This window comes from Strix uralensis, chromosome 3 (genome assembly GCF_047716275.1).
Source record: "Strix uralensis isolate ZFMK-TIS-50842 chromosome 3, bStrUra1, whole genome shotgun sequence".
In the NCBI taxonomy this organism is placed as follows: Eukaryota; Metazoa; Chordata; class Aves; order Strigiformes; family Strigidae; genus Strix; species Strix uralensis.
The window spans coordinates 56,837,967-56,949,964 of NC_133974.1; the positions used below are offsets into that span (position 1 = coordinate 56,837,967).

The 111,998-nt window shown below is 37.9% G+C and overlaps 1 protein-coding gene across 13 annotated transcripts; it reads right to left on the reverse strand.

Moving 5' to 3' along the window:
• Positions 1-1,789: 1,789 nt before the first annotated feature.
• On the reverse strand, positions 1,790-79,364 carry FAM184A (family with sequence similarity 184 member A). Of its 13 annotated transcripts, none has more exons than XM_074862375.1 (20): positions 78,851-79,364; positions 51,506-52,360; positions 48,548-48,683; positions 44,666-44,847; positions 43,802-43,999; positions 40,388-40,510; positions 39,067-39,228; positions 37,092-37,213; positions 36,747-36,897; positions 24,838-24,879; positions 17,889-18,101; positions 16,591-16,744; positions 16,047-16,174; positions 13,567-13,751; positions 12,928-13,074; positions 9,903-10,020; positions 9,080-9,184; positions 8,062-8,199; positions 5,260-5,462; positions 1,790-3,561 (listed from the first exon to the last, which is right to left on the reverse strand). In XM_074862375.1, exons 1-20 carry the CDS (start codon positions 79,016-79,018, stop codon positions 3,480-3,482), a joined length of 3,612 nt encoding a protein of 1,203 aa, XP_074718476.1. In that variant the 5' UTR covers positions 79,019-79,364; the 3' UTR covers positions 1,790-3,479. The 13 variants fall into 13 exon arrangements, with proteins under 13 accessions (XP_074718476.1, XP_074718477.1, XP_074718478.1 ...); XM_074862376.1 differs by having other exon boundaries at positions 36,747-36,893; positions 37,088-37,213; XM_074862377.1 differs by lacking the exon at positions 24,838-24,879.
• Between the last annotated feature and the right edge of the window lie 32,634 nt (positions 79,365-111,998).

Consider the following 111,998-nt stretch of genomic DNA (forward strand, 5'->3'; position numbering starts at 1 on the left):
CAGCAGAAGGGCAAATGCTGCAGCATGGGCTGGAGTTCAGAATCCCTCCCTGTTCAGTTACAGGAACAAGCATTTTCTCCAGAGACTGCTGCTTTCAGTTCTGAAGAGCAACTCAATCAAAGGAGGTTCTTTGTGGAAAGAGTCTTCTGGTCTCAAAAAGCAGGAAAGTTTAGTTCTAGAGACTGCCTACATCAAGAGTGGAAAAAATGATATCCTGTTTTAAAAATGAAAACAAAGAATCTTGCAGCATTATATAAAACATTTAGGAAGAAAAGATGATAGGTATATCCTGAAAAAAACCCCACTAAATAGTCTATATTCTCCAGTTTTATAACACAGATATTCTTTCTCTTTAAAGTTATCGAAGATCACAACTCTTAAGACATTTAAATTTAAATGTGTACACATTAAATGCAGAACTACTCAAGCCAGTTAGAAAATAATCCAAGTTTTTTCTTACAAAATAACAGATCATGAGAAAAACAGACGTGAAAATTTATTTAGACTAAATTAGAATGTTAAAAATTCTGTAATATTGACCCATGTAATTTACTGCCAGTACTTCTCATAAAACTAATATTTTCCTTGAAGTCTCAGGTAAATATAGTACACATATGCTGAAGTAACTGAAAAAAAATGCAAAAGGAAGGAGTAAATCTGATAAAGCGATTTCTATGTTGGTGCTAATTGCAGCTTGGTTTTCAATCACCTTTGGGCTTTTCTTTTGCAAGTATATGGTCTGGGTACAATTAGTTCTGCAGAAAAAAAGCCATGCAGCTCTCAGGACATAATTCTTCCCTGTGCTAGGAGATGTCAGATGGGTCAGCTAGAGCTGTTTTCTGCTAACCTGGAAAATTCACTGGCATTCAGACTCTTATCACAGAAGTAAATGGAACAATCCAGACTGAAGGGCCGAACCTGGCCTTAAGGCTGATTATTATGATGACATTCTGGCAAAACGTAGGATTCTTCTGCATTTTGCCCCTGTATCAAGTATAGCCTGTTACTTCCTTCTTCCATAGGAAAACACAGTAAGGATTAAAATATTACATTCTTTATTGTTTTCAACTTGTTATTGATCTTTCTGAATAAAACTAAAGGGTCGGGGGAATTAGCTACATTAAGTGCTGATAATGAGATTTAAAGTGTCGGAGTGCAGAGAGATAGCCAGATTTTCCCACCATTGTAAATAATACTATGCAACTTCACACTAATTCTGTACTTCCCTACTCAGAGCTGTCTGTTAAGCTAGGAGAGACTGCATGCATGTGTGAGCAGAGACTTTGCACAGCTGGACTCGTGACTATGTGCACTTTTAGCTTTTCCAGAATACCAGGTACTGCAAAGATCAGGAACACAATGGCATTATGATAATGCAAGTTCCTATATTAATCCCAAATGCCAGATATTAACTTTTTTTAGGAATACATTTTACAGAGTTCTCAATGCCATTTGGCAGAAAATCACTTTTTCCTAGTTTCTTCAGGTTGGTTTTGGGCTGTTGCTGTTTGTTTTTTGTTTTTAAGAGACTGATTTGGTAGTGGAACTGCAGCTGACTGGCAGACATGGTAACTGAGTGCTGCTTAACTTTCTTCTCCCTTCTGAAAGACAAATGCCTACTAGCAAAAACCCAATGGGCACACCTTTTACTGAATAGGTAAAGTAAATGCAGGTATTATCATCTTCCTGTTACTGTTCAGTTATTAATTCCATATGTAAAAATGTGCAAATGGGAGAAAAAGGCTGAGCCCTTGCAAAGCATGCAAGAAAAAATACGCAACACTCACTTCGGAACATTATAACAAAATGAGCTAGTGTATTTTATTTTGGGTAACAGCCAAGAAATCTGACATTTTGCCCAATATGGCTTTCTTCTAAATCAGAAAGTTGCATATACCTACAGTTGAGTCCACCAGCTACAGAAAATCTGCTCTATGCATCTTTAATCCACAGCAGCATCACCAAGAATACAGCTTTCAGTGGAGTTTTCAAGCTGAATTATAAGATAGAAGTTTTAAAATGTTCATTTAGAAGATTTTTATATTGTTTATATGAAAACATACAAATTTTTCATTTATACATATACTACATATAAAACTCATTGTAATCAGCAAGTATCTTCATCTGGGTATTTACCTTTGTGCATATAGCGAAAAAAGGATGTAGTTAGGGCTTCAGATGAAATATTAAAGTTCAAGACCTTTGTATATGCTAACTAAAACCTTATTTGAATAACTCAAACATTTTTTCCTGCTTTTAAAGAGAAGAGATTCAGTTTAAAAATACATTCATAAAACAAAGAGACAATTTTCTCCCTGAGACTACCAGTGTGAGTTATTTTGTGGTAATCTTTGAATGAAAAAAGACTTAAAAAGACAATAAGCTGTAGTTTTCTATATGCTGCAGCAAATTTCTCGAGCAACACTGGCATCATAAAAAGATTGGAGAATCATGCTCACTAGCTGAAAAAACATTTTCATATATCAGTTTAAGAAGAAGAAAAAACTTTAATATAGACAAGGAAAGGTAATTAAGTTTTAATAAAAGATCTGTATCTGTAGTATGTATAAATGGGAAAAAGTTGGGTGGTGGGTTTTTGTGGATTTTTTTTTTTTTTTTTCATTTCAGACATGAATTTTATCCAAAGCAGGGTTATATGCTCAAAATGCAGATTCTTGATTTATGCAGAGATACTCAGTACAGTATTGTAACTGTTTCAAGCATTTGTTTTTCTTAATATTCACAAAAGAAATACGTAACTTGTGGGAACAGTTTCTGCTTAAATTTGATGAGAAAATGTTTGATTACAACTAGATGGCAAAGTCTCATGAGCAACAGGTGAGGAGTCAACCCCCTCCGCAATGAACAGCTCCTGGTTTGTGGCTTTTTTCATCCTCTTGTCAAAATCACTCTGCTCTGAAGGCGAACAGCTACACTAGTTTGGATTTATTTCACACTCTTCCTTTTAAATGTTAGAAAGAGACAGTTTTTAAATTGCTACAAAGTAACAGAGTAGAATTGGGATGCATTAAACATATCCTGCCCAAACTGAAGAGAGAGTGAGAGATACATACTTTTTCCTTTTACAGTTTAAATTGTATTTATAGTAACCATGCAATTACGTTTTTTTCTGGGGAAAAGCCTTACCTGAAATCAAAGAAAACACATTTATAGGAAAAAGGGGGGAAGCATTATGTTTGTTCTACCAAAATTTATTATGTAGTCATTACAAAGTTTAAAGATTCTCTCATTTTAAATAAAAATAATAGTTATAATTACACACGTTATATAGTACCATGTCAAGTGATTCCAACAAATATAACATGAAATACAGTGCAGTTTCAAATCAGAAAGACAAATACTTTCTCATTCACAGTGTTTGACAAATTACAGGAAATCTTGTTCACATGAGGGTTTACGTAAGGTCATGCTCTTACAAACAGTCCACGTCACGCTGTGCCACAAAAACAACTCATCTCTCAGAACGTGAAGTATCGGGCAAGCCACTCCTGGCGTTGTGGATCTGGTGAAGCCACTGGTGAAGCATCAGTCTGAGGAGGGCTAAATTCACAGAAAGAAAAAAAAAACAACAATTATCCCACAACTACACAAAAAGTACAAATGTTAGGAGCAAAAAAAACCTCACAGAGAACATTCAGTAAAGAACGCGTGTTTTTTCCATGGATTAATTCTCAGTGTGTCTCAGGACATGATTTAATGTTTCCCTATAGAATCTGTGATCATCCACTCCATTGGAGAGCATCAGCAGCACGGACAAGTCAGTTCAGAAGCCACGTTACAGGGTGGGCAAATAATATTTTGGAAAACATAATTTAAAGTCTCATAAACGGCTGTAAGTTTTCAGGAAGAATAAAAAGGGTTTTCTTGGAAAAGCGTGACTGGTCCTCTTTTAGCATCCTTTTCCTGTGGTAAAGTTAATTTTCAAAAATATGATGCGAGCATCATATTTGTAGACATGTGCTCACGAAGACTGGTTGGCAACTGAACAAATATACACACTTTTAATACTTAACACCAATCACCAAAATCACTCACGTTGTTATTCATGCACATATTTAAAATATGCTAATATACTAGGAAAAAAACTGCTGCACTGCAAACAAGATTTGGTTCCCCCTTGAACAATTAAAATCCTCACAAAAAGAGCAAGAGAGAATAACTTCAAGTTAATTACACAATTAAGTTCCTTTATCAATAAAAATCAGTAATAAAATGATCCCTACTGTATTACTGGATAATACAGAGCACAAACCAATTTGGAATGGAAACTCCAGCATCACAGTCCATGCATTCATGCACGTGCATGTTACAGGTATCTGAGCACACTCATGCACGTCACATGCACAGGAAAAAATAAGCAACAGTACTTTTTTTTAAAACAGGTTGTTTTCTTGAAATAGATTGTTTTCCCTTTCTACTTTAGAGTCCATTATTTGTTTCCTTTTAGAATTAGTATGTGGTCTCTTGCATTAAACCAGAGGAGAGAGTAAACAACCAACTGTGGAACTGGTAATTACACATTGCTTTAATTTGCCAACTTAGAGGTAAGAGATCAGCAGCTACTAAATACAAAGTACAGCACTTCGGTGCATTTAATATGTAGGCACATAAAGCCAGAAGATTAAAATCCTGCCTCTAAAATGCCATTTTTAAGTTATTTAATTAACTATAATATTTTGTGAGATAATTGCTTGAGACTTTAATGCTGGTTTTGGTTACTGGAAGCTCAGTATTAAGCATCCAAGCATGCACATTTCCTGTTGCTGTAGTAAGGTTACTCCTATAAAACAATCTGATATAGGCGAGGAAAGGGGAAACAAAAAAATAGTTTTCTTACAGAAAAACCATTATCACATAATACTGAATAAAAGAAATTCTATGCTAATATCAATTCCTAAATGACAATCAGTAAATAACACAAACATTAAAACAATTGTTCATATATGTAAACAATTGGAAGCACATGAATTCTGTTAAGGTATCTAAAGAGGTTTTCAAAGTTCAAGACTTATGAAAAAGTGAGAGAATACTTCACATTTCAACAAGGTCTACAATAAAAAGGAATACTATAAAGAGGTTACAAATATAACGCAAAAATTAAAAATGCCATAAGAGTACTTGTACCTCTTAAAGGTTCGTAAAGCAAGTGGGATTCAGCTCAAGAGGAATGCAAAATTTTCCTGAGTTAAGCAAAAAAAAAAAAATAATAAAAAAAAAGATTGGTGAGGCAGTGCTCACCTCAAAAACGTCTTGGGCTCTTTGGGTGGCATTGGCTGTGGTAGTGGTTTGCTGCTGTTGAACTCAATATCGTGGATGGGTGAGTTAGGAATGGGGTCCAGGCGGTTAGGATGTCCATTGCCCACCACTCCGCTAGATTCCAGAGCACTTAGATTGGGGACACTCACAAACCTGTTTGTTGATTTATCGTTCTTCTTCTTTTGCTGCATTAAAAATAACAAATGTAAGGAAGGCTTCTTGCACCAGGACAGATGAGGATATCTGCAAATTTGAAAGCTGTATTGATGGCTGATTTGGGATTTTTTTTGAAGGAGAGCAATTGGGACAGATTGGGTTTTTCTTCCTACTTTAGTTTTACTATTTGCTTTGACCAGAACCAAACACCACAAATTTTCACAGAAAAATCAAATTTCTGATCAAGCTGATTAAGTTGTTAAGACTTAGTATAATAATCAATGAATATATTATATGAGATCTTCCAATATAACCTTTTGCTCTGTTTAAGACATCGGAGATAGGAAGTTTTCCACAAAATTGTCATTTAGTCTGTTAAACCTTTCATGGTTACTTAAATCTTTCCTTGATATCAGTGAAACAGCTCTGCTGTCAAATGTAATTAACAGCAAATTTCAGTGACAAAAAAGTGAATCTCTCCAACAGGTTTCACCCCATCACTGAGGCACATTTTGGTAACTAGGAAACTTTGGAACCTAGAAAAGCAGCTACATTTCTTTTAAAGCAATTACGCCCTCATAGTTAGCAAGCATTATAGCAATACTGCTAAAGAGAAAAAGATTATTGTTTAGGAGTTCAGTTTCTTGCACAAGGAAAAGGCCAGGCTTCTAACACTACTACAGCTGCCACTTCTAGACACCAGATGGCACAATTGAACACTTGTTTTCTTAATATTCTCTATACTCCTACTGGTAGTATTTCAAAGGACTCAAAATACTGAAGAATTTTATTTTTATATCACTATTTTACTCTCCACAACACATCATGCAAAGGAATCAGTATTTATCCTCTCTAATTTTACAGATATTTTAATGTAGAAGGATGCTTCAAATAATTCTATAGCTTTTTTTAAATTGCTGTGACAGAATGCCATGTGTATTTTCTGACTTCTATCAAATATTCCATGTCGGCAATAAAATATTAATATTTTAAAAACTTTATTTCCAAGAATAGGATTTTCAAATGAATTGATTTTTTTCTCATGAATTATGTATTATTTGAATATATAATAAATACTTTCATTCAGTTACACATATGCAACCCTAACAAAGCAGCTGGGAGATAAACCTGTTATGGGCTTATGAACTACATGCATTTGAACTAAATAAAGTGAAAGACAAGTGGAATCTTGTGTTGTTTCTAGATAATATTTTTCAGCAGAATTCCACTTGAAACAAAAGAGCTGCTCTATTTGAGGGTGGGCACAAGTTCAAATGGAGACAGACAGAGTCTTATTGTTTGTTTGTACTTTCTTCCACTTAGCTCTCTGCTAGCTTTGATTTCAGTGCCTGACCTCTCCAAAGTTGGCAGATGCAAATACTAGTAATTGTAGCCACACTGGTGCATGTGTTTATCAAAATACAATTAAAAGACCCCAACAATTTAACAGAAAGCTATAATAGAAAAAAGCCTTTTTTAAGCATCACAGTGAAAGATCATTAGCTGCAAAGGATTAAACTGAGATTGTCCAATACACTTTACTACTTCTGTAGTAGCTGAAGAAGCCAGAAATAACAATATGGTGGGAAAAAATAGTTTGGAAAAAGTAACCAACTGTATGTAAAATACATCTGCAAGGTAATATACGCTGTAATTGCAACGGTGTGTTAAACACTGTAGGTAAATCTGTGTGCTTCATAGGTGGCTCATTTCTGGAAAATGTATATTATCCATATAAGTGCTTAGAAAAAAACCTACAGTTTATATTTTATTCTCTATAAGACAATCTATGCTTCTGAAGCAGTCAAATCTGGAAAGACAAAATTGTGTGTATTGTTTCCATGAAATTCATGCAAAGTATTAAGAAACTTCAGATGTAACAATGTAATACTAAATAGATCCATTGCATAAATTAGAGAAGCTGTAATTCATACTGCAATGGCTTTAATTTTGCATTAATATGCAAAGCCTGTAGTAACTCCCAAATTCTGTCTTTTTATTAAAAAAAAGAGAATGAGATTTTCAGTTTCTTTGTAATTCATTCTCCAATAACACAGTACATGCTTTGACAAAATAAAGAAACATAGTCCACAGCTCATGAAATGAGAGATCAAAATGTTCTGGCATACAAGACAGTTTTAAAGTCTAAACAGTTTTAAGTGATAGAATCATGTTATAAAAATATATGAATTATTACTACGGAAATCTGACGCTGAAGTACTTTTCCCAAACACTTCAGATTTCCCACAAAGCACAAGCTTATATACTTGATGGTCACATTTCACATCTTCATAAATGAGTGGTTCAGACAAACTTCTGAAATTTTCAAACAACCTTTATCACATAAAGCATTCAAATTGTATCTGGCAGTCCTGGTATTGTCACTATTGGGCCCAAACTAAGTTCTTTCATGCAGTTATGCATAAAAGTTAGGCATCCACAGATAAGTTTGTGAGAGCTGCCGGGCTCCTGAAAAACGCAGGAGAACACTGACAATTTGCTGCAGAGTTTGTGCAGAAGTGAGAAATACGCTGATCTGATGTAAAACTACATTAAGGCTTAGCTAGATAACACAGCCTGATCTCAAATAATGGAGCCAGATCTCCTTTTAAATAACGGAGCCTGAACCTTGATCACTGAAGCTCTCGGGCATCTGAGCTGCTCATGTTGTGCTCCTTGGGTTGCCCTCTGCTGCAGAACTTTCCTGAGTTCTTCTGCCTCTACAGCTGGGACAAATCTCTTCCCTTTCCATGCAGGCAAAATAACCTATGGGTTATCACAAGGAGGAAGGAAATGTCAGAGGACTCATTCTCACTCCTGAGATGGTGAAAAGAAATAGAATTAAGTTACCCTACTGCAGTCTATTCACATTCCTCATGAGGGAACGCTGCTGGCTTTTGAAGTGACAGGGAGGCTACTATGCCTGCTTGTACAGTAGCCTTCACTGGCTGCTATTCAGCAGGACGGAGAGAACTGGAAAAGGTTGCTATTGAAGTGTTTTCACTCATATAGGCGGTGGCAATAACTGAGAAGGCTAGAGACTGACTTCTATCTCCTGCTGCCTGGAGTCCACACCTGGTTTGTCACTCCAGTTCTCCAGTATTACTCCTGTCTTTCTCCACTCAGACTCATTCCATGCCCTTCTCATACTTTTCCTCTTTCCCTTTTTACCCTTATTCCCTTCCTTCAGCATCCCCGCTCCCTCTATCTAATGGTCTTCCATCCTGGGCACCATGTAAGAAATGAAATTGCCCTTGCACTTTGCAAAATAACCAAGAAAAATTATGAAACTGAAACCTTACGGGTGTCACTGTTCTCTATTATATGCTACAATCCTGCCCTCTGTTGCCTTTCTGTCACTTCTATTTTGATTTTGTAGTTTTGTGAGAAGGAACTGTGTTTTATGTAACACATGTCTAGCAAATTAGGCAACAATACCAGTGGATCTCTCAACAACAGAAAAGAAACAAACCTACACAAAAATAAGTAGAGACAACTGGAAAACTATGTTCCTTGTTTTGGACATGTCCTTTAAGAGTGATACATGTATACACACAGGCACATACACATCTATTTCTTCTTTTTACTATATCCTAAGTTTAGATTTCTTTTTCTTCACTTTAGCAATGAAGTCCATGGAACATACCTTCACCAATGGATTAATAACACCAACATTAGGGCTTGCATTAAACATTTTGTTGTAGTTAGTCTCCCTGTTAACTAGCTCCAGCTGACAGAACTTTTTGTCCTCCTAAAAAGAAGAACAAATAGAAACTTCTTTTTATGCATTTTCAATCAGTTAGTGGCCAAATCTGCCCATAAAGTGATCTCAAATAAATTTATGTTTACATTTTAAAGGAAACTGGTAATTCTAAAAACTGCATTTCACATTTAATATGTTTTATATATTACTATATGTAATGATCTAAATAAATTCTATTTATGCAGTTCTGCTGCAGTTTTACGCTCCTGCGAGTGAGCGTAGCCTAATGGACTATGCACTGGGAAAGACTCAGTTTAGTTAACTTCCCATCTCTAATTAATTTTAATTTCCTCATTCCTTCTTGCTTCTGAATCAGGATCTAATCAGACTGATACGAGTCAAGGTGTTATGCTCTGAATTCGGGAAGCTCAGTGGATCAGGAAATTGATTTTAGAAACCTCATAGAAGAGACTGTTTCTTATATGGCTTACTTGGCTGACTTATTCCAGGACTGGAGATAGGAGGCATCTGATCAAGGTCATACTGAAGTATTTTTTTTAACAATGTATTATGCTGGATTGTGCAAAACTCTCTGTATCTAATTAGTTTTACTATTATGAGTCATTGGAACCACGGGAACAATGTGTTAAAAAATATGAATAACAAGCTAGCAGGATTGGTTCTTTAAATACATTTCAAACACTTTGAATTAGATTAACTTTTGTATCTGTCAAGATATTAAACCAAGAGAGCATAAAAGTCTTACAATCAATTTCTTTATGAGTTGGTCCCGCTCTGCAATTAGGTCTTTCAGTTCTGAGATAAGCTGCAAATCTTCTGGTCTTGATTCTCTGTTTTTATATTTTTCTTCCATTTCTTCTAAACTTTATAGGAAAGAAGAATACCCCCTTTAGCCTGATCCAGCGTTAAATGATGAGTGAATAGTCACATCTTTGATTAGTATAAAAGAGAGTTCAGAAGTAAAAACAGAAGAGGACTTTCATATCACCTTGAAGAAAATGAATTTCTATGTTATCATTGAGTTTTAGCTAGCTAAAAAAAAAAAAAAATCAACAATAACCATAACTAATAATCTGGGCAAAATTCTAAAAACTTAACATCTGTCTTGTGCATGCAGTACTAGGTGTTTGAAAAAAGGCCTCTTGGAAGTCAGACTGAAAATAAGGCATTCAAAACCATAATATGGACAGGAAAATTACAGAAGACATATTTAAGATTGATTCTGATGTAAAATATAGGGACTACATTGCATTGCATTTAATATTAATGTAAATTTTAAAAACTGGCTATTCACTTTCTTGATGAGGAAACCAAACAGTGTCATTTTTCTTTTTATAGATGACTGCTCTGAATAAAGATTCATGCTTGTGATACTGGAGAAACTGGATAGACAGACAAGGCTGGCACTGTTTTCCTCAGTTCATGTGGAACATACTGGAACAAAGAAATCCAAGAAAACAGTGAACACTAATTGGTAACTAATTCCTCTCCACAAAAGCAACTTAGTACCATTAGAGATGAAATAAAGGAATGAGCTGTAAAAGAAAAGCAGTAACACTTGGATATTAGGATATCTGGATTAAGAGAAATGTAACAATTGATAAACATTTGAAAAAAAATAGAAGGAAATTTGAAATGCCTGGTGGGAAAGCATTAAAGGAGAGAAGTGAAATAAGCCAACTGAGAGAGGAATTGTACAAGTAACTGTAAATATCCTTGTTTCTTCTTAAAGAACATGTTTTGAAGACATGACAATTTCAAATGACTGTCTCTTTGAAACATAAATATAATGCTCATGATGCTAAACTGTTCTAAAGGAAACTACTAAAACATTTGTCTCACATATTCAGCCCTCATGTAGATAAGTGAACCAAGTTTCAGAACAGATTCAGGAAATTTAACAAATTTAATGAAAAAAGAATTTTTTAAAAATCACAAATAAACCCTGAGAAAAATCTGTGAATTTAAGGTGTCTAAGTCAGCTCAAACATAATTCCACAAGACACCTGGAAGTAGACATAATGATAAATATTTTCCCTTCAGTAGCAGCTATGTGATTTTTACTTTGAGTTGCATCTGGAAAAACAGTTCATATTAAGCTATATTTATAACCTTCAAATAACCTGTACATAATCTGACGAGATTATGTAATGTATTTACATAAAACATTATGAATGTGATCAGCATGACTGTTTTTATTTGCAGAAAAGGCATTTGACTCAGCAGAACAGAAAAATGCTCAGCTGGCTTAATTTTGTGTATACATTTTATGCTGGGTTAAGCTATTTTATACAGATCCCCAGAGTATAGTACACAGTTACGAACAGCTGTCATTTTATTTTCAGGTATTTCAGAGACTGTTTTCTTTCTGTTTCAAAGAGATAATATGTAATTTAAAGACTCTAGTTGTAGAGCCTAATTAATGATACCCACTCTCAATTACTGTTCTCAATTACAATTTCATAAACGTTCATGAGGCCATGCTTTAGGTGAGGACAAACCTGGAAACAGTCATTTAAGAAATAGCTGCATAAAACTCTTCTGGGTTTTTTTACATAGTTTCCTTTTTTGATAGCTCCTTGCTTCAGTGGAAGTAGAGAAAGGTAACACACTGAAAGCCAAGTCAGGGTACCCTGGATAATGTTTGCTGTCTTTAGGCCAATGGCTGCTTCCTCATAGCTCTAAGCTGAGCAAGAGCCAGGAGTAGGCAACCAACTAAATTCAGAAAATTTCAGGACACTGAAAAACAAACAACTTCATGGGAGAAAAAGTTAGGGTAAAGAGTTCCAAACCCTAGTTCTGGTATGTTTCTCATACAAGATAAATGCAGTAAACAGAAGGTTCTTTATGCCTGATTTACTGAAAGGCAAGTTACCACATTTATCAGGAGTGTGCAAGTGGGCAATTACAAAGACGATTACAATTTTATACCCATTGTATTTGAAGACAATTACTGAGTGCTTATTATCAAGAAAGAATTAGATGAGTTAGGCTTTATCATCCATTTTTAATTGATATTTACTTTTAAAAGTTTCCATTCATATACTTAGAACCAATTATTTTCTCTGACATAAATTTTTTGTGCTGCAAATACAAATCCCTCACTGACAACTTTGTGTCAGGAAGTCCTCAATGCACTACGAAGCCTCAGACAGAAACCCTGACCAAATGGGTTACGTCACAGACAGTATGAAGGGTGTGGAAGACAGGAAAACACCCACTAGATGACACACTACATCACTTCTGCTCAGAGGTGGTCTAACCCCAGGTAACATTTTGACTTGGAGACACTCTAAGTATTCTGTTATTGTTATGCTCATATAATTCATTTCAGACACTAATTTTCCTTATGTTAGCAAACCTGAAAATGTTTGCATCACTCATGTGCTATAATCAGACTTCTTAATAGCAAATGCTGTACTGTGTATAAACTTGTTGAAGAAACTCTTGTGTTCTCAAAAAAGATGTATTAAAGTTTGAGAAAATAAATTTGAAATAATGCTTTCGCCGATTTTCTAAGAACTGCACAGATTTTAATATCTTTCCTACTTGAAATTTTTCAGTCTCAAATCCCTAACAATTTATCTCACTAAATTCCCCTAAAGCTTATAGAATGGTGTTGCCTAAAGAACGCAAGATTAGGCTCCATACTTGACTGAGGTTTTTGCACATCTGCATCTCTGCAATGTCTTCAGCAATTTACGGACACCAGAATAAACTATTCACTCAAACGCAGCTACATACAAATTTTTTAACGCAACAAAACTTACGAAATTTGTAAAGCTGAATTAATTTCCTTGAGCAGCTCTTGGGTCTTATTAAAATCTGCCAGCATGCTTTGTTTCTCTCTGATGTAATCTGCTGTCAAGACATCCAACTCTTTCTCATGTTTCTTGCTTATCTCTTGCTCATGTATCCTGTTTAATTTATTTTTTGTTAAAAAAAGAGTTATTCTAAAATCAGACTTGTTCGTTCATCATGATTTTCTGCCATGCTTCTAAGGGCTTTTACACAGTATCAGACAACACAGAAGGAATTACTGATTCATCAAATCCCACTACTTACTCTCCTCCAATCTTCTAGCTTATTTCATGGAAAATGCATCTCCTTTAATGCTTTTTTAAATAAAGAAACGTAATGAATTTTTTTTAAAAAAACAACACCAAAACAACACTTGAGCAGACTGTTACTAAAATATGCCAAAATGTATTGCTGAAATGCAGCTTAACTGTATGGTAATATTCACTAACTTTACTAGTAATGAGCACAGCTTTTTCTAAAGAAGACTAAATGATATATAACACCACTTGATTAAGAGGATAAGTTGAAAGCCTCAAATGGTAAAATTTCTTAAGTAAAATAATTCATGAAACAAAACACATTTGAGTTTAGAGTGGAAAAATTCATACCTGATCTGTTGGTTGGATTCAGTTCGTATTCTAAGAACTTCTTTCCCTTTAAACTCTAATTCCTTGGTCAATGCACTTATATTTTCATGAAGATGCAGAATCTCTTTGTCCAGTTCAGCTATATGATGGTCTCGGTGTCTCAGTTCATCTTGCAGATCTGATATTCGGCATAAAAATTCTTTCTCCTATGATGTAAGTAGCAGCAGAAGAAAGTATTTTAAATAGACTTGTCTCTCAGAAGCACAATACTTGATTTCGGAATATAACAGCCGAGCAGAATTTTCCATTCAATAGACAATTTTTTCAGTTTTGATGCTGACACAAATTATAACTAAAACGGAGCTGTTTTTTATTGTGTACAAGTAGAAATAAAGAAGAAATCAAAGTTATGTAACAAACAATTTCCACTGGCGAGAAAATTTAAAATCTGTCATTGTCATTGCCTGTTAAAGTTCGCATAGCTCATCACATATTCCTTTTGCCCACACATACAACAAAAAAACCAGATACCACTAAGAACCAGGGGACTGGACATACAGCATTTTCTAGCTCTTCAACGTATGATATGGAGAAACTGTTTTTCCCTGTACAGCCCCATACAATGGGACAAAATAGTTCATGATGTGTGCCCTGCACCAACAAACACTATGGCTCAGAAGTTTCCTGTCTTACTGTGCTGGTTTTGGCTGGGATAGAGCTAATTTTCTTCATAGTAGCTAGTATGGGCTATCCCAGCCAAAACCACCATACTTATATATATGGGTCATGAATATCTCACAGCAGAATACATGCTAAATAATTTATATACTATTTATATTGTGCTCAATAAATCAATAAAAGTCATTATTTTTGCATAAGAAATTCCAATGAAGTTAACATCTGAGAAACTCATCTGGAACCCATTCCAATGGTTTTGGTAATGATTCTCCTCAGTTTAGAAAAAGTCTGTAATAATTTTCAGAGTCTTCCATTTCTATCTATTCCACTTCTTACAGTTTCACAGTAATGAATGACCATATAGTTTTCACAGAGAGAAAATCAGCAGATATTTCAAAGTAGTTTTATGTATAATTGTGCTTTGTGCCTTTGTGCATCCAGAAAATACAAATATATCCTAAAGCACAAATTTAATAGGACATCTTTAAGAACAGACCTTTACACATAGCTCTCTACCTCCCTATAGAAAGATTATATTAAAGTTATAAGAAAAAGCAGTGGAAAATTTGTATCCACATAATTAAATATTACAAAAATAGCAAACATAATCATCCTGCTCAGACCTCTCTGCATCTAGTTTAGCTCTGATCCTATGAACTGATGAGCATTCTAACACAGGAAAACACAATTAATTGCTTTGCCCTCAGTACAACTAAAGCTCGTGCAGATCATTGTACTGAGGCCAAAAGTACATGGCATTGCTGTTGTAATTTAAACTTTCTTTCTTCTGACACTTCCTTTAGGTGTCTCACTCTAGGCCTAAACCCAGGACTGAAACTATATCCTCCTAAATCCTGCATGTTTTCGTTCACTGCTGACAGCACCACATTTTTGCCTGTAGTGCTCACACACTTTTAAACCAGCAGGGAAGAGAAAAAGAAGGGCTGATCTTTGACTGTCTCTGGTTTTGTGTAAAGGCTATATCTGACTAAACCTGTTTCCTCTGTTAATATATTTCTAAAACCACTCCACCTCCTTGATGCTGGACTATCAGTAAATCAGTCCTGAAAAGCCTCTTATATAGTCAAAGAAAGAAATAATTTTCTGGTTCTCTTACTTCCAGGAGTCTGGCTTTCTTTTGATAGAGATCAGGCTTTGAATTTTTAGTTACTACTGAAAAAACTGATTGTGTATGAAGCACAAAATGAAAGATAAAAGTGAATTAATCAGTTTGGTGCTGAAAGCAAAGGTAGCCCATACTGGCTTTGGGATTTGAGGGGTGGTTGTGTTTTTTCTGTATTTGGGTGCGTTTTTTTTAACAGTTGCAAACTGTTACATCTTCTTCTCTGCTTTCTTTAGATGCTAATTCACCTTTTCCAATTTGGTTCCTGGAAAAAAAGATACTAAGCTACCTCTTAAATTTGATGCAATCATTTGGTTTTAAGCAACCACTTCTCAGCCATATTACTTAGGCTTTAGAGAGAAACTTTTTCCTTTTAAGTCCTGCCGGCAGCTGAGGACGAGTAGAATTTTGCGAGAATCGTCACTTTCCTCCCACTGAAAGCCAGTGTGCTCCCAGACACTTGCACAATTCTGAGAGGAAACTGCTTTGATGCGGGAGCCTCTACTAGGCTTTGAATGATGTTTGTTGAAGGAAGAAGCTAAGCAAGGAGGTTTAGGTAAACTGGTAGGGATGCATTATCTGCTGGTGCTGGCTGACTTTGAAGGATTACATGTTGTTCGCAAGAGTTCTTGCCTCCATCTAAGAGAAAACAAACATGGACTATGCAGCTTTACAGTCAGTTGCCAGCAATGCCTCCTACCTGTCGCCTGCCGAGTTCTATGCTTCTTTCTAGCTCCATTTTGGCAGCTACCAGTTCTTGTTGATGGTTGTGCCTTAGCTGGTCAATTGCTGCTGCATGTTGATGATTTAGCTCTGAGCGCAAGGAAGCTAGTTAGCATGAACAAAAAGAAGAGTTTATTTTGCAAATGTTTACATTAATTAACAATAACAGTCCAGCTCCTTCAAATATTGCTGCTGACCTAACACACACTGTACATCAGCTAAGCAACTGTCCTGTCATTCTATTCCTGTTACTTTCTGAAACATTCTCCATCATGAAGTTTGGCCACTAACTCCTTCCAAAAAACTTAAGGGTAAGATTTTTCAAAAGTGAACAGTTTGGGCTTACCTGTTAAAAGCTTATACTGATTTTAAGAGGAACAACTACGTCAACATTGAATGACTCTGAGATATACTACAGTGCTATAATATACACACACGCATAGATACATATATGTGCGTGTATATTTGTATGAGTAGAAATAACGTTTTGGGACCCACTTCCAAATTCGAAAATAGTATACCTAACATAGCTTTTCCTTCATCCTCCAGCTCAAATCGTAGAGTCTGAAGTTCCTGTTCCATCTCCAATTTGAAACCTTCCATGGCTTGTTTATGTGTTTCTTTCAGCGCCTGTAGTTCTTCCGAGTGCTTCTGTTGTAAACGTTCTTCTAATTCCTATGAACTCAAAGTTGATAAAATTTATTCTGTACCAGCTCAGGGAATTTATAAGATATTAAACAATAAACAACTGGCAACAAAAAGTAGGCACTGGCATACTCTAGAATTATTAAAAATGCACTAATATTGCTCATATTTTCTTCTCTCACTAAGTTATTTTTTTCTTTTCAGTGGCTGCCAGTTATCAAGATTATCTGTGCACAAAACCGCTGTTCTGGTCACAGTTGGAAAAGATAAAAAAAACCCAGTCTATGGATATATTTGCAATAGCAAAGAATGTGATAAGGTGGAGATCCATTGATGGGTCTAGTGTGCACGCAATACACATTTGGGGATTTTTGCTCCCCACTGACACTCATGTTTATTCTCTATTGAAATGTATGAAGCATAATGCTCCTGGTGTACATCTTCTAGTTTCATTTTGAACAAAAGGAATCCTCCTTGTGTGCTCCAAGCCCAGTCTATGATGTGAATGAAAGTACATTAAGTGGGGACAATGGGAAAATTAATTGCAAAGGTACACTCTAGATCTGAACTTAAAAAAAACTTTCGACACACACCCTATTAAGTACCATTAAGTATCAAGTACTGCCAAAATTTCAATTTTAAATCTGGTTTAATCAAAGTTTAAAAAAAAACCCTTGGGTGTGACATTGTTCTGGACGTGAAAATTGTCTTGTAAGTTGCAGAACACAGTTTATACAATTTTTAACATAATGAAAATATAAACTACATTTCAACAGGAGTCAATTGACAGGAAATATCAGAAAACACATGCAAAATTAGGTAACTATAATGGAAAATGCAGAGAAACCTATTCCAAGTCAAAACTAGAATATAATGTTATGGATAACTATGTCAAACTACTGTAAAGAAATGTGTGTGTTGATAATAATTTTATATATATATATGCATATACTGATAGAGTATAAAGCAAGACATGAAACAATGCCAGTATTAGAGATGATTTTCAATATGTCTTAATCAGATTTAAATGGATAAGAATGTTACTACAAGACATCAGCTGAAAAGGAAGTTTAGTAGTTATGCAGATACTTTCCTTTACTAATTCCAACTGTGTACATAAATTGCTAAAATGGCGACATTGCCTACATAATTCAGAATATCCATATGAACATGCCTTTTGTTCTTGCTCTTTTGTTTCTTCCATGTTTTGAAAGGCAAGGATATGGGCTTCCTGAAGTGACTTATGCCTTTGCTGATGCTCCTCTTCTAACTCCTGGATCTCCTGAGTCAGCCTCTGTCGCTCCTGACTGAACTGGGCTTGTAGCTGTTGCAAAGAGCTCTGTGACTGGGAAAGCTGCATCTCCAGATTCTGCTTCAGTAAGGAGATCTAACCCACAACAGAACAGCAAATATCCATTAGTTATTAATATTAACATCAACTCTGAAAAAAACATTGAAAAGAATATAACACTTGAAATTTTAAAGCCAGAACGTTAACTAAAAGACAGACAAGCAATGTCATCCATCTACTGAATTTGTTGTTAATATTATATCTCAAAGATTATATTTAAATAGTTTTGTAAGGGTTCTCGCATCTATCAGTTCATACTACTGCACCACCTATAACAATTTGTCACGGCCAAATAATCAAAATTCACTTCTAGGTTTTGTAGAAAAGTCAATAAAAATGACACTATCAAGGTCTGAAATCAAACGCTTGACCTTTAACATAAACTATACTTCAGGGGAACATCACGTCAATTCTGTAAGGAAAATCCTGCAGTTGATACAGGAGGATAGCCTGTAACATCTAGATTGATTGATTTTTTTGTATCTTTTGATATGATATGGTCCCATCTTACTGGTAGTTTTCTCATTTAAAAAGAAATGGTAGCATACCACTCTACATCACAAATAAAATGTTACACTTGATGGGTTCCCCACACACACTTATTTTTGTTAGTTCAGTAATACTATGAGTGATTTTTCTGCTGGCTTTCAAGATCTAAGATCTAAGCAATCTGAGTCACAAATACTAATTTTTTTTAGAAATACTTGATTTTACAAATGACGTTTTTCACCCAAAGAGCATTTTAATACATTAGAGTACACAGTACTCCTTGAAAAGTCCCATTTTCTTTTTATAATAATGATATACTTTGTTCTTCACATCAGCTAGCATCTTTTCAAACTGAAAATACGAAATCTGTATTCCCTTTATAGCAAAACACAAGAGAGATACCCTCCAGTTCTGGAAAACAGATTTAACCGAAAGAGAATTTTGCTACAGTGACTCGAAGGAAAAATAAAATTGCTATGTAACAAAGAATTTGAATCAATAAAGATACTTTTCAAGCCTCAGAGCATTACATAAAATTTAACTATAAATGAAAGTCCGATAGTGTCATTTGATTCAGCATATATTAAAATTATGATAAATCAATAACGACATTGCACATCAATTTATTCATTTACAGAACATTAAAACCCACCACTTAACAAAAAATTAATAGCAGCATACGAAGGACAACTTGCAGCATGAACAGTACTGTCGAACATGTGTTGTTTTTTTTTCAGAAGGACACAGCTTAAGCAGATTTGAAAGAAAAAAGCTACACTTAAAGGAAAATTAGCACTTAAATGAAACAAGCAAATTAATTTGAATGAAATAAGCATGGCTCGTTGCATTTCAAACTCATCAGGTGTTTGTGGCTGGGCATATATACTCTACCCTCTAAATATACTGTATCAACAGTATTTTACTTCAGATACCTTTGAAACAGATTAGCTACAAATGAAGGAGTACAGTGAAGGCCTGTACTACATTCTGTAATTGGAACTATACATGTAAACCCTTTTACTAAGTACATTAAATATAAATATCACATACAAATTGTACCGTGTCAGACCAAAGGTTTGTCTAATCTCCTGTTCTGCCTCCAGAAATAGCCAACCCGGGTTATGCAGGGAAAACAAGGCCAAGCAATAAATGTAGGAATCTTGACTCCAAAGTCTACCAGCATCCAGCAATTTTTCTTAAACCAGAAGAGGTATTTGGGGGCAAATTCATGGAAGAAATATTAATTAAATACAACCACTATCTGAATGCTTAAAAGCTTTTAGTATCCACAATATCCTGTTGCAAGTTCTACATAGATGTGCCAAACTGACATGATGACCTCTAATACTTGTAATGGAAAGGAGTCAAAAGAAGTTCCCTTTTCATTTACTCTGCTCAACTCATGTTTCTGTATATCTCCATCGTTTCGCTTATTACACCCTTTTCCATACAAAACAGTTGTGGCTTAATGAGTCACTCCCTATATGAAAGCTATTTCATATCTATCATCACATTTCTCCTACTTCTGCACCTTTTCTACTATGTCTTTTTAAGATTAGGAGACCAAAGCAGCATAAGGTATTTAAAATGAGAGTAAACTCTGGTTTTATATAGTAGTTTATATGGTTTTATATGTTATGGTCTCTGTTTCTCTCCTATATTCCTAATGTTTTATTTGCTTTTGTGACTCCTACTGAGCACTGATGTGATATTTTCATGGAATTACATATCATAGTCCCTGAACCTACTCTCTATTGTAACAGCTCAAGGCAAGGATCATCATTTTACACAAGAAGTTAGAATTTGTTTTTTTTTCCTTGTGCCACTTCGCATTTATCTACACTGAATTTTATCTGTCATTTTATCGCCAAGTCCCTTGGCTTTTTACAGCTATTCTATAATTCTTCAGTCTTTGTCCTTCCCACCCTGAATAACTTTTTATAACCTGCAAACTTTCCCACCTTACTTATTCATAAACAACCTGCAAAAGAAAATACGTTGAACATCCATGTAACTCCACTGATAATCTGCTTTCACTGTGGTAATGCTGCATTTAATACCTATCTTTCAACCACCTTCTTATCTATACAAAAACTTCCCTCTCGTATCATGGAGTTCTAGTTTCCTCAGAAGCCCCAGAACTTTTTGGCTGATCTCCTTCAACATACCATGGCCAGGGCTGCCATGCTGGTCAGACAAACCAATAACACAACCACACTTTGTACTCTTTCTTTTCAACCCTAGAAACTCACTCCACTGATGTGGTTAGTTTCCACCATGCAACTGCCAGCCTGGCCAGCTCTGCATTTTCATCTATGCATCATCATCTGGTATTGCAATGTGCTATTGTCTTCCTTCTCCAGAAAAAAAAAAATAGATCTATCTTATCTAAAGTCCCCTGTGATCTACTCACATCCCCTTCTACTCTAATTCATCCCACATCCACTGTTGGGCCCTTTTCTCTTTCCACACATTTCTGTAACCTCCTACCTACCTGAGTCCTTCTTTTCACCCATAAGCCTTGCCTTTATAAAAAGAAAAAAAAAAAACACAAAAAGGAACCCTACAGAGGGCGGAAGCAAGGACAGGTAGCCTGGGAGAAATTGTCCAAGTAGCCGGGGATCAGGTTAAAAAGGCCAAAGCCCTGACAGAATTAAATCTGGCCAGGGATGTGAAGAGCAACAAGAAAAGCTTCTATAGGTACTTTGGGGATAAAATAAAGACTAGGGAAAATGCAGGCCCTCTCCAGAAGGAAACTGGTTACCCAGGATATGGAGAAGGCTGAGGTACTCAATGACTTTTTTTGCCTCAGTCTTCACCAGCAAGTGCTCACCCAAGATGCAGAAGGCAGAGGCAGGAACTGGGAGAATCAACAAGCACCCACTGTAGGAGAAGATCAGGTTTAAGACCATCTAAGGAACCTGAAGGTGCACAAGTCCATGGGACCTGATGGGATGCATCCACGGGTCTTGAGGGAATTGGCAGATGAAGTGACTCAGCCACTATCCATCATATTTGAGAAGTCCTGGTGGTCCAGTGAAGTTCCCGCTGCCTGGAAAAGGGGAAACATAACCTCCATTTTTAAAAAGGGAAAAAAGGAAGACCCAGGGAACTACAGACCAGTCAGTCTCACCTCTGTGCCTGGCAAGATCATGGAGCAGATCCTCCTGGAAATTATGCTAGGGCACATGGAAAATAAGGAGGTGATTGGTGACAGCCAACAGGGCTTCACTAAGGGCAAATCATGCCTGACAAATCAGGTGGCCTTCTATGAGGGGGTTACAGAGTTGGTGGATTAAGGGAAGAGCAACTGATGTCATCTACCTGGACTTGTGCAAAGCATTTGACACTGCCCCACATGACATCCTTGTCTCTAAACTGGAGAGATGTGGATTGGATGGATGGATGGATGGATGGATGGATGGATGGACCACTCAGTGGATAAGAAATTGGCTGGATGGTCACACTCAGAGTTACAGTCAACAGCTCGATGTCTAGGTGGAGAGCAGTGACGAGTGGTGTTCCTCAGGGGTCGGTGTTGGGACAGGTGGTGTTTAACATCTTTGTCGGAGACATGGACAGTGGATTGAGTGCACCCCCAGCAAGTTTGCCAACAACACCAAGCTGTGTGGTGCGGTCGACACGCTGGAGGGAAGGGAGATGCCACCCAGAGGGACCTGGACAGGCTGGAGAGTTGGGCCTACGCAAACCTCATGAAGTTCAACAAGGCCAAGTGCAAGGTCCTGCACATGGGTCAGAGCAATCCCAAGCACAAATACAGGCTGGACAATGAGTGGACTGAGAGCAGCCCTGGGGAGAAGGACTTGAGGATGTTGGCTGATGAGAAGCTCATGACCTGGCAATGTGCACTTGCAGCCCAGAAAGCCAACTGTATCCTGGGCTGCATCAAAAAAAGCATGACCAGCAGGTCAAGGGAGGTGATTCTCCCCCTCCACTCTGCTCTCGTGGGACCCCACCTGGAGTCCTGTGTCCAGCTCTGAGGTCCTCAACATAAGAAGGACATGGACCTGCTCAAGCAGGTCCAGAGGAGGCCACGAAGATGATCAGGGGGCTGGAGCACCTCCCTTATGAGGACAGGCTGAGAGAGTTGGGGTTGTCCTGCCTGAAGAAGAGAAGGCTCAAGGGAGACCTTAAAGCAGCCTTTCAGCACCTAAAGGGTACCAACAGGAAAGATGGGGAGGGACTCTTGATCAGGGCATGTAGTGGTAGGACAAGGGGTAACAGTTTTAAACTGAAAGACGATAGATTTAGGTTAGATATAAGGAAGAAATTCTTTACTGTGAGGGTGGTGAGACACTGAAACAGGTTGCCCAGAGTGGCTGTGGATGTCCCCTCCCTGGAAGTGTTCAAGACCAGGTTTGAGCAACCTGGTCTAGTGGAAGGTGTCCCCACCTCCGTCAGGGGGGTTGGAACTAGATGATCTTTAAGGTCCCTTCCAACCCAAATAATTCTATGATTCTATGATTTATTTCCTGTTTCGCTGGAGACTACACCTCATGAAAACCAGACCCTGTCTGAAGGTCTAGTTTTGCTCTGTGCTGCTAGGTAACTCTTATGTTTCTTTAGATTACCTCTATTCCTATTTAGCCACTATAAATTCTCATGTTTGTTGGGTTTTTTTTGTTTGCTTCCCTGAGACCACTACTGCGACTTGGGTATAGCCCCTCTACTCCTTCTCTTCCATCCACCCCACACTCTAGTATCTCTCCCCCTCCTCCTCCCCTCCTTTGCTCTTTTTCTTCCTCCTAACTCCATTTTTAGTATCATAGGAATGTGCAGTTAGGACAGTCTTAAGAGATTATTCAGTCCAATTCTTGCACTAGGTGGGAACTCTATGCACAAACTACTGCTTAAAAATCTCATATGAAGGAAATCCCACTATTTTTGCTCAGATCCTCTTCTTCCTCCTCTGAGTGCCTGTGGCAGAAACACTGAGATACTGGACAGGTGTTCTGTCCACTCTTACTGTCCCTTTCACCATGTTTCTGTCCCTCAGCCTTCTCACCGTTGCCCTGTCCTGTTCACCATGGCCATCAGGAGGTACAATTCTAGGGGAAATCCTGCTCAGTCCTGCAGATCCTCAGGTAATTTAATCATCATACTCTAAAAAGCCTTTCATGGTAACATTCAAATGGAGTCGACCACGGTATCTTAGGCAAATTTTTATTAAGATGACATGAAAAAATGTATTTTTGGCTTGAAGTTAAATCTGTCTCTCACGGAAGTTCCTGCTCCAAATTCTGATAATTTTCAGTATATCATTTATAAACATTTTTAGCACGGGCCAAGGGCAAAACAATTTTCACTTCTTTCTTGGAAATGCAGAAAACATTTTAACTGAGATGACCAAGAGAAGTCTGACATCTGGCTTGGAAGCCATCTTGGAAGAGATCAGGAACACCCTTCTCAAGAGCCATTCACACTTCCACCAGATTGAAGTGACTGAAAAACCACAGCCTGAAATGAGTCAATCTCTGGAGATGCCTATTTGCACCAGCAGACTATACAGAACGTAAAGGATCATGAGGATTAAATGATTCTAACAAGCAAGTCAGATTAGTCTACGCTTCTAATAATAAGATTTTTTCTGTTGTTGAAAGTACATAAAATATTAAAAATCTAACAGTTATTTTTAGAAGAGTACATAATTTTAAACATAATTTTGATTATTCAGTAGATATACTGGTATCCTTAAGAGCACGTTTTTTTAAAACATTAGCGCCTTCCTTTGCGCATCTTTGGAGCATCCCCTTCTATATACTCCTGTATTGAGGATTCAAAAGAATATAGCTTTAAACACTGTTCTCTGAACTTTCAATGCTTTTATCCAAGGTTTTCAGCACATTAAAAACACTGGTAAGAATTTTTAAAATAAAAAATAGAAAGAAATAATATTTTGGCTACAATTATGACTCGCACTGCAAAACTGCAAATTATAATACAGCATCAATCTCATGCTTTGTAGAAAGCTCTGCAATACACATTTGCACTGCCCACAAGCTTGCTTGCTTTAACAATGACATAAAAATGCTGCTTATATTATGACCATGTGCATAGTGTTCGATGTCCAGTGATATATACATTTACACAGATGAATGGATGCAATACACAAGCTTTTGATAACTAGCGGCAAACGTTCTCCTCTCAAATATTACCATGTATTGTACTTCATAGGCTAAAGCTCTAAAGCAGTACTACAGGATATGCAGATTTATTAGTGCAAACATGCCCTGTTTACAAGCTGTAAGTGCAAATCACTTACATTGCTGATAGATTTATGCAAAGCTTCACCGAGACAGTGCCGCTATGAAGAAAAGATCACAGGAATAAAGGGAAACATTCAGAAATCAACTAAGTAAAAGAAAAAGGGATAAGGAAGGGAGAGTAAGACATAGAACATTAATTATAGTTTGATCAGGGAAAAATAAGTTGAAAACTATCTGGAAAAAATATGAATACGTTGCTTTAACTTAGTATATAAACTACTGAACACAGAACAGAATGATGCATTTTCCTGTGCTATGTTTTGAATGTACAGGATAGCATTATCTCTTCAACATAATGTTACTCTATACTCATATATTACGCAGCTGAACACTTTTGAAATTATCCAACTGTTTTCTCTTCTCCTTTATGACCAATAACTTTGGGAAGAAATCATCAAGTACAGCAATTTGCATTACTATTAGAAAAGATGTTACGTAAGGACTCAATCAACAGTCAGCTGTGCCTCTGAAATATCACAAGCATATGAAACACATAATATTAAAGACCAAATTTCACTGCTAAAGGGCAGAAAGTTAATTTAGTTTGTAACGAAGACATATTTACATTAAAATACTACTTTTATTTTTCTTAAAATTCAGAACAAGATGGGTACATAAGACTTTTCCTGAAAGTCCCCAGCAAAAAATGACTTAATGTACCACTTATACGAGTATTGATTGCTAATGAAAAGCAAAAAAACATATTGCCAAGTAAACGTTCCACATGAAACACTGATTGTACAAATCATATACATCATTCATATATATATAAAAAAATGTTTGTGTGTTTATATAGATATGAATGGTGCAGATAGGCACACACACACAATAGTCATCAGAAATGACATAAGAGCAATTTCAAATCCAGAATGACTAATTTCCCCTTTTGCCACAGGTCAGTCAAGAAGATGGCTTTCTCCAGGAGACAGCAGGTATTTTTACACCAGCGTGGAAGCCTACAGTTGGGAACTTTTAGATAACACTTTGTCAAAACACAAAAAGAAGAAATTATTGTTTGTTCTCCTGAATCTACAGAAAGGCACAACATGAAAATACAGTATTGTGGACTATCCAAAATTATCTTACTAAAATTACTAACTCTATTAAGAGAGTTACAAGCAACAATTTTGTATGTAAGGGTGTAACACTAGGAGACATCATACTCCAGTGACGAGATAACAGACTGGCATCTAACAGCTCCAATTTCTACACCAGATTTTGACAGTGTCAATCTGAACAAATCCACCGATTTTTTCTGTGCTTCCTTTCCCACGTATCTGGTTTGTTTAGGAGGGAAGCCGTTAAGAGCAGGAATGATCTCTTGCTAAGTAAACATTCAGTTTATGTTTGGGATTTAATTTTGATGGACATATTTAGGCACCACTGTAGTACAACTAAGAAATATTTAAATTTTACACCTGAAGCAGAAAGCTTAGTAATGTTCTTCACTCAAAAGAAATTCCAAGTAAAAATACTTTTGGGAAGCTATATTCTGAGGTTTACCCTATTAAAAAGGCCATTTAAGAAAATGAGGGTTGTCCCCTACTTCTTGCAGAATAACAGATCTCTTTCACTAAGAAAGAAACTCGTCTTGCTTTGCTGTCAAACTGATCTTATAACTAAAAGTACTAAGGTGGGCTAACCATTTTAATACATGTGATTTCACCAAATCTAAAAGTTTTCCAGAGATCTAGAAAACAGACAGAATTAAAATGAACTTTTGGTGAAGGTTCTGCACTAAAACTCTCCAATTAAGTTCAGTATTTAGATTTGTCTCAGATTTCTTTGGCTACCTCACTCAAAGCAATCTTTCTGCAGCTCACATTTCCTGATTGTGAAATGAGAACAGTAATTATCCCGTGCAAAAAAAATAACCATTAAATGGTCAAATCTTATTGGCAAAAAGAAGACCATGCACAGACCAAAAGAAAATTATTTTTTAATAAAGTTGAATTTATATATTTGACATTCCTAGGTGTTCTAAAAAGACACACAACAATGTTGAATATACAGTAAACATAGCTTATTGATTCTTAACAAAAACTTGTAATACATAAGTACTTTATAAATCTGGAAGTCTAAGTATCATGTCACTATTCAAAAGCATTTAATTATAGGACAGCTAGCTAAACATCAGTCCTGGAAACAAGACTGGAAAAATGATTTAAGAGTCAATCAAGAAAATCAAGTGTGAAAATAAGATGATTTTCAGTCAACATAACAAGGGATAAAGGAATACCTTTACCTCATAAAGGAATAACTGATTTCTTGCTTTGACAACACTACAAACTTGGACAATAAATGCTCCTGTACAGAAATAATACTTAAGAGGAATTTTTAATGGTATTCAATTATTATCGCATGGGATTTTGATCAAAACATGTGCTTATACAATATTACTGAAAGATATTTTAAAAGATTAAAACCAGCTTTATCTCAAAAACAGCTAGTGGTGAATCATCACTGAAACCAAACAGTATTCACTAGGATTAATAATAAACCTGCCCACAATTTATTATTTTCATCCTTTACTAGATAGGAAATAATTTTCCTAAAATACATACATGATAGAATAGTAAATTAGAATTATATAGGCTAGTCCATTGTTATGGGGGCAGATTCCAGCAAAACGTGTAGTAATATAATCAGACGTGGCTGCATATTTAAAAGTACACATGACACATTCAGAATGGAGCACTCTAAAGTAAGTCTGGTTGAAATATTATTAAGAAATTCCATAAAAATTCAAGACTTCCTCAAGAGTACTTCCATAGCAAAGTCCCTGTTCTAGGGAAAAAGCAATGAGAACCAAAAAAGAATGCAGGCATAATTATTACTCTATTTCTCTGATGGGGAGAAGTGATGAGGAAAAAAAAAAAGGAGAATGTGGGTTTAACTATCATACTGTTTCTACATGTTGGAATTCAAGTTATTGGTTTGTGACATTATTATGGTATGAGAAACCCTTGCTCAGTTCTCTTTGAAATCAGGCTTTGCAGATATAGGGTGTAAAAATGAATTAATTTGTTTCTTGGAAGTATAGGAACTTCTGAAAGCACATCTTTATTTGGTATATATGTATTAGCTATCCTGCTTTTACTTGATTTTTCATTTTTCAGTAGAAGTATTGTCTTCTCCACCTTCAGCATATGCACAGCTAAGCCTCAGATGTAACCAAGAGAACTTCCTCCTGACCCAGAGGAACAGCAAAGAGGTTGCTGCATCTTTAGAACCCACCGATCATTGAGGGCTACTCAGCAGGACTGTAAGACCCTGCACACAATACATGGGGAAAGATTTGTATTTCCACCTCCATTTCAACATCTCTCCTAAAAGAGCTGCGCTTTCAATTTAGTTGGGCCAATCTGTGTAGTAGTAAAGCATAGATTTAGAGATTTGAAACTATTCAAGCTTTGGGTTTGCTTGCTGTAAGGAACAGTTGCTCATGTTCCCATCACAACTGCCACAGGGGCCATACTTGGTGATCGAATGGTGTAATCTTTGTGAAGAAGGAAATTTACTGTACCACTGACACTTTCATATTTTCATTCAGTTGCACTGTTTCCTGCAGGACATTAACTCATTGGATGCGTGGAAGTTCTTTCATTTCATTGTTTCTCTTGACTAAAAATTACTTTCAACCAGATTACAGAAGCTGGACACTGAATTTCAGCATCAGTCTTCATGTCATCTCTTCAGTTATGTAACACTTTTTCTCACTGATATTTCAATGTCAAGTTGTGTCAAGATCTGACTTTGGTATACAGTTTACTGAATTTTCAAAATACTGCTGGCAAACAGGAATTCTTGTGTAATACCTGAGACCCTAACTGGGGAAGGTCTAACTTTGTCTGTTGTATCAAAGCAGATCTAGACTGCTACGTAGTCTTTGCCTCATTTTAAGAATGGCCTCCAATAGATGCTGCTAACTTTTCTGAAGAAAACCTATGTGCATCCATTGGGTAATAGTAAAAGAAAGTAGCTTCTGAGATGCCTGATGAAGAAGCTGAAGGGACCTTTGGCATAAGTCCATTTTATCCAGCTAGTAACAACCACCCCAAAACTCTCCCTCGAGATACATCCTTGGTTTTAAGAGAAAGACTGATTTGTCAGCAGACATACCGTCTCTGGCTGTGCAGTGTTTACACAACCGATGACTCTGCAGAGATTTGGAAAGCAGCTGTTTCCCACTACAGCGTTTTGTACTTGGCTTGAGGCTTGTGACATCCTAGGAACGGAAGAGCTGCATCAAAGTTTGCCCTATTTGACTGCTAAGAAAAATCAGCATTTAGAGTCCCTTCCCTCTCTCAAAACCCAACAGTTTTCTGTTGAGGAAAATGAAGTATACATAAGGCATTCTGAAATGTGTAACTATCTCAGGGGTCTAATTGGTCCTGATTTCCTCCTCAGTGAAGGTGCTGTGTCCAGGCTATCATAAGATGGGGTACTTATCCCACTGCTTTGAAAAGATGGAGCTCTTTTTTCCAGTTGTAGGAGTCTATCAAACTGCTAGGCAAAATGCCTAGGTATTTTGACATACTTTTACCTGTTTGCATTTTTGATTATACATTTTTAGTCTGACAAACTGCAGGTTCAATGGTCAGGGGAAAAAGAAGATCATTTGAATCTCCTGATAATTTTTAAAGTTTTCGAAATGGCACTAGAGCTTCATTTCATTTTACTTATTTGTCATAATGCTGTCAGGATTTTATGCGCATCTTGGCTAATCCTTCCTGGAGCACAGGGGTATCTGTCAAGATCATCTGATGAATCTCAAACAAACTTGGCACACCTAATAAATTACCTCTCATTCCTCCCAGGATCCAACTGTTTTCCTTGGTTTTGAACCTATGCAAAAGCTACCTGAGCAACTATCTTCCCAAGCAAAAAGGCTAAGTGTCATGTTTTAAAACTAGATTCTTACCAGAACCTTTATCTTACATTTAAGGGAAAAACATATACAGATATAGGATTAAAATTTTATTTGGGGAATGGTATTACTGTTGGATTTGGCTTAGATTTCTATTTACTAGTTTTGGAAGTGTAAACTTAACTCCAGTTATCAAATTAAACTCTTTACTGATTCATGCATTATTATTTACATACCGTACTAAGAATTTAATTTTCTTTTCAACCCTTCACAGGTAGAATTAAAAAGTCTTTCAGTCTCCTAACTCAAACACTGCCAAACAAAAACTGACAATATTAAATTCTAGTTAGAAATTTATGATCAGTTAGATGAGTTTCTTTGGATATGAAGATATTGTAACTTCAAACATCAGCCTAGATGTAATTTTAAATTTAATTAAACACAACATTATGAGAGAAAAAATTTAAATGAAGAAACCAAAAGAGATGAAAAAGTTCAGTAACACATTTCTTCTTTAACAGAGCAACAAAGCTAACATTTGTTAGTACTCTTACTGCATCCCACTGAAAATACTCTGGAAACTCTGATTTGTTCTGTTGCTTTTGTCTGTATTGCTGAGTAGCTCTTAATTGTAAATGGTCTTTAATGAATTTCCTCTGTTACATTCAGAACCTTTTAAACAAAGAGTAAAACAATGAAGAGCACACAGTATGGGCTGAATGGGCTCACCATAACTAAAAGCTCAGAAGAAGAGATAGTACAGCTGAATATTAGGCATTTGTTTTCATGTTCAGGCTTCAGACAAAACTACAGTGATCAATGTGGATAGAATAAATACACCAGCCAATCTTCAGGATCACATCTCTGCACAGAACAGGGAGCCCAGAACAAGGGAGATTCTTTATTGAGAAGTATAGACATGAAACAGAGGGAAGCAACCTCAATAGATGGCCCTCTGAAGGCTCCAGAGACTTTGGATTACATGATTATTCACATGCTCATGTGCAATAGTTTTTGACTTGCTTAAAGCATAGATTTCCCACTTAGAATATAGGGGTACTGATTCTTTTAAATCAATGGCGAGTGGTAGGATGTATACAGACACTGGATTAGGCAGAAACTCCCAAAGCTCCCCTTATTCTCACAGGAGTGAGGCTCGCAGGAGTTGTGGCACAGTCCCATTAAGACCACAGTTTTGAGAGTGGTAGTCACTTCTGAAAGTTTCCAGGAGCTGCGGAAAGCAGTGCTCCTTTGGAAAAAACAAATATCTACAGATGAAAGAAGAGACACAAAACCTCTCCCTGCACTGCATTCCAGGTACCCTCTGTTCTTTGCTTGCTCTTTGATATGATTTTTATTTTATTCTTTTGGTTTCAACATTTTAGATTTCTAAGTGCTTTTTAAATCTTGCCCCAAATCCGTTACCATCCACTAGATGTCATGGTAGCCTTACTAGTATTATTGAATACAAGAATGACACAAGAGAATTAGGGGGGAGTTACTTGAAATTTACCTTCTCACTGTTTCCAACAGACAAGCCTTTAGACAGTGTGTTCAGGACAATATCAAGTGACAGGAAGCACAGTAAAATGATTATGTGCTGAAAGTTAATCTCCCTTCTTTCAGGACACTGATATAGGATATGTGCAGGTTATTTCTTGGAGAAAGTTCCAGCATCTATTTGACAGCAAATAAAGCGAGGATTACCCAGGCTGTGGACAGGCCAGTAATCCTTGTGCCTGGGGAAAGAAACATTTGCCAGTTCTGCTAATGTGGATGCACGTCAACTCTGAAATAAGCACCTCCACATAGGCAAATAAAGACGGAGCACTAACTGCCCTCTGGTAGTAGCCTGGTCAACAGTCATTTACAGATGTGCACAGCAGCTCTGTGACTTTTCTACACCACTCCACTTCATGACAAGAGTATACTCAGTGACCAGGATATTAAGACTGAGCTTGAAACTTTCTGAAAACTACCATCTGAATAATGTCTACATCAGAAGGAAATATTTACATTTTTATATAAATCAAAGTTTCTCATATTTATTTTGACAGTTTCAAAAGGAAGCACCATCACAGAAACAAACTCTGAATAGGAAACTTCTAAAATTTTTTCAAAGAAGGAGAGAATCTTTGCTGCAGGAAAAAATCAACAACAGCTACCAAAGCATATGTAGCATACTTTTGTCCATTCTCATTGTACTACTTCTAATATTTCCATTAATAGAAGATGGTATCTTTTCATGTGAAAAGTTGACAAAGTTAGAAAGAAGAATGTCTCAGTAATGCTTGGTCACTTAATAGTATGAAGCTACGTAAGAATGGAAAGAAATGCTGACAAATACCTTTATTTTACTGTAACACAGGTTTTACTGCAAAGTAAGGAAGATGGGAGAATCAATATTTGCTCAAATACAGAAAAGCCCATCCACAATCAGAATACTTGATTCAGTTTACAGAAAGAACAAATTATCACAAGAAGAAATAGATAAGAAGAATACAGGTCTTAAACTGTACATTTCAGTGCCCAGAATTGAAGGCTGCGCAACACAGAGGCACAGAAGAGAGAACATGCTCATGCTTTAGAAAATAAAATTCCTGCTATTTCGTCCACAACTGAAGCTGTCTCAGCAGTAAAATGTGTTTAAGAAAAGCATTAAAAGCCCATTACACAGGTGAGAGAAACGGAAAAGTGCTAGCACATCTGAATTCACTACATATTTCATGAAGAAACTCTCACATGGATTGATGTAGAAGTACTTAGTACGATTTACAGGGGGGAAAAAAAGGAAAAGCACTATCTTTTTGTCTCCTAGAACCATTTTTCATATCTGAGATAAGAACTACACACTTGGTCTCTAGACGCTGATCTAGTTAACCTACCAACCACATTTCACTGTGGATGGTAAGTGATGCTTTGTAACTGGCTAGAATGTGTTTAAGCACTTAATCAGCTGAATAGCATTTTCTCTCAAGAGAATTATTTTACTCATAACAAAGCTATACTGTTAGAATAACAAGTCCTACATGCATTCTATGAGGGATTGCTTAGCATTACTGATATAAAAGCAAAACTATTACTTTGTTTTATGGAAGAGCTAGATCTCACCTATCAAACATGCAGCAACTAGTAGAAGGCAGAAATTTGTAGATTAGTATAACATAATTAAAAAAAGAAACCAGGTTAGTAACACTTTATGGGCATAAATTTTTTGATTGAACTTTTTATTTTTAAAAATTGTTGCCATTTATAGCTCTTCATTCAGCTTTTCCAGCACCAGTCAGCAGCATTCCCAGATGGGCATACTCTATGTTGTATTTTTCTACAGTTTAAGGAACTATACACTGTGTCACTTCTCTCAGAATTTATTCTCTCCATTTATTAAAACCTTTTTTTTCACCACTTTGCTTACATAACCATTCCTAAACTTCAAGTTAGGTGCTACATTTCTTTGTAGCTTGTTTTTAAATCAAATCTGAGATGCATCAATACATACGAGAAAATTATGTACCTATATTGATAAGCATTTAATTTCTGAATGCAACCTTCCTGAACAGCATTTATACAATTAAGTGGTGAAGGTCTGGACACTTTCTCAACATGAAGAGCACATGTAGGCCTCATTTTCTGTCAAGTTAGGAGTTTACAAATGATTTAGCAGAGACCTTGGTCTTGAATTCTTTTGATAAATTAATGTATAGTACTGCTGGTATAGACGAGACCAATGCTTCAGGTGTAAAAAATCTGAATTGTAGAAAGAGGATTTGGATCTCTGCTCTTTTTCTAATTTTTTACAAAGACTTGATGCCTTTCAAATGGGTTTCCCACTAATGAAGACTGGGGGTGGGTGTGACAAATTCACAATTTTACAGCCCTACTGCAGTATCTCAGGCTGTCCTAGCTCAGTGTAGTTGAGAGAAGAAGGTATGAACAGATATCCTTTCGATGGACTAAAATTTTAATTCTTCCCAATGCTGTTAACTTTTTTCTATATATTTTACATATATATATATGTAATACCAGAAGAATCTCACTTTTGTCACTGTCTTCAGTCTGTTTAAGCTAGACTGTGAACCCTCTGGGGTAAGAGTCTTATTGCACATTTACAGACTGCCAAGCACACCTAGGCTTATTGCAGTAGTTCCTGTAGTGTCAGTGGAGGCCCAATACAGTTTCCACTCAGAGTAGCATCATTCTAGATTAACAAACCAAAGTGTGTAATAATCCTTGCATTATGAAACACATACCAAAAATCTTCCACTCTCTTCCATATGAAAATACCATCTTTGATTTTTCTGCTATGATGAAATGACTAGATCTGTGGATGAGGGGAAAGCAGGGGTATTTGTGACCTCAACTTCAGCAAGACTGAATCACAATTCAGATGGCTGGGCTACCAGACAGATGAGAACTGGTCAGTTTACCAGGCTGAAAGGGTAACAGTTAATGGTTCACTATCTGAAAGCTTGTTACAAGTAGAGTTCCTACGGCATCTGTTCCAGGACCTATTCATTTTAGTACCTTAATCTGGAGGAGACAGATAACACCCTCATGGAGTTTGTGGATGACACCAAAGTGGGAGGAGTAGAAGGTGCAGCATGGCACAATACACTGAAAGGTAGGGCTGACATCCAGAGGGACCTACATAGGTTGCAAGTATGGGCCAATAAGAACCTCACAAAATTCATAAAGGACAAATGCGAAGTCCTTTACATGGGATGGACTAAGCCCCTGCACTGGTTCACACTGGGTTACAGATCTGCTTCACATAACCTAGTTAATGGTAGGCTAAACATGAATCAGCATGTGGCCTGGCAGCAATGAATGCCAGCAGCGTACTGGGCTGTAGCAACAACCAGTGGTTTGAGGGAAGGATCAGTCCCTTTGACTTTGCACTTGTTGCACATCACCTGGAAGGCATATTCTGTCTCCTCCTGCAGTTCATTCAGCTTTGGTTGCCCCAAGACAAATGTTGATAAACTTGAACATGTTCAGTGGAGAGCTACCACCAAGATGGCTGAGACTGGAACATATATTCTTCTGAGAGAATGAGGTTTGTTCAGTCTAAAGAAGAGAAGGGTTTGTGGGACTTAATAGCTTTCCAGTACCTATGACGTGATTACAGAGAAAGTGGACCTAGCCCCGTTACAGTGGTGCACAATAGGACAACAAGAGACAATGATCATAAACTGAAACAGAGGAGATTCTGTCTAAATACAAAGAAAAAATTCACTATGGAGATAATTAAACACTAGAAGAGATTTTTCAGAAAGGCTGTGGAATCTTCATCCTTGAAGGTTATTCAACAGCTGACTGGACAAAGCCCTAAGCAACCTGTTTCAAACTCAAGTGTTGACTGATTTGAGCAGGAGGTTGCACTAGATGACCTCCTGAAGTCTCTTCCAACCTAGGTAAGTCTATGATTCTATGATTCAGGTCAGTGGAACTCCCAGAGGCTACCCTTTGTGTACTGCAATCAGGAGGAACTTACTACAAACCTATTTTTCTAAGAGTTAAGTTACCCATCTTGTATGCTATGGTCTGGAATTCTCTCTCCTCCAAGTGTAATGAATAAAAAGTAGACTCTTGCAGAGAGAAAGCTTAATTCCCTACCACCAACAATAACTTTTTCATCTCTGTGAAATACCTATCCAACTCAAACACTGGTATGGAAAAGCAACAGCTGGATAATAAAAAGAAAGTGAAGACTCACAGGGTTTAGTTTCTTATTAGTCCTCCAAACATACATGCTGTTACGAAATGGTGCAGCTCTTTCGTACAGTAAAAGGAATGAAGAAAAAACACCCAATCATTTTGCATATGCAGACCATTTCCTATATCTGCAAATTCTCTAGTAAAATTCTCCTTATTCCAGTTAGCTTTCGAATTCCAAAATTTCTTCCATATGCAGAAAAAAACCTGTTCATTTGTAATATACTGGTTTTCCATTCTGAAACTGTAGGTTAGATTTATTATGGTATTTTTAAAAGGTAGAGATAAGTATCTTAAAAGTATGTTAAAACTACAGAAAGTTTAACATACCCCTTGGAAATTGTACTTTCCTAGAGAAAATGCTATTTATAGATAGAAGACAGTAAATGAAGCTTGGGTAAAGGCAGTAAGTGAAACTTAAAATCAAATGAGTCCAAGCCTTAGTACATTCATGTTGTAAAAAGTAACAGACCAAGAACTTTGAAAACTTCCAGCTTTTATGAGCCTAAGCCACAAGATTTTACAAGCTTAAATTCCCTTATCAGCAAAAATAATTATGTGTTCCTATAAGAAGCTGTATAATCAAGTGCATGTTCAGTTATTAGGCTTCTTGAATTAGACAGCAAATTAAGAGTCAATCCACAACACCACCCTGAAATCACAATCATTTAAGGAGTTCCAAAATCTGTTTCTCTTACTTTAAAATATATTTGTTCATTATCAGCTATTCTTTCAAACTGTAGTCAATAAAACAATCTCTATAGCATTTATAGTTTGGAAAAAGTATAAAGCAAGTATTTTCTGTGAATTACCTAATATAACTGAGTTTATAAATACGAGTTGCAATTAAAAATCTCTTTATAAAAAATTATCCCAAAATAATGTTCAAAAATCACTTAAAAACAGACTGAGGAATGTTTTGACTTTTCAGTGACTTGTACAGTGTTATTATTGTAAAGATAGGGGATACCTCCAACTCCAAACAATTAGCATTAGTAAATATTTATAACAGAATAGGTGAGCAGAGACAGAACCAAAAAATCTTACAGTGAAGAGGTGAGACTGTCAACACCCTTCCACTCCCCCCCCAAAACTGTAAAAAATTTTATTCACATTTAGTGTAAAGAAGGACATTCATATAATTTTAAGGCATCTTTATATATTACTTTAAAAGTTTGATAATGATTAGGTTTAAAAAGCATTGTGCCTAACAAATTTCATTTCAAAGACAGATGTCACAATTTCATGCAGTTAATCAGTAATAAATCACCAGCAACTAAATTGTAATGGCCTTCCAATTCTCAAAGAGACTATAGTTACCTGGTCTAAAAGATCTTCAACTTTTTTTTGCCATCCATCCCTTGCTGCATTTTTTTCACGTTCTTTCAGCTGCAACAGCTGAGTCATGGCTGCCTTCTTATCCTCTTCATGCTGCAGCCTCAGCTCTTCACGAAGCTTATTACATTCCTGTCTAAAAGCAAAGGTCAAATAACTAAAATGCAGTGGACTTTGTGCAGAGTGAAAAAGAATTGGGAACTCAGTAGTAATTGGAAAATCTTGGATAATAACAGAAACATTTGCTTTACATTTCATTTGCTATTACATTGGCATATAACACATACTTCATTTCTTATTAAAGAATAAAAGAAAAAAATTAATACTTGCCGAAGATTTTCTGTCCATTTTATTTCCAAGTCACGAGCCATTTTGTCAACTTTGAATTTTTCTTCTTCTCTCATGGCAGCAATCATTGCCTCGTGCTGTTGTCTCTCCTGATCTAGTTCTCCCTGCAAACACAAACTTCACAATAGAGACTGATCAGCAGCAAAAAAGTATTTCAAACCTTAAACAAGTGTATTTATTATAAAAATGTTAGCTACAATTGGCTCATAAAACTTGAACTGTAACTTTTTCAGTGTGCAATTCCTAATTATACACAATTAACGCCTATACATCTGCTGATATTTCTTACCAGTGGAACAGAATTCTGCATTCCTATAAAAAGCACTTTTCCACTAAGTCATTCTGGAAATAATCTTTTCAAATACATTGAATCACAGGATAATTTATGTTGGAAGGAAACTCAAAAGGTCATCGAGTCCTGTTCACTGCAGGACTAACTTCAGAATTAGAGCAGGTTGCTTAGGCCCTTTTCAAGCATGTTTTGGATTTTTTTTTTTTTAAAGCAGCAAATATTCAGTATTTGAATTTCAAAGCTTGAGCTATCTGGATTTGATACAAAATATATGGATCTTCTTTCTGTTTCTGGACAAACCTGCTAGAAACAGTCTGACAGACTGAACACAGGGAAAAAAAAACCCAACACTTTAAAATTCCTATCAATTTCTGTTCAAATTTTACCATACTAGAATAGTATTAGGTACTACCTAGAAATCATACTTACATGAATGTTTTTCAGCAGTGCTTGCTTCATTCATGAGAAGCAAACATGGCCATCTAAATTTAATTAAGACTTTTTGAAGTAAGAATTTTTTAAAATAGATAAATGAAAAAATCCTACAGAGATCTGTTAAGATAAATGTTATTCCCCATAACCTGTTATATATGAATATTTAAATGTTATAATAGATGAAGAGAGACAAATGCAGTAGTTCATGAGGACACTTAAAGAAATTATTAAAAAAACAGAGGAAGTTGTAAACTATGATAGGGTGCACATCTAATGACTATAGCTGAAAAATTTAAAAAAAACAAACCAATATCCTGTTTCAGGCTGGTTTTGTTAAAAAAAAAGTATGAAAACAGATTCATGGAATTTCTTTTTTTTTTTTAATATTTGCTGCTCTACTTCAAATATAGCTGTGACCTTGTAAATGGACATTGCTTACCAAGTAAAGAAAAGTGAAAGGTTACACTTGGTATTAAAGTCAATGAACTACTAACAGATTAATTGACAGTTCCACTTCCATCTAAACCAAGTAAAATGGCAATATATTTATGCTTAGACAAATTAATTGCTTCAGTTGTATAAAGTGGTCACATAGTCTGCTATCTTTCAAGATAACATAGTATATATCTTTAAACTGTTCTCAAGCATCTTCTGAAGTTCTAACTTTGAGCCTGAAATGAAGACTGTGCCCATTATTTGAGGAAAGCATTGTATGCATGCATTAAAAAGAATAATTTTAAAGGTTTCAGTGAATTCTAGAGTAAGCTCTGGATCTTGTTTTGCACCAAGACACGAAACTGTTTGGAATAGCACTGGTGTAACATATCCTTTTTACATTCTCATGAAATTCTGTTAAGCCTCTGAAAAATCCAACTCTGGATATATTTTGTATGGACCTACTCTGGCTGCTACAATTTATATTAACCACAGAAATATGTGGTTGCAGCAATACCCATTAAATACTAAAAGTGTTCTGAAAACAACAAAAAACCACACCCCAAAACATCCAATGAAACAAACCAAAAAAACCCAAAACAATAACCCAGCCCATCCTAGTTTTCCTGTTTTTTTCTCTCTGCTTGAAATAAAAAGAGAACTCTCTCTTTTAATGAATCCATATGAAGCTCTTTCAATAACGTATACGCTATAATACTTCTTGCCATTTTAAAAACAAGACCAAAATCACCATGACTGTACTTTGCACAATTTATTCTCCAACTTTATGGTTACCTCAACACTATACAGTGAATCTGTGGTCTCTCGCAGTCTTGCTCTAGTTAATTCTAGTTCCTTCTGGAGTATTTCCTGAGCTTCCTGAAGACTGGAGATATGTCCTTCTGCAGTACCAAGGCCTTGTTCACTTTTTCGTACTAGGTCTTGCAGGCGACACACCTATGACATACAAAAAGGTTCTAATGTCCACAATTATTACTAATGGCAGCCAAATCATCCTGGTTTCATTTTCTTCCAGTGTTTTCTAATTCCAATCTAGACAAATTTTTATTTGCACAGCCTGTTCTCCTTTAATATTAATGTTTCTGTATTAAAAATGAAATTCCAGTAATATTATAAAATCAAAGATTCAACTAAAGAATTTCTACAAGTAAAAAAATATCAAATCTATGTTTGAAGCATTTTAATATAATAAGAAGAATTTAATATACACTTTTAGAAAGGTAAACTTTCCCATTTATTAAAAACAAGCAGTTTTGTTCTAAAGCAAGTTTAACATTTGTACAATTTGCAAGCCACCAGAAACAGACAAACACCTGCCACCTATAGAAAACAGGAATAAAAAGTACCACTGCAAAAAAAGTACTTTAATTCATACTTAAGTATGTCTTAAAGGACACACTGAAATTGCGTGTACAGCCTGTTGAACAATGAAGCTGATGAATTATTTTCTTGAAAGAAGTCAAACGTTCCAGACAAGAATGGATTGATGGTTTTGCTATCAGTAGAATATCATTTTAGTTTTAAAATATTATATTACAAAAAGATGGCAATTTCAAACTCAAAAAATTAAAACTGTTTTGAGATGTGATACATTTAACATTGATTGCACATATCAAAACATAGCAAATAATTTGGGTCTTGTAAGTATTTTGTGTCATCTTTTGATGGAAATATATGAAGATCATGTGCAAGTCAGGAAGCTGGCCAGAACTTACAATACATTAATTGTAACCAAATATCAACTCAAATACAGTTAATTTTCCCTCTGTCTCCTGACACATTTTGTGGAGAGGTCTGTGTACCTAACGAGAAGATAAGCAGAGTAAGAACAAGAAAGACTGTTTATGCCAACTGTTTTGCACCTCAATCTCTTTTGCTTTGTTAATTTTGTAAAGGACAATAAAATTATTACTCAGAAATAGTCAAGTAACTTATAATGTTTGAAGAATACTCCAGTTTAAACAGAAATAAGGCACTAAACAGATTGAACAGTGTAGTCCTAGCTCTGTATTGGACTCTAAGCACAAGATCGTTATTGATGAAATATGGTCTAGTGCACAGGAGCATTAGCTGATACAATTAAATTAACCCTTGCCTCCTGATTGGCAGAAGTCAGTTTTGTTGTCAGCTCTTCCTTCAGGTTTTCCAGCTGCTGTCGGAGCTGATTCTTATCATCCTCCAAATGCAATTTCTCCTTCTCAAACTGCTGCTCCAACTCCTTCGGAAATAAGAAAGATGGAAAAATATTAAATACTTGCCATACAGTCACTGCAAAGTACAGGTGTACCACACGAAAATTATTTCACCTAGCATAAGTATCCCCGATCTCAATCAAGAATTGTCCTTTCCTTGAAGCGTTAACACAGGAACGTTTATTGCCTTTTACAATGCATGTCTTATTTTTTCAGTTAGTTTTCTGATCTAATATCCTTGATAGATTTCTAATCTAACATGATTAATCACAAAATAAAGACAAACAGGACTTTCTTCTCAATTAGTAGTTTCACTTTGCACTTAGTTATCAAAATCATTAAAACTGTATCTATTTTCACAGTTTTTCAATCTGAGTTGACAGAATGCAGAAGTTTTCACTTTTTATAAAATTACACTGATAATATGATTACCCTTCACCTTTACCCATTTATCTCCTACACATAATCCCCACATAAAACAGTGAATCTTAAAATCCAAACTGAGTTTTGGGAAGTTTTTCAGGCTGTTACAATGAATGAAAAAAAGCCACACGTCTTATCTATAAAATTTATGTAGAAACAAAAGAAATCAACAATTAGTCTTGAAGTTCAACTATACTGAAAGAATCAAATAACACCTCTGGTAGTATAATTCAATCTCTGTGGAGTAAAAGTCAAATTCTGAAAATAACTCTGTTGGATGAATTCTATTTCCCTCACATGAGCCTATGCTGTACAGGTATTTCTTACAAACTTTTTTATTTTTTTAAGGAAAACTATAAATTTACGCTTCAGCTTCATTAATATTCAGAATATATTTACAGAATAATTTGTCACAAAATACTTAACATGAAACATGTTAAATTTAAGAGTTTTATTATATATTTCAGTGGAATATACTATATAATTCATTGTACCACAAAGTCTTCTTGAAGAAAATTAAGGTTGCCAAGTAAGGTGCTCCAGAGCCACATAATACAAGACTTCAAGGTTTTCTATGCAGCTACAGAGGCTCCTTTATTAATTCCTTCCTAGGAGTTCAGCTGTAATGCAAGGCTTAGCATTGATTCAATGCCCCTGCCTAGCCCTGGGCTCAGACTTCTGAAAAATCAGTAATATCTCAGAAACAGCTATGGAAATACATAGACCAGAGCCATGCACAAAACAAGAAGTACAACTGCAGGCATTGGTAAGATTGTGGAGACAGGGACAGTTAAGAGCTCAAGAATTCAAGAGGAAAAAGACTCATAAAAAGTTATAAAACTCTAAGGAAAACTGGGGAGCTGCAAGACAGCAACTCAGTGTCACATGCAGCTCATTCCAAGAAGCTACTGGAGGCCAACCCTTCCTCATCCACCACCAGAGACTCCGCGAGTGCTTTGCTGGGGGTGGGAAGCACATTCAGCTTTGTAGCTTGTTAGTTCCAGCACTCCATTAGGGTGTGCAATAGGCAATAAATAATTAGTGTGCAAACTGCTTGCACAATCTCTCTGTTCGTGGTGGACAGAGCGACAAAACAAAGGGTTACACTTTCCATACACATTGCTATATAGCGTAACTCAACAACAAGTGCATGTTTTCTTCCCCAGGCCCAGATCAATCACCACGTGGGACAAACAATCCTTGCTAAATGAGACTTGCTCAAATTTTCTTGTTCACGCTGTGAAATCTGCTGGCTGCAGAATTTCACTAGTGCTATTCAGACCCTATTCTGATAACTGAGTAATTAGTTCTTTCATGATACTTGTCAGTACAGCTGTGCAGTACTGCAAAATTATTAGTAGCTCTATTTTCATAATCCTCCTATGAACTGATGCCATTTTTACAGCTCATTTTATAGATAGAAGAATTGAAGCAAAGAGATATATTTAAGCTATTTCTTGAGTCCTATTCTCATTCTTTAGAATTCTCTTCTGTTCCATTTTTTTCAAAGCTTTCCAAACCCAAGATGCCTTTCCCAGTCTTCCAGCCCCAATAAATCCTCATGTCCTCTATCCCAAGGCTCCTTGTACCATGCTTCTTCCTCATACTAAACTCAACTCTTCTCCACATTTGAGACTGACTGTTTCTTCCTTGAATTACTCAAACAACACATGTGCTTAGCATACAGGTTTGACAGAGGAGACAGCACACTGATTAAGATTTACTGAGATCTTGACCCTGATGTCTTTTCATAATTAATTTTCCCTTGCTAAAATCAAGTTTCATATTTCTCATATTTGTAGAGATGTTCTCTATTTTAACTAATTTAAGAACAAATGTTTTATGATACCCTTTGTTTTATTCTCTACATTATTTTAATAACAGACAAAAAACAGAAAGAACCCCACACCTTACTAAAGTAAACGAAAAATATTCCCAGAAACCCTTAAGAGACATTGTTTTAATAACAGGCATGTTTAAAGTTACAAAGAAAGTAAACCTGAAAGATAAGATGCATGTATGTCTCAAAGAACTACTTCCATTACTGGGAGATGTGAAAAAAAAATCTTTGGGATTTATTCAAAATAAAACTAAAAACCAACACACTAGTAAAATAATCTACCAAAAAAAAAAAAAAAATCACTCTAAGATGCACATCACTAACTACAACTGTATTTCTTGGTATATTTCCTGTGAACACACCAGAGGAGCATAACAAAGCCTTAAACAATATTTATCCCATATTTACTGTATAAGGCAAAATTTGTTTATATATGTACATACAATCAGATTAGGAAATAGTAATTCAGAATTGGTCCTCTCATTTATCCCAACAAAGAAAAGGACAATTTTGTGAAACAAAAAAGCCTTTCAGTTTCAGGATTCCAGTCAAAGGTAAATGAATAGTCAATGTACAGTGAGCATGATTTTATGATGTAAATTAGGAACAGCTGTTGTTGACTGTATGTATACTCAGAAGACAAGAACTAATATAGCAACTTTTTGTACTTCTGGACTGTTTATGAAAATTTTAAATATTAGAGTAACAATCTTTTACCTCTGTCAGAAGAACTGATTTTGAGCGATATACCAACCTTTCTGGATATGGATCACAAAACCTCGGAAAACACACCTACTACACTCAGGAAGTTGTGTAAGTTGAGAATTTATCTTCTGTATGCAGAAAAACAGTACAATTGCCTTTTTTTTTTTTTTTTTGGCAAGATATATGTTATTTTAATAAAGTCTGAGCAGTTTCTTCAGAGAGGCCCAGCAGATCTGAAGGTACCTCCAAAAAACTTGCCATAAAACAAAGCCATTCAGTACAAGGTTCAAACCAAACCATTTGCTTTTTGTAATGAATATGTTTGATTATTAAGAAAACACAAACCTACCATCTGCAGTTTTTTCTTATCCTTATTAGCATTACTGTGCACAGCCTCAATTGCAGTATGGTGTTTCCATGCCAATTCTTCTAAGGTCTTGGAATGAGCCTCCTTTAACTGTGCAGCCTCTCCTTCCAATCTTGCTTGCAATTTTACCAGCTCCTTCTCATAATATTCACGCTGTGTTTCCCTTGCTTCATTTACTTTCTACAAAAAGGAAAAATAAAAAAATTTCTATTAAATGGTAAAAAAAATCTGAACGAAATAAAAATCTGAATGGAATAAAAAAAATACAAAAATGTTACTGATAACATAAATTTACAAAAATTAATTTCCATATAAAACAAACTGAACAAACACTAAGCACTGACTAAATCATTCACTAACCAAAAAGGTAGTTTCAATGTATCTGTGCAAAGCAGAGATACATTGTCCTTCTCAAAAATCTATTTTTTTTTCTCTATTTAATCTGGGCAAACAGCAATCAGGTATCAAGCCTATAGAAACTTTCAGTTCCATATTTTCAAATATGTTCAGCACATTTTCAGAGAATGGCTTTTTAAGTTGTTCTTAAACCATTTCACATTTCTCCTTACTGAGACACTTTCGATACTAGGCATCTACACATGAGGTCATAAATTAAATAAAATTTTTAAAAGATGTCCAAAGCAGTCTGAACAACATCTGACTTCCCTCTACTCTCACTTCACACTCTACATTAGTCATTCTACATTCCTACATGAGATGTACTTGGAACATACTACTACTGGTTCAAGTCTAGTCATATCAAACAAAAATTACAACATAATAGTTTTTTCCTGAGAATTCTAGGTCTTTTGTTTTTATTCAACTAAAGCCAATAAGCTGTTTAACCTTCTCCAAGGCCAGAATTTGCTGCCTTTGTCGCTCATCCAGACTCTGTGTTTTGCTTTGCAGTAAGTTTCTTTCCTCTTCCAGTTGGGATAGTTTTTCTTTTAATCTAGACTTTTCTGATTCCAAATCTCTGATTGTAACTTCTTGAGTCATTTGAGTAGCTTGAAGCATTCCAATGTGACCTAAAAACAAAACAGCTCTTCAAAACCTCACAGCAGTGGTTTCATGTAATTGAAGTACATATTCATACTTCAGTGATTTCCAGTATAACTCTAGTGGAAGCTTTCACATAGATCTCCATTATCTTCACTGCAATGCTTACTGTCCCCTCCACTTCACCCTTTTTTAGTTTTATTGTAAGATGTCCAACAACAGTAGAGCACTTGGTGCTGGGGCTCCTTTAGGTTCAAAATTTTCCTGGTTCAAAGTTGCATTTTGACTCCAAGAGAAAGCAGAGGTAGGCAACGGTATAGACACAGACAGTCTATCTTGAACTTACCCCACCTAAAACCGCACCTTTTTACCCCATGATAAGCTACACAACAGAAAGCATAACATTGATGTCTAATGGTAAAGACGTTACTGTTTTATCAAACTCATGATTTAGCCAGCATGCTAGGTATAGCAGCTAAAGCTATGTAAAACTTATGGAAATACATTTTGTTTATTTTGCTATAGGGGTATGATTAAAAGATGTAACAGAACTCATTCTCTCTACAGTAAAGCATGATCTAAATCCCTGCAGGTTAGAGGTTTGCTTTTAGGTTTTTTGTATTTATTTAAAAAAAAAAAAAATATCTACAAAGCTAGACAATATAATCATCTGTCCTTCATATCACCAGTGGGAAAAATTTGACTTCAGAAATTTTTGTCCTCATTCTTAATTTTTATCTGTATTACTGAAAATACTACTACTAGGTAACTGACTAAAGCAGTGAAACTCCAGTTATTCTGGGAGAGGCTTAGGATGGGATAAAAGACTATTTTGGAAAAGAGAATGTTCCTGGGTTTGTTCAGTTGAACAACTGAGAGGATGCTCCTATGTTTGTTCAACTGAAAGACAAGAGAGGGGATATTCTCCCATTATTTTAATTCCTCCGTAGAAGCATCATGAAGTCATACCTAAGCTGACATTCCATGTTAGAATGGGTTCTTCTGACAGAAACACCCTATTATCCCTTTCATAAATTGCATGACCCAGACACATTTGAAATATGCCTTTTAAAAATTAGCATATAATAAAATGAAGTGGTAACTAAACAGACTTTGAAGAATTATACAGAGATCCTTAACAGTTTCACTTAAAGAAAGCATCCAGATAAGACACTGTATCATTTACTCAGAATAAATGTATTATTTTTATAGTCACAGCTTCTAGGAGAGATTTTTTTTACCCCCTCATTTTATGATCATATTCAAAAATGACAGATTAGTTGAGTTCTAGCCACAGAGTATTGCTTTTAAATTTAAGTTACTAAGAAAGAGCTAAGAAAGTGGACTGTGTGTCACTTTCTCACAAGACAAAACCACTGAGCCTCCCAATTAATTTCCATCTGTGGTTAAAGCAAGACACACGTCAAAAAGGAAACTGTTTTAGCCTTTGTTTTCTGTGGACACCGATGTGAAGGAAATGACAGTGGGATACATAATGGAAGGTGGAGATTAGAAATGCTTCAAAATTAGTAGTATTTTCATAAACAATGCACACCTCTAATTGTACTAAGCCCTGAAGAATTCTAAGAATCATTTTGGTGGTTTTGTTTGATAAAACTAAAACCAAGAAAAACTTAAGAAAATGGGTACGCTTAACTTCTGTAACATTTCAAAAACCTCCTTGTTTCAAAAGTTCAGCCATTTAAGAAATGTGTTTGCAAACTCAGATTTTAGAATGTAACAGAAAGAATAATTATAAAAGAACTTTGTCAGGAAGTATTATGCACACACATATTTTACAGTAAGCACACACGCACACTGATAATACCAACACAATACGTGTTTCCCATTCCCCATGCTCTACTCAGAAGGTATGAAATGCAGCAGTTTCCTTTCAAGCTTGGAATCTCAGGATAAATAGAAGAAGAATATATTAATTTCTTATAATAGTGTTCTCAAATTGTAACACAAGTAGTAAATGTTTTGTATTGTAATTAAGTATGAGAATTTAGTTTCTTTGAGGCAGGATTTTTGACTTCCAAATTGGAGCTGAAAAATCAGAGGAGATGGCAGTGGGCCAGTGTCAGAAATCATTTCCAAACAGGCTGGTAACCATTTATGTGACATGGTAATGGCTTGGTGGCACCACTGTAAAAAGGCCTCCTGGTTCTTGTTGCACAGCAACATGCTGTGAAGCAAAGATGTACTACCGACAGTGCCACTCAGCTCAGCAACAGCATGGACACACTGGAATTTCTGGTACAGCTAAAAGCCTTGGTGCCAGAGACCAGTGCTGGACTCAGAGGCTAGCCAACTCCCTCCGTGTCCTCAGTAATGCACAAAACCAGCCTGGATATTTAAGTTTATTTCCACTAGATCTGGAGCTGCCTGCTGAATCCCTCCCATGCTTCTGCCCAGGGAAAGAAACAGGAATGGCCAAAGAGTGTATGAGAACAGGGTTTTTTTCCCCCCAACAGTCTCAAGTCATTAATTTTTCTGAGTGCCTCACAAATCACTTTTGGGAAGGTCAGATTCCTATTTGAGATCCTCTTAGCAGCAAGCCCATTCCTTTTAGCTGTTTACATCCAGTAGAACCTTGCAGTCTTGGCTCCCTGCTGGCTTCTAGACTGTCCAAACATATAGTCAGACTATTTCTAGCCCTTACCTTAGCCAGCTCATATATGCCACTTGTCCTAGGCACAATGCACTCCTAGGCAGCAGACACACTCATCAGTCCATCTGTAGGAACTGCTTCATTATTTGAAGGACAGAAATAAAGCCTTGATACAGGCCACATTCACACATCCAGTTTGAGGGCAAGGCCACATATAGCCAGTTAGTTGTAAGCTATTACAGTAATAGTAAACTATTACAGTATTAGTAAGTTAAGGCTGTGAAGTACTGTCTGTCCCTAAGGCTGACTGGCACAGTCCGGCAACATCCCAGCCTTCACAATAAGGTGACCTTACCCAAACTGACTTTTGGGAAGGGTCCTGGGCTTGTGCTAATTTGTGTGGATAATAAATCAGATATTTCTATAATTGGTCTAGTTGAACAAGGCCAAAGATAAGCCAGGGCCTTATTTCAAAGCCTACAATCCTACCTATAGTATAGTTAACCAAGTTCAAGTACTTGGGGCCAGGCCCTACCACTAAGCAATTTACCAAAGAGATAAAGCCAATGAGGGAAAACCCACATGTGTACAACCAAGTCTTAAGCCATTTTCTGTGCCCTTCCATATGCCAACAAGCACAGAGAACTGAAGAAAACAGCTATTAAGGAAAACCCTAAAATATTTATTATCTGATAAACTGTGAGTCTTCTGACAGTAGGTGTAAAGCGAAGTACCACAGTCTCAGCAAAAAGACAAGGCAACTGAAAAAGGACAGAGGAAGAGGAAACGTGTCTCAGTGACTATGTGTAGAACAGATATACAACAGAAGCTTTCAGTACAAGTGTAGTTAAGGCAAGAAATTCCAAGGCCTGGGAGATACATATACCCCATACAAAGCAGAACATTCGGACAAATAAAAACACAAAAAGAGATTCTTAAGTACAATGCATACGATATCAAAACAGTTAAAAAAACCCCCAAACTTGTCAGAAATTTCTATGGATAGCATTGAACGGTCTTCAGGCACTCTAAACCTGCACAAGGTTAACAGAAAAAGGAAAGATTAGAATAAAAAGATGAAGTTCATTTCCAGATTAAGTTACTGACATACATACTGGCTTTGAGAACAAGATCAGTGGCCTGCTGCTGTAAGCGCTCTCTAGCAGCTGCTAGCTCACTTTCCACTTCTTTGTGTTTGCTTAACAAGGACATCTCCTCCTCCTTCACATCATCTAGCTGTTTTTGAAGAACCTAGAGGAAGCATAGTATAATGCCTGTTATGATATACAATCATGTAAATTTAAATGAGCATTAGGTTAAAATGCACAGAGAAGGCCTTTCAGCAAATAAGTTTTATTCGTACAAAAGCTGAAATCTTGTAATATTACTGCCATGTTCATTTTGTATTATATGTTTTTCAAAAAATACTGTTGAAGCATTACAAGATACTGGCTATGACAAGAACACATAAGAGAGATGTGACAATAGTTAAAGAGGTATATGAAAAATAAAAACAGTAAAATGGTCCAAAGAATTTGAGGGCCAACTTGAGAAACCTGGTTTCTGATATCTGAGAGTTCTTCACATTAAAGAATGCATTGTATGTTCACAGTAGTTTACACTGTCTTTCATTGAAACTGTGAGTGTTTAGTACTGATACATATTAAGCTGCACATGGATATACATTATATGAGAACTAGGCAATTAGTTAAACTTTTAGTATGTTTTAAGTCTGATGTACTGATTCACAACAGCACATCTTGGGTAGTGTGGTGATGATGATGTGTTCTCAGCCACGCAGGAAGGAGAGGAAATCTTTTCCTGTTTTTAAAAGAAATCTAAATTTCTCATCAGTCAAGTCACTGGAATAGTAAAGGGTCATTTCAGAACTAAAGCAGGACACAGAACTGGGGAAAACACTGGACAGGACATGTAATGAGACATGGACACCAGAAGTGATGAGATTAGGCATTTGATCACGTCATCCACGATGATCAAAGTACAACCCGACTTTAAAATCTGCTGTGAACACTGTACTAGACTCTTCCTCTTGTTTGGAACCAAGAGGAACTCCTTTACTGAAGGAATGATCAATATACAGTGAGTTTCCTCTTCGCTGCAGCTTGCCAGAAACCCACCTCCTTGATGTAGTCAATTGAAAGGCAAGAGTTCTGGTTCGTTAACTGAACCAAGCTGGAAATTAACTTTTAGAAGGCCCCTTGGGAAACTGGAAAAAGGTATTCCATATTTAATATCTGATAAAGGTAGCAGTCTTCTTTCACTACACCCTGTAGCCTTTACACAAGGAAGAATACTCCAAAAGATGGGCTGGAATTAGACTGTAAATGGGAAAAGCTCATGATCCATCTCAGCTCTACTCAATGATGCTTCCAAAATCACTATGACCATCACTTTTAAGGTACTTCTGGCTTTGAAACTTGAGAGTAACTACAAATGCAAAAGACAAGATACTCAGGCTTACCCACAGAAATTACTGTTCTTCAGGCGTCAGCACAGCTACCAAAAACCAAGCAGAATTTCACAGAATCTTTTCCTTCAAGCCCAGCATACCCAGTCCTATTTTTTGTTGACCAAAAAAATTCAGTATTTTTGAGCTGTCTTTGTCCTTCTTTAGGGACAAGAAACTTTAGTTTCTTAATAACACTGTGTTGTTGTTTAACCTGGTAAGCAGCTAAGCACCACACAGCTGCTTGCTCACTCACTCTCCCCCAGTGGGATGGGGGAGAGAATCAGGAGGGTAGAAGTGAGAAAACTCAGGGGTTGAGAGACAGTTTATTAGGTAAAAAGCCACACACACAAGCAAAACAAAACAAGGAATTCATTCACTCCTTCCCATTGGCAGACAGGTGTTTAGTTATCTCCAGGAAAGCAGGGCTCCATCACTCATAATGGTTACTTGGAAAGACAAACACCATAACTCCAAATATTCCCCCTTCCTTCTTCTCCCAGCTTTATATGCTGCGCATGACATCACATGGTACAGAATATCGCTCTGGTCAGTTGGGGTCAGCTGTCCCAGCTGTGTCCACTCCAAACTCCTTGTGCACCCCCAGCCTCCTCGCTGGTGGGGTGGGGTGAGAGGCAGAAAAGGCCTTGACTCTGTGTAAGCACTGCTCAGCAATAATGAAAACATCCCTGAATTATCAACACTGTTTCCAGCACAAATCCAAAACATAGCCCCATGCTAGCTACTACAAAGAAAATTAACTCTATCCCAGCCAAAACCAGTACATACTGAAAATGTGTGCAGTGTTTCAGTTACTGCTTGCGAAAACATCATTGAAGATGTTACAATAAAACATTTAGGAAGTCGTCTTTTTTTTCTTACCTCCTACAAACCTACTTTTCCTAACACCCAACATGTTTAGGCAAGGTAGTCACTAATGATCTCTACAAGCAAGACTGCACTGAATACAAGACATAAATAACATGTATAAATACATTGTATTTATAGTGTTAGTGGTATGACATTCCTGCCAAATACATTTCTGCAAGAAACTGTAGTCTAGATAAGTTGGTTCTCAATTTTTCCAGCAACGATTTCAGTTTGTCAGCATAACATCTCAAATGGTACTAGACACCAACATCCTCCTTCCCTCTCTAAATCCCTTTCCTCGCCCCGTTTTTTTTCCTCCCCCCCTTTTTTTCCCCTTCCTTTCTGAGGAAGGGAACACGGTTTGGTTTGGGGTTTTTTTTCCTGCTCTTTAAGTGGTAACAGTTTTGAGTATTCTATTGAGAATACTACACTGAGTAGTACGACTAGCACAACCAAGTTCTATTCAAGAACAGCTGAAAGGGAAAAGACCAAAACTTTCCCCTGGGTAGGGGTTTCTAGATTCTACTGGAATATAAAGTACTATTAATTCACTCTGGGGAAATTAAGCACATTAAATTGATTTTAAAATATAAATAAATTTTTTAAATTTAGTACAAGTGACAGAAAATTAAGTTTACATGTTCCAACCACCTCAACCTACCAAGCCTTATGGAAAGACAGCATAAATAGGAAAAGAAAATTCACAGTCTTGGGAACAAGATAACATTGGCCTCACCTGAACATTGTTTTCTGCTGTACCAAGAGCCACCTGAAGTTTTTGGCATTTTTCCCTTAGACTGGCAGCTTCATCCTGGACCATTTGCAATTCAGTTTTAAGCTTTCCCAGATTCTTCCGTAACATACTTTCCTGGTTTTGAAATTCTTTCCTTAGCTCCACTTCTTTTTCTTTGCAAGCATGTAGACTTTCTGCTGTAAAAAGCTGAGATCTTTTCAAAGAATCAAGTTCATGTTCATAGAAGGACTGTGCTTTGCTGAGTTTACCTTCATAGTCCTCAATGAGTTTTTTTCTTTCCAGCCTTAACTCTTCAACCTTACTGTTCAAGTCTTCCAGCTCCAGTCTATGCAATTCCTCTAGTTTTTCTTGTCCCTTACTTAAAGTAGCATTCTGACTCTGTTGAGTCTTCAGAAGTTCTTGAATCTCAAGCCTGTGGGCAGCTCTCAAGTCTTCCAGAGCTGTACGTTTGTCCTTCTCATACTGCACTTGCAACTGTATGAAACTTCGTAGCCTTTCCTCAAATTTCTTTCTGATCTCTTCTACTTCTCTTGACATGGTCACTACACGTTGGACATGCTGAGCTTCTGCACAAAGCTGCATATCTTCAACTCTATCTTTATAAGCTTCAAATTCTGTCAAAGCCTGATGTTTCATCTTTTTATGATCTTCCAGTGACTCTTCTAAAACCTGGATCTTTCTCTTCAGATCCATTTCTTCTGCAACTTTACTTTTATACTGCAAGATCTTCTCTCTGGTCTCTGCAAGAATTTGTTGAATTTCTTCTTCATGAGCATCCTTAAGGGCTTGGATAGCAGCTTCATGTTCATCATTTTTAGTGTTCAAAGCATATATTACCTACAAACATGAAATAATATTATATTAGAGAAGAGGCATTCTGGTTATCTATTAAACCATAAGAAAAAACACCTAGGCACTCTGAAAGTTACTTTGACAATCTGCCATGTTTTCACAGTAGGAATAAGACACTAAATATCACTATGAATGTGACTGCATAAATGCCATATTAGTCATGACAGTTCTATATATCATGTAGAATAGTTTTTCTATGCTTTTTAACCTATAATTTTCGTGATGAAAGTTTTGCCATTATATGCATGTTGTTTCTGTAAACACCCCTGGGAAAAAGCACATTCAACACACTGAAAAACAAAACATTTATTTAAAAGAAATAAAAGCATAGCCTAAAGAAATCTGAACAGAGGTTTTCTGTCAGAGAATAACACACGCAGAGTATACATTACAACATGAAATTAAATTGGAACAAAATCCAAATCTCAAATTCCTCCTTTCCAAATGCTAATTATTCTTAAATATTTCAGTTCAGAAACACCTAAAATGCAAACACTGGTTGTTTTGGTTTAGGCCTGATGGTTGCCCAGATACAATTTTGGTTTTGACAGCTTATCTAGTAGGCGTCCTGTGTATGTGATCTCCTAAGGTCTGAGGTCCCTTACTACATAAGCTCACCCACTTTCCAGCTAATAAGTCAGCTGAACAGAAAAGCAGGTGGCAGGGCAGCCAACAGTTTGGGGAGCCCCAGGAGCTAAGCAGCCTGAGCAGGCTGTAAAAGAAGCAGATGCCTAACTTTCAGTGAAAATTTTAAAGTAACCACACACATTCTATGGGATGTTTCAATTGCACGACAACATGTAGGTCATCTTTTTTAACTAGGAAGTACTCTCACCAGTATGGAGCTATGGATAAGTATGTCTGTATATGTATATATCAGTGAATAAACTATTCATGCAGTGATTGGTTTTAATACAATATTTTATGTACCAACAACTCCAGCAAATCTCCACATTCCCCAGATACGTTACAGGCAGCAGAGCTATAAAACATAGCTGAAAAATAAAGGTCTTCCGATTAGTATATTTTATATATCTTAAAAATGATCAAGAAGCAGAGAATTTAGGAAAAACCTCCACTTTAGGAATTTTGCTTTGAGCTTCTTGGGTTGGGTTTTCCACCACCCCCCCCCCCCTCTTCTTGTGGGGGCAGAACCTAGACCAGTCCTCCATTAGCATTCAGCTAGAAAAAAGAGGAAGATTGCACTGACTTGCCCTCAGGACCAAGAAATATGAAGAAGGCCAGAATCGCTCTCCTGGCACCAAGGACAGAGTCTATGTTCTAGACTGGAGAAAGTGGCTACAGTCAAGTGTTTAGACAAGTTATAAAGCTCAAAAAAGAGCTTTTATAAGTGAAAAAACAGATTCAAGATTGTGGTCACGCAGTATCATAAGCTTTGTTTTCTGGGATTTTTTTTACTTGTCTTGTTTTGGTTTTGCCTTTTTTTTGTTGGGTTTTTCTTGGGTTTTTTGTTGTGTTGTTTGAGATTTTTTGTTGGTTTTGTTTTGTGTTTTGTTTTTATTTTTTTTTTAAAGAGTCCAGACACTGTATTCTAAATTTTATTGTCTGAAATAAAGACATAGGTATCTGTGACAAAAAAACTAAAAGGGAAAGCTTAAAAAAAAAGTTCTGAAACAGTATCAGATGGAAAGAAAAAAAAATAAACAGCCACACTCATCTATATAGCAAGGAAATAACTTTGAAAAAAATCACAAAAAGCAGTTTAATTTACATTTTTCTAATTCAATTTTTCTAACACAGGTAGACACTATTCAATGAAAGAGGGAAAAACAGAGCTTTTCCATGGTTTTGTTAAGTGTTCTTAATCTGCTAATATCTCTGCAGGCAGCAGGTAGACTTTGTGACTTTTTCTCACTAGAAAAAATAAATAGTTTTTCCTACTGCGAAAGAGCTCCACGGTTCAGAGACTCAAAGAACTCCTTTATTACATTGCAAAAAAAACCAACAACAAAGCCACATGCAATTCCATTAGAAGAATCACAACTATCACTGCAATGTCCCTCACCCAAGGTTTGAACCTTTTATATCCTCATTGTCTTTGGTGATGTCAGTAGTAACTTCTGACCACAAAGCTTTCATCTCCCTTCTGTCACCAACATACAGTCTCAGCTGCTGGATCCCAAAGGTCAACTTCCCCGTTGTTTAAATGGAGTCCAGTGTTCAACTCCTTTGTTAACATCAGAAACACTTTGAAAACAGAGGTTTTTATTTTTTTAAAACGTACATTCAGTATCTTGCATGAAGAGACGTTAGCTTTGGTTAGAGATGCTAGACAATGTAGTTAAGGGTATTAAAAAAACCTCACACTTATGATCAGGTTATTCTAATAAGTATTTGCAGAACGCTAAGTCAAATCCCATGCACAAAACAGACCCTGACTCCTGTCTTTGTGCATAGGAGTGCCATAATGTTCTTCCTCACTTCAGGCAGTGTTCCAGTCTCAGGTTATGCAGCACTATAATCTGCAGTAAGTATAAATCATAGTATTTTCAAGGGTATTATGTTTTGGCAATGGGCTCCTCACTGAAAGTTCCAAGTGAAAAATAAGCCTATATGCAGTGTCAGATTCAGATCTTTAAATTCTCATCATCCACTTCCTCCCTACAAAAAAAGCACTGAACATCTACAAATTCAATAAGCACCATTCATTGCCTAAATGAAGAACATGGGTGTCTTATGGAAAACATAAAAATAAAATGCATGCAACAATGTCATATCATACCATATGTTCTTCAGCAACCTAAATAACAGCTCTATCAAATTACACTATTATAAATCTCAGTGTTTTTAAAGTAATGGAATACCTATCAGATTTTATCTTTGAGAATCTGATGCACTGTATTAGCATAGGTACATAGATAAAGAGTCTGTACTAACTGAAGCAAAAGCAACAGCATGTCAATGAAATGAATGCATAAAATGAAATACATTGGAACAAATGAATATATTTAAAGTTCTAGCTAACATAAATAGTTCCTGCTCAAGTAAGTTTCTGAAAACTGAGAGGCAGTAAGAAAAAAATTAAATTGTGCTTTACTGTCTTCAGTTAGCATATCATTCCAGAGGTACAGACAGAACCATACGTTATATAAACAGTAACATAATTAGTATTTCAGTAGATTCTTATTAATGCGTGTCTTGGTCTGAAGAATTACAACAGAGGAAGCCAGTAACAATAACAGTAATAACCTTTTTTATGACAATAATTATTGGAGTGTTCAGTTATATTCTATGTGGTAACGTTAAGCAAGTCTGTTGCTGCATTAGCTTTGGTGTCTTGAACTACATGGAATACCAACAACAATCAGTGTTCAACATTGTTGTTGAAAGATGAAAGTTTGACTATCTGGCTGAGAAATATTTTTTACTTCAGACCAGATGTTATGGTTTGGAGAGCTGACCAACTCTTGCATGGTCAGCTGCACTTTGGTCATCTGCTCCTGCCAGCAATTTAGTCACGATGGAATGCTTTTCTAACTAAAAAATATGTAATTCACCTTAATACTAGTATTAGGTGCCAAATGTATTTTGCACCACAGAAAGTACCTCGAAAAATGTGTGTGGTTCATTCTCTCTAATTTTACATGGAAACAGGAACTGACACATATGAGAAAAAGACATCACTACACATCACACAAACATCAACCTTATGTCTCTGGTAAAGCTTCATTTTAGACTTAAGATGTGGGTCCCTGGGTCAGAGCACTATATTCAGCCTATTTCAGTGAAGTGTCTTGTTCCCAGTGCTGCTGGGGTGCTGCTGCCTGTGAGCACTGATGCTGTCTGTACCTGCTAGTCCGAAACACCAGAGCCTCCAGAGACACCCCAAGACTTCGCAAGTGTTGCACACCTATTTAATGAGCTACACAACTACAGTGCCAGCAAGGAATTGGTCATGCATCACCTGTTAATGATCTGGAACACAGACTGATGAGCCTGACCTACCCTTGCTATCTGAGTAGATAAGAACTGCTAGAGGCAGGAAGAAGATACTGGGAAACAGTAACAAGGGTTTTTTTTAGAGACAAGTCACACCCCACAGACACAGTAGGATGCAAACAGAAAAGTTTTGTCTACATCAACAAGAAACATCAAAAAACTTCCAGACATTATTATGAATTAATTTTATGTAGAAATGTATCCTTTACTATAGTCCAGAATAATCATACTTTGTGTTACAATGCGTATTGCATTCATTTTTCCCCTTCTCTTCCTGTTGACCAAATAATGCCAAATAATGAGAAGTATCTTATATTTAAGCATTTAAAATTTATGTGTTATGATCAATGAGAGGTCAATCTAGGACAATAACCAATTTAAAACCCAGAATAAGTTTGCTTTTACTGGACAAATTTCTGCTCCCTAGTACATTACAAAAATATAGTAATACAGGAAAATACTTCAAAGTTATTTAAAACAGTCTTTCTGAAGAGCTGTCCACAATCACAGAGTACATTCTTACAAATTCATTACCATATACAAAGTAGGCAGCCAGCTGTAACACAAGCATTTTATTCCTTCTCGTACATTGCTATCCAGACGCTGAACACCACAAGATAAGCTCTGAATACTTTTTCATATAATCTTTGAAGTTTCATTTTAGTAGGACTTTTTTTTTCCTTAAATTGTAACCAAGAGACAACCCTGCGCAGAACATTTAATGGGGAAAGACAAGTTATTGCTAAATCTGAAGCCCCGCTTTAAAAAGCCATATTATGTATACAAAAAAAATTCCAACCCCAAAACCTATGTATGTCCATCTCTCTTTTTTAAATGAAAAAAACCCCATCCCTTTATCTAGAAAGACCTTTTCTTCCCTTATGGAAAATACTGCAAATACAGATGCTTTGTCAATCCAACCCTTCGTGTTGCTGGCAGCACAACAGAAACAAGCCTAGAACTTTAGGCCACAATTGCTTAGACATCCCAGAGAAGGTGGAAGGCAGGCACTTGTTCTTCAGCTATCTGGTTCACTGCAAGTCATCTTAAGCACTTGGGCTAGTGCATTAGGGACACAGCATGATAAGCAGGGAAGAGACAAATACAGTCTGCAGCTGTAAAAGTAGTGTCCCCCACCAATACCATCTCCCCAGAAAAGCTGATCTAACTACACCAGTCCTCCTTTGAGATAAAATCCAGACAGTAAGAACTTGAAAATTTTTCCCCAAAAAATACCCCTCCTCAGAAAATGTACTATGAAAATACCCTTTAGCTGTTCAACAGATTTAATGCATTAGCTCAATTTATGCCTAAGTAAAATTTAGCACTTTATTTCTTTAGAAGCTCTGAAAACAAATACTGAATTATTTTTATTACTGCAACAAGCTTTCTAAAGTAATCTCTAATGCTGACTGTTTACAATTAATTATTTAAAGAATGATACCATGAAGTTCAGCATAATTTATTTCCAGAAACAGAACACCAACAGATTTCCACTTCTACCTAACATTCAAGTTTTGAGTGAAAACAAGTGACAACTTTTCACTTTCACACCTGTTATTTACACTTAATTTTCTATAGAAGAGAAGTCTTGGTAAGTCAGAGGACTAACACTAACATCTAAGCTGATAATTAAACAGGGGAAAAATATTTATTTTGTACTTTCAGGTTTCTTGATGTTCAGTACCATATACATACGGCATAAAGCTTCACAGGGGCACATACACCTAAAAACACTTTCCTCATTTTCCTAAACACATGCTCCTCAGGTACCTGTAATGTGATGTGCTGATAACCCATTTCTACTTTCTGAACTGCCAAGTATCACATTAACTACTTAACTTACACAAATAAACAAAACACAGGAAGGATTGTATGACCTACACCAAAATATCAACTCTTCTTAAGTATTTGCCTGAAAATCCCACTGATTGAAAAGATCCACTTGCATTTACAGGTCAGCATATTTATAAATCATTAAAAGGCCTGTACCTTAATTATCAGAAAAAGGCATGCCACATTCCAATTATCTGTGGGGTAGGAGATGTCCTCACCCAGAGAACAGATACAGAGCATGTCTCAGCACAGAGACAGAATGGCCAGCGAGTCCAGTTCGGTCATTCACTGTTGCTTTTTCCCTTTCTCCTACAGTTGTAGGAGACAAGGAGTGAGAGGCTTTCTGGGAGCTAACCAGGAGCTTTCTGTTACAATATGTTCTTGGAAATATCCATTTCGTCCAAATCCAGGAACAGGAATAACCATTAACAAGCCAACCAGTTCACAGAAATCAAAAGCATGCCAGCAGGTAAATCTACAGCTGTAGAGCACTCTGCAATTAAAGACTCAACAAAAGGAGCACATTACCTGCACCACATTTAATAGACCAACGTACTGAACAACAACAGGAATATGGGGTTCACAAGATCAGAAGACATGGAGCCTGCTGCCAGGAGTCAGGAATGGTTTAAGTCTCAGGTCTCTGGGCTGGGACACCGAAAATGATGTTAGCAATCACTAGTGAACTGAGAAACAGTTCACCCATTACAAGGGGCAGAGTGAGCAATCAGGCTGTGTTGCTCCTTCTGCTCTAGCAGCTGAGTGTCTCCAAGACTGGATCTCACCAGTGGACCACCTTAGGGGGACAAAAGGGGATTTGACAGAGGCATCAGTACATATGTGAGGCTGACAGAATTAGATACTTGGGGGAAATACCATTCCATTCAGTAGAGCAAGGTCTTTGACTGGATGTGTGGTCCACTGCAGGACAGACGGCATCCTGCTATAGTTAGTAGCAATTTTTTTTTTCTCTTATATGGGTATTCTGGGATGTGCTGCAGAAAATGGACAAGTGGGATATTTTCCTCATCCCAACAAATTACAATGGAGCAAAGGAATTTGTACCAGTGATGAGTTAAGGTATGCCAGATAAGATAACTTTATCCAGGTTTCTCACAACGAAAAGAGAGGAAATAAGAGCAGATACCACTTACAAATATTTATCAAAATACAATAAAAAAATAGGAGCCCTTCTAGCATTTCCCTTCCAGAAAACAATGCAGTAATTATGGAAGGCATGTGATGTTTGATGGAAGGGAGAAAGAGAGGAAAAATTACTTGCCAATAGGCAATTTAGATTATCAGTTTGGGGAAGAGGTGAAGCTGTTATGCCTGTTGAGACAAGAAGATAGAAGGGCAAAAAAAAAGGAGAATAAATATGAGATACAACATGCATTAGATACAACATGTAGGCCCTATATCCTGAAAATTATTCTAACTTGGTTTTCAGGATTTTCATAGCAAAGTTACTTAGAAAACAAGCAAAAAAAACCACTGATGAAATACAAGTCCATTTTATATAGGTTTTTAAAAGAATCATGGCCTGGCTAAGGCATGACAGTCAGATACAATACTGCACCGCCCAAATACAATACAGCCCTCAGAATATCTTCACGAGGCAAAAACTCAGGTGCAAAGCAAGCAGATGTGAAATCACGCAAACTAGAAATACAGATTAAATGGGAAGAGCTATTTGAAGATAATAGCATAGGACTGTGAGACATGGGTTGGATATTCTGTTGAATAACATTAGCCACTGACTAGAAGTAATGTCTAAGTCACCTGTTAAAGAATGTTGCAGATGGATGACCTACTAGCCAGATTCAATTCAACTAATTTTCAGGAGTAAAACATCACAGAATTATCTGCACAATCTTGAAACAAAACAGTTTTCACAAGAGGAAAAAGTAGACTTGGAGACCTTGACAGAAAGATGAGAAGCAGCTGGATACAGGTAAAGCGCACTTCTTTACTATAAACCAAATTATACAGGACCACTTCCCCAGTTATAGGGGAGACGTCACCACTGCTGCTTTGTATGATGTGGCACTTAACCCCCCACTTGGCTACCAAATGACATTTATTTCTGAGAAAAATGCTCAGCCGTTCTACACTTGCATTGCTGGCTCTAATGGAGTTACTTAAGTGTACAGTGTTCAGCAATCCAATTCCATACATTCATATTACACAGTTCTCAACTAAAGCTATTTCTAAGCAGTGTATTGAGACATTTAGTTTTGTTAACTGCATATAAGTTTGCTTTCTGTGCCAAAGTAAAACCAACTTGCAGAATAAGTCAGAGTAGAGTTTACTCTAAGTCTAAATCTGATTATGACAAAAATATTTTCATGATGACAGATTTCAATACAACCCAAGAACACATTGCAGAATGACTGTTATGAAAGAGGAAAACAGTGTTTTAAAAAAGCTTCAAAAGTTAGTCAGAGTGGGAGCAAATACCAGCAGAAAATAGTTTAAATGTTTTGTAACAGTTCCTTGGAAATCAGTACTTATTTTTCAACTTGGTCAATATCGGTAAATCAAGATAAGTAGTCCTAAACTACTTACTTGCTTAATTGATAAAAGAGAGTTCTGCTACACAAACATTATCAAAATACAGCAGTTCTTTACAAAGCTTCTCAAACTTCAACACTATGACTTAAAAATTATTTGATTCATCCTATATCAGCATTGTTTCAGAACTTCATTACAGAAAACACAGACACAGTATTTCCATCTGCTTTAATTACCTGCTAGGCATAGTAAGTTGCTCCTTTCCTTTTACAGTTTCTGCATTTTGTATCATCAAATTACATCCTGATGGTCATTCAAGCCACAGTTAATGAAGCTGGATTCTTTTTTCCAGACTTAATATCATTCAGAATTTCCCTCTCTCTTTCTCTGCATTTGTATATTTTTTTTAAAGGAAAACATATTACCTGATTCACCACTGCACACTTTTCTCCTTTTCTTAATAAAAAGCAATTAATATTTTTCATTGAAAGAATGACCACATATGAAAAGAAAAACAGCCTTTTGGTGAAAAATATGAGAGATGGCACTTAGAAAGTGAGTTTTCTTCAGTGGGGTCAAATGGCTTAAAGGATGATATTCACTGATATTGAAGTGAGATCCTAAAAGGATGACTAGAAGTTGAAATTTTCTGCAAAAATATTTCAACAAATCCATCACACTTATTCTTAATTTAGAGTGAAAAAAAATTATATAAAAGGAGTAAGATTAGACAGCTGATTTCATTTATTGTCTGAAAGCAAAGCTTAAGTTCTTCTATTCTGCTCTAAAAATCAATCTTTTTTTTTACAAAGCCACTATAAAAATGTCTAACACAGTATCATTTATGTCAATAAAATTGCTATTTTAAGTCTCCCATTTTTTTGGCTAGAGTTGGCTAAATTCTTGATACAATCACATCTGTACTTTCACCAACTTTATTTTAATCAGAAATAAATATTTAAGTCATGTAGTTATTTGTACTAGACAGAAAAATAAGTCATAAGACTCAAAATAATCTAAAGTCTAAAAAATTAGAGTCCTGTTTTCTTCAAAATCTATTTCCCTGCTTTATCATTCAAGATCACTTTCATCATAACTCAAGACTAACAACTTATTCTTAAAATCTTAATCTAGTCCACCTTCAAACCTAACTCCCTATTTAACTTTTACCATCTTAAGTGTCATGTTTTTACACATTTAGTTTTCACTAGATATTTATGATGAAAAGCTGTCTGGCCATTGACTGGTTTTGGATTTCTCCATACATGGCCTAGCTAGAAACACACAGTTTTTAAGGAACTAAGAGTACATAAGACAAGTTGTCTTGTTTTTTAAAAAAATAAGTAATTTTTGTGGAAGTACTCACTAATATTGGGAACTGAAGCTAGAATTAAAAACTTCAACTATTTAGAATGAAAGGGATTTGGTTTTTTTCTTTTACTTGGGAAGGGGGGGGAGGGGGGAAGCAGGGGTGGTAGAGACAGAAAAACAATTGTGGAAATGTAAAGTAAAATGAAGCACCTGCATTTCTAAATTTGCTCTAGAGGATATCCAAAGCAATATTTTTGAGTGCTATCACCTGAAAACATCACAAGTATTTTTGGATAAATTGTAAATGAAATTGACACTAAAGAAAGATGATCCCTTTTCTTCTTAGCTCGCCTGTAAACCTGAAAGCAAGGCATAGGCAGCATCATTTATATATGCGATTCATTCTTGCTGGTGAATCCTCAAGTGTTGAGCTGATGAAAACATTAGCAAAAGGTTTCTTGTATCCCATCTCCCCAAAGAAACAGCAGCACTGTATGACAAGCCAGAGAAAAGGTCTTCCCAGTTCCACCTCACCAAAGCAAAGTTCATTTTCAAATTTTCTCTGCCTGCAGGTATCTTCCCCTCAATGCTTGATCTATTTTCATTCCTATTTCCTCAAGAACTTCTGCAGATTCTATGCCATGCCAGTATCTAGTGGTTCCCCACAGCAGAAGAGACCAGTCAGCAAGAAGATACAATGCAGCCTCTACAAAGTAAAGGGGAATTTCTCACCAGTGGTTTGAAAGGAATACTGGAAAACAAATCCATTTCTTGCTCATAACTGTGTCTCTACTTTCCAGGCTTGTTTAAGAGAAGGAAAGGCATGGAGTCTTCCAAACATGTATGCAGCTATGCAGGAAAGAAATATTAGTGAAAAGCATACATAGCAAGACTCCCAACTTGGTATTTTTATCTACAGCACTTTTCACTTTATGGAAAGCCTTAACTACAAGTCATCTCTGGATTTTAATGGTAAATGCTAATTTTCCAGAATAAAAAAAAAAAGGAAACTCCAACCAGAAACTTGTCTATTCATGGGATTTTTAATAACTGCAGAAGAATTTGAGCCACTTCCCAGAAATATCATACTACCTTGAAGTAATTTCTCTTTCCTTTCTCTGGAAAGAGTGATACACATTTTCATGAAAGAAATAAAATTCATGTTCAAACTAAGGATTGATCACTAAGCTGCCGCTCTTTTTTTTTTTTATGTTATAGGAGCAAAACCATGAAGTAAGCAAAGAAGGTAGCACAGTCACTTTTGCTCAAATCATACCACTTGACAGTCCAAGTTTATTCTCATAGGATACTTTCCAGTAACCTACAGGTATCTATCATACAATGAAAAACATTCATAGTTTGTAGCTACCTCTCAATATTTACACAATACTGGCTATTAGTTGTCATCTCACACCAACAGCTGAGAGGTTTCACACATTAACTACTATAGAAACAACATATATATAGGATCACAGAAGGGCTGAGGTTGGAAGGCCCCTCTGGAGGTCATTGAGTCCAACTTCCCTGCTCAAAGCAGGGTCAGCTAGAACAGACTATGCTGGGTCTTGCTCAAGTGGGTTTTGAGTATGTCCAAGGAAGGAGATTCCTCAACCTCTCCGGGCAACCTGTTCCAATATTTGACCACTCTCAGAGCAAAAGAAGTGTTTTCTTATGCTTAAAGGAAATTTCCTATGTTTTAGTATATGCCTATTGCCTCATCTTTTCATAAGGCACCACTAAGAATATGTCTGCTCAGTCTTTACTCCCTACCATCTGGTATACACACACATTTGTAACATCCCCCTGAGCCTTCTCTTCTCCAGGCTAAACAGTCACAGCTCTCTGCCTCTCCCAGTATGACAGATGCTCCAGTCCTTTAATCATTTTAGTTGCCTTTTGCTGGACTTGCTCCAGTATGTCCATGTCTCTCTCGTACTGGGGAATCCTGAACTGAACCCAGCACTCCAGGTGTGTCTCACCAGTGTTGAGTGGAGGGGAAGGATCACCTCCCTTGAGCTGCTGGCGATGCTCTTTCTGATGCAATCTAGTATGCCATTGGCCACCTTTGCCACAAAGGCATATTGCTGGCTCATGTTCAACTTGTTGTCTGTCAGGACCCCAGGGCCTTTTTTCTGCAAAGCTGCTTTCCAGCCAGTCGATCCCAACCACACACATGTTATGCTGCGCCAGATGCAGGATTTTGCATGTGGTTCCTGTCAGTACATTTCTTCAGCCTGTCCAGCTCTGAATAGCAGCACACCCATCTGTTTTATCAACCCCTGTCCCAGCTTTGTAGTGTCTACAAACTTGCTGAGTATGCATTCTGCCTCATCATCCAGGTCACTAACAAAGATGTTAAGCAGTACCGTCCCCAGTACCAGCCTCTAGGGCACACCATTAATGACTGGCCTCCAACTGGGCTTCATGCTGCCGAGCACACCACTTTAAGCCCTGCAGTTCAGCCAGTTTTCAGTCCACCTTAATGTCTACTTGTCTAACATACACCTGGAGAAAACACAGGCACATGACAAACAGCAGTGAAGATGTTACTAATTTTAAATTTCCTTAAAAACAGTCCCACAAAGAAGACTGAATACCAGTTTTTCCCTAGTCTCTAGTTTATTTATCAAGATTCATAAAGCTTGGGCAGTTCCTTCCACAAGGTTTTTGAACCATTCAATTAAAAAAAAAGATTGTGTAGGCTTAAGTAGAAAAATTGTAGTACCTCCATTAGAGACCTACAAGAAAATTGATGTCCTGGTAAAAGCATACAATTATATCACTTTGTCCTAAAGCACCTCTTCCATTCATCCCATTAAATACAGTAAGTGGAATCCTGTGACTCCACAACCTGAACATTCAGTTACCAGTCCAACATCTATATTTTCTTATTATGGTTATCCAGTTGGATCTAAACTTCATCAGTGACATAATCTTCTGGAGAGCTACCTTAGTGAATGTTCTTAAAAAGCCATCCTATGTAATTGCAATAAAGGCTTCTACTATTGCTTCTGTTTGGCAGCTAGAATACGAAGCAGCTTATTTTAAACATACTTACATTGCATAGATTTGCTCAATTTGTGTCTTTTACAATACTTACTTGATTACACATTAAATGGGAGACATTAACTCCTACTCTTCCAGCAATTCATCATACAAAAGTCTGTAGGTAAGACTGTTCAGAATTTTTCACCTCCAACAGAAGTTCCCCATACCTGATAGGTCAGTCAAATAAGGATCTTCACCAAGACCTCAAGTTTTGGGTGTGACAAGCTATCCTAAGAAGAAAATCTGTGATAGCTAATATGATAAAGATGATTAAAGGAAAACCAATAAACCTTCTTTCTTCAGCATACATTAAAAATTCAGCAGTTGAGAAAATAGTGGCAATCATAAATCAAGGAACACATAAATCAAATATAAGTAGACTTGCAAGAAAAAAAATATATTACTGAGCACTTGTGTGCAACTTTACGTTAAATAATTAGCCGAAGGCCTCTGGCCCTGAGGTGGGTACAGGTCTGTATCATGCATGTGTCAGTTTATATATATATATTCAGTCTCTCAAACAAATGCGCCTGGTTCCAACTACTACTGTATGTCTTCATTTTTCCTATGGAAAATGGTAAATTGGTAGCATATTGCTAAATACACAATTAGCTAGGAGAAATGATCTATGTAAGCCATTTACAGAGAACACACTCATAGAATACTGAGAAATTACTCTGAGGCACATTTTAAGACTATTCTATGTACAATGCAGTTTCCAACACACCAGTTTTAATTCCATAGAATTATAATGTCTTAACTTCAGAGACAGTATGGAACAACTCGCTTTGCAGACTAAAACTTTTAGCAGTGGACCACAGATTTGCTGAAGTTTTCAAATACTTTTTAGCTAGCAAATAGCATTTATGCTTTCATTTGTTTGAGGTTTTTTTTAATAATAGCACTCAAAAAACAGTAAGCACAAGTATCTCTAGTAATTATTGCACTCTTACTCCCACAACAGCATCAAGAAAGGTTCTAATAAAGAGGACAGATTTTGATATCTTTCTGTTCTGCTTTTAGCAGGTGCCTCTCCCTAATTCTAATCTCTACTTTACAGAACTTCCATGGTTTTCTACCTATAGTTCAAGAGTTAGAAAGACTGTGTACGATACAGCTTCCAAACCAACATCTCTTCCATGAAAATGTAAGGTTATTAATGATTTTTAAATCCCCCCCCCAAATTAAAAATAAACAAGCTCAATGCATACCAACAGAGCTACGTGCATTTCAGAAACGTCTCCTTTCACAGATAAGAAGTTAAATAAATGCTTGCAATTGTCAGCTTGCCATAGGGTTTCAAGTAAGTTCTTAATACACCTCCTATATTTTGGGCTGTCTTCAATCACAGAACCAGGACATACAATGCAGAGTTTCCAATGAAATCACTGAAGTTCCATTAAAATGGAACATTAGTGATATCAGTGTACCTTAATAAAGAAAGAACATGTCCGCCAACCCAAACATTCCAAAAACAAGCAAGAAGTAGTAACAGACTGATTACCGAAGTATTAAGTAACCACAAATTCCCTCACACTTACCAGACTTACCTTCTACTCCAGCACAAAACCCAGAACTGACACAAACTAAAGAAACCCGATCATCTGAGTTTCTCAGGCCACGTAAAAAAAGAAAACTAAAGTTTTAAATGCTTTGTGAATATCTGCAAGGAAAGCAATACAAGCTGCCTTGTTAGGCTCTTGAGCTACATTACACAGAAGATTCATGTCTGGTAATACTATACTATACTTCAGAAAGCAAGATATGAAATGAGCTGTTAATGCTTAAGCCCTCTAATCCTCACCTCCCATAACCTATACATGTTGAGAAGTGAAATCTGCATTGTGGCTTCAGCTTCCATCCTGTCCCAGTTGCCTAAAAATAGATTAAAGTTACCTAAAAATAAGCTATGCAATCTACTGTACGACATGATCTCTGTTTGAAAGCAACATAGCTTTCTTTAGAAAACAAGCATAAGGAAGGTATAACCGGAGGTGAAGGTGTAACCACCAGGAAGTTCATCTGTTTCAACATCTGATACAGCCTACTGGGACTCTCAGAGAGCAGGTAACCTACTGTTTATAAAGGCAAACACAAGTGTGTAAGAGAAGACCAGCTATGCATTATACCCCCAGTTGTTATGTATAAGTCAGTGACTTGAATTAGAAAGTCTAATTAATCATATTACTTCACATGTGCTTATTTTCACAGAAGAGAACATGTAAGAGTTGACCAAAAAAGGATGCATGATTGAAAATTCCACTGTGATAAAAGACAGACTTGTGAAAATAGTCTCTTACAACCCTCTAATGAACAGGAATAATTTAGATATTCATTCTACACACAGGAAAAAATAGTTGATTCAAGTTGTTACAGACTGGTTTAGTGTATACTTGCAACTGCAACTTGATGCCCTTGTGCTGGAAGAGGTGTGGCAGTACCAGCACCCAATCAAAACCCCTTTTCAGTTCTGGGATGTTAACCTCTATCAATCAGGTTATGTCAGACACAACCATTACAAATCTGTAGTGCAGTTAAGCTTTAGGCAATTTCCTAAGACAGCTAAATCTTGAGAAGCATACTGAAGGTAAAAAAAGTAAAAAAATATTTAGTGACAGATGTACAAAGTCCCCAATCTGTCTCCTGGTGAGAAAGAATCACATTTACCCTCTAATCATCTATCTAGAATAGAGTTGACACATCTGCTATATGATTGGACCTTTCCTTTCCTCCAAGGAAAACAGGATAGGCCAAAGGGCTACTCCAAATTGGTTTAGTCTGAGCTGCATTTCCTTACAGATTTATTTCTTGAATATTTGCATATTTGATTTGAGCCTTTCAGGTATAGAGATCCCTAGAGGAATTTAAGGTAATATGTTTGTATTACATCTGTTCGTGGGTATTTAGACTCTGAAACAATGCACTGGAAAGTTCTCAAGAGCTGAGAAACTGACTTTGCACTGAAGACATAACAATAGTTTGCCCCTGGCAAAACAAACAAACAACATAGCAAAGATCTTCACTCTACAAGAATTGTTCCATATACAAACAAACAAATTTTCTCCCAGCAGAGTTACATTACATTCAAAGCTTCCCAAACGAAAAGTAGCAACATCTAAGTGGAGAAACTGGGTTAAAAAGGTAGTCATCTTACAGACCTGTATCACTGGTTTTGATTAATCAAAATAATTGTTTTTAAGTAGTATATAATTTCAAGATGCTACTTCCTCTTCTTTTGAGAACTACAAGGGCTTTTGATCTAAGATACTTTGGGCAACATCCAGAAATATAAAATTCATTAAAATTATGTAATCTGAGAAGACAACTGCATTTCCAACTTTCAAAAAACCTTAAAAGAACGCAGTTATTTCAGAACAGAATTAAACCAAGTATAAATACTGAAGGAAATAATCAATTCTTGTGTTGGATATTCCCTAAGTCAGCTTTAGGAAGTCAGACTTGAGCCCCTCTTTTAGGGTCTTGACAATATGAATAAAATGTTGCTGCTCATTTAAATATTCTCAAACATTTCTTAATTTGCTAATTGACAGAACTCCCTGAAAAAACTTTAATGCTTGTTTTTATTTTCATTTCTGTTATTTCCAGGCTTTTGGGAAACCACTAAACAATGGCATGGCACACATTTTGAGATAAGTAATTCACTGTACTTCATACTGTACAGTGTAATCAATGTTATATCTCACCGCACTCACTATGTAAAAGGATTGGGCAACTGTAGCTATATAAGCTGGGCCTCTAAGGAGATCTTGCTAGTATGGTTTGCCTAACAGGAAGTAAAACTTACTTGCTTTTGACATCAGTGCCGGTGAAGCGTAGGTGTGCGGGCGGGCTCACACTCAGCACCACAGAGAGCGGCGGGCGCCCGCCCGCCCACCGCCGGGCCCCGCGTTCAGCACCACGGAGAGCGGCGGGCGCCCGCCCTCCCCCGCCGCGGCAACGGGGCGACACGAGGCAAGAGCAAAGCCTGCCACGGCTCCAGCACAACCGGCGGGCAAATCGTCAGCCAAGGCTCCGCTTCACAAGTCTTCCAAAAGAAGCACGTATAGCCTCAGACCACTAAAATATACACATCATGTTCTTTGATAAAATCAGTTCCTGTAGATAAACTTGTGACTACTCTCAATTCTTTGACAAACTACTGGGTTTTTATGCTTCTCAGATAAGAGAATTTTCCTTCTGTACACTTAAACAAATTCCTCCTTTTTCTGTAAGAACCTATAAGAATCCTTCTTCTATATAAGAACATAAGAGGCTCAAGATTTGTAGCAAATCTAAAGTCAAATAAAGCATGTCAGTCAGGACTTAAATAAGGGACCACATTTACTGGAATTTCATGTAGGCACATGAAGAAGCATATACATTTTACAGTGAGAGGACATCACTTCTGTCTCCAACTTTGCCAAACTAATAGTCTTCTGAAAACAGGAAATTTAGTTTCCCTCAGGCACAGGGATCATAGGCCCATAAGAAAAAAAAAAATCTTTTAAATTGCCATTAGAGAAAAAAGTCACATTACACAAACAGCTATGTCAAAAAAAAAAGTCTGGAATATGGAATATAGTTTATTCTAGAGTATCAACTCGTAGCTATGGAAAATAATACAAACCAACAGAAGCTCAACTTGCTTCAGGCTCTTGGCCTGTACAGGAGGTGCAAGGATACGTAACATAGCAGTGTCTGCTCAAATATAAATGACAAGAATGATAATCATGCACTAGGTATTTGGAGGTAAGGCAAAATACATGCAATACACCAAACTGAATTGTCTACACTGTAGATTGAAAAGGCACTGTGAAGCAGAGCACGGAAATAAAGGCAAGATAAGAATCACAGGAGTAGAGAGAACGGCCACAGAACGTTCCCAGATCAGCTCAAAGAACATGTAAACTGATCATCATGTCAAAGTCTAGTCTCTGTTTTAAGACATATTTTTTTCAAATTCTATCTCATCATATAGCAAACAGCCATATGCTTTTAAGAAGAAAAAAGAGAAAAAAGATGACTAATTTTTATGGCATAGGAACTTAATGGAGCTATAAGTTAATGCTATAATGTTAGATACAATATGGAAAGCTAGTGAACAACCCAACCACAATAATGGATCAAACATTTCCAAATAAAGTTCTACCACTCAGTGACTTAATTATAAATAAGTACTTTTTGTGTTAAGTTATATAAGTAGTATACATTACTATGTTGGCAATATAGGTTAATGTTGGAAAGACAGACATAGCTTCTCAAGGTGTTTCCAGAACTTTATTTAACCTGTAAACATATCCTTGATTACTTATTACTACCAGCTACAAATAAACTATATTTTTTAACATGTGAAACCTATACTTATAATTACACAAAGCAGATGAATTTACATCCTTTTCCCTAATCTTTATTACAGAAATAATTTACCATCTTTTTCATTTGTCAAATTTTAGAAGGACAAAGACAGTCATAGGAAATTACTGAAATACATTTTAGTATCACCTATCCAAACGTATCAGCATCCATACCGCAGAATACTAGATCTGAGAAGGCAGCATCAGACACTCTTTACTAAGTTACAGCTTTCAGTTACGTTATGAGCAAAACATTGTTCCATTTAAAATCTCTGGATTATAGCACACCTGTTTTCTAAACACATTAGAGTTCAGGTTTCTGGAGACAAAAAATCTTAGAAAACTGGCTGGAAAGACTACTTTAACCTCATAAAAATGAAAATAGAAAGCAAGTATTTCTTATAATCACCTCATACTACTTCTTTTAGTCAAAAGGTTGTCTTTCATTTAACAGGAGCATCTTGAACAAGAAGGACTTCATGAACTTTTTAACAGTAGCTATTTTTAAAGGCTGTCATTTTGAGTCTAGCCAAGTGACAACCTCAGCAAAAGGCTGTTCTTCCTCACAGCCTTCTAGATTCACTTAAAAAAGCCTGACCGAAGAAACAGAACCAAGTAATATGCATTAAATAGGACAAGATGGTGAATAGCTTTAGACTGGTTATGCTTCTACTGGTTATTTTTGGAATGCAATGCCTTTGGTTATTGGTATGACATCAGTCATTAGAAGAATACATAGAAGTCTGGCTTACTACTGCCAAACTTGTATCGATCAAGAGACATACACATCTGATTTCATGGTGTTATGTTGAGATTTGCTGCATTTATCTAGTAGTAAGCCTACAAACAGTAAGAAAAAGTTAGTGAGGATTTAAGGTAATGCCCCCCTCCTCCACACAGTTAACAGGAGAGTAAAGTTTTCAGTGGAGACTTAGAGGGGTAGGGAAACAATAGTATCACTGACAAAATTACTCTTTTTATTAAAGCCAAAGTCTGAGTTTAGAGAATGAGATACTGAAAGAATTTCAGTGGTTAGAAGCTACTTGAGGCTGCAAGTTACTGTACCAATACAATGACTTATGACAAATAACATTTCTACAGATGTGTTAGATGCACTATGCATCTAACCGTACTTCTAGACATCAAAAAATAAAGTATGTGCGACTGATAGGTTTCATGACAACACAGAAATACCCAAATACAAACAATGCTGTTACTGAAGTTTTACAGTGTTCAAAGAATGTACAGAACCACTATGACAGATTAAATTGCAATCTGACTTTTTCTTAAAAAGTGGCAAGATTCATCATTTTGAAACAACTCTTTGCACGTTCATGGTATTCCAGATACCCCCCAAAAAAGAGAGACTGTCTTTTGCCAATACGTTTTTATAAGACTTGAAAAATCAAAACTCCTTGCAGGATTGAGTACTTCAAAGTGCTGTGTCCATGCCAATTTACAAGTGTACAAAGAAATTAATCTATAAATACCTTGTACAATTACATAGAGTTCAACCATTGATTTTCTTTTTCAAATATACATAAAATACTCTCCTGTTTACAACTTTCGCATCTGGAGGAAAGTATTTCAGTATTACGTTCTTAACTCTCAACTGACACTTTCTTGATTTTATCTAAATCAAGACCATAGCAAATGCCTTCTTTCATAATGCAGTACTTACCTGAAAACTGTAACAACAACAGCAAAAAAACCCAAATCAAACTAAATTTCAAATATTTCTTTATTTTTTCGTAGGATTTATGTCATCATATGTAAAAAGCAGCTAAAGGCTGACAGATGGTAAACTTTAGGGATGTCACACTATCAGGATTCATTTATGGCCTGGATGTTCTTTCTTTAGTTTTAAATTTTTGACACGTTGATAACATTAAACTTTGTACCAAAATCTTCATTAAGGACATTTAAAGAAAATCTGAAAGATGTACTGATGTATTAGATTTAACAGCTGAGGTACATATCAGAGCAACAGCATCTAACAGTTTTCCAGCTCCTTGTAACTCTATACTATTTAATTATAGCAATAAATAAGATTAAGCATAGAGCAAGAGGATACATATAGAAACACATAATCATTTAGGTTGGAAAAGACTCTTAATGTCATCAAGTGCTACCATAAATCTAACACTGCCAAGTCCACCACTAGACTATGTCCCTAAGTGCCACATCATGTTATTCATCCTCTCCCCCAATGTATTTGTCTCTTCATTTTGATTACTCTTTTGGATGTTTGTAAAATGTGAAAAGAAAAAAAACATCCGTTTTAGAGAAGCTGATATATGCACAAGCATATAAAAGCAGTATTTCAGACTAGTAGCTTTGTGAATGTGTGATCAGACAGTTTTCCAACAACATCACACTTTCAGTTACACACACAAAAATATATCTTTAGAACACTAAGCTGTCAGTGGTCTCAGAACTCCAAGTCAGTAGTCAACCATTAAGACTATGCAGATGGAGAGAAAAGGAATTATTTTTTTTAAATATTAAAAATATTTCATTCTTGTCTTACTTCTTTCTTCTTGATGTCTTGTGACAAAAGACTGTAAGGTCATTGATCTAATTCACACATACCTCAACACTGAGCTCTAAAATATACCCATATCAGGTCCATATAGCACCCCTGCAATCTCACCTTACAGGTGTGCAGTGATAATGAATGGAAGAACCATTCAAGGCATACATGGTTCTGAGGTCTTCAAATTATCAGAATAATTAACTTTTTTCAACTAGTCCCAATTGGGAAAAGACAGCATTAAATAAGAGCTCCCAGACTTCATATCAGGACTGTCAACTTTTAAGATCCCTGATCTCTTTTTTCAGAGACAAAGAGCATATTAACTAAAACACCAAATTCCATCAGTTTCGTCCTACAAAACATGGAAGGTAAGAAGGACCTCTTCAGGTCTAAATTAGAAGCCACAGCTGCTTTAAAGCTATTCTAAGTGCTTCAACTAGCAAGTATTCAGATAAAGACAATAACTGCTGATTTTATTTAAGGTTTGAAGAAGATTTTGAGAGCCTGAAAGCTCTACTTACTTTTTCTGAACTATACCAGATGGTATTAAAGACATGCCATTTTTACCCAGTCCCATCTTCGTCCTTATACCATCACGGGTACAGAAAACTTCTCTTCTGTGAATATCCCCTGCTAAGACTATAACTACTGCAGAACGAGGACAGCCAGAACACCACATGGACAGAGTCAGAAATGGACAATAGAGACTATATTAGTATGACTAAAAAAGAAAAATATTAAGATACATGCTTCAGAAATATTGTGTCTCTAACCTTCTCGGCTCCTACCTTCAGTCTGGCCCTTCTTGGAGGACTTACTTCAGCTATCTTTGGAATAATTAACACAAACCAAAATGAAATATCTCCAGAGAAATGTAAAAAAAATTTAATATCTAATATTACACTTTTATATCTTCTAGTCCTCAAAAACTATTTTTACGTAATAACAAAACATAATATTCATTCCCACATTACCAGTCAGAAGCATATGCAAAAATTTTGACATTCAAATATGTACTCAAATCACACCCGCCTCAAAATTGCAGTGCTTTTCATGCAATCCTAGAACTGTTAGCAAATACTGGCCTACTGCCAATGTTAACACACATTGGAGAGATGACATAAGGCTGCTTAAAAAACTAAACCCAAAGCTTTTACAAAACTGTTAATGGTATCAACTACCACATGATGACAGCTAACATCAAAACAGTTCTGCGGGGTTTTTTAGATTCTCATTTCTTCCCTATTTTTAAGGGGTCTTCTTTTAAGTTTTCTTATAGTCCTATGCACAATGAACCTTCTGCAAGAGGTTTAGTTATTTTGTTTCCTGAGGCAGAACACTTCCAAATAAAAACTGACAAAGTTTTACTGCAAACATTTTGTTAAGAATCAATAATATAAATATTAAACCCTATAGCTCTTTCTTCCATAGCACTGCATTCTGTGATAGCAGAGGGAGACCTTTAACCATCCAAGCAAAAAAGTTCACACAATAAGAAGCATAAGCATCTGAATTAAAGATCATAAATTTTGTTCTTTATTCTTTGAAATAAATTTACTATCTACATCCCCAAGCAACTCACTGGGTTAACTACTACATTAACATCTATTCCCTAAGTACTTCTCTCTAACACAGGAAGACAGAAAGGAAAATAAAGGGAAAAAAAAAATCAAATAATTTTTTTTTTTTTTTAAAGTTTCCCAAATTTATACAACAATCTGATGGCAGAGTTGAGAACAGAACTCTGGTCTCAAGAGTCCCAGATTCTAGTTCCTTGTTTACTGAAGTAAGGTGCACCTTGAATAACTTTGTTGCCTTAGTCTTTGAAGGAGTTGACTTTTTCTGGAACCTTTCCAGAACTGAACTATCCAGCTCTAAGAATGTACCAGAGATCAGAGTTTTGTACAGTTTCTAATTTGTATTAAATAGATAGAAATGATCACTGAAGTGTACACATCACTGGCATGGCACTTACAGACACATCTTCCAGCTAACGTAAAATTTCTCCAACTAATGTCATGCAACCAAATCAATGCTGAAGCTTCTCATTGCATAATCCCAGCACGGATCATGCAGTTATTTCATAAAAGTCAAAGATTCATGTTGATGTCAAAGCTTGCACAATAGACTTTGCAGACACATTTAGGATATAGATTTGTCAATCACAAGTGCTCAAGCCACAAACTACAGCACAAAAATTAAAAAACACCCACACACCAAAAGAAAAACACTTCAACTTGCACTCTTCTGGCAATTGTAAAAACAAATCTCATTCTCCCCTACTGGTGTAAGCACAGCAGCAACTTGCTTTTTGTTTTCTATTCCAGTTGTCTTATGTAACTAATTAAATATATATATGCATATTTTCATCTGCAGCAGGCATACTTCAACACTGCATTACCACTCCAGCATGCAGTAGTACAAACACATATATGCAATTTCACAATCACAGTTTATTTCTTGTTGGCTTTAATCTTGTGTCAGATGCTACCTTATCCCCAAACTGGTACACAGATCTTTCAAAATGCCTAAAAATAAGGAGCTTATACTGAAGACGAAGACCTAAAATTGCTTCAGTTACAATTTACCACAGTCTTTAAACATGACAGAGTATCATCTTATTTTTAAAGCTGTATTTCTAACTACTTGTTTTACTTTCCCCTGTGAATTAAGCATATTAAAGTTAAATCAAGTAAGTCTTTCCCCCCTGCCCAAAAGTAGAAATATAGTTAAGCACTGCAGAAGTGTTGTGCTTAGTGAAATGGGTTTGTATTTTATTTTGCCTCACTCTGAATTACTTATTAAATCTGGTTATTAAACAAATGTCACCTTTGTGTTCCTGTGTTGTTTTGATTAAAACATCAGATTCTCTCTAAGTAACGACAAAATACAACAGAGGAATCCTAATTTTGGAATTTTACATTTACTTCGTAAGTGACCTACATGTTCTGTGAGAAAAGCATTTTCTTCTGCTGCCATTCACTGCTCATAATACAAACTGTACAAGGATAGTCAAAAATAAACTATTGAGTCACATTTCTTTTGTCAGAAGACAGAACCTGTCTGGATAACTTAACTATGTGTATCCCTTTGGCAATGCCCCATGCATATTTAGATTTTCTTTTACTATGCTATATTGGTGAGTTTGTTTTCACCTGGTAAAGCACCTAACTTCAGCTCTAAATCCACTGAGAGACTTAATATATGTTCAAGGCAGTCTTAGAGAAGAGTTGGAAGACAAAAAAAAAAAATGGGGAAAACAGTTGGAAAGTACGTGAGAACTGTCTTTATATAAAGACATTAAACAGTGAGAAGCACAATTAAGAAGTGGTATTCTTAATAAGAAGTTCCTACATTACTGAAGAGGAATTCTATACACGTACATTAGTAAGCATTTGACAAAGCCAGAACAGCAGAATTTAGTCAAAAGACCTTCACAGAAACATCCTAGTATCTTTTTCACATCAACTTATTTCCAGAAACCTTCTGCAAAGTGAAGTTAATTCTTCTCTGACAGTTAACTCTCACTTACAGAAATTATCACGTTTATATTTTTCCCCTGTAGCTTGAGTCCTTTCTCAATGATTAGTTTCTTCAACCATCTATCAAATCAGGCTTCAGATTCTAGAGCAGGTTAGAAAATTTAGATTATACTTTACCCAGAAGTTTCTATACTTCCTTTAAGCCTCTGTTTCGGCAAGGTCAAGTAATGAACAGTAATGTAGGACCCAAGCCCTCTAACCTCAAAGCTGTCAAAATTTGCCCCTCTACCTCAATAAAATTAATGCTATAGAATACTTTTTATCTTAATCTTTAAATTCTTAGTTTTATTGTTGCACTAGGAGCAAGAAAAGTATTTTTATTATACATCCTGGTCTACATGTAAAAATACTGGTTTTCACTCTAGACCTTCAGCTAGTACAAAGATCAGATGATTTTCCAAGTCTTCTCCCTAAAACTTGAAAGCAGAACACAAGCACACAGACTAAAACATTACCAGAATCTGCAAGTCACTGGGAAACAAATGCAAGATTCCAGTCCTGCAAAAGTCCAACTCACATGCAAACTCCTTGTACAAGCACATAGTTTATAGTTATTTTAAATACACAGGCAGAAGACTGTTCATAGCCTTTATTTGTACTACTCTGAAGTCTTTGGCAGGATAGACATGCACACAACTTCTAGAATTTAAGAACTCTACCATGGATCATAAAAAACCCTTATAAAAACTCAGTATTTACTTTCACTCTGTCTTTTCACACTCTGTCTTCCAATATAGAAATTCAAAATATTCCAGCACCACACATTTAAATTCGTATTTAACTCACATCCACCTCAAGATATCTGACACATCATAACTGAGAGAGCACAGGGCACCTGCCCAGTGATGTGGAACTCACACACAAATGACTTCACAACAGAAATAGAACACTGTTTCTGAAATCAACTATAAACTGCTGGGTAAATACCTACAGAAAGGAAGGGAAATATATCAAAAGGACACACACACACACAAATAAAAATTAGTCTTTGAAATTATTACTTTGCATATGCACTAGGCCTTAAAATAAGTCTAAAATACATTTATGGTCTCCAGGTGCTGTTTGCACCTTTCAGGGAGCACAAGTCCATAGTAATATCTTCAATATTTTAATTCATAATTTGTATGCACATGGAATAAAACCAAAGAGATTCTTCAGCTTATTTTAATTCTACTTTTCAATTATACAATTACAATTTTAGTTCCACTGATGTTAACAATGAAACCTGACTCTGATACAAAGACAAGACAAAATTCCCCTCAGTCATCAGTTTTCCAATACATTAAGGTACACAGAGCATCATGATACATACTATTTTTAACTGGTCAATGGTGCATCAACTGTGCATAAATATGAACCATCTCCACTGTGAGACTGCCAGCAGTCTTCATTCTTAGTTCCAACAAAACACCACCTTCATCCATTTTAGCATACAATTGAAGAATACCAGCAGTTCCCACTGTGCTTTTAAATTACCTTTAAATGTTTTAGCTATGTAATTCTTGACAGAAATTATTTCTTCTGCTTTCTAACAAACATAATCTGCCTTTCATTTCCTAAACAATGCTCTTCAACTACAGCTTAAGCATCATACAAGAGATATTACAGCACCAAAGCATTTTTTTTAAGTAAATCATAGTTACAATCACAGCTGAAACGTGGGGTCTACCAGTCTTAATATGCTTTTAAAACATATGGTTGTAGTTTGACCCCGGTCTTTAACAAAGATACAGTGTATTTTCTATACAGCGCATGATGATGGAAGCTGTTCAATCAGCACTACAAGACCAGAGATATTTTCACACTTCGCCCTCACCACCTAAGGTTTTTAAGGTATTACCAGACACCTTAAATAAGAGCACTTCTCTTCAGCAAAAGGAAAGCAAGCATCACTTGAATCTCTCTATTTAAAAAGACTCCGAGAGAGCTGCCTGAGAAGCTACAATTGTTACAGACTAAACGGCAAGTACCAGCCTAGCGATCGGGGATCGCCTCCCGCACACGCAGATACCTGGCTGTGCTAGACGGCATTTGGTCACAACTAACCGGGAAGGGGTACTGCGGCAGTTTCCGTGCACGGTTCGCATCCGGCACCCGCTGCCCCCAGTACGCCGGGGCTCCCCCGCGGGACGCCGGCTCGGCGGGCTCCGCTCCCCCGGGGACCGAGGCTGCTCCCGGGGCACGGCGGCCGCCCCAGGCCCGGCCTTCGGGCCACAAACCCGGCTGCATGCCACCCGGGTTTAAGAGCAGCCCCGAGAGGCAGCCCCTCCTCAGCCACGTCCCTGCCTCGGTAGCGGCAAGGATCCAGGGCAACAAAACCGAAGAGGAAGAGAGCGAAGGCGGCGGAGGGCCCGGCGCGGGGACGCTCCCTCACCTTCGTGAGCTGGGCGATCTTCTTGCTCATTTTGAAGTGCAGGTCCGGGCTGGGCTCGGCGCCTGGACCCGGCTGGGCCGCGCCGGAGCCGAGTTTTCCCGCGCCGGGAGCGGAGCCGCCGCCGTAGCCGTGCTGCGGCTGCTGCCAGCCCATCCCCGGGGTCGCCATCTTCACCGCCCGGCCCCCGCCGGCACCGGCCCTACCGGGGAGCCGCGCCGAGGGCGCCCCAGCCGCGAAGCGCTGCCCGAGGCGGCTCCGCCCGCCCCGGGACCGGCCTCGGGCACTTCCCCCTGCCGCCGGCCCCCACAGCCGCGCCGGGCTGCGGCGTCAACCCCTCGGGGCCGCTGCGTGAAGCGGCGCCAGCCTCGCCTCTCCCCGTCCGGCCCGCCCGGCACCGCGGGGCGAAGCCAGGCCGGTCGGGCCCGGTCCGGCCCTGGAGCGGCCGTGCGCGGTTGCCGGGCTCCCGCCGGGCTGTTTACGCCGCGCGGCCCCCGCGTCACTGCCCGGCCCCGCCCGCCCGCAGCCGCCCCGCCTCGGCGGCAGCTGGGGCCGCGCGCACCGCCCCCAGGGCCCCGCCTCCCCCTTCCCGCGGCCGGTGCGCGCGCCGCGCTCGGTCCCCCCCGCCCCCCGCGGCCGTTGGCGGCAGTGCTGGGAGCCGTTAGCGGGGGAGGGGGAGGGGAGCCTCCTCCGCAACGGGGGCGCCGTTGGGGCAGGGGCAGGGCGGGAGGTGGCTTTAGGCGGGGTTACCCCTCTGTGGCTGGGCTTGGGGCGTGTGCGCCAACCGCCGAAACCTCGTCCTCATGGAGAGCCCTGAGAATGCAGAGCGTGCCGGGGCCGGGGCCTAGGGCAGAGATCCTCAGCACTGGAAGGGCGCCAGGGGCACTACAGTGCGGTGTGTGTGAGGGACTAAAGTGCGTGAGGTGTTGTTGGCCCCTGGGTCTAAAACCATAGAATGGTTTGGGTTGGAAGGGACTTTAAGACCACCTAGTTCCATTCCCCCTGCCATGGGCCACTAGACCAAGTTGCTCAAAGCCCCGTCCAACCTGGCCTTGAACACTTCCAGGGAGGGGGCAGCCACAGCTTCTCTGGCGAACCTGTTCCAGTGTCTCATCGATCTCACAGGAAAGAATTTCTGCCTTATACCTAATCTAAATTCTTTTAGTTAATCTAAATTCTTTCAGTTTAAAAATTGTTACCCTCATCCTCTCCCTACACTCCCCAATAGACTCCCTCCCCATCTTTCCTGTGGGCCCCCTTTAAGTACTGGAAGGCCGCTATAAGGTCTCCCTGGAGCCTTCTCTTCTCCAGGCTGAACAGCCCCAACTCTCTCAGCCTGTCCTCATAAGGGAGGTGCTCCAGCCCCCTGATCATCTTCATGGCCTCCTCTGGACCTGCTTGAGCAGGTCCATGTCCTTCTTATGTTGGGGGCCCCAGAGCTGGACACAGGACTCCAGGTGGGGTCTCAGCAGAGCAGAGTAGAGGGGGAGAATCCCCTCCCTCATCCTGCTGGCCACACTTCTCTTGATGCAGCCCAGGATACAGTTGGCTTTCTGGGCTGTGAGCGCACATTGCTGGCTCATAGTCAGTTTTCCATCCACTTAAACCCTCAAGTCCTTCTCCCCAGGGCTGCTCTCAATCCACTCATCGCCCAGCCTATATCTGTGCTTGGGATTGCCCTGACCCATGTGCAGGACCCTGCACTTGGCCTTGTTGAACTTCATGAGGTTTGCACAGGCCCAACTCTCCAGCCTGTCCAGGTCCCTCTGGATGGCATCTCCCTTCCCTCCAGCGTGTCAACCGCACCACACAGCTTGGTGTCATCGGCAAACTTGCTGAGGGTGCACTCAATCCACTGTCTGTGTCGCCAACAAAGATGTTAAACAGCGCCTGTCCCAACACCGACCCCTGAGGAACACCACTTGTCACTGGTCTCCACTTGGACATTGAGCCATTGACTGCAAGTCTTGGAGTGTGACCATCCAACCAATCCCTTACCCACTGAGTGGTCCATCCATGAAATCCATGTCTCTCCAATTTAGAGACAAGGATATCATGTGGGGCAGTGTCAAATGCTTTGCACAAGTCCAGGTAGATGACGTCAGTTTCTCTTCCCTTATTCACCAATGCTGTAACCCTGTCATAGAAGGCCACCGGATTTGTCAGGCATGATTTGCTCTTAGTGAAGCCCTGTTGGCTGTCACCAATTATCTCTTTATTTCCATATGCTTTAGCATAATTTCCAGGAGGATCTGCTCCATGATCTGTCCAAGCACAGAGGTAAGACTGTATGTACTGGTCTGTGATGGAGTAAGTGCCATTTTCACACAGTAATAGGTGGTAGGGGCAAGTAGCGTCCTAAAATTGAAGTAGGTAGTAAATTAGATAAGCACTTGACTGCACAGTTACTTCAGGTTCTGAGGGAAGAAACAGCACGGTGCTTGCAGACTGGAGTGACCCAGCCGCATGAAGGGGGAGGCATTCATTTGAGCTGGCCAGTCTCTTCTGTGGCTACAGACACTGCCTCTGCAGACTGCAGTTACGGACCCATGATCTGATGAGTATGGAACAAAGGTTCCTTCCTGAAGGAATTCACAGATGAATTTAGTATGTCCTTTAGCTTGGATTTGACTGCTCTCTTCTGTTTCCATCCTGTGCAACTCCTGAGAATAGCCACGCTCTTCAACAATTTAATGTCTCTTTGCTAGGCTCTGGCCTTGTGAGAATATATATATATTAATGTGCCTGAACACATTTGATTTCCCGATTAACAGACTCTGCACTCATCTTTTAGAGAGTCCTTGGTACTCTCTGTTGAGTAGTTTATCTTTTTACTGCTTTTTTTCCTGCTCTAAAAAATCTCTTTGCCTGCATTCTTTGTAGGCAGACAGAAGTATCAAAGAGGTAAACTACAAAAATACATGGCTAAATCTGTTGTTCTCAACAAGGGTATGGAGAAAAGTATGACTTAGAACTTGCAAATGATAGAAACAAGTGGAATAGTAAATTATAAGAAGAGATACATATTACAGAGCTATGTACCTCACTTGCCAATAGAGATTCATCCTTATATAGTATGATACTAAACATGAACTGCCAGTGCAAACCTGAGGTCATGAGGCAAGGGAGATGCTCTGACATATAGACTGGACACTATACAGAAGGTACAAATAGATGTTGCTACTTTTGTACAGATTGTCTGTGAGAGTACAAGAGAAATACTTGCATCAAGGTCTGGGGTCTTTAATTTCTGTGCATCAACACACTGGAAAGGTGTTCAAAAGAGGGCCAGAAGAACCACAGAGGTTCTGGAAAAACTCTCATATATTGAAAGATGTAATAAACACAAACTATTTTAAGAAGTTATTTAATCCCAGTCTTTAAGTAGCTGTGTTGCCTTAAGCTCAGAATTTGCATTGTTCAGGAAATTCTGACGTTGATTTTCTTTTTTTTGTTTCTGAAGTGGCCCATTCTGGCAACAGAGAACAAAGGACAGATGGTGCTTACCCAGGCAGTGATTCATACAGATGAAATAAAAGGGGAGGAAAGAATATTAGGAGCATCTGTATGAAATCTGTGTCTATAGATTACATCCATGAATAACTTATACTGTTAATTCAGTTTTATCAAATTAAAAAATAATTCAGTGGTGGAGGAGATGACTGTGATTTTTCATGTCTAGAAAGGTCAAACTACTAATTAAAGCAGTAGAGTGATTGTGAAGACTTGGTTACAGGTAGTGGTTTTGTCTGGCTGATTCTGTGACCTTAAGCAAGCTTCTTAATTCTTGTGCAAAAGGGCATGTTCTTTAGTGTACCTAATAATGCATCTGATATTAAGGAATGGCTAGCTCAATTTATTATTGCTTCTAGAAACCTCAAAAGTTACAGAAAGTATTATTTTCATTTTAATCTACACATTTTAAATATTTTGGATAGAATTATTTTTCAAATAAATTAGAGAGGTTTGGAATTATCAACATTTCTTCCGAGACAAGAAGACTCACTGTTTTATTTTTTCAGTTTCTTCTGAAGAGTATGCATATTTGCTGTGGTTCACATTGGCCCCAAATCATTGTTTTGAAGCATTTTGAAGTGACTTAGGACACAACAGTCAGATATGTTTGTCTCCTTGTACTGAGTTGCTAAATACTAAGTTTTGTCTCGGCGCTTTTAAATCAAAAAAGTGATTAAATATTCTTTGTCAATATTTCATGTGCTTTTCGGTAACAGTTTCCATATTTAAAGCTTCCCTTTACACATTTTATTTCTTTAGAGCTCAGATGGTGACTGCTAAGCTCTTTGCCATTCAGGTCTGCCTGTGTAGCATAGAGCCTGGTTTTTTTAAGGTTGCTGCTGAAAAGAGGCTTTATGCAGCAGAACAGCCAGGACCCTAGTGCTTTTTTATCTTGGTGGGATTTCATGTCTCATCAGTATATTAGGATCTGTAGGTCCAAAGGTCTGCCAGGGCTTGTGCTGAGGCCATCCAGAGGCAAATGCAGGAGACAGTGCTCCAAGTTTGCTGAAGAGTGCAAAAAGCAATGGAATGAGGCAGGGCTGCTCTTGGTGTGTATCGTTGCTGTGAGAGCTGCACTGTGAAACCTTTAGTGTCTCTATCACAACAGGCTTACGTAAGTGACACACAGTTTGTGTCTCTCCAGTGTCTCCGTGTGAGTATAGGCATTATGTAGGAGTGCTCTTGGTATATGTATATGGAAGATTTTTTGTAAATTTGAAAATATTGTTAGTGAATAGATGCTTTAAGATTACATTGTCATATATCTGCTACGCATATATAGCAGCATATGTGCAAGACATACAATGACTTCATAGTTTTGCTTTTACTGATGTAAGCTCAACAACACTGCCTATGTGGAAATCTACCTGAGCTTTCTGTATTCTACTACCTACCTATTAATCTGCATATTTGATGTTCATATGTTCTGGTATATGCATATGTTTTTTTAAATTATGAAATATTATTACTGAGGTTTGCAAAACCAGGAAAGAATTTAATTTACATTCAGTCTGCTGGGAATATTATGGATTACAGTTTTCCATGTGTACAGAAAAAAACTTTTTTATCTCATCACAGCTTTGACTAAGATAAATCACTCTATGCCTTATTTTCAAGCCATAGGCACAAAACTCCCTCTCTGATTCTTTATAGACAGTGTTACAAGGGCTAAGCTTGCTTTGTGATAATGTCTTTTGACAACTCTGAAGATGTCAGAAAGTCAGCAGCTTTTACTGAAAGGACAGTTAGCAAGAAATTTGACCTACTGGTATTTGCGGGTTTCTGCTGTTTAATCTGTAAGCTTGCAGCTACAACTCTGAACAGTGAGTTTTCAAATTTTATGTGTATGAACAAAGGTGTTTATATCATAACTCTCATTTTCATTTGATGGTTGAATTATGCAAGTATTTAGTACCTAATACTTAAAATGTGGATACTCTTAAGAAAAAGTCTATTTATTTCTACCAGAATGCTAAATTAACCATTTATTACATACATAACTTAGGTTTACATACAGGTTTAATTACTTTCATAAAGTAATAATTCACCATTTAAAAGAATATTATAAAATACCCAAAATAACAATACATCTTAAGCATATCTGTCATTCCTGCTTTAATTTTCTGGTGCAAACAAACCTGATGGAAATAACAGAATAAGCCCATGATGTCCTACTTTAACATAAAGACCTCATTACTAAGGCTGAGGTTAATCTATGATGCTGAGATTTCTGTGTAAGAAATCATACATAACAATTTTGTTCTGAAAGTGTACAAGTAACAAGGGCTTCTGTTAGCTGTAAATAATGACATAAAGAGGGGCATATTTTCAGATCTATAAAGGATAAAAGAGTAGCCAAAATTGCCTTGCTATGGTTGCATATATAATCATGAAGGATATGCAGGGGGGAGGTGAAGAACTAAACAAAAATAAAAACTAAATGTCTTCATAACTTTGAAATAATCTCACGACCTTTTAATTTGAGGGTTAGCAAGACTGTGATTTATGTAAGGTACACAGTCGGGTCAACATTTCAGGATACTCATTTGGGTAATTCAATCAATTACCCTCTTGCCTTTATATATGCAAGTAAGCTTTCAGTCAGTAATGAGTTGGTAGTAGAGGGTGACAAATACAGGTTTAGGACTCCACCTGGTAGATCTTTGGTTCTTACATCTTTTGGGTTTTATCATCCTGTGGCTGTACGCTCCCTTGGCCTTCAAAGTTTGCAAGACTCAACCCCTGCAAGTCTTGAACTATCATGCACACGAAACCTGGCATAAATTGAATATTTCAAGTAAGCAAGCAGAGAATGGTGAACACACATCTGGTATAGATGAAGCTGTTGTTGTCCTCTGTTATGTCTAGTTGCCCATCTAGGAAACTGTTAGTGTGTAGAAAATAATTTAGATCACCAATACCTGAAAGGAATGCTACCTCGTGCATGTGTCCAAACTGGACCTACTGTCAAGATATGATGGAAGAGAGAGTGTTTGGACTCCAACTTGTGAATAAGCATATTTGAACAGTTGGGGTTTTTGATGATTCTTTGGAAATTAATTTTCCAGATTCTGTAGAGATGTGCACTGGCACACAGAAAAATTCCCATGAGCAGTTATCTCCAGATAATTCTCTCTTTCCTTAAATCCACTTGTATATTCTCTTGCAAAACATTTTTATCCTCACATGGAAATATGCGGTTGGGGGCATGTGGCTTTTCATTAGAAAAATGAGCAATAGCCCACTCTTTTATCTCAACTGCTTTCATTCACTAAAGATTTTTATATTAATTTCAAGCACAGACGAGTAGTTAGGATGGAAAAGTCCAGTGTAAAGGAAAAAGACCAATATGAAAAGCGTAAGGCACTGCCTTTCTTCTGATACAGCCCTCATTTTTAATACTTCTGTTTTCTTATAATTTATTTTAACTTTGTTTTTTGAGCTTGATCTACTTTAGAAATTACATTTAAACAAAATTACAGAGAAAACACAGATCTGTTTTACAGACAAAGGAAAAAAAAAGCAGCAGGAGAAGTGTGAAGAAAACCTTAGCAAAACATCCCACTGCTTACACATGACTGTCCTTTAGAGTGGGAGTCACACAAAGTCGATGTTGGTCGTATCACTCACTGCTTTTCTGGAAGCTGCTGAAATACAGCTGGGTAAAAGATGCTTTAAGAGTCTACCTAGTATAAAATACTTTTTCTCTTGTTTTAGAAAAGTACATTTCTGTTCTCTTTAGCTGCCCAGATGGGGAAAACTGGATGAATTCTCAGTTAAGTATGAATCTTAGTGTTTCTATTAATTTGTTACTTTTTCTTTGTAAAGTGCTATTTCAGTCTAGTCCCTTGCTAATTTACCAGGACAGGAAGGCATTTACCAACATTGAGAAAGTACCCAGACACATAAAAACCAACTCTTGTGCTTTTCTTATCAAATCAGAGAACTAAACCTATCAGTGCTCACCACTGGACAGAAAATTAGTAAGACGACTTGTCATTATGAAGCCAGAGCTCATGCTGAAAATTCATATAAATGTTAATAGTAGTTTTACAGCATACCTTGTGCCAGCCATCTGCATCAAGATGTAGCAAGTAACCCTATGGAACCTGTCAGACACAGGCTTTTAGTAATTAGTGACTTCATTTCAGGCTTAGAGCCAGCATTTTGGCTGACTACATTTTCTGGAGTAAGCCTTCTTACTTTAAATAATGCTTTGTTTTGCCTCTTCCCAAGGATTTTTTGTTTGATAAATGGTATGCATTTGTTCTAAGTTACCGATGAAGTCCTGAAACAGGATTAAAATAGTCCTTATACCCTTTCACATCACCTGCAAAGATTTAACATATTAGCTACCGCTTCAAGCTTCTTCTTTTCTCATTTTTTGTTCTCCTTTTTAAAATTATGCATGTTTTTTCAGGTAACAAAAATCAGACCTAAAACAGGATAGTTGGCAGCTCCGCTGGCAGCAAGTACTGTACTTGAGAGGAATGGTGAACGGACAGGAGGAAGGGAACAGAGAGGTCTTGTTGTGTAAGCTTGGGCCCTCTGGGGCAGGGTTGGCCTTTATGGCCAAGGAACTTGCTTTTCAAACCAGATCTGCTAAGCAGATCTCATGGGGAATCCCTTCATGGGAAATCTGGCAGCACTGAAAGAACTGCCATCCCTTGCCGCAGAACCTGTGTAAATCAACCTTGTTTTCCACATCCTGGAATACAGTAGACCAAATCCTGATCTTAATGTTTCAAATCTATTTATGCTATAAATAAATTTAGGGATGCAAAGAAAGCTTCATTGATTTTTTTCTGTTCAAACTCAATTTGTAGGCACATTTCTGCACATGAAAACACAATTTTATCAATATGTGCTAAATTTAGCATAATTCTTTCTATGCTGACTACTGCAGAGGAGGGATCCAGTCTTGCTTTCTACACTGGAATATAAATTTAATCATCTCCCTAGGACACTTTTATCCAAGGACATTAGAAGGTGGGTTTGGTTTTGCTCATGGACAAAATGGCTGATAGGATGAAAATTGATATATTAAGTAACAGCCGAATTTGAAGTTCTTTATCATAGGCTGTTGATCTTTTACATTCTCATGCTCCTCTGACAATAACTAAGGAGACTGTTCAGAGTAAAACTTAATACATTTCAATTAATTCAATTAATACACTCATATTTATATTTATTAGGAGGAAAGCATTCCTATTGAAAAGAGCAGTGACCTGTGGTATATTACTGGAGCTTCTTCCAGGGATGCATTAAGTCACCTTGCTGATTTCTGTAATGTTCCTCTTAGGACAGAATTAAATGGAAGGGAGTGCTGTGAGTGGGGATGTGTTATTTTTAATGCAAATGTTACAGTGCACTCAAAAAAGGAGACAAATACAAGGAAATCTGACATGGCCTTTTTGGTATATTAGTATATTAGTATAACTTGCTTAGCTCAATCCTGATGTTATTTAAATATGCTGGACTTGTACAGAAATGTAATGCACTTGTTTTCTTTTTGGAGGAAAAGCAGTTTTACAGGCTAACACATCAAGATAATTCTGACAAAAATATTATTCAGAATAATAACATAGTAATAGCAATACTAAACAATTGTGATTGAGAAGATGACATACAACACTGACCTTCCTAGGAAAATCTGTCTGGCTGATGATGTTGTTTGGTTTTGGCATAGTTATTGCCAGCTGATATTTATCACATCTATTATGCATCTACAGGGAAAAAATCATCAATATGAAAAAGCAGCTATAGCGACAGCCCCCAGGTTAAGTGTCACTGCTCTCAGCAGCTGGATCTAACATCATATACCTGTTCATTATAGGAGCACTGGTACAGAGTTAAGATGGGTGAGGATTTATTTCATGGCTTTCTATGCTGGCGTTTGTATTGTCCTATGTATGTACTCATTCAGACTTCAGGATGTCTATAAAATTCATGCAGTCTTGCAACGGGCATAATGGATGAAATGCAGATTTTTTCTTCTTGAGGTCATCAGTAGAAGGTTGGATGGGACAGCTCAAAGCTGCAGAGTGGCACGTCTTATCTACAGTGCAGGTAGAGGCACCAAAAGCACCAGGACGGCTCAGGTTTTCCTCCTCCCTCAGCACCAACGGGATCACTTGGAAGCAGCCACAGAAATGCTCCAGTAGGAAAGTTCAAACAGATGGCTGGTGTAGCTCTGATCCTGCCCTCAGGGTTATTCTGCAGAGCAACACAGACAACATTTGTAATCTGTATTTCTCACTGTGACGGTATTGGAAATGGAGAGATTGGTTGCTTGAAGGGTTTTACTTTGAATGTGGCTAATTAATCTCCAACATTGGTTCAGGATTTTCTGGCTCACATAGTTATCACTGGTCTATTCCCTGACACATATGAATTCAAATTGCTGCATCTTGCCAATGTATTTTGGGGGATTTAAGCATACAGATTTGGAGACGAGAGTATTTTGGTTATGCTTCAAGAAGGAAGAAAGGTAAACTGGCATATTTCCAGAAAATCAACAGTGGTGGGTTTATGGTTTTGCTAAAATTGTGTTGAAGCCCAAAAAGCTTTGCACAAGTGTCAATATTCAAATAAAAATGGCTTTTGTAAAGTTTTTATTACCTTCAAATAGTTGAAGGCTTCTTTTGAAATTAAATGTATTAAAAACTGCAATATTTTAAGATTAATTTGCATATGCAGGTTGCTGACTGAAAGTTCCATTTTATAGAAGTGTTCCATAAAAATTGTGGTTAAGGGGGGATAAAGAAGAGCACTTTGAGTTTATTACTAATCTTCAATTAACCTGTCAAAATCAAGAGGCATATCTTGTAATTCTACATAGTGTAACCTACTGAAACTGATACAGTAACTAAAACCATCAGGGGTAGGGAAAAAAGAGCAAAGTTTATCTGCCCCGAATATGATAACCTGCTATAACTGTAAGTTCTGGTGACCGTGCTTATTATCTGGTGACTGTACTGTTATTATTCACAGGGGTGATGCTTTGAGACCTGCTTGCCAGATATCCAGATTTGACTTGCATAGTCAAGACTACAGCATCATCAGCTATCTGGATTAAAGTGCATCGGGCCTGAAAATGTCCTGTTATGCTCAAACTCAAATCAACGGCAACAGAACTTGCACTCAGGAGAATGTTGGGTTTCCAATTCTTGTCAGAAAACCAACTCCCTCAACAATATTTAAAAATTGGAAGGGATCAGGGTTAGTGTTGCACAGGGCTGGTTCTGGACCAAGGTAAGAGATTTGCTTTGAGAATGGGCTACCTTTGAAAGCTAAAATACATTCTTTCCCAAATCAGCATAAACTTGTGTTTCAGTATATCATGCATATAAATTTCATAAAGGGCGTAGTATCCTGTTTGGTGCATAATCAAGATAGTTTGTAAGCACAGAAATGTGAGTATTTTTAATTATTATGGAAAAAGGTTGTAAATAATTTATTGAAAAATACTCTTGAGAGTGAGAAAAAAGATACAGATGATTTCTATGACCAGAATAGTCCTTAAATTTACAAATTATTTCTTATGAAGTTTAAGAACGGGCGTTTTAGACAAAGCAAATAAGAGCTATGTTTTTCCACACATAATATATAAAAAGCTCTTGAGCATCCTTTGAAATTTATGAACACTAGGGCAAAATTGTAAAGATTACATATCACTGACAGTAATTTTTTACATCATTGTTAATTTTTACTTCTTAGTTACAAGTGCCCCTAATTACTATAATAAAATCTAGTTTACTTGCTTGTAAGCATAGTTTACTATCCTGTTAGAGAATAATTTTGAAATCATTATTACTACTCTTTGTATGCTGAGCTGGTTACTCACAACAGCGTTTATCAACTTTCACAGGTTTCCTGATCTGTAAGATTAGAGCTAGATAAAACTAAATTAAATATTTACAACATTTAGCAAGGAAAGTAATACAGCCTAGCATTTGAATATCAAGAGTTACTTCAAGAATTTCTTAAAGTGAAGGATCATGATGATGCGGTGTCTCTGAAGTAGGAAACCTGAAGTGCGAGAAAAAAAGTCTTCATCCAGTTAGAGCAAGCTTGGTGATTAGATCCTCAGTCCAGCAGTTACATACTTAGCTTTGAGTATTCAAGTAATCTCTCTGAGATCAGCTTTCACCTGGTAAAGTCTTGCCACACACCTTACCAGACAAATGCAGAAATGTACTTCTACTAGGTATTTTTCTTATCTAGTTTTTCAAGCCTACTACAACTTTCAGAGAATTTTAGAATGGAAATCAGAGAAATAAAAAATAATTCATTCTTCTAATAACAAGGAGCCCTCTTCCCAGCTGATCTTTAGTTAAACAGAAGAGGTCCCATTTATCAGTCTTTTACAGAAAGATAAAATGGTTTTGATTTTGCTTTAATTAGGGGTGTTATTTCTCCACAGTTAAGTTATCCATGGCTTTCTCTAACATCATTCAGGTATGACATTCATAAGGCTTAATCTTAGTTTAAAGGTGTTCGGGTGTTTGTCTTGCCAAGTTTATCAGAACCAGTTGAGTTATTTGAGGCTGAAAATCCAAAAAGCACAATAAAGCTACTAGGAATAACTACACCTTAATCTTTTGGAATCTAAAATCTGGGGGCTTTTGAAACTTAATATTCAAACCCAACTTTGAAGAAAATCCAGTAATTCTCATTATGACAGTCCAGTTTGTCTTTGAAACTCCCTCACTTCTTTTAAAGTACTCTAGGAAGCATATCTGTGTAATTTCAAGAGCCAGGTTTCTGCTTATAAGATTTTAAAACTGTAACCATAGTGCATATGCAATAGTAACTGAGGATAACCTTTCATGCACTAAAAACAGATCACTGTTTTAAAGATCTCCTCTAATGAATAAACTCCATGTCTATGGAAAGCTCTATCTACCCACACGCTGTGGCTTCCGCACTATTTGCCATAGAAGCTTTTTGATGCCAGACTATGCTTCCTTACTTAATGACTACCTAGAAAGGATCTTGGGAAATTACCTGGGGAGAAAGGTTTTATCATAGCTTCACATATTTATATTATAAATCATATCAACCCTCATAAAGACATTTTAGATCTCTAACATTTGGTTTAATTCATGGCAAAATCATTTGCCTTTCAGAACCTTTTTTTGCTGAGCTGGAGCTTCTGCTGCAGCACAAACGGGTCCATCATAGAAGCAAGTAGCTCTCAATTTGGCATCCACCCAAAACAGAGAGCAAGGCCAAGTAGCTACTGAGAAGTAAGGGACTGCTTCTACTCCATGTAGCTGTCATACAGTGTGTACTCTGGAGAGTTGTCATATTTGCCAGAGCAGGAATTGTAATAAAAATAGGCTCAAATAATCTCCTGTGGAAATAGTGGAAAAAGCCTTGAGTCTAAAAGATAAATCTCTATAATACACTAGTTTTGAAGACCTTCAGGGCCACATGTAACCCATATATGTATGGGGAAAGAATACTAACTTGTGCTTGCCTAGATGGAAGGCCACTTTAATAAAACAGTATTAACTCTAATACTGTAATAAACCAGTAATAAAACAGTAATTTATATTACTACTCATAACTACACTATGTAAATAAACAGGTAAATGCAAATTTCCAGTTTACATTATAACCTACTTGACATGCACAGGAATACAATACTCATATGCTAAAATAAAATTCTTGTAGTAAAAAGACTGTGGTACAATCATTATTCTATTTTCGAGAAATCTGGAACACCTAAGTCTAGTAAAAGATGTAAATCATATTTGGGGAAAGAATATAGAGAGTTTGTTATCATCTGGTAGATATGCAAAGTATGAAAACTACTGAAAGATCTATACACAGCTGGTTTTTAATTAAAAGAGTATTTTAATTATTTGTGGGATAAATTTTTATTTGATAATAATACATAATTCAGTGGCTCAACTCTCATCTAACATCACTCAGAATAAAGGTGTCTGATTCCGAAACAGTGCCCACCACTCAAACTCAATTTTCATCACAAAACAGCTCTTTCAGAATTATCAGTCAGCCTTACAGGATTATCATCCACGTCTCATTGTGTTTGCTTTGTAAATTACCTTCCAGTTATTTTCCTTTTCAACAATGAAGAACTAAGCACACTACACTACTACCTATTTTTGATCCTAGTCCTTAATTACTTTAGTTAGTCCATAAATATTTAGTTAAATTGGGTATTTCCTGTTGTTTGCTTGTAAATATTTTGATGTCATTCAAAGAGCTACACACTAGCTAAGAGGGTCCAAATTAGTGTGCAGGTGCATCCCCTCAATGGTGGAAAAATAAAAATCCATTTGAATGGTACTACACCATGGTATTTACTTCCATGCTAAACTTCCCCTTGGAGAAAGCAAAATCTAATTCCAAATTGCAGCTCAGAAAACTTGCTTAGCCTTGTCAGATCAAGTATTTAGGAAAAAAAATCAATGGACTTATACTAAAAAGAATATTAAGATGCTTATTTTCAACTACTTCTCTTGTGAAAGTGTGAGGGTTTTTAAAAAAAAAAATCATGCCACCAATGGGTTACCAAGACCTTCAATTATGAGCTGAATTAAATTTATTTCTTTTTTAAGAAGGTTTGCAGCTGATTATACATTTGTACCTGTGCATAAATACAAATTCACTTCTGTGCATATATCTTAAAATTTCTACAGTGTCCTATGTAGTACACATCTGTCTTTCTCAGTATCGGATAGGAGATCCATGCTAAAGAAACGAATGTTATGCCAAACACTAAGTAATTTTTAAATCAATTTATAAAAAAATCACTTTAGATATTTTATGTAATGTGTTGTTGAAAACATGTTCTTCTGTCATGACATTTTTATAAAAATAAGAGGAGAAAGGCATATGCAAAAAAGATGCATGTTTATTCATGAGAGATGATTATTTCTGCAGCTCCAATTACTTCCATATTTGAGAAACTTAAGTATGAAAAATTGAATGGGTTTGACGTGGCTGAAGAGAAGAATATTAACCTCTGTTTGAATTCCTGCAGCTTCTCCATTTCATTCCTCTGCAGGGAGCACAGTGGTGAAGCTGGCTTCACCAGATACTAGTCCTGGACTGGAGGATCCAAAGTTAGACAAATATAATTTCTTCCTAGAGAAGGGATAAATAAACTATCAGCATTGTTTTTGATACAGAGCTGATACAGAACACCACTGACAAACTCCTTTAACTGACACCTAGCACTTCAAAGAATCAGTAGTTCTAATAGTATAGAGCTAATTTACAGTATGGACAACATGGTTATTTTTTGTTTGTCAGGATACCAGAGTAGCTAGTGAGACCGAACATCCTTCTGTTTCAGAGAGTTTCGGATCTTCAGCTCAGTCTGTATCACCTGGAGAAAACTATTTTTACAATGCTGTTAGAAGTTCTTTCTGATATCAGTTTCATGTTATGATCCCAAGACAAGTGTATAGAAGAACAGATCTAGGAGACTAATTACATAATACTAATTTAATCATGATCTGACATTTTAACAAGTGAGAAATCCCTGTAAGAATTTTACATTACTTGTTCACCAAGTATTACTACCTCACTGTTATATAATGAAGTAAAGATTTCTCCCTTTTCTTGGATCCTTTAATTCTCTCTGAGATATTTTCTGTACTTCCCAAATACTTCAGGTATGAACAGTTCCTCTGTACCTCTGTACAGCAGTGCCTCTGCACTGCAGAATGTCACTCATCCCTTTTCAGTCTTGCACACATATATTTAAAAAAAAATTAAATCACAGTGGAAATGAACCAGTCTTCCATCATTTTCTTCTAAAATATTTCTTTGATTATTATTTCGTTTCTAAGCTCTTTTCCCCTTCTGCAACATTTCTACTGTAGTGCCACTGTCTCCACTTGAAAACTAACATATTTCACACAAATACTACAAATTTAAACTTAAAGTTCATGGACCAGTTTTAAGGAAACACATATAAAGTTATATTCCAAATCACTTGAGAAATTATACTTGTAATGTTTTCTGGTAAAATGACTGCTAAAAAGTGGGACTACATATCACTCATAGAAATAATTTATATATGTCTCTGTTAATCCATTTTAGCATAACTTACTCTTCCATAAGGCAATAAATGTGTAAGAATGAAAGCTATTTCATGCATAACTCATTTCATGGATTTTACTTCCCCATGCCACTTGCAAGGGAAAGCCAGGGTTTCACATGCAAGGCCTGGTGTTAGAGCAAACCCCTTTTTGGCTGATGACAATTCCACTCTCTAATAGTTCTTACTATGTCTTGTGGAATCTTAACATTAGACATGAAGTCAGTAGACCACGTCAGTTAAAAATCTCTTTATTAAACCAAAAGACAATTTACTTCAAGTATGTTTCTGCTAAGTAGTTATGACACAAATTAATCATACCCAGACAGGCTTGTAATTCTAAGCATTCCTACAGTAATTCCGGTTAGGGGGGACCTCAGGGGGTCTCTGATCCAACTTCCTGCCTCAAAGAGGCTCATCTGTGAGGCCAGGCTTTGCCTGGTCAGGGCTGGAAAACCTCCAATGATGGAGGCAGCACAACGTCTCCAGGCAGCCCGCTGCTACATTGCCTGACTGTCCTCATGGAGAAAGTTTTTCCTTACATCCAGTTTGAATCACTCGTTTCAATTTACACCACTGTCATAAATCCTTCTGCCATGCACCACTACAAGGCTCCATCTTCTTGATAACCCCCTTGTAGGTATTAGCACATTGCTGTTAGATCCCTGCTAAGCCTTCTCTTCTCCAGGCTGAACACGCTCCAACAACACATTTGCAAATCCATTCTGACTAGCTTTAAAAGAAAGCATTAGCAACAGGCACTAGCTTGCATTATTTATGGGTTTTGTTTTGATTTTATTAAAGGGTTATCTGACATGTCCTTCCCTCTGGTTCCTTGCTTTTGTTAGGACCAGTTGAACCCCACTTTTGGCAAGTAGCTATTAGGTTAACCAGCAGTATAGATGGTATTTATCCTGCAGCCTTTAATACATCTCGTGCTACCTGACTCATCCCCCTAAGTGATAAACTTTCCTTTTCCCTAGCAAAGGACAATATCCACAACAACAGATGATATTCTTAAAATAATAACAAAACACAGCTATTGTCTGTGACTTTGCTTCTCTTAATTTAAGAATTAAGGTAATTCTATTGCCAGGATTTGAGGAACAAGAGGAGGAGGAGAGCAAAGAAAAAAAGATGGATTTTTTTCAATTAAATCAAGTTTTATGGAAAGCTTTTTTCCTTTAAGTCCATCTGTGTGGGAGGTGAAAAGATGATGGAAAGAGTTCTTTCTCTGACAGATTTATTTCTGTATATATAAAACAAAATAATTTTATATAACAAAAAGAAGTGCTTCCCTTCCAGATGTGCAGGATGATACCAAAGTGAAGCCTGACCAGGACAGCAGAAATACTTTCATATAAAACCATCATGTAAGATGAAAGATACCTCTTTCTGTAGAGATCTTGCTTCACAGCTCTTTATAAGGTTTGCTAGACAGCCTAGAATCTACAAGATTAAATCAGGCCTTTAAATTAAGGTTTCCAACATACAACCTTTCTCATCGTGAAAATACTGTCTTAAACAATCCTTCACAACAGAGGCACTGGGAAAGTCACCTGCTCTGCTCTCTCTTGGCAACAGAAAAATGCAGGACAGAACAGAGGGCTCCTCTCTACAACCTCACCTGTGTACAGCCATGCAGCAAGTCAGCTACGCTCAGGGTTATACCAAGGATACGCCTCAGCTGCTCACAAGGCCGGGAAGATAGTGATGTTACCATTACAGACAGAATCCCCAGCAAAAAATATTTTTCAGGTTGCCTGAAATGATAGCAGAAATGGTGTTTTTCTAACATATTAAATGCTGTATTGATACACTACAAAAATGGTTACAGCGTGACATAAACTTTCTCCATTCTTTTTCTAAGGTTTTGGCAGAGGAAATTCACAATAGAAACATGGACACAAAGTAGTTGGGATCTCTTTGATAATGTTGGCTGAGGCACCGTGTCAGCCTCACGTTCCTGGTTCCCATACAAGCAAGAACTAATTCATTTAGGGATGTGAAGGAACTACTGTTTACCAATGAACTGTCCACTGCAAACACCTGCAGTGATAAAAACTACTCAAGTTTTTTCAAGGTAATATTACAATATTTTTTAAAAGTAACTGTGTTATTTGGCTGCCTCTTCCTGCTGTAAAACTTCATATTTACCACTTTCAAATTTCAGTCTTTCTTTGACTTGTCAGAGAATTTTTAATGCTGCTGTGTGGTGAATATATAGGATGAAACTAGGTCACTTCAGTAACCTGGGGCTGTCTTTGCTCTGTCTCAGTGAACATTGTTGGGCCATGGTGAACGAATTATTTCCTTCCTTGCCTGACAATAGAAGGAATTATTTTAGGAAATTTTATGCCCATTTTAGACTGGTTATATATTAATATGTAGTCCGCTAAGATTTTGGAGACAGGGGCAGAATACAGTTGGCATTTCATAGTAAAGACTACCTGGGAGAGTCACAGAAAGATCAATCTTTGCTCTAGTTCTGTTCAGTGTCTCTTTTTGTATCATTTTTATGTGAACAGAAGTAGGCAGATCTTGAATGCAGGTACCACAGAGATAGAGGTAACACTTGGGTCCATCTACCCTAACAATGAACAGCTATATGACTGCCACCAAAAGGACAAAAGAAAGAAAACGGAATAAATTTTTAGCCACAATGAGCTCTTTGTGCATGATGCCGATGAATATGTTCTCCGTAGAAGAAATGATGGCACCCTGGGTTACAGAAGTGGCTTCATCTAGAAAACAATTTTATTACGTCCCCGCAGAACTACAGTGTTGCATTGTACCTGAAGCCAACAATTTAGGAAACAGCCTCATCTGAAACACGTATCCATGGCAGTGACTACTACGAGCAAAAGTAACCTTTTTCTATTCCTGATGCTGACTACCTTTATGACACCACACAATAGGGTTTCAGTCCTTATTTTCAAGGTGCTTCTATTCATAAGATGCTTGTGAATATGAAAGTTCTCTGCCAGACTTAAAACTTTAAGAGAAATTTTCTAGCACTGTGGCAAAACCTTAGTGCTCTCCCCTGCATATATTCCTTAGAGGCTTACCCAGGGTGATGGCAAAACTTCTACACAGGAGTTAGGTCTCTAACAAACATTGCCAGCCCACATGCTAGGGACAGGTCATTTCACCCCTGCAGCAAAATAAAAAATTGCCCTCCAAAGGACCTCTCTGGAGATGCTGCACTGAACTAGGTGAGGTTTGATTACACAGGGGAAGCACAGTATCATAAAATCCCACTCATGTTAACGGTTCCATTGCACAAATGCAATTCTAATACCATTTTAAGTAAACCCTTTCTTGTAAGCGTTCAAGATCACAGCGGCCTTTGCTTCCTCTGTGTCCTTCTCTGATGCAGCCCTCTCCAAAGAAGGGTTCAACCAGGCGCGTCCAGCTGCTCGAAGCAGACGCGAAGGGAGCAGGGGGAGACCCCCGGCCTGCCGCCCCAGGCGGGCACCGCGCTCCCGCTCGGCCCGCTGACAGGCCCCGGCTCTCCCAGCGGAATAACGAGGCAGAAGCGCAGCCGCCCCTCACCCGCCGGGACGAGGCGGGAGAGGAGGCGGCGCCCCAGCATCCCCGGAGCCTCTATCTTCCCGCCCGGGCTCTGCCCGCCGGGTCGGGAGCGGGGCCATCGCCGCCCCCGAGTGCGCGCGTGCGCCCTGGCGCCCACAGGGGGTGCCGCGCGCGGCGGCGGTGTGAGCTGCGCGGGGCCGCTGCGGAGCCGCTGGTGGGCGGCGGGCGGGGAGGGCCGGGCCGGCCCCTCGCGGCCGGCACCCCCCCGCGCCCTCGCGGACCCTCACGGCCTGGCCCCTACCGGCCCGGCCCGGCCCGACCCTCGGCGTCAGCCGCCTGCCTGCTTCGCCCAGTGCTGTTAAACCTGGAGATGTTTCTCAAAGCAGTGTGAGAGCTCCCCGTTAATCCCTTGTGAAGGACTCTCAGGATGGCGCGTTCTTCTAACTGGCCTCCGAGGAAAAGCACGCAGCTCAGCTCGCTTCGGTTTGCTGTACGCCCACGGCCCGTGGCGAGGCTCAGGAGCGTGCAGAGTCTCAGAATATGTCGATATATCTGTACCTAACAGTAATAGATGTTCAGGGGGCTCTTTTTCTGATTTTTCATGGCTGAAGTTCAGATGCTTTACCTAAGCACCGCAGCGAAGTGTGAGCAACCTGCAAATGCCTGTTACGGTATGGATAACACTTCTCAAACGTGACAGCTGGAAGAGCTGAAATGAAGCCCCTGTCCGGTCATGCCTTGCTTATTCCTGCTGATTATTGCCAATCCTTTCCAGCACATGTTGTTTCTAAAATGGTTTTATGTCAGGCCTGGTAACCACCAGGTCCATCTGAAATCTGAAAGAAGTGGCTAAATAGAGAAAAGAGGAAGAGAGGAGAGAGGAGAGGGAAATGAAATTTTTATGAATTCCAGACTATCCTCTTCCCATTCTGAGGCAGCCCACACAGTTTTAGCACAAACAATTGGAGGCTTCCCAAGTTTGCTCTTTGATTGCTCATTGCTGTACTATACTATAAATTAGTTTGTTCAGTCATGGCTAAAGCCATCCACCCACTTACAGCTATTCTTACAGAAAATAACGTCCTTTCCCACTGATGCACATAATTTGTATCTTCTGATAATTGTACATCTGATACATGGAGGGAAGACAATAATGGATAAGGGCTTCAAGTTGATTTTTGACATACTACCAGAAAAAAAAGAGGCAATGGCTTAAGTTAATGTGTGTATACATTTTGCCTGAATGATAAATAAACAAATGGAAAGCTTCGATTGCACTATTCTGTAACGTCAGTAATTTTCTGAGTTTATGAATGGCTGAAATACCATCCAATGGACATAGGTACACAATCATATGTATAATGATTTTGACTCTAACTAACTTGCAGCTTTTTTAAATGAAAATTTAAAAAGCATGTCAGACTGCATACATGCAGTTAGGATGCTCAAATTGCAAAGTTAAATGTGGCATGAAATAGTCTTAATGTATTTACTTGTTAAAAGGAACATTCATTCCTATCTGGTAATACTATGACACTTCAAAATTAATGTGTTACGCAGTTTAACTTTTATTCAAAGTAATAAAGCACACAGTTTTAAAAAGATTTGTTGGTCATGCATTTGGAGTTCAGTTGCTTAGAGAAAGAATGTGCAAAGATACAGCTATAAATCACAGGAGTTTGGAGGCTTGGAAGAATTTTCTGAGAACTTTGGGAAGTACCTAGTGACTTTTACAAAGTGTATTGAAAATCTGAGGAGCCCAGATACAGAACTTCAAGGTGAAGCTCTATAATTATGGAATTACGTATTTATATGTCTACCTATATCAATGCAAATTTTTTCTGTGTTCTATATTCTGCAGAAAGAGTAGTCTCAGATGTGGCTGAAGATGAAGTGTCCTGTGCCTTCCATCTCGCTGCAGAACTGCCTGACCACCAGCTTGTGGCTTGCCTGGGGGCTGCTCCTGGGCAGACTCATGAGGTGTGCCTCACCCTGCGCTCACTTGCCAGCAGTGTTGAGGTGGCTTTAATTCCTGCAGCTAGCAGGTAGCTTGAGCCAATCTGAGTTCACGAGCAGAAGTTTGAAGTTTGCAGAGCTTCTCCTAAGAGCTGCCTTGGGCAACAGGGATAAAAAGTTCCACTGGAAAATCCTTTGCATCAGTATGTGGAAGGAGATATTTTTATATACGAAGGTATCAAGAAAAGCACATCCTGGTGTTGGTATGTATAATCATGCACCCTTTGATTTATGCACAGTCCATTAAGTAATATCATACACGTCTTTTCTCGTATCTGAGACAGAAAGTATGATGTCTTGTGATACTATGTGGGACTGTTCCTACACAGTGCTCATGGAAGTCACATAGGTGGAAAGTACAGAACATGTTAAAATTATCTGTACAGAAGGAACAAGCAATGAAAATTTTGAGGCAAATATAGGTCACCTATTTGTGCAAGTTAGTTTCACAGTTCACTGCCTAACCTTTTTTACCTGAGGAGGGTTGTATAGCTAACACAAAATAAGTATGTGGTACAGAGACTGTGTTAATGTTATTTAAATACATTCTTGAGGAATGAAATTGAGAGTAATACAGCTAAGTAATAAGAAATGTACTGGACCATTAACATAATGAAATTAATGTAAGTGTACAGGATTAAGTAATCAGTATAAAATGCCTCAAGTATGCTTACAGTTATAGCAAATGCATAGTTGTGTTATTTCATAAATGTCATGTGGTCATATCTTTTAATACCACATTCTAATATAGAAGCCCAAATGAATTTTTTGTTGCTGTTAAATTTCAGGAAATGGATGTTAAAAATCTTCCAAAGATATTCCTTGCACATGACAGTGAGGCACTACTTCTATATGTAGTTTTGTTATCAGCTTTAGTCACAGAGCTCTTGCTGTGGAGGCCATTCAAATGTACTCACTTCATAGACATAGTGCAAAATTAGAGCTGTACCAAAAATTTCACAGCTCAGCAGTGGATTTGCACTTTATTATGAAAAACATAGCACATCCTCTGATACAACTGAAAACGCCTCCTGGAAAAGATGGCTTTTTTAACCTGGATCCATTCTCTGATAAGACTGACTGAAGGGCAGCACAAATGGCTGTGCAGCACCAGGGCAGGGGCTGGGCAGTGGACAGAGCTGCTGCTTTTGGTAGCAGTGCCAGTTGCTGCTGGCTGAAGGTGTTCATTTACCCACAGCTTGGTTAATGTCTGAAGTCAGGCTAGGTTGGTGCTGTTACTGTCCCATGGCATTTCTTTCCTTCCCTCAGCTGCACGCTCTCATCTTTCTTTTCTTTAGCACAGGGTTTTTACTTACCCCTTTGTGAGCTAGGTTGAGTGGTGAAAGTGGCAGAGAACTGTATATTTTTCTTTCTGATTTAATTTTCTATTAAGTGAGCCTTCCAAAGTGACTCGTCCAAAGGTCAGTATGAGCACGATGGGCAGCAGTACGAGAGAGCGATGCAAAGCTGTGGGCAGGATTGCAGCGTCTGACTCGTGTTGGCTTAAATTATCTTGGAAGTAAAACTGTTTTGTGGCAGTCAAAGCTTAACTGGCTAAGCTGCTGCGGTCCTGTCTTCTTCCTGGCTGCATGTTCCTGCACCTTCTTCCTGTAGGCATTCACATCCGTGGAAGTTGCACTGGTCCAGGAATCAGCCAAAAACTAACTACTGTTTTGTGTTTAGTAAGATTAATTTACAAGTGGTCCAGCTCCTGAACCAGTTCCCTTTCTGGTCACATAAGCACCCAATTTAGGTTTGTCTAAGCCGCCAACAAATTGCATTTCAGGGTGATGTGGTTTATTCACCTAAAGATCTTCTCTGTTGGATGAAAGACTAGGGAAGTGAAAGCAGCCAGAAACAAGAGCTCTGCAATGTGTGACTTGCTGTATTCCTCCTGCTCGGTGCTTTCTCTTCCCAGAGGCTGGTGGGCTTCTGATATGTGTCTACTAAGCTTGAAAGATAACCCAGGAGAAGCATGTTCCTCAGTTGCCGACTGAAATATATAGAAGAGGAGAACTGAAGTCTGTGCACAAGTTAACATTCACACCAAAACCTCCCAGCGTGTTCTGGCCTTTCCGAGCTCTATCTCCTCAGTCTGTGAGACATTAATGCTGTCAGCCACTGAGCAACGTGACAGGAAAAGGAGAGGTTTTGTTGTTCTGGGAGGAAAGGTGTTCTGTGACCTGTGTACCTTCTTACACACTGCAGGCCTGCCTGTATTTCTGACTCACTGTCTATAAGCAAAAACTGGATGGATCCTTGAACATACAAATGCTGACAGTTTTAAATAAGTCAGATTTTTCTGCAAATCTATCTTGTGGGCAATGTGGCTTTCTGGTACTGTAAGGCCTCCTTTTAACAAGTGCCAGTGGATATGCGTAAACATGCTTATGCTTAACATACATAAATAAATTACGTAACAGTAAGTTAACTGTAAATGAGCACAAAAGAGAAAGAAAAGGAAAAGGAAAATCCTTCCTTGTTATGTGTATTTCTGGTACAAAATAATGCTGAAAAGTGAATCTGATATTTGTATGTGTCTCTAAGAGAGTGTTGGAAGTGTGGGAAAAGCAAAACAGCGAAAAATCTGTAAAACACACATTTCCTTGACACAGGGTGCCCAGAACAAACACAGGACGGGATGGAGATCCAGTGGTTTGTGTTTGTTGTGGCGCCAAGGGGGAATGCGAAGCGAGGTGGAGGCCACGCAGTCCCATTCTTACACTTATCTCAAGGCCTGCTTTACCCCCTTCTCTCAAGGGATGTTTTTTGCAGTAACCTGACGACCTTGTCTCTCATCCTCCCTCTTTTCCCACAAAAACCAGTGAACCCCTCGCACCAAGGAATGTGCTGTGTCATTACTCAAAAGATAATGGCTTGACTGCATCCCACCCGCTCACATAAACATACTGAGATAAATACTACCCCACGTTTGTATCTAACTCAGAGGGACGATAATCCGACACCAAATCAGAGGGACAGATTGACGGCTTTGTTCTCCTCACCACCACCACCACCCCCCCCCCCCCCAGAAGGGACGCCTTTTGGTAAGATTTGAGCCCTTAGCTATGCCAAGTGATTACCCAGGAATTAAGTGTGTGTGATTGCAGTTGTTCTTTTTGTGTAGTGCTATATAGCCAACCTGCAGTTTGTGCATTTATCGTAGGCCATCTTAAAGAATCTATAGATGTTGCATAAGAATAAACTGTACTATTCATGAACCTGACTGCTTCTCTTGAATGCAACCAGACCTACAGCACATGGGCTGTTCGTGCATCTGGTGTCAGGCCTATAGTCACAGCAATAATTGGCATACCTATTAAGAGATAAATCTAGCTGCCCCTAACCCCTCTAATCTCTGAGGACCGGCTAGAACGCAAGGGGATTCATCTCTTAACAGATTAATTCATCACCTTAAATGCAACAGAGAGTTGTGCATTTTGCTGGAAAAGCATATAAGATGTACTGAATTTTAAGAGAAAATATTTTCTTTGTATTTACTGTCTTCACACATACTAAAACACAGCTTTCCCTAAGGTGGTTTTATTTATAAGTTAATACTTATAAATAATTTCCATAGAGTTACTCTGAAAAAATTGCAAGATGTGGTAAGAATAAGAAAAAAAATTACCGACATTTTTACGGGAAATACTGTAAAATAAAACCTGCAATTGCCTTTTAAGCTACCCAGTCTCACAGACTGTATTTAGAATATAAATAATACTGAAATTACAGACGTGGGAGTATCAGAATTGATTTTTTTTTTCAAAACATGTTGCCTGGGGAAGGCATATGCTGCACTTCTGCTGCTCTTCACAGCCAGTAATACCTGTGCTTAAACCCATTAATTTGTGTTGCAGTGAGGCTCTGATGAAGACCCTGGAGGCTTCAGAAGGAACCAGCTGTTTTGTTTTCAAGGAACTTTTCTCAGAAGTCTGGGGCAACTCAGAAAAAAAAGTCATTGCATTTTGAATCTGCAGATATGTAAGTGGGAACCTGTTTTATGTTTCCAGAATCTGTTACATGTGACAAATGTGACATAGATCTGACATCTGCATGCATCCTGCATGTGTCATGAAACCTTTCCTTGCATCAGTTCTGAGGTTGGCATTCTTCAACTGTCATGTTGGGGACATATGCTGTAAGTGAGGTGACTGAGGGTCAAAGACTAAAGGGACAAGGACTGACCCAATAAGAGCAAGACTGTAGTTTTTAACAGTGTTTTGGGTATATTACAATTTCTGAAGCCTAATTTTTGCCTTTGTTGCTAATTCCAGTTAGTTAGGGTGCCCACTGCTTGGGTTTATGCTAGTAGCTTAGACTATTGGTCAGGGCAGTAGAAACACAGACACACATTCCCTTCTCCCACTGCTGCTACTGGAGCAGCATCCCCTGGCATAGGGACCGCGCAGGTATCTGAGGATTTGGATCTCCCTACAAGATTTACTGGAGCCCAAAGGGGTAACAGCTTCATAGGGCAGGGTGGAAAATTTGAAAAAGAGCTAGTACAGAGTGGAAAATTTTGAAAGAGAGTGAGTACTGATAAGGAAAGAGGACGGCAATTTTTATCTGCCTAGGGCAGCAAAAAAACCTTGCAGCAGCTCTGCTCAGTTTTAGTACAGATTTTATTCTGGTTTTGTTTAGTTTGCCCAGGGAATATTGTGATGTGTGTTTGCATTGCATCTGCTCACCTTATTCAGGTTAGGGAAAGGTATTCTAAGCAGAATACATTGGAGAGTTACTTTTCAAAATGCAAAGCACATCAACTTAATGAATACCCTCTGGAAGAGTCCTGCACCCCAAAATCCATACTGTTTCATGGGCTGGCCCCTAGCTGTTTGAAGGCAGTATTTAGAGATGTGGAAAATGTCAGTGCTGCTAAAACACGTACCAGGGAAGAGAAGGAAAGATATAAAAAAAATGTGTTGCCATGGTAGACTGAAGGCCGCCAGCATTCAGTGGGAAGGTGCGCTGGGGTTATGTGGTGGGGTTTTTGATAGCAGGGGAGGGGTGGCCCCTGTGAGAAGTTTCTGGAAAGCTCCCCTGGCTCCAAGTCAGACCAGCCTCTGGCCGAGGCCGAGCCAATTAGCAGTGGTGGCTGCACCTCTGTGATAACGTACTTAAGAAGGGGAACCTGAGAGGGGGTTGGGATTTTGTGAGGAAGAGTTACCAAAAGGACACTGATGCGAACACCAAGGTCCATAGGAGGAAGGTGGGGAAGGTGCGCTGGAGCAGAGTCCCCCTGTATCCCGTGGTGAGACAGCAGGGCTGCCCCCCCCGCCACCCATGGGGGTCACCAACAGAGCAGAGATTTGTCTGCGGCCTGTGGTGGACCCCTGGGACTCTGTGGGAAGAAGAAGCCCCCGCTGTTGTAGTTCAGCGCAGGGAAGACTGCAGCATGTGGAGATGACCCACACTGGAGCAGCATGGGGATGGCTGCATCCTATGGGGAGGACTTGTGACAGAGAAAGTTTGTGGAGGACTGTCTCCCGTGAGAGGGAGGCCGTGTGGAGCAGGGGGAAGAATACAGAAGAATGCTTCCCCCCACCCCTTGGAGGAAGAAGCAGCAGACTGACTGCACCCCACATCACCTGCCCCTGTGCCGCAGGGGAGGAGGTAGAGATATTGGGAACAAAGCTGAGCCTGGGAAGAAGGGAAGGGTGGGGGCAAGCGTTTTAGGTTTTATGTACTTTCCAAGAGGAAACTTTTGCCTGTGACCCTAATGGGTGAGCCACTCCTCCCTGTCCTTTTCTCCATTCCTGAGCCTTTTTGATTCATTTTCTTCTTCCCAGCGCTGGTGGGGAAGGGGTGAGTGAATGGCTGTGTGGCGCTCAGTTGCCGTTTGGGCTCAAATCACAACAGAACATTTGACAAAAGTTTTAATATGTACTTTTCCTTCTTTCCAAGACCTCGGTATTTACTGAATAATGTCAAGTCTGATAAAGGCGGAATAATAAAGGCTGTAAAACAGGCTAGTGCAAGTTCAACGTAGAGACAATAGTGTGGGTGATCATCAAGAAGCTGTAGTCTCACAGTACCATCCAGTGAGTAAACAGTTGTCACTTCTCTATAGTTCTACCAATTTGTGCAGCTCTGCACATGCAGATGGAAATAAAATCAGTTTTCCCAAATGAGCCTTAAAGGTGCTATTCAAGACGCGGATTGGGTTGTACCTGGAAAGTGCTTGTCCTGGTTTAGCTAGGATAGGGTTAAGTTTCCCCAGCAGTGGGGGGAAGCTCTAGCCGGGTTATTCAATACCATGCTGACGTCACCTCCTGGCGCCCAAGCGCGGGAGAGTCGGTGAACGCGTGTGTTATGTCATCTCTCTGTTCTCACTGCTGTATTGGTAGATATCTTGCTCTGTTCATTGTTATTACTGTTATTGTTATTGTTGTTATTTGTTTTGTTGCTGTTGCACTGTTGTATTAAACCTCTCCTTATCTCAGTCTCGGGGCTTTGTATTTCACTCCCTTTGTGGGGGAGGGGCAGCAGCCGCGTGGTCTCAGACCCCGGCAGGACCTAAACCTCCACAGTGCTATATCAAGCAGTGATGGCAGAAGACTAGATTACCTGCAAAGATGCTAATGAGACATCAGAGCTTCTTGTTTCTCATTATCCACTCCCTGCAAGTCCTTCCTACAACAGTCTCACTACTCCAATGCTAAGAGTAAGCTCTCCTTGCTTTTCCTCAGAGGGCTCGTAAGAAGCAGCACTGCTAGCTCTTCATGATGAAATATAAATAGTTTTCCTGCTTTTTTCTTGTCAGGGCTCAATGAGAGCTGCTTGCTCCCTATGGGTGGATGGGCTGGGTCTCAAGGGTGACCCCAGTGCAGGCCATGCCCTCACTGGTGGGTGGGTCCGACCCGGGTGGGCAGAGCTGGGGCCATAACAGGGTTCTTCGACAGCCCCCAATGTGGAAAGTGAAGAACCAGGACCAGGGACTATCCAGAGGCCCCTGTCAGGTGCTAAAGCAGAGGGGGCTGGAGGCAGGACCGGAGACAAGGCTACAACATGGGTCCAGAGTTCATCCAAGGGGCAGGGCCAGAGGCAGGACTGGAAACAAACTGTAAGGTACCATCACAGGGGCCACCCGGGAGACAGGCTGCCCACTGAACAGCTCCATCCGCATCCAGGAGGCCAGGCCAGAGCCAGAGGTGGAGGACTGGCACTGCTCCTGCACAGCCCAGGCAGGGCCTGACAGCCCCGCGCTCAGCTGAAAAGGGGCGCTGGGCCCCATGGGCAGGGCTGGGGGGAGGCCCCAGATGAGGCTGGTCAGGGCCATTAAGGCCTATGGGTGCCCTCAGGGCCCTGACATTTCCAAGGGGAAACTTTTTGAATTGTTCTTCCCATCACTCCTAGAGAGAAGAATGCTAAATCCCAATAACTGTTTCCAAAAGACATGGCTACACTGTCTTTCACCCTCCTCCTGTTACAGAAGCAGCACTGAAATGTTGGGTTTGCTGTGGGAAGAACCCTGGGTCAGGCATGGTCAGATAGAGCTCTTAACGTCTCAGTTCCTGCTGGGCTCAATCCTCAGGAGTCACACTGAGGCAAGATACCAATAAGAAGTGGATTAAATAAACAGAAAGCTTATTTGGAAAGCAGCAACTCCAAAGTCCTGCTGAGTACCTACCAGCATGCTTTCCTTTCATTTGGGGAAGGAAAAAAAAGAGTAAGCTGTTACACCAAGGGTCGCTGTGTTGCAGATTTAGTATAAAATCCTCACTTCACTAACTTCAGTAGCAATTTTGAGATTGCCTTCAGTGGTTTTTTCCACCTGTTATCTTCTTATACGTAACAGGATGTATTTGGTGCTGAGGAACCTACAAAGAAACCATGTGTAAGTGCTAAGAATCACCCTATAGGCCTGTTTTTCAGCTGATGAATTTAAAGCCCTCAGTTATATGATTTCTGGAATCAGACTGGATTTTCAATGCACAACTTGCCTTTTGATAAAGCTTTGCACCAGTGGTAAGGTGCGGTAAAACACAGCTCCTGTGATCTTCCAGCCATTAAGAAAGAAAAGGAAATAAAAAATAAAGGAAGTTTAAATAGCAATACCCACTGTGTTAGGGAAAGGGATAAGTGTATACATAAGAGGCAAAGGTAGCAGCTGAGGTAAAAGGGAATGGAAAAGACAATAAAAGTTATCAAACAATCTGCAGCAGTTCACTTTGCTAATAATTTCCTATAACTAGTACCTAAAGGTTTAGAAGAGAGTGGATATACCTCTTTAATCTGTATAGGCCTGTCTTAATATAAAAAAAATATTCATCAACAGCAGGGATGAATAGGAGTTGTTGGCCTGCCTTTCAGTGATGCATGGGCCCAGGGCTCCCCCTGGGTGAGAGGATAGTAAAAATGAGCCCTAAATTCCCCTCATGTGGATTAAAATATAAAACCTAATCTGATTGCTGTCTACAACTACATTGTCTCACTGCTCCTTATGGATTGAATGTCATATCTATACTACTGTAAGTTGTCTCAGCAAAGTGCAGAAACAAAGAGCCAGATTTTTAACTGATGAGACAAGCTTGTCCTCATAGCCCAGGGCCATTAAACAATTGCAGGCTTCCTGAAATGCAGTCTAGAAAAGCACCATTTAGGTTGTATCCTGGGGTGAATTTTTTCAATGATCTTCAAGATCACCCTTTCACTAATGTACCCACTAAGGTGCTGGGTTCAGGTGCATTCAGATCATCCTCCCCTTCTGTTTTCAGGGTCCTGCCAGTGCTACTTGTAGCACACCCCCAACTCAGCGATTTCATTACAAGCCCATCTCTTGCTAGGGTGCATGCACTCTGTCACACCATCTGTCTCCTCGGTGAAGGCAGATGTGGATTGCCCCCCCTTGGTCTACTCCCCGTGTGTAGGTGTTGAGGCCAGTCTCCTGGCTGGAAATTTTGCTGGCTCCATTTTGACTTTTATCTGTCTCAATCATTGTGTCCTTAGTAGAGGTTCCCTGATTATTTTGAATTAAATTGTGAGGCAAGGACATGTAAGTGTCCTGTTTTACCAGACTTCATTCCTCCTGCTGCTAACTGCAGAGCTGCAGGGACTGCTAGAGGGCCTGACAGAAGGCAGGGAGAATCTACAGCCCATGCTCACTGTCATTTTTTCTGGGACTCTTTATGCAAGTGATTGGCACCTTCACTGGGGAAGCTGTCACCTCTCATCATCTACTGGCATTTGGATGTTTCTAAAAAAATTCTGCATATTTCTGTGAGCTATGTCACCCTCTAGTTTAGAAAATGTGTTCTCATTTTTAAATACAGTCTTGTATGCTAAAGCATGTTTTTTCATCTTTGTATATGGTTCAAAGATTAACTGGGTGAGACTGCAGATATATTTGGGGGTTTGCTGCCATCTGCAGTTGAAATCTAATATTAATCCCAGTTTACATAGGATTAATAGATTTCCTTCCCAGTGTCTTCAAAGACCTTCAAATCTCAGACAAGCGACCTGCATTAATGACTGTCATTCTGTCCTGACTACCAAGTTCCTGCTCTAGCAAAAGGGAGGAGAAGTGTTTATTTAACTTCTAGCTGTAAAGTTCATTGACAATCCAGATAGATAGTAAACCCTTGCAGTTATCTATCAGCTCTCTTTTTGGTCAAGTTGTTCAGTTTCCAATCTATAAACACTCATGATACAATCCCACTGTTTAAACTTTGATCAGAAACTTTTCAGAAACTTTCCAACCTTTACAAAGAACTTGAGTGGTTTGGGAGTGAGAGTTGAACACCTGCATTTTCTAAACTGGACTATCTCCTTGTTTCATCTCTAAACCAAAGTAGGAGGACAGCTGGTGATGAAAGATCACTCTCCCCATACTACTGTAGTGGGTTTTCTCATTGAGATATATTGTGGATCCTACTACAGAACAGAAAGGCATTAAAGCCTGCATGTATCAGGCTGGTGTGGAACAGAATAAGAAATGTAACTTTAATAAGATTTACCTCTACAGTACTGCAATCATTCTAGGTATGAAAATATCCAGAAAAATCTAGAAACACCAAAAGATGTTTGGGATAATTTACAAAAAAAAACCCAAACAGTTAGTATTTCTATATATTTTACGATTTTGTAGATAATGCATCTAAAATAGTGGGAGAGAAATTCATGTAGTTCTTCACACGTCCTGCAAATAAATACAGAAATAAGTAAATAATTACATAAAAGAAGGAGAACGACACAAGGGAAATGAGTATAGATGATTAAATTGTTGTGTCATGAACATTTTCTAAGTATGGCTGGATAGTTTTGTTTGGGTATTTTTTTTCAAATGAATATAGTCAAGCAACTTTACTGAAGTATTATGGTAAGAAATGGTTTTTGACTGTCTGTATAAGAAAACAAAGTATTAGTTTCTATAATATTTAAAAGTCCTTCCTGCACTCTAGTAAAGGAACTCCATCCCGTCTCACAGGTACTTGCTCTAACTCCTCTAATGCAGCACATTTACAAGCTAAAAATCTCTGTACTTGTAAGGATCTAATACAACAATCTCTTTTGATTTTCCCATCTCTGCAGAACAGAGGAAAATGAACATGTATAAGCCTGATCCTTAAGGGCTGTAAATCCCTGTTTCTTCACTGAAGCCACTGATTGGTAGAAACAGAAGATCTAGCCCTAGATTTTAAGTGTTTCATAAACACTTCACTCAAACTAAGAAACATACATGATGATTCAAATAATAGTTTGTTTTCTGTATATTATAGTTTATACTCTTTTGCCCAATTTGGAGTACTTAAACTATCAACAAATATAATAAAAGTACAATATAACAGTGATCAGCATGAAGTACATCAAATTACTATAGTTTAATCATTGAGTGAACTGCCAGCTTGTTTTTGCAGTCATACAAAAGCAATGTCTTAATTTCTTCTGACAAATGGAGATTGTTACTTATGCAGATGGTGCATAGATGAAACATGAGTGGTTAAATTTTGCCAGCTTGTCTTTTTCCAAAGAGTGCTTAACACAGCAATCCTGAAGTTCACATAATAAAAAACTGTTTCTATGCTGAGATCAAGGTCAGAAATTGTAGCCACTGTCAATCCAGTTTCAATGAATTGTCTTTATGGTCAAGAACTTGTCGCAAGGCATTTCAGGGAATCTGGGAGTGTTTCTGTTCACTAGGGAAGTGATCATCCTCTTGTTTGCATTTATTTTCTTCCCTTCCTGTTCATGGGAAGATTTCACAATCCCAGATATGCAGAAGTGCTCAGGCTTCTTGTTCAGCATCTGGGAATCATGGAGCTCAGGTTCTGGCTCTGCTATAATCTACTGTGGGATCTTGAGCTTCTTTTTAGTGTTTGAATTTAGGTGTTAATTTGCACACTAGAAAGTCAGTAATACCTGGGTGACAAGTGTATTACAAGGTTTAGTTGATGAAAATGTTCTGAGACTTTTGACTTCGTGTCCTTTAAAAGTTCTTACTATGTGCTATGTGATTTGGCTAATGAATTCATAAAAACTGTAGCTATAAAAATTATCTTCTGTAAAACTAGGCTAGTAAATTAAAGTTTTTATTGTAATACATTCAGACTGTATCTTGAAAAAGGATAGTGCAAACCATTTTCCCAAGATTGCATTGGTAAAAGGTATAACCAAAACAAATACTGAAATAAACATTAGTTTGCTTATTTTTTGAATTACTGGTATACTTCAGAGTGCCCTGCAACAGCCTATCAATAAAAGAAGAATATGAGGAAATACCTTGCATTCTGTAAAGCTGATGTTGTTTTGGCTAGTTCTGTACTACAAAATTTGAGTTATGAACTTTCTGAGAGATCATAAGGATTTAATTTGTAATTTGGTTCAAGATACTGCATCTTCCATAAGCCCAGCATACAAGTTAGAACTTCATCTTCACTTAGATCCAAGATTCAGGCTTTGGCCATGTTCTCTGATTTTTGATTGGGGAAGAATTCCTCCCATAAGGAGAGCTCAGTGACTGTTCTTTCATATAGGAAAAAGTGCTTAGAGGAGAAGAGTCTT

Bases quoted from the DNA above. Each gene is read 5' to 3' on its own strand.
- FAM184A (XM_074862375.1), bottom strand. From the start codon at position 79,018: ATGGCGACCCCGGGGATGGGCTGGCAGCAGCCGCAGCACGGCTACGGC. The intron at 13,075-13,566 runs GTATGAATTTTT...TAAATTAAACAG, and splicing joins GAATCCAACCAACAGATCAG to GATACATGAGCAAGAGATAA. The intron at 3,562-5,259 runs GTGAGCACTGCC...CTGTGAATTTAG, and splicing joins GAGCCCAAGACGTTTTTGAG to CCCTCCTCAGACTGATGCTT.